This window comes from Taudactylus pleione, unplaced genomic scaffold (assembly GCF_031769625.1).
Source record: "Taudactylus pleione unplaced genomic scaffold, aTauple2 ptg000018l, whole genome shotgun sequence".
Taxonomy (NCBI): Eukaryota; Metazoa; Chordata; class Amphibia; order Anura; family Myobatrachidae; genus Taudactylus; species Taudactylus pleione.
In genome coordinates, this window is record NW_028284420.1 from 17,247,309 (window position 1) to 17,391,487 (window position 144,179).

Here is a 144,179-nt window from a genome sequence, read left to right on the forward strand (position 1 = left end):
CCCCTAAGGGAGGGTTAGAGGGGGGTAGGGTTAATTATACTTACCTAAATCCCCTAATGGATCTTCACTGCTGCCGGCATCGGGATTTGAACCGCCGGCCTAGACATAGGCAAACTAAGCAAATGCCTAAGGGCACCTGTACGGCGGGGCTCTGCTAGTGGTTAGGTGGCCTCGATCGGAGCTCTCAACTGGGCTACCGTTGCTGGAGCAGGCAAGTCCAGGGAGGCTGGAGCAGAGTAGCAAACTCTGAACAATGGGGGCAGTGGGCACTGGGCATCAACAAAAATACAATGAAGGTGAAGACCGGGCTGCTGCTCCTAGATGTGTTTCCCGATAAATTCCCAGTTTTAACCCAATACAACAACAATCTCAGAATAATAAAGTGAAAATAAATTTCTCAGGGCGCTACAATATTGACACCTTATAGGTAGTAGTTGAAAGTCTCATAAAAAACATTTTTCAGGTGTTATGTAAGTCCTCTTCTACCAGATGGAGTGCTCATATGGAATGTCCATAGATAAAGCCACTGTTCAATTAGGAGTCTTTCCAAGGTTGCATGAAGTGTACTCTCTTCTTAAATCACATGCACTATATGTGGCTTCTTTGCAGTGGGGAACCTCTGAAGGAATTGTTCCTCCCTGGGCAGATGGTGACTTCAGTCGATATTCACGTCAGAGATCACATGGACCGGAGGATGACTGTAGACTACACAGGGGTTTGCAAGTGCATAGCCCCCTGCAAATAGAAGCACACACAAGATTTGGCCAGTTGTTTCAGTTTGTAACTTTAGTGAAATTGTATCCTTCAGTTAGTGAATGCAGATATAGGAATTGGTTTTGTAGCATTTCGACAGCCTGTCAATGTGATTAAAGAATGAGCCCTGGTTGATCCCGTGGATGCCACTGGTCTCTGGGAGAATGCTCCTGTGCATGCCCAGCCGCATCAGCTCCTCCTCCCATTGCCCTTTGCGGAGTCCAGCAGGCTAAGCCTGCACTGTCTCCCTACAGCTGCCAGCGACATCCCACAAAGTACAGTGAGGAGTATTTAGAAGGAGCTACAAAAAAGCAGGGCCGGACACACAGGCAGCCAGCCAGCTAGTTTTAAAAGGTAAGTGACTGTGTTATAATAATGATTTGATTAAAGTCAGCTCAGCATGTAGTGAGGGGTGCTGAGCTGACTGCTGTGAGTTGGCTGGGTGAGGTGTGATTGATGGGTGCGAGTGTGATCTGTGATGCCAGGTGAGGGTTGTTGTGCTGGGAGAGGGCAGAGGGGTTCTGTATGAGGTGTGCTGTGCCCGGTGAGGGGTGCTGGATGAGGATTCCTGTGTGGGAGAGGGGTGATGGGTGTTGTTGGCTGCCTCTGTGATCTGTGCTGCTGGGCTATGGGTGCTGTGCTGTGAGACAGGGATGCTGGGTCAGAGGCGGAACTAGCGGTGATGCAGCCAGTACATTGCACAGACCGGGGCCTGCTGCAATGAAGGGGGCCCCCAGCAGGCAGCAGTATAATGAGTCTGCCCGTGGTGCAGCCTGTGACAGGCGGCTAGGTAGGTTGGGGAGTGAAGGGGGAAGGGGGTTAGGGGGGACACAATTACCGCAGCTGTAATTAGTGCTTTTGTGAACGTAACGGCGAATGTGCAGCACTGATTACAGCTGTGGTAAGTTAGAGTAGAGAGGGAAAAGTATCTATTTTCTGAAAAGCTATCATAGCAAAAATGACAGCTTTTCGGAATAGATACTGATGGAGCAGAGGAATGATGAATTCCTCCGGTAATTAGGTAGAACTCCATGCAAGTTCTAAACCTAATTACTTCCATCTATATTATAGTAATGATGAATAGGCCCCTCTCTCTTGCAGATACCCACCTTATGGTCTCCTGTTGTCCTGCACAAGCCTAGTCTCCCTGCCGAGTTGCACAACAGCTGCACTTGTCTCCATACTGGGCAGGGCCGTAGCTAGGGTGGTGCGGTCGGTGCCTCCGCACAGAGCGCAACATTGCTGAGGGCGGAACACCGACCGCCCACCATCTCATATATAATAGTGTTCTCCCCCTCTGTGTTCTTTAATCCAGCTCCGGGCGGCCGCTGCTGTGTGTCCGCGAGGCCAGCACAGAGGAGGGAGACAGCCGTAGCCTCCCCGCCTCCTTCTGACGTCCCTTCTCCCGGCAACCTATTGTGATAGGTGAGACGGAGGGCGGATTGGGCCACCGGGACAGTGGGCCATTTCCCGCTGGGCCGGTCCCTTCTCCCCCCCTGCTTGGCCGCTTGACACCCTGACCACCGGCTCTAATGGCCGCTACCGCGACCATCTGTAATACTGGACATGTAAAATGGCCGTGGGGCGCTGTTGCGCATGCGCAGACACAGCAGCTTCTCCCATCGGCCATTGCGGAGCTCATGAGTGACAGACTGCTCACGGCTCCGCCTCCAGCAGTCATGAGCGCAGGAGCCAGGGACTCAAGTCGGGAGGGAGCGAGCACCTGCAGTCTCTGCAGAGTCCAGGAGCGCCACGGCTGGCTGCCTTTAGGTGTGTGACGTCGCATGTTTGATAAGTACAAAGAGATATGCCTTAAGTCTATTATATAATATATTGCAGGAGTCGGGGGAGGGGCTAGGGGGTAGGTTGGGATGGTCCCATAGTGTGAGCAGATATGTCCAGTGTGTGTACATCACTTATATTAAAAAGATCCACGTGACATGGGACTCCTTTATTTATATATATTTATATATATATATATAAATGAATGTATATGTGTGTAGTATATATATATATATGTGTGTATTTTGCAAATGATTTTTGTTATATAGGCAGTCGGAGGGGGCACCAATGAACTTTCTCGCACAGGGCACCAAAATGTCTAGCTACGGCTCTGATACTGGGTATTCCTGATTCCAGAAGATCACGAATGTCCAGTAAATACTTTAATTTACAACTGTAGTGTGAGACGGAAATCACACAGTCGTACAGTACCACTATTTTTGTTGAAGATCCAAGACATGTAAGCACATCATAATGCCGCTCTGAGATGGTGTTATGTTTTTTTTTTTTCTCAAAGCAATAAGGTGAGCTTATCACAGTTTGATAAATTGACAATAGATTGCAGTCCTCATTCCAGGCTATGAAGCAGCGATGCTGTGTAAACTTACAGGGACCGCAAGAGAAATCAATGATTTCCATGTAGCAAACCTGTTGTTAAACTGCCCAAAGCATGAAAAAGAGTTTATCCTAAGTGCTTACAAAACAAAGTTAGAAAATGTAACAGTAAAATAAAGGGTCCTGTCATTATTCTCTTTGTGAAATCACGACAGAACATAGGGTCTGATTCTGAGTGGCACTCAATCCCGATGTTCAAGTTGTGGAGCGCTTATTTGCAACTGCGCATGTGCGAAAACGTCAGAGAACCCCTACGTTACCAGACGTTTCACTGCTCACATAGGAGGCCATACTCAACGGAGAAACTGTCTTTTAATGGTGCAACCGATGGTGGTGTGTGAGGAAGCACCAACCAGTATTACAGCATGCGCGGGTGCTAAATATGTGCGTATCAGTCCTCATACATTCGTCCATACACAAGGGAAGGCATTTGTAGGCTATTTGCATAAAATTGCAAATGGGCGACTGACAATAGACGCTGCTGCGTGCCCTTTTGCCTGCGACACAGAATCAGGCTCAGAAGGTGTTACATGTTAATGTCTTCAGGGTTTGCAATAATTTTCATATTCTGCTTGAAAACATATAAAGATTCATCTAAAGAGTACTTTGGATTAATCTAAATTACTCTGCATTCAGAATCTGCTGGTCTGTCCAGCTCCTCGCAACAAATTTTCTTTCCAACATATTTAATTACCACAGGGTACATCTTAGAAGGATCCATGAATGCCATATTAAAACTCTCGCTGGAAGCTAAATGAGTGTTACGGGTGTGTTTTTGCGTAGAGGCAATTAGACATACAAGGGAGATTGCACATTTCACCGACTTTATACCTATAGATGTTAACCTTAAGATTAGTTTTACATTCTTAATCTCTACCTTTGAAACTCAGCTCTTCCTGAATGAATCTCTTTTCCCAGGGCCTTTTGGGAGAGTAGTGATCATTCTGACATCTGTAGTGCCTCCAGTAAAAGCAACTGAAGTACTGGAGTGAACAGATCTAAATATCAAATACCATATAAATTCTCCCTTTTACCGAACTAATTTCCTGAAGGGATGCTCCTGGCCACCAGAAGAAACAGAGTGCTTCTCTGGGACCAGACGATCACATTTGGGTCATTCCATTTCATTTGGCAGAAAACAGATGAGACTCGGGAGATAAGTGAGAATGGCTGCCCAGGAATCATTGCCAGAAAATATCACTCCCATTGCCTTATTACACTATGCTGCACAGAAACCATTGAACAGATACAATCCACTAATGTAAAAGCAAAGAGCTAGCTTTTCTTTAACACGGTAATCGCAGTCACTAGATATTCCCACTGTTGGTTAGGTCAGTGAGCCTATACCATTGAAATGTGCAAGCATTTGCAGTTGTGAGAAGCTTGCAAACCAACTATAGATATAACAGGATCATGTGTAAACACAAGTGTGATCGTGCTGACACAAAAATTATGTGGGTCCCAGGAACCCATCATTTGAAAAAAATAGGGTCCTACTTCATTGTTTCTGGGTCCCGGGTCCCATCATAATTTATTGTTATTAAATATATTTAATAGCCATCAGACCTCTCCATATGCCCCTTAAATACACCCTGTCCTCTCCACGTGTTCTTTAAGGTCCCTTAAATCAACCAACATGGCATAAAATCACCTTACTAACCAAACAGATCTACCACATGCCCCCAGATGTCCCCATCTGTCCCTCGGATCACTGACACACATTACCCCATATTATTAATAAGGCCATCAGCCATATATGTGTATGTCTCTCAGATATCTGTGGCATTCAGCAATAATTTCAGGTGAGTAACACCTTAAATCTTGTCAACATTTCAGTTTATTTCAACTTTCGGAACTTCACCTAAAGTTATTGCTGCATGTACAAGTCCTGTGAGTGCCGCAGCTAACTTAGGGTAACTTTACTAAGAATCGAGATTGGTTGAGATGCCAATCTAGGGTGAGTTTAGGAATGATTTTCATTTCGCAAATTTACTAAAGACAAAGGCCCTGATTCAGACCCGGACGCAAGTGGCCGTTCGTACTTTCGGCGTACGTGCCGAAATATGTAAATTTAAGCGCTCGCACATAATTTCGAACGCAGCTAAACTTCCTCCCCAAAGTCTACCGACCCCTCCTCTAGCTAACGAGCGAGCCAAATAGCGAGCGTACATCCCCAATGTGGCTTGCAGGGAACGCACGCACAAGTACAAACCGGAAGTGGGCCTGTCAGATTCCGATTACCTGCTCGTTCATTCTGCCTACCTCCTTCAATCGTATCATGCCAATCAATATATCAGTTAGCTTAATTGCTCTTCACATGTGTTCGTTTTTTTTTTTTTTCAATAAACTTTACTCTTGTCCGTGTTTTTGTTTACCCGCAGAATACGTACGGTTAAAACAATGGTTTTCTTTTGCCAAAATACATGTTTGAGCCAATTATCCATTTGTTTTCCGTGTTTTTACCCACGCATATTTTACTGGGTTCATTTCTTTATTTAAATTAGCTTACGCATGTCACTGCATCAAACCTATCATAACTCACAATAGATTTTTTGGCCTGTAGAACACATGACTCATACACTAACCAATAGAATGTTTCCTGTTAATTTCCCAACTACATTAGCCAATCAAAATTATTTTCTGGCCTTTATTAAAACTGTTTTATTAAAAATACACCATTGCCATCATGAGAGCCTCTGCATTCACCAAGCGAGAGCTTCTGGTTCTTACAGAGGTGATGGACAGGCATATCACCAGCCAGCCTCCCCCCATCAGCAATCGGGAGAAGCGTGCCGCCTATGCGGAGGTTCGCGGCCTCCTGCGTTCCTTCGGCTCACGCCGACAGATCGGCCAGCTGGAGCGCAGGTGGTCCGACCTTCAACGGCGGACGCCCCGCTTGCTGGCATGTTTTCGCCTGCGTATAGCGGAAAGTAAGTTATGTTTTGGTTGTTTTTCCTGTTTATCTTTGTGGCCCTATCTGCGTGTGCATGTTTTCTTGTTTGGCCTGTTTCTTTTTTTCACTCATATCTGCGTGTGCATGTTTTCCTTTTTGTTTGTTAAACAATTAGCGTTTAGCAAGGTGATGTTCTAAACTAACCTCAATTTGTTTCCCATCATTTAGGGGCCGAGCGAAGACTACGGTGTCATCGCCGCCAAAGACGTCGCTCTCGTCCCCTCTCCCCAACCCCCAGCCAAACCTCCTCTCCCCAAAATTCCCCCTCCACCCCAGCCTGCCCAGACCCTGTCGCCCATCCCTCTTTGCGATTTCCCCTCCATCCCAATTCCCCCTCCCCTCAACCCACCCCTCTCTTGACCACCCCATCTCCCGAGTCAGTGATAACCCCCCCACCTCCTTGGGAAATGTGACCACCTCCGAGGAGGACGATGGAGTGGTTTCGGGGCCAGCCGTCATTCACAACGGTATGTTTCCCTTTTATCCTTGTTTTTAAAGGAAAATGTGTTGATGTAATCCTTTGTCTGTGCCTTTTGCATTTTTTTTTTTTTATAAAGGTTGGTTATATATCTGTTTGTATTTACATTTCACAGCTGATTTCCCCATACACATATCCCACATGTCAAAACAGTCAAACTTGTATCTCTGGTTTACGGTTGCCTGATTTTTAAGTTTTTTTTTTTTGTCTTGTTTAAGGTTTTTTTTTTTTATGTGGTTTTGGAAACACTATTGTCACTTTTTGCTAAGTTTATTTTGCTTGAGTAGTTTTTTAGATTCATAAATTATGGATTCATTTTAGTAAGCACCACAATTTTATAACCCACAGAGGACCAGAGGCGTTTGGCGGACCTAGCCGGGTGTGTCCAACTGATGCGGGGACATGTGATCGGCCTGCTTGTGGTCCTGGATAGGATGGCGGGGATCCTGCGCCCCTAATTTTTTTTGTTTTCCCCATAATTATTTTTCTAAAATAAAAATTTTAATTTTGAATACAGTCTCATTCCTTGTCTGAAAATCTTAGATTGTTTAAACTTACATAAGTAGACTATTGCAGCAAGTATTTGAAACTAATGTAACTAAGATTGTGTTATGCTGTTTTTTTAAAGCAGGCACATGAAACACTTAACACTAACAATAGGTTTGGAGAGTTACCAGATGTTTTTTTTGGGTTTTTTTTTATTTTAATATTTAAATTTTTTAGGTAAACCTGCTTAGGCCGAGATTCAAAAACATACTGATTCTACATAATACCTTTTGGTGTTGGTTTTTACCCACAAAGCATAGTTTAAAAATGAGCAAATTGACACATTACAGGATTAGCCATTAAGCAACTTTTCCTTGGGTGAACCTGCTTACACTTGCTTGTAATGTCGAAAAGAATTGTTTTGTTTCAAATAACCAAAAATGTATTCACCACAAAATAAAAGCCAAAGTGTTGGGTCACAAACAATACACACAGTGATAACAAACTGAAAAAACCAGCAAACACCATACTAAAACATAAGCTAAAAATCAAGAACTGGTTGACGAATGAGCATGCCAACATGATTCCACAAATGGTTGCGTTTCAAAATGGGGTCCAGAATATATATCCAATGTGGGCCCATGAAGTCATTTTTTGGGAGCAGGAAGTAGTCATCATTTCATTCCAAAATATTATGAAATAAAACACAAGATGGGAAATAAAAAAATGATTAATTTGATTGCAAAATAATTTCCTTTCCACATTGTGTCAAATAACTTATTTTGTGCCAATAATTACCTAAAGAATCTGGCCACCACATCATCGCGTATGGCCCCCCCACATACTGACCTCCGACCAACCTCGGGGGGGCCATCCTCAGGCAAGGCATCCTCTGGCTGCATTGGGACACCACTCCTTATGGCGATGTTGTGAAATATCCCACACAGGACCACAATTTTCGAAACCATATCCGGCAAATACATGAGCTCGCCACCAGAGCGGTGGAGGCATCTGAATCGGCCTTTTAAAAGGTCGATACAGCGCTCCACCACTTGCCTGGTGGCTGTAAGTGCGGAATTAAAATCACTTTGTGGGCCTGGTGTGGGAGCCAAATAAGGAGTGAGCAGCCAGGGCGTGCAAGGGTAGCCACTGTCTCCTGTGAAAAAGAAGTGACAACATCAGGAACACTGTGTATCAAGCTTTGCATTGGTATGTACTAAAGGTCTCCACTTACCCAGAAGCCACGCATCACCAGCTTGTAGGTTGTTTAATTTTTGCCATATCCCTGATTGCCGGATGACGAATGAGTCATGTGCACTCCCGGGTAATTTTGCATTCAGGGACAGGATCTGGAGGGAGGCATCACATACCACCATTACATTCAGTGAGCGATAGTGTTTTCGGTTCCTAAAAATGGCCTCCAGCCGTGCTGGAGGCTGAAGTGGTATGTGAGTACCATCCACAACCCCTATGATGTGTGGGAAGCCAGCTATTTGGTAAAAATTGGCCTTGGCCACACTAAGGGAACCCATATCCAAAGGCATTTTAATAAAATGATGGAGGTGCTTGAAAAGGGCCTCCATCACTGCCCTCAGGATCCTTGAAAAGGAGGATTGGGAGATTCCCGCAACTATTCCCACCGTGGTTTGAAAGGATCCTGAGGCACAGAAATGTAACACCGCCATAAATTGCGTAAGTGGTGGTATTGCTGTAGGACTATCAATTTGCCGCTCCAGATCACTTTCTATTAATGAGAGAGTGTCTATGATGATTTGGGGCGGAAGACGGTAGCGCCTTAACACCTCATCATCGGGCATTCCAAAACGGGTGACATGTGTTCTATATATCTGGGGCCTTGCACGCCTACGATGCCTACGCCTGGGACGAGATTGAGGTTGGTCGGCTTCCGGGAGCATGGCCACAACAATCCGACCAAGATCAACCTGAAATGGCAAAAATTGAAGTTAAGGTTTGTTTCCCCCCAAAAAAACAGAAAAATACTTATCTTTACGATACAATCCAAAGATGCTTACATGCCGGGGTATTGTCATGATTTACCAAACCTAAAATTCAACAGACCAGAACAAGGACAAAACATAAAAGGGGATAAACACACATTTCTACAAAGAGCAAACCGACATTGCGCCGACTTCCACAATTTGGGCCCCAAACAACAACCCAGATTGTGAACGGTAAATATCTCCCAATTTAACTAGAGAAATCGCAGCAGAGAAAAATGCGCTAATTAGTTCGCAAATTAACTAGAGAAATCAAGCAGAGAAAAATGCGCTAATTAGTTCGCAATTTAACTAGAGAAATCAAGCAGAGAAAAATGCGCTAATTAGTTCGCAATTTAACTAGAGAAATCAAGCAGGAAAAAATGCGCTAATTAGTTCGCAATTTAACTAGAGAAATCAAGCAAAGAAAAATGCGATAATTAGTTCGCAAATCAACTAGAGAAATCAAGCAGAGAAAAATGCGCTAATTAGTTAGCAATTTAACTAGAGAAATCAAGCAGAGAAAAATGCACTAATTAGTTCGCAATTTAACTAGAGAAATCAAGCAGAGAAAAATGCGCTAATTAGTTCTCACATTTATGATCCACAAAAACACAGAAAAAACAGTAATGTCCACAAAAGATGCGTAAAAAAAGTCAGGAACATTTAACAAACAAGTGAAAATCCAAACTTACCAATACAGGATATAGAAGTCACAGAACAAAAAGGTCGTTGGGGCAGAGCCAAAAGAAACCTACAAAAGGAGAAAAAAAAATAATTGTTGGTACCAAAAAAACAAAAAAGGATAGCCAAATTTTACAAAAGGAAGACGGTAAAAAACTTACCAAAAAAAAAAACACCACAACTAAAAGAACCACACCAAAAAAAGCGAACGGAAAGTTAAACCCAAAAAAAAACGCACAGAACAAATCCACAAACACCGCCAAATACAACTCCCGCCAACAATCCACTCCGACCAACGTAACCTCCAACAAACAACACCCGCCACCTAGACTCGAGTCGGCCAAAGCCATAAATAGTGTTTCTTTTCCCGCTCAAATTAAGGACGGATCATAGGAAAGCACAATCAATGATGCGGCCGAATAATAAGGACGCATGTATAAATACGTCACGACCAAAAAAAAAGGTCTGGTGTATTTCTTGTTTGGACTATAAAAATGGCGACAGACCAGCCAAACAATGGCCAAGAGGCGGGCGGTAAGTATTTCTGGCATTTCTAATCAAGGTTTTTTTGGAGCCAGAATATAGTGAAAGTTGGGCAGCGAAAATTTAACAATTTTATTGTAAATAGGTGTTGAGGATGACATGGAAGAGGCTGCTGGGCCCAGTATTCCGGCCAAAGCTGGGAAAAAGAAAAGGCAGCCACAATTCACAAGAAAGGAGATGGAGGTTTTGGTTCAGAAGTGTGTGGACATCCTGCCACAGGCAGACAGGAATATGGATGCAGAATTTCTGCTGGCTCTGCAGGGGACGAACCAGTACATCCGGCTGAGGACCCTGCAGAAGCCAGTCCTGGGCAATCCCCCTCGCAGGCAGTGGCACTCCTCACAGAACTCAATTTTAAATCGGATTCCCATATGGAGATTCTGCAGAGGATGGACGCCAGTCTGCTACGGGTGGCTGAGGCCCTGGAGCAAAATGCTGCAGCCAACGTGACCATTGGTCAGGCCCTAGCTGAAAATACCAGGGCCAACATCCGAATCGCCAATGCCCTGGAGCAGCTCGTTCACCAGCACATGGTGGAGCCGACCTCCCTTCCTGCCGGAACATCAGGATCCTCCACCTCTGGCACAACAACAGCCATTCCTCCAAATGTGCCTAGCCCTGTGCCTAGTCCAGAGGCCACATCATCTGCCTCTGGACAGGCCAGCCAGAGGACATCCCGGACCCGGTCTGGCGCCCACCCTACCCCAGCCAAACGGGGAAAGAAACGATGACAGCACTGGCTACTTTGCCCACACTCCTTCTGTGCTTGCCCCATATTCCTTTCTGGCCAAAACTTCCCTCTCCTTTCTTGTGAATTGTTTTTTTTTTTTTGTATTTTTTGTGCCAAAAATATCATTTAAAAAAGACAAATGTACCAAAGATTAGTGGGTAACAATGACCCCAAAATTGTACGTGAAAATGCACATGATTTGTTTTAAAATGTGTTTTGAAAATAAAACCTACAAATGGTTCTCAACTGTATTATGACATTAATTTCAAATTGGTTTCTAGTTAATCCTGTCCCACAAGGAAAAAACGAAATCTTAGCTTTGGAGTTCCAAAAAATCAAGGGTTAAAAAAAAATGTTACTTTAAGTAACACTTTAGTAAAAAAAAACAAAAAACTCAAGCCCGATGCAAAAGGTTACAATACACACAAACATGATGACAATATTGTTACAATATCCAAAAACACTAACAAAATTATAAAATACATTCCTACAAAAAAACGCAAATTGATTGTGTAATCCTGAAATTAGCAGCCGAGATTTTCAGCTGCGTACGGTTTTGTGCTATTCCAAAGAAAAGAAAAAAAAACACATTACAAGCTGGTTTTCAATACAAAGTTGATTGTTTTTCTGACAAGCCATGATAAATCGATGAAACATCGAGGAGCCCGGGCCAAAGGACAAGGCCATCGCCATTGTGGTCGAGTAATCCAGACCCCAAGCTGTGCGAGCAGTTTGAACGGAAAGAGGATCAGCCAGTGACGTATGACTTGGTACGAACACATCTGACGTTCGCATGAGCTAATTTATGTACGCCCCAAAAACGCCTCGCCACGCCTGCGTTTTACCATCTCCACCCCCGTCAACGCCCAAAAACGTCCTGTTCTGTCAATCACATTTGACATGTCACTTCCTGTTCGCAATTTGCCGAACGAGTGACAAAAAGCTCGCAATCTGCCGTACCCACATGCGCAGTGTTACACCGACGCATGCGCGGTTTCTCAACATCGGAACGCAACGAGCGTACTGCTGTTAACGAGCGGCTCTGAATAAGGGCCTTTGTCGGTTGAGTTAGAGAGAGATTTCTCTCTTCTCACTTGTAAAACTCGGGTGAGATAGCAAACTCGAATCAACTCACCATCAGGACAACTAGGAAGTACTTTTCACCTAAAAGATACATCTCTCAAATTTACCAAGAATCGGGATGACAAGATTGGGTGAGATGACAGCAAACTCTCTACCAAACTCACTTTTCAAACTCTCTACCTCCTGAGATGCGAGTTTGGCAGAAACATACACAAATCATTATGATTTGTGTACGTTTCTGCCTGTAAATAGTTAAAATAGGGTTAATTATTAAAAAATAATGACATAGGGTCCCCCCCCCCAAAAGCATAACCAGCCCCAAACTTGTCAGCCAGTCCTGGTTCCGTAAAGTACGGGGAACAAATCGAGTAGGGTTCCACTGCACTTTAGGAACCAGCACCAGGCTGCAGGGACAGTCCTGGTTTTAAATATAGGGGGAAAAAATTTAATAGGGGTCCCCCTATATTTAAAACCAGCATCGGACCCAAACCGAACAGGGTGAAATGCCACAGCCAGGAGACCCTATTACCGGGTCTTCATGGCCAAAGCATTCTCACCCCAAGCTGGTCAGGCCAAGCTGGGGATCTCAGGGGACGTGGGGACAATAGTTTACTTCTATTTTACACTTTATTACCCCCGTACCCACAGCGCAGGAGTTCGGGGAAGAGCACCGGGCTTCAGACCAATCCTGGGGTTTCAGGAGAGGGGGGACACCTTTTTTCAGTGTCCCCGCCTCCCCTGAGATACCTGGCTTGGCCTGACCAGCTTGGGGTGAGAATGCTTTGGCCCTGGAGACCTGGTAATGGGGTCTCCTTGCTGTGGCATTACACCCCGGTTGGATTGAGTCCGGTGCTGGTTTCAAATATAAGGGGACCCCTAAGCAATTTTTCCCCCCTATATTTAAAACCAGGACTGGCCCTGCAGCCTGGTGCTGGTTCCTAAATTACGGTGGAACCCTACTCGTTTTGTTCCCCATAATTTTAGGAACCAGGATTAGCTGACAAGTCCGGGGCTGGCTATGCTTTTTGGAGGGGGGACTCTACGTCTTTTTTTTTTTACAAAATTGAACCCATTTTTTACAGGTTTTACACACAAGCAGCCTTCACATATCTCACTGATATGTGCAGGCTGCTAGCTCGGGAGAGATTTGCAGAGAGAAAACACTGCAATCTCGGGTAAGTAATCTCATCTTCACTTGCAACTCGGGTGAGATATCTCGATCTGCATCACCATCGGCCATCTCACTTTCAGCTAAACTCACTTCTTAGTAAATTTGAGATGAAAAACGGGAAAATCACCCGAGATTCATGCAAAATGAGATTAAAAAAACTAAACTCGACCAAACTCGATTCTTAGTAAATTTACCCCTAGATGATATTTTACACGATTTGCCCAATTCCGACGCATCGGAACGACAGGTCGTGTAAAATATGTCCAAATGGTGAGTGTCCACTCATGATCACGATGCGCTTCCCCGCGGGTCGTACATCGCATCTTCAGATCTTGCCTACATCAGGCAAGATCTGCCAGTCTTGTACACGATCCTGCGGCATATCGTACAGTTTATGCCTGTACGATATGTCGTTCGGATCCGCATACGATGCTTGCAGGCATAGATCAGGGAAATATGTGCTGCAAGCATGAAGACACAGATGCATGGATGGATCTCCATATGTGCATGTGTCTAATAAAAATTAAAACCTGTGAAAAAAAATACAGCGTGGCCCCTCCCCCAAAAGAGCAACCAGCCCCGAGCTTTAGTGACCCAGTGCTAGTTGTGCAAGATATGGGGGACATACAACGTAGGGGTCCCCCATACTTAAGCACAACCAGCTCCGGGCTAGTCAGAACCAGCCCTGGTTGCCAAAATACGGGGGACAAATGACGTAGGGGTCCCCCGTATTTTGCGCAACCAGCACTGGGCTCTGATCCAGTCCTGGAAATACAGGGGGAAAAATGCGTAGGGTCCCCCTGTATTATCCAGAACCAGCACTGGACTTTTTCTAGCGGGGGGCTAATGCCACAGTCTGGGGAGCCGCCCTTTCACGGACCCCCCAGCCGAAGTATTAACCCTGATCTCTAGTCAGCCCAACCAGGGATCCTTTGTACAGTGTATCCTGTGTTTATTTTAATATTGCTTTTGCAGTGGAACTACAGGTACCAGTGGACCCGTAATGCCTCGCATGCTGGTACTTGTGGTGCTCCAAGTACCATCATGCGGGGAAGGCTTGCTGGGATTTGTAGTTCCACAGCAAAAGACAAAATTTTTTATCATTTTATCATATGCACTACACTCCACTTTCAACCCGGCACCCACCGCCCCAGGGGTGCTGGAGATAGCCGTGGGCTATCAGCCTAGGCCTGGGGTGCCCTGGAGAGGGGGACCCCTTCATTGGGGGGTCCCCAGCTCCCGCCGGCCTGACTAGAGGTCAGGGTTAATGCTTCGGCTGCGGGGCCTGGTGAAAGGGCTCCCCTGGCTTTGGCATTAGCCCCCCGCTAGAAAAAGTCCAGTGCTGGTTCTGTATAATATAGGGGGACCCTATGCATTTTTCCCCTGTATTTCCAGAACCAGTACCGGATCAGAGCCCAGTGCTGGTTGCTCAAAGTACGGGGTACCCCTACCTTGTTTGTCCCCTATATTTTGGCAACCAGGGCTGGTTCTGACTAGCCCGGTGCTGGTTGTGCTTAAGTACGGGGGACCCCTACGTCATTTGTCCCTCGTATTTTGCACAACCAGCACTGGGTCACTAAAGCCCGTGGCTGGTTGCTCTTTTGGGGGAGGGGTCACACCTTTTTTTACACAGGTTTTAATTCTTCAAACACAGCAGCACGGACGGGCCTCACTGATCCCATCTGTGCATCTGTGTTTATTTTTTTACAGACAGATGCATGCATCACGGATATCCCTGATCTGTGCAAGCATCTGTCTGCTATCCTGCACAATCTAAAGAGCGGCAAATCTGTAGATCGTGCATGATAGATCTTGTGATACATGTCCTGGAGTGCCGGGGAGAGTTCAAGGGAAATTGCTCATGATATCGCATCATGAGCACATCTCGTAGTGTGTAGGCACCTTTAGAGACAGCACCCTATGCTGTGCTGTGGGCATCCACATTATATATGGGAAAGAGTGCAAGTTGCTATTCCAGTGTATGTTTCATAATGTACGGTACGTGTCCTGAGTGCCATCCAAATTTGCTGTGTGTGTATATATATATATATATATATATATATATACACACACATGTACATACATACATATACTACCGCAGCTCTACCTCCACTGACACATTCTTCCTTGAAATCCCAGTGACGTTGCACACACACAAACACTACCCCAGCTCTACACCTCATCTGCTGCCGTGACCTGTATTACCCACACTGATGTTGTACATATAATACCCCAGCTCTAGCCCACTCTGCATTATCCGCAAGCTCTGTATTAGCCCCATTAACACAACATATATAATGCACCAGCTCTACCCCCTGCTAGCTCTACCCCCTGCTGCTTCCCACTGACCTGTTTTATCCCCAGTGACATTATATATACATACTACCCCAGCTCTGGCTCTGCTCCACTGATATTACACTGCCCCGTGCATGTCATTCTCTGCTTGTACCATTGTGTGTACAGACATTACACTGTGCCTGCTCATTCCCGACCCATATACTGTCTATGTCCTTCGTATCCTCCCCTTCTGTGTGTATTCTTCTCCATGGCAGCCTCATCCTGTACATACCCCAGCCCATTATGTTCTGCCACGTACCGCTGTCACCATCCGCAGGCATGAATCACGCATACACTTCCTCCGCAGTCACAAGTCACTGGCCTCATCCCCTGCCCGGCGGTGACAACTCCCAGCCACACCCAGCAGGCTGGATGATCCAGCTCCTGTAGACCACTGATGGGGTACCTCGGCTTTCCCCAGTATTATTACTGGCCTCATCCCCTACTTGGTGGTGACAGCCCCCGGCCACACACAACAGGCTGGATGATCCAGCTCCTGTAGACCACTGAAAGGGCACCACGGCTTTCCCCAGTCTCTGGAACCTGGGTGGAGCAGATGGTGAGGGGAGGGTGGGAGATCACACTATCCATGGTCTCTCCCCTTCCTCTGCCTTTGAAGCATGAAACAGATTATTATTACAGGACAGCGCTCCTGATTGGTCAGAGCACTTCCTGAAGGACCCAGCATTTTGTTTATTTTGAGTCCCCACTCTCAATTCTCAAGTAAAATACAAACCATTTGAGGAGGATTTATTCAGCTAAACTTTAATAAAAATTGTGTCTTTTTTTACTTTACTAATTTGGTACAATGTGCAGGAACGTGAAGACCTTGATCTATTATATTGGGTTATTTGGGATAGAAATACATTTATTTATTGAATGTGTATACTATTCATTTAAGGTTGGGATCAGGAATGGTTTAAGAAAGTAGGGGAGCTAGCACAGACTCCTTGCGGGTCCCCTCCTCTCTGCGGTGCAGCAGACCAGTGTCGGACTGATGCATGAAGGGCCCACTGGGGGAATGCAGTGATAGGGGCCCATACATAGGGGTGTGGCCAACCACCAGAGGGGGTGTGGCCAGCCTTCACAGAGGCTTGGCTATCCATTAAAGAATGCATTGGCTGGGCACCTTTAAATATATATATATATATAGTAAATACTGCTGGTTATGTATAATTCAAGTGCACAGTCTGGAACCTTATCCCTACAGGAGGGATGGGCCCTCAGGCCGTGGTGCACACTGGGGGTTTCTCCAGTACCCCTGTGGGCCAGTCCAACCCTGCGCATGCCCAAAACTCAAGACAAATGGTCAACCGTGCCGGTTTCTGGGAACGATGGCCAGGAATGCCCTCGATCCGCACCCCAAACGCCTGACTGGGAGACAATGCAAGCAGATTTGCAGATGGAGGGCTGCACATGCGCTGTACACATCCTGCGCTATGCAGTACTCCAACAATCGGAGACATGCGCTAACCATCAGGTTGACATACATCTCTAAATCAGGCCCTCAGTTCTTGAAGTTGATGTGTTGGAAAAAGGATCTGAGCGACTTTGATAAGGGCCAAATTGTGATGGCTGTACGACTGGGTCATCTCCAAAAGCGGCAGGTCTTGTTGGGTGTTCTCAATATGCAGTTCTTAGGGCCTGATTCAGGTTGGATCGCAAGACTGTGGATGCACGCAACCAGTCGATGTTTGCGTTCTGCACATGCGTATGCATTGCACATGCGCAAGCCGTCTACAGCAATTGGGTATGCGAACGCAGTGTAACAGAAATGATTGACAGCAAGTGCCGTTTGTGGGTGGAAAGGGGGTGTGGTCAAAGAAACGCAGGCGTGCCTGTGCGTTTGAACGCCATTACAGGGGTGTGTATAATTAAGCCCCAGCGACGGCATACGCAGCATGAGCTCTACATGACGACAGGACGTTTCGCAGTTAGTGAGGCATGTCCATCTCTACCACAACTCTGCGTATGGGTCCGATGTTACTCGATGTTTTTGCTGACTTGCCTATGTATGTAATGGGAAGTGGGCGGCTTTATAGGATGAGGGCATCTTTGGTATAGTGCTGCGATCGCATTAATTTGCATATTTTCGCTAGGTGCAGGCAATTGCGGACTTGCGATCCGTGCTGAATCAGACCCTTAGTACCTACCAAAAGTGGCCCAAGGCAGGGCAACCTTTGAACCGGCAACAGGGTCATTGGCGCGCAAGGGGACATGAAGGCTAGCCTGTCTGGTCCGATCCCACAGATAAGCTATGGTAGCACAAATTGCTGAAAATGTTGATACTGGCTATGAAAGAAAGGTGTCAAAACACTAATTGCATTGCACCTTTCTGCATATGAGGCTGCGTAGCCGCAGACCGGTCAGAGCTCCCATGGTGACCCATGTCCACCTGCGAAAGTGCCTACAATGGGCACGTGAGCATCAGAACTTGACCATGAAGTAATGGAAAAGGTGGTCTGGTCTGATGAATCATGCTTTCTTTTACATCATGTGGACGGCCGGGTGAGTGTGCGTCAGGGAAGAGTTGACACCAGGATGCACTATGGGAAGAAGGCAAGTCGGCCGAAGGCAGTGGTATGCTCTGGGACATGTTCTACTGGGAAACCTTGGGACCTGCCATTCATGTGGATGTTTCTTTGACACGCACCACCTACCTAAGCATTGTTGCAGATCAAGTACATCCCTTCATTGCAATGTTATTCCCTGATGGCAGTGGCCTCTTTCAGCAGAATAATGCGTCCTGCCACACTGAAAAAATTGCTCAGGAATGGTTTGAGGAACATGACTTGGCCTCCAAATTCCCCAATCTCAATCCAATCGAACATCTGTGGGATGTGCTTGAAAACAAGTCTGATCCATGGAGGCCCCACCTTGCAATTTACAGGACTTAATGGATCTTATGCTAACATCTTGGTGCCAGACAACACAGGACACCTTCAGAGGTTTTGTGAAGTCCATGCTTCGACGTGTGTATGCAAGGGACAAAATTGGCAAAGTTATGGAATTGGTAAAGATATTGTTGAGTATATGGAAGTGGTGAAACAATGAAACTTTGAGAAAGTTGATATCATAAGACTATGTGACTGATTCAGTGTTGTTCGCAAACTGAGCTCCTGTGCTCCCTATGCAGCAAACAGCATGCACCAGCAATTCACCTATTGTGTGTAGCATTCAGCAAGTGCCAGCATCTCACCTGCTTTGCGCACGCTTCAGTGAACACTACTTATGTGCAGCACTCAGCAAGCACCAGAATTTCACCTATCGTACGCTCTTTCTAAAGAACACCAGTGCTTCCATGCAGCATCCAGCAAACGCCAGCAATCCACCTGCTGTGCGCTCTCATCAATATCACAATCTCTACTGTGAGAATACCAGCTCTCCATCTACTTTGTGCACTCTTATGCTGTTCCAGCAGTTGTCATCACTCCTTCTACAGAGTATCATTCTTGCTACTCCCATCTGTTACTGAGGGCCTGATTCAGCAAGAGACGCAAGCACCCAGCCGCTGCGTGAATATGCTAATCAATGCATACGCAAGGAGACCGCATCACAAGATGCAGACGCCCAGCCCCGTATTAAACCGCCAACCTTCCTTTACTCAAAGCCTGATCAGTACACCAGATAGCGTAAACATCGCTAACATCGAGAACCATCGAACACATTTGCATAGTAGTGGTTGACCAGACCTCGCGCAGGATCTTAGCAACTTCCTGTGTGCATGGAGTGTCATCACTGCGTCCGTCACCGCACTGTCTTAATTATGGACGCCCCTAAAATGGGGTCCCAATGCACAGGCATGCCTGCGTTCACCCGACCACCCCCCTGTCACCACCCACAAACAGCACTTTGTTAATCAATATCGGAAGGGGTCTGCGTACACGCTGCGTGTAGTCTGCATACGCTTACCCGATCGCACTCGGTAGTTTGTGTAAACGTAGTCCGATACATACGCAAGCGCAGTACGGAAACATCGGCCAAGTGCGTGCATTCTCTCCTGTGCGTTCCTTGCTGAATCAGGCCCTGAGCCAACCCGCAGCACCTTTCATCAGCTAATACAGTACTTCAGTACACCCTTTTGGCGAATTCCCAATAGGAACTACTGAATGAGGAGGAGCATAATCAGACCACCTAATTTCATACACTCCGATACCAGCCAGACTCAGTGATTCCTGTCCAGAGTCCACAAGAAGCCATATCCCTGACAATGTGCATTTTAGCCCGATTAGAGTTACAGCCATATAGGTTTGGTTTCATAGCACTCATCATTATCAGTGTGCACTTACACCAGCCCTATCCTTGGTGCAAAACGTGTCTTTGAAAACAGGTGTATTAACACGGATGTACAACTCTGCTTAGCGCACAATTCACCATCATACCCTCACTGAAATTAGTCTACATAAGCATGTCCATTTGCATCCCAGTTCTCAGTCGCATGTGACTAAGGGGTCTATTTACTAAGCCTTGGATGGAGATAAAGTGAAAAGTGATAAAGTACCAAACAACCAGCTCCTAACTGTCATTTTTCAAACACAGCCTGGGACATGGCAGTTAGGAGCTGATTGGCTGGTACTTTATTTCCGTTCACTTTATCTCCAACCAAGGCTTAGTAAATAGACCCCTAAAATGAGAAGAACTCTGCATCACCCATTCCTGCATACACTTGGCAGTGAAAAACCGCAAAATATGCTCAGCAAATGGACTTGTGTTCAACCTCTGGGGGTGATTCAATTGTTGTGTGGGCGACAATAATTAATGGGCGCTTAAGGTGCCTACACACATAGCAATTTTTTACCCGATTTGGCCGATTTCGACGAATCGGGACGGCAAATCGTGTAAAATATGGCCAAATCGTGAGTTTCCACTCACGATCACGATGCCAATGTGCTTCCCCGCTCATCGTACATCACATCTTCAGATCTGCCATGCAGTAGGGCAGATTTGCCAATCTGGGACACAATTTGGTGCCGATCGTGAGTACTTTTTACTCACGATGTATCTCACGATTCATCGTACGTCGCAGAATTTGACGGACAGGATCCTGTACACACCCATTCGCCATCTTGTGCAGCATCGTGGATAGAAGGCGAAGGATGCATGATTGGGAGCCTGCACACCTGAAGTCTGGATTTCAGTACTTTGGTGAGTATTGGTATTGTATTAATGCAACCCCACACCCATATGTGCCACCCACCTACCCCCCAATGTGTGCCACCCAACTATAAATGCACAACCAAGCCACCGCCCGCTGGAATGAGGTGGGCGGTGGCTGGGTCATGCATCAACCTCCCATGCCCACCAATGTGCGCCACCCACCTACCCACTCACTGCCCACCAATGTCACGGGCCACCTAATAAATAACTAGAAAACACTTCAAAAATATTAAAATTTCAAAAACAAATATATTACAAGATAAACAAATATATTACAACAACATAAACAATTCTATTACAACAACATAAAATATATTTCAACAGCATAATCAAATATATTACCTTTGTTTATGTTGCTGTAATATATTTGTTTATGATGTTGTAATATAACATCATAAACAAATGTATTGAAACCACATAAACAAATCTATTACATCAGCAGAAATATATTAAAAACCTGTAAAAACAAATTAAAATACAAATAAAAACACATTACATTCCTGTAAAAAAAAAAGAAGAAAATATTACAATACAAGTTGAGTCTTCCATATCCAAATATTCCGAAATACGGAATATTCCGAAATACAGAATTTTGTTGGCATGACTGAGAAAATGAATCCTTTGATTTTTGATGGTTCAATGTACACAAACTTTGTCTAAGGCACAAATTACTACAAATATTGTCTAAAATTACCTTCAGGCTGTGTGTATAGGGTGTAAATGAAACACAACCTTTGCTTGAGCCACAACATGATTGAAAATATTGTATAAAATTACCTGCAGGCTGTGTGTATAAGGTGTATATAACACCTAAATGCATCCTGTGTGTATATTTGGGTCCCATTCCCAATATATTTCATTATGATATGCAAATATTCCAAAATACGGAATATTCCGTTATCCAAAATACCCCTGGTCCCAAGCATTTTGGATATCGGAGACTCAACCTGTACAAATAAAAACACATTAAATTCCTGTAAAAAAAGAAAACATTACAATACAAATAAAAACACATTCAATTCCTGTAAAAAAAGAAAACATTGCAATACAAATAAATACACATTACATTCCTGTAAAAGAAAAACATATTACAATACCATAACAAACATATTAAAATCCTGTAAAATTAAAACATAGTAAAACATTTAACATTAACAACATTAAAAATCACAAAACAATGTACAATTATAGCTAAAGATTTATATGTCCATATTTTTCTTCTTCCTAGGAATGTCGATGGATAGTGAGCGAGAGTTTGTAACTGGATTCCTTGAGATCCTACAGTCCAAAGAGTGCCTATGGCGGATAAGCTGCAGACAATACCATAATAAGTCTCACAAATTGGCAGCTTTGGAGGTGTTGTTGGAGTACACCAAAAAGTTTACTGTGGATGCAACCCTCAAAACAGTCTGCCTGAAATCCAGAACTTGCGTACGGTGTACATCAAGGAGAAAAAAAAAGTGGACGAATCAAAAAGGTCCGGAGCGGGCACCGACGACGTACATCATCCAACGCTGTCGTACTATAACTTGATTAGCTTCATCAGCTATCAGGAGCCACAACGCCAGTCTGTCGTCAAGATGGCCAAGCGAGAAGAAGAAGAGGAGGCGTCAGAAATGAGTGAACCGTCTGTGGAGATTTTGGTAAGTTGCAACACAGTTTATAAACCAAAACCATTTTTTTTAGAATAATCCTAAATGTCCACTGTAGTCAGTTAGTTCACAGACAGTCCTCCTGCCATGGCAGCGCATCTGGTCCGTTGAAATAGGCCATATACTCTTCCCTCACTTCTTTGGCACGTGCGGTTGATGTTGTTGAAATTAGAGGTGCAGACACTGATGTAAACTGAGCAATCTCCTCCAGATGTCCTGCATCTTCTGGTCTAGCTGGGACTGGTCCTCATTGGGTAGTTTTTCTTCGCAGAAAGTTATGCAGCACACAGCACGCCATCACGACTGAGTATTCCAAATGCATTTTCCACAATGCACCGTGCACGGGAAAGACGATAGTTGTAGATCCTCTTCTGTCTGGTCAGGCCCTCTGTGCAAATGGCTTCATCACATGTTCATGTAAAGCAAAAGCCTCGTCTGCAAAGAAAACATAAATTAGGCCGTCCTGTGTCTCGTCCAGTGATGGCAAGTTGAGGATTTTGTTGGTGAGTCTCTGGTAGAATGCCGTCTGTTTGAAGGACCCACCATCCAAAGCACGGCCATTTTTGCCAACATCCACAAACAAAAATTCGTAGTTGGCATTCACCACTGCCATGAGAACGATGCTGAAGAAGCCTTTATAGTTGTAGTAATATGATCCGGTGTTGGCAGGTGGGTTAATGCGGATGTGTTTTCCATCGATGGCTCCTCCGCAGTTAGGGAAATTCCAATGTTGTTCAAACTCTTCAGCAATGCTCTTCCACTCATCCACGGTGTTTGGAAACTACAGAAATAGTAAAGAGTGGGTTAAAACATGACTATAATATTTTTTCTCAATTGTTTTCCTATATAGACTACCACCAAAAGCCTGATATGTCCTCCACGCCGGAACTATGTTTGATCAGGGACAGCGAGGCGGAAACTTCCTCCCCAGTCCCAACAACCATTCAACCGCCCCCCCCATCATGTTCCGCACCTCTCCAACAACAAAAAAAAAACAGGGGAAAAAGCTGCAGCAGTACACAGAACAGGAGGACATATTTCTGCAACAAGCAGAACGCCTCCTTCAGAAACAGCCGGATGACATTGATGATTTTACAGCGCATATTAACAGTAGAATGCGAAAAATGGATGAGCCAACTAAGAAAAATTTCCACAGGCTCGTGTATGAGCTATTAATAAGGTCACTAAATAGCAATTTACATGACTCAACTTACATTGCAGACCCACTTCTATATTTGCCTGCCCCAACCGCCTATGAGTAACCTCCCCCCCAGCCCAGTTGGAGGTTACTCCCCCCACCCAGTATCCCACCCACAAGCCAGACCATTTATAATGCTCTGCTGGAGGCAGAGGATGATTTGCCCTGTTATTCGTAACTGTTAGGTATTTTTTTTATTATTGTTGCCTGTACTAGGACCAAATTTTATCACTCTCAATAGGTGCTGCTGCATGGTATACGGTGGTGATGACGCTGATTGGACAAGGTCACTACACACATGGCGCAAGTACAGATTGATGGAAGCCGGGGCCACAATCTATACTTGTGCCATGTGTGTATTGGCCTATTCAAACTGGTGTCTGACCCATCGTATAACATACAGCAGCCTACCTATAGGAATTGATAAAATTGGGTGATAATGCTGTTTTCTACATTTTATATACATAATGCAAAATTGATATATAAAAAAATACAAAAAAATTTATTTAATACTGTGCAGTGTTGTTGGCACAGTCTTGTTAATGCAGCCTTATTGGCTGACAACACAGTTATATAAAGAGTTAAAAAAAAAACACAACAAAATAAAAACTTTTTTTCTTTGACAAGAAACAAATGTGTAGTGTTTTTTTTTTTCTTACCTTGCATACTGATACTGCAACACTTTAACGATAGCTTTGCAGGTCTCCGGGATGATGACGCCCAAGGACTGAGGGGAGATGAGGTTTCCAAACTTCAGGTCTTCCAGTGGCCTTCCTGTAACCAGGTACCTCAGAGTAGTCACCAGTCTCTCTTCAGCAGGGATTGCCCTCTGCCACTTTGTGTCCTGTCTCCGGATGTGGGGGGTCACCATACTCAGCAACTCCTTGAAAGTTGCATCATCCATCCGTAGGTAGTTGCGGTAGTCGGCAGGGACATGTGAGAACGAGTATCCCTTTGCAGCAATCAGTCCTTGGTCCAGAATGCTCTCCTCTTCCTTCGCTGGGCCCTCTGCTGGATCACCTTGACCCCAGCTTGGGCGACCAACACTTTATACTGATAAGGATACATCGGCACAAAATTCAGGAACAGGATAGAATGTAGGTAGCACACACTTGCAGGTAGAAGACACTTTGTAAAAGGCAAGCCAAATACAAGCAGAGCACAGTAGCAATGTACAGAGTTCAGCAGGTATACACCTAGCCTCACTAGTAGCAAAGCAGAATGTACACAGGGTTAAAATGACGCCTGCTTTTTATACCCCCTAGCTAGCCCCGCCCATTATTTAAATTTCCCACCAATCGTGAAAATCCTCGTGTGTTGTTTGGTAAACTCACGATTTATCATGCACGATCTCACGATTTGGACTTCCGACACGATTCCCGATAGATCGTGGGATCGTGAATCAAATTGGCAGCTTTTTTGACCTAATCGTACTCACAACTGCCGGGGAGCTCCCGTAGAGAGTTCAGGGGAAATCGTACACGATGTCGGATCGTGAGCATATCGCTATGTGTGTAGGCACCTTCAGTGTTACAATTCAATTGTTTTGGGCGCTCATTAATTATTGCAGTCTTCACACCCAATTAGACCTGGTTTATCCATGTAAAACGGCTAAACCTGTTTAAAGTCTTGGTTGGAGTGCCCAAAACCTACTGATGATGCGAGCAGAAATGGTGGCGCCAATAGATATCGTTCCAAAATGGAGCAACAATTGAACTGCTTCGTTGGGCACACAAAAAAAAAAGCCGCCCCAAAAAAACAATTGAATCGTCCCAACTGAGTGTATAATAATAGCAATAAATCTTGTTTTGAAACACTGTAATTATCTCGAAAGACTGACGTCATGTGCTTGAACTAAGATTTGGGGGTCTATTTACCAAACCATAACTCCAGTGAAAATTACAGTTTTCACAGTAGACAGGGTTTTTAAGATTTTAGCTATATATTTAACCCCTAACATTGGAGAACTCATTGATCTATCCAATGTTTACATAGTTGATAGTGGATACCGCCATCCCCATGGATTGCTATGGGGATGGCAACATTACCCAATTTATCAAGGTCTGAAAGGCTTAGCTTTTCAGGGATTCTCCCAGTAGCTAATGCCATCTTCACATGGCATTAGCTACCATTTCACATTGGTACAGCTCTGACAGCAGTGAGCTTTAACATTTGACGTCTTTCACTGCTGCTTCAAGCTAGCAGCACAATACTTTTAAATGGGAAAGTGTTGCTCCGGACAGCCTCTTTTCAAGGGAAGCATTGCTAAACAACTGTAATAAATACAGAAGAAACACTGAATAGCTCCGAATGACAATTCACACAGCTGAAAACTGCACTGTGAGGATGGGATGTAGTTGACACCCCGGCGGTTGGGATGCCAGCGTTCAGAATGCTGGGGGCTGGCATCCCGACACCAGTCAGAATCCCGGCATCGGCATCCAGGGGCACCGAGGAAGGGGGGGAGCGGGTGCTGATTACCCGGGCATAGCATGGGGCCAGGGTCGCTTGTAGTACACCAGTAGCCCTTTTGCCAGGTTTTTTTTTTCTCAACCCTTTTTTTAAATTCTCGTTTACTAAACTGCGGATGGCTGGTTACAGTCGGGGGGGGGGATTAGGGGGCGGAGGGGCCTTGTATCGGTCACTGCACTGATGTGGCCGCAGTGGCACTTGCAGGCTGCAGCCGCCACACCGCGGAGCTGATGGTTTCACAAGATGATGTCATCGTCTCGCGAGGGTCCCTCTCTTCACCAGGCTCCAGGCGGGGACTGGGAGGGAGGGACTGCAGAAAGGCAGGCTGGGTGCCTTGTGCCTGGGAAGTCTTGTTTGTGTGGCACAGCTGAAGACAAGGGAGTGTGGGACTGTATGACTGAGTGAATAGCCGAGCACACCAATGACTGCTGTTCTGTAGCCTGTAGCTGTGGGCCTGATTCAGCAAGTAATGCAGTTGCTTATACGCATGCAATCGGTTGATTAATTTGTCATAGTACGCGTGTGCTGAGCGCTGCATTAGGAATTGCGTGCGCAGTGATTACGCAGACCCATGGCAGAGTGGTTGACAGGACGTGCCATTTGTGGGTGGTACAGGAGGAGTGGTTGGGTGAACGCAGACGTCCCGGTGCGTTTCAACGCCATTGCAGGGGAGTGCATAAATTATCCACTGCGATACCAGGTGCTGTCTGAGGTGTCATAGCGTGCGCATAAGTAAGCAATTCCAAAGTAAGGTCTGGGCTTCTCTAAATGTCCGATGTTACTCGATGTTACCGATTGTTTCACTGTGTTTAAAAATCTTACAGAACAAAGGAAAATACCCAGCACTAAATACTTAAGGGTAAACAAATATTAACGCAGCAGTAAAAAAAGTGGTATTTGTCAACTTCACATAAATATCATAAAAATCAACAATATACTGCGCTGAAATATCTGTCAGGATGTCAAAAACATACAAAAATGTAATAAAACACAAATTATTAATTAAAACACAAACTATAAATTATTTTTGTACGTTTTTGATATTATGACAGATATTTCAGGCAGTATTTTGTTGCTTTTTCTGTTTCACTATGTTGGTCAAGTATACGGATGTGAGTAAGGGGAAGTGCGTGTCCTTATGTCAGGCATGCGTATGCAATGCGAATGCAAACACTAAAATATGACCGCTGATATTAGCAACGCAGCTCATGCGTACAAGCAGATTAGCGATCCATGCTGAATCAGGCCCTGTGTGTCTGTGTGAGTGACTTGGTGCTGCAACTGCTGCTGAAAGTTGGGGTACATTTATAAATTCTATGTAATTAATTTCTAAATATAATACATTCATCACCATTAGTGTATATGATATATATATATATATATATATATATATATATACTGTATATACTGTGACAAGAAATCACATACACTACCGAATAAAAGTCAAATACTCTTTATTACCAGGACATGCAGGTTATTACGCAGTTCTCGAAACAGCAGTACAGATTCACATCAGCTCATAGTTGCACAGGAGGCAACGCCTGAACTGGACCTTTCAGTCCTACTGCTTTTGCTCTGCCAAACCTGAGATATCTGGACATTCCACATTCACTTCATGTGGAATTATGCTGACCCTGCCAAACTCCTCCCCCCTTAGCTTCAACCACCCTGGTGAAGCTAAGAAACTTTCAGGCGAGCTACCTGCCTCACCCACATCTATTTGTGCCATCTATCCGGGCACACAACTCTCTACCTTTTCCCAAAGTTCGCCATCTTCACCCTCTTCCTCCTCCTCCCGTAGCTTCACCATAGGGTTGCTTGGAGGATCGGGCCCAACAAACTTCCTGGTAAGCATTGAGGTGCTGTTTCCCCGGACAATGCTGTTAAATCGCTGGAAAGACAAATACCAGCAGGTTACACGAGCATTCACTTCTTTATTGGTGTGCATCCACTGTAAAGGGGCAAGATCTGTAACCAACAAAAATTCTCGCCCCAACAAATAATATTTTAGTCTACTGCCCACTTGAATGCCAAGCACTCTTGCTCCACAGTTGAGTACTTGCAGTCCCTGGGCAGCAATTTCCGGCTTCCCCTTCTACCACTTGAGAAAGGGCTGCCCCCAATCCCGTACCTGAGGCATCTGTCTGCAATATAAATTGCTTCTTGAAATTAGGAGCCTGCAAAACAGGTTCTGCATACAAGGCACGCCTCAAATCCTGCCATGCAGCCTCGGCTGGTCTATTTTGTCCCGGAACTGTTTTTTAAGACACTCAGTTAATGGTGTTACCCTAGTGGCAACATAACGAATGAATCGGTGGTAGTAACCCACTAGGCCAAGGAATGATCTGAGCAGGGATTTACTTTTGGATTTAGGCCATGTGAGGACCACCTCCACCTTACTGGGCTGAGGTTTTATCTGCCCTCTGCCTACAACATATACTAAATATTTCGCCTCCACCATTTCAATGGCACACTTCTCGGGATTAGCTGTAAACCCATGTGCACCTCCACCAGCTCCTCCATCGGGGCATAGGGTAGGAATCAAACTGCAAAACTTTATTTAATTTGCGAAAATCATTGCAGAATCTTAAAGCATCTGAAGGCTTGGGCACTAAAACAATGGGATTATTCAATTCGCTATTTAATTTCTCTATGACCACTAAGCGCAGCATCTCCTCTACTTCCTGTTTGACTGCTGCCCGCTTTGCCTCGGGTATACGGTATGGCCTCTGTTCTATTACCACCCCAGGAGGAGTAATTATATCATGCTGGATAATTTGGGTTTTCCCCGGAATGGCAGAGAACATATCTTGGTGTCGTGCTATTAAATTCACCACCTCCTTTTTCTGGGTATTCTCAATGGGTACCTGACATTCTGGGGTTTTCTAGGCGACCAAAGAGGGCTGACCGGCACTCTCTTTCCAGGGTTTTAACAGGTTTACATGGTAGATTTGCACCTGCTTCCTTCTACCCTCTTGTCAAACCCTATAATTAACAGGTCCCACTGCCTCTATGACTTCATAAGTGCCTCGCCACTGCGCATACAATTTGCTTTCACTGGTAGGCACCAGAACCAGTACCGTCTCCCGGTTTAAAAGACCGGCTAACCGCAGTCACGTCATAGTGACGTTTTTGCCGCTGTTGTGCTCTACCCATTTGCTCATTTGTGGTGCAATTTGCCTTAAAACGGCAATACAATTGGGCCACAAACTGAACGATGTCAGGTTCTTGGCATGACTGTTGTTCCCACTCCTCTTTCAACAGATCTAAAAATCCCTCTAGGTTGCCTCCCATAGAGGAGTTCAAATGGACTAACTCCCGTAGAGGATTGGGTTACCTCTCGCACTGCAAACATTAAATAGGGTAGGAGTAAGTCCCAATCTTGCTTTTCCTCAGACACCGCCCTTTGTATCATTTGCTTAAGAGTCTGGTTAAAGCGTTCGACTAGGCCATCTTTTTGCGGGTGGAAAACTGAGGTAGTAATCCTATCCACTTTTAACAGCCAGCACAAGTCTTTCATTAGTTTAGAGACAAAAGGGGTACCTTGGTCTGTTAAAACCTCCTTTGGTATTCCCAAGCGGGTGTACAGTGTTAACAATTCCCATGCAATGGTACTAGATTTCGTAGTGGTATGGCCTCAGGGTATCGGGTGGCATAATCCACTACTACCATTATGTATTGATGCCCTCAAGCACATTTTTCCACCGGCCCTATCAGATCCATGCCAATTCTCTCAAAAGGCACTGAAATGACGGGAAGGGAAACCAGAGGTGCTCTAAACCCTAGTCCGTGTGCTGTCTTCTGACATATTGGCAGGGGTGTATCTAGGAACACAAGCGTCCCTGGCAATGTAATGGACTGGCGCCCCCTCCCTTCCTATGCAGTGCCCCCAGTAGTAATCCCCCCTATGCTGCATTGCCTCCAGTAGTAGTCCCCCCTATATAGTGCCCCCAGTAGAAATCCCCCCTATGCTGCATTGCCTCCAGTAGTAGTCCCCCCTATACAGTGCCCCCAGTAGTAGCCCCCCTATGTTGCATTGCCCCCAGTAGTAGTCCCCCTTATACAGTGCCCCCAGTAGTAGTCCCCTCTATGCTGCATTGCCCCCAGTAGTAGTCCCTCTATACAGTGCCCCCAGTAGTAGTCCACCCTATACAGTGCCCCCAGTAGTATTCCCCCCTATACAGTGCCCCCAGGTGCGGCCACCCCCCCTAAAGTGCCCCCAGTAGTGCCCCCCTATACAGTGCCCCCAGTAGCAGGCACCCCCCCATAAAGTGCCCCAAGTAGCGGCCACCCCCTATACAGTGCCCCCCCCCCCCGATTGTGCCAGGCTTACACACACACACACACACACACACAGAAGAACAAAAAAATACAACTCCAGCCGGCTCCCTCCATGGACGACGCAGCAGCCAATGAGAGTCTGTCTGACTCTCATTGGCTGGCTGTTATAACAAACACACAGCCGCCGCTAACGGCTGTGTGTTTGTAAACTGTGCAGGGCAGACCGCTACTCATTGCAGTCTGCCCTACACTTGTGGGGCCCGGGGGACTAGCGGGGGTAGTCCACCCTTGGCTGCTGGTGGCACTGCCAGACGGGGCACGCCCCTTTGGTCGGCTGACCTGGCAAGTGCCATCCTGGCCAATGGGTAGATACACCCCTGCATACTGGGCATGCCTGACAAAATTTCTTTACTGCGGCATGAATACCAGGCCAAAAGAATCTTAGTTGTATGCGCTGGAGAGTTTTCTCCTGCCCTATATGACCAACCCACAGATGCGTGTGTGCTGCCCTTAATACCAACTGCTCGTGTTTCCGGGGAACTAATAACTGATCTACCCTTTTACCCTGCAGAGAGAGGTTACACGGTACAGCAAATAATTTTTCTAAATAAAATATGATACACCTCAGGGGCTGGCTGGCAACTTTCAGACTGGGGGGCAAACCCAAGTGAGTGGCCCCATGTTTTCTAGAAAACACTCTTCTGTGATTGGATGGGGACTGACATATCTATATCTTATTGGCTGCAGCGCATCATTTAAATATATGCACACAAACACATATGAATATCTATATAAATATACTTACATATACAGGGGCGTCTTAAGAGAGGAGGGGGCCCGTGTGCATTCTCCGTGCAGGGCCCCCCCTCTCTCCCTGGTGGCCGGCAACTGACTGACACAGCTGGCCGACCACCTCAGAAGCAGTATACTCTGGGAACTAGAGTGTGCCTGGTGCAGGGGCGGAACTAGCGGCGGTGCAGACGCTGCCTTGCACCGGGGCCCTCTGTGGTACAGGGGCCCATGGCCACCTGCATCCGACAACACTGCTGGCCGCTGACCTGATCCCCATTAGGTAAATGGTTGAAGCCACCCGACGACGCCCGGCCCCGACGCGCGCCGTGTCATAACTAGGGGCCGGGCTGCTGGAGGGAGAGGATCCGCAGGTCGAGAGGAGCAGTGAGGAAGATGCAGCCAAGGAAACAAGGTAAGTGGCTGCAGTGGGGTGGGAGGGCAAGGCTAGGACACACACTGGGGCTGGGGGGGAAAGAGGCTGACACGCTGGGGATGGGGCTGGGGGGAGCAAGGCTGAGACATACTGGGGTTGGGGGGAGCAAGGCTGAGACACACTCTAGGGCTGGGGGGGAAAGAGGATGACACGTTGGGGGGGAAGAGGCTGACATGCTGGGGCTGGGACACGCTGGGGCAGGGACACATGCTGGGGCTGGGGGGGGAGAGGCTGACATGCTGGGGCAGGGACACATGCTGGGGCTGGGGGGGAAAGAGGCTGACATGCAAGGCTGAGACACACACTGGGGTTGGGGGGAGCAAAGCTGAGACATACTCTGGGGCTGGGGGGGGAAGAGGACGACATGCTGGGGCTGGGGGGGGAAGAAGACGACACGCTGGGGCAAGGACACTTGCTGGGGCTGGGGGGGTTGAATGAGGCTGACATGCTGGGGGGAGAATGAGGCTGACATGCTAGGACTGGGGGGAGAATGAGGCTGACATACTGGGGGGAGAAAGAGGCTGACATGCTGGGGCTGGGGGGGAGAATGAGGCTGACATGCTGGGGCTGGGGGGGAGAATGAGGCTGACATGCTGGGACTGGGGGGGAGAATGAGGCTGACATGCTGGGGCTGGGGGGGGAATGAGGCTGACATGCTGGGGCTGGGGGAGAGAAAGAGGCTGACATGCTGGGGCTGGGGGGGAGATACTGATACAGAGACCAGCATGCATGGCCTGTAACCTGCCTGCCTTCCATGCTATCCTGATATATATTTCATTTCAGACGCCTGCTCACGTAGTAATTTTGTCCCGCTATGGAGATACCAGACAAATGAAATGACATTTAACATGAAAAGATATCAGAGCAGAGGGCACAGCCTTCATCTATAGTGTGGAAAGATGCAGCCTGCTGCAGTGACATCTACGGACCCCAGAGGTAAGAATTTCCCTTACTTTCTTTGTTTGCTGCTCACCCTGTTGTGTCTGCTTACCCATGCTGTGTTAACTTCACCTCTGCTGACACACTGGGGTTGGGTGGGGGGAATGAGGCTGACACGGTTTGGGTGGGGGGAATGAGGCTGACATGGGTTGGGTGGGGGGAATGAGGCTGACACACGGGTTGGGTGGGGGGAATGAGGCTGACACACTGGGGTTGGGTGGGGGGAATGAGGCTGACATGGGTTGGGTGGGGGGAATGAGGCTGACACGGGTTGGGTGGGGGGAATGAGGCTGACACACGGGTTGGGTGGGGGGAATGAGGCTGACACACTGGGGTTGGGTGGGGGGAATGAGGCTGACATGCTGGGGCTGGGGGGGAGAATGAAGCCGACGCGCTGGGACTGGGGGGGAGAATGAGGTTGACACGCTGGGACAACCGCTGGGGCTGGGGGAGAGGATGAGGCTGACACACTGGGGCTGGACAGACTGGATTTAATGACTGGGCGGGCAGTGAGGGGTGGTGAAAAACAAGGCTGGGCAGCAGGACAGACACTGGATTTAATTACTGGGGGAGAAGGAGGGGTGGTAAAAAAATGTTGGGGTGCGGGGTGCAAGGAATGGGCGGGGGGGGCCCAATGCATATTCTTGCACCTGGGCCCACCACTCTCTAGTTACGCCACTGGCCTGGAGTCTACTGAGGATGTGCTGAACGCCGGAAAAAAGGCTGTGGCGGCCATTTTCCAGGGTTCTGTGCAGTGCTGACACCCGACGCGGGACCACGGACAGGTGAGTTTTACATTATATGGGTGCAGGGTGTGCATTGCGGGGCTCCCCCTGGACCCGGGGGCCCATGTGCCCCACACACTCTGCACCAATTATAGATATGCCCCTGTACATATATATATTTATTTATACATACATACACATCATGTCTCCTCAGTGTGCAACTCCCAATGCGAGGGAGACAGGACAGTCTAAGGAGAGGAAGACTGGCTGCCGGGGTTAGTAAGGGAGCGGTGGGGGGTGTTGGGACGGAACATTGATGGGGTGGGGGTCGGGCCATGGCTGTGATGAGGAAGGAGGTGGGGGTGGAGGAGGACAGCAGAGAGGGAGTGGGACCACCCAGACAAAAGGTGGAGCAGAGCATGGGAGGGGATTGGGGTGTCAGATACTGAAGTGACCAGATAGTTAAACCATATAGACAGATAAAGATATATATCATTATATCTATACAGATATATATATATATATATAGATAGATAGCTATATAGATATATATATACATACACACAGACACACATATACACACACACCACAGTCCACAAATATATGTAACAGCTTCAAAAATATAATTGCATACCAAGTTGTAGCAGCAGCTACCAGGAAACGACACCCCAATCAGCAGCACTGCAGGACTGACATTGGAGTCAGAACACAGTCACCCAGGTGGTCGAGCATCCTCCACGGAGCCGATGCTGAGCTCCTGCTTGTGCTTGGCTGGAGTGTTGATGAGCGTGTTGTTGGGGGCGTCACCTAGGTGACATCACACGGAGGCGCCAAGACGCTATGCGGCACAGTGAGGTCCGTACTAGCGAAACCTTCCTTTCACCCCACGCCGCTATGTCATGTCTGAACTGTGGGTGGATGGGCGGTTGAGAGGGGGAGTGTTGCCGGGGTTTCAGTGGCGGGGCCTTGGAAGGCCGCTAGTGAGGCAGGCTGCAACAGCCTGTCTCCAGCCACCAGGCATTCATGCAGCGGCCCCCCAGGACTGAAATAGTACCGGCCCGGGGGCAGATGGCACCCTTCCCCCCGGCCCAGCCCGCCACTGATACACCTTCTGGTGGCACAACAGCAACCACTTTTGCCATTAATTTCTACCACATTTTCAAAGGCATTAACCAGATTTCTATCATTCTGTTGGTCTCTGCCAAAGTTCTTTAAAGACACTTGCTCACCAACAGGGGACCACTGGGCCTCAGTCTGTTTCCTCCTGTAGCTCACCGATTAAGGAAGCTTTCATTGTCACTGGTCACCCATGTTCCTTGGCTCCTGGCTCACCTCAGCTGCTGATCGTTTACCGTCAGCATGCCACGTAAGCACCTCCTGCAGCAACGGGAAATCACGGCCCAGGAATAGCGGATAAGGTGGTCTGGTTGTCATAGCGGCTACCACTTTCAATGACCGGCCTTTTATTAATAGTTGTAGGTGCACACATGGGCACTCCTCAACATCCCCATGAATACACAACACATTGACAGGAGGTAAAACCTGGTCAGCCCTGGAGGTATCAGGTTAGCGGCGACAATGGTGAGGGCACTGCCAGTATCAATTAGTGCCCAGATCTCCCGGCCATCCACTTATACTGTCATAAGAAACAGGGTGGTTTCTGCTGGAGAGATGGTCTCAGCAGCCATGCTGACCATAGATCGGGTTGCTTTCCCCGCGCTGCAATCCATCGTTTCTCCATGTTTCAGACAGTCCCGCCGCACATGAGCGGACTCGCCGCAGTTGAAACACACCACAGGAAGCAGTTTTGTCCTTAGCAACGGGTACCTGGGTTTTGGGCTTCGGCACTGGTTGCCACCCTTGCTTACTTTTGGTACATTTTCCGAAGGTAGAGTGCAACTCAACTACCACCACTAACTCCTCAAATGTCTGGGGGTCAGGTTGCAGGGCCCAGTGTTATACACCACGGTCTAATACCCATATAGCATGGTCTAAGGCAACAATTTCTACTATGCGTAGCGCTGCATGTTTCTCTTGCTGTAACCACGCTTTACTCAGTTTGGCTAGCTTAGCCAGTTGAACTCTGACAGGTTCAGAGCGGTTCAGCCGGCAATCATGGTACTCCTGGGCTTTACTAGAGCCGGTCACCCCAACCCTGCTAAGAATGGCCTGCTTTAGATGAGGGTATGAGCTAGCCTCCGCTACCGTCAGGTCAGTATAGGCTCGCTGTGATTCCCCTGTGAGACAGGGAGCTAACCGGGCAGCCAAATTCCTCCTCTGGCCACTTTAATCGGGCAGCAGTACGTTCAAAAGTGCACAAGAATGCCTCAATATCATCTGAAGCTGTGAGCTTTTGCAAAACTTCTTGTCCACCTTTTCTTATTTCCCTCAGCTCTTCATGCAGTAGCTGGATTTGTGTTTGCTACCTGGTAGCCAGTTTTTGTTGGCCTGCAGCCAATTCAGCAAACACCTTAAAAACTTCATCCATATCTCCCTGCTGCTTGTACACAAATGTAGCAGGTCTGACTATCTAGCTAGGGCAAGCCAGATTGCCAGCACACTATCCCAGCTGATTACCCGTAACACTGCAAATCATTCCCTGGGCTCAAAAAATGATGATACATCCAAGCACTATGATCGCATATTGCAATGTGATCATGGGTGGTAATGTCATGCCCAGATCGCATTGCAATTGTGATGTTTAATAAATCGGGGCCCTAGTGTCTTCTTTTCCAAGTTCCAAGTCGTCTTAAGTGCTGCCTGCTTGTTCTATATGCTTTGTCCCCCTATACTGGTAGGTAAAAGGAGGGCATTGGCCGCAGCTGTATATTACTAAACAGCGGAGTGCCAGCTTGCCAAACTCTCTCACTATATATATATATATATACACACATATGGGGGCCCCGTGAAGCTGCTGTACAGGGACCCAGGATTTCTCTTGGCAGCGCTGTCGGCATCCTAACCACTGACATCCTGTTGGTAAGTATTGGTGTTAGAGGGGGGGTTAGGCACTAGGGGGAGGGTTAGGCTGCGAGGAGGGAGGGCTAAGGTTAGGCTGCGGGAGGGGGGGGTTAGGTTTAGGCTGTGGGGAGAGAGGGTTATGTTTAGGGTTAGACTACTTACCAGTAGACGTCAGTATTCTAACCCAGTCGAGATGCCAGCGTCGGGATTCTCACTGCCGGGATTCACAGCACCGGCCTGCCGTAACCATCCCGTAAGGATAACCTCCATAGCTGACTATGAAGAGCAGTTTGCTTTTGAATGAGTTTTGAACATTACACTGAAATGTGTGTTATAGTATGCAGACCAGGCATTCATTTGTCTGCTATTTAGTTACTCGGTAAATGCCTCTTAGCATACTTATCACATGATATCTGATGTGTTATTTTTAGGATGAGCTGAACTAAACATCTCCTTTACACTCTTTTATTCTTGTTTGTAAACTACTGCACAATAGTCTGTTTAGTCTACATGCACATATTAAAGAAAGAGATGAAATGATATTTATAACTTAAATATTGCTACAAACTCATGAGAAACTCAACAGCCAATCATAGCTTGTGTAACTTGGGTGGGAAACTACAGGATTGCCAGGAGTTACAATGGGGTCCATCCTTACAGGGAATGTTACACCCTTTACATTGGGGACCAACTTGTACGCAGTCAGAAGCTTTACCCTTCTCACTAATACAGTATACATACTGAGCAATTACCGAACGTTTGTACCATTGTGAAAGTTTGCTCCTGGAGAAGTCACCTGCATACGACAAACAGAATAACAGATGCACCTTTTTTTTTTTAAACAAATGTTTTCACGCACTACTGTTTACATCCGATTACTATTTAGACATGGGGCTTCGGCCCTGTGCTTTCATAATGCTTGGCTTGCTATACATAGCAGAGGATCGAGATCAAAATAAGGGAGGAGAAAATTCAAGAGGAGACATCTCTTAATTTGGCCTGGTTAAAAATAGCACGAAAAAAGGCAATGAGAGAGCCAGGCTTGCAGGTCTAGTAGTCAATGGCTTCAGGGGAGAGATAGTGTAACCGCTCTAACAGCCTTGGTGCTCTACAGCTCACAGGTTATTTTTACAGTGACTGACTAAATATGGTCAGAGAGGCACTGGCACAGGAGGTCATTCGCAGCATGACTGAAGTGCTTAGCTGGGAATATACGCACTTGAAAGGTGGTTTCCCTTTCTAACCACTGTTTTTGTAACCCTATCCCTAACACATACACTTACTGCCTAGCACACATTCATGACCTGAATAAAACTGAATCGCTTTCCCCCTGGTTCATTGTGTACTATTCTTCCACAGTGACATATGGAGACCCATTTAAAAAACACATATATATATACATATATATATATTACTAATTTTGGAAATTACTAATTTTGTAAACTATGGCCTGTAACTTGCACGTGAGTGCTGACATTCTCAGCGGGCGATTATTTAAACGATAGTGATCATTTATTTATTCAGTTAGGAAGTCAGGCCATAGCACAAGTTTTACACTGCACATATAACACAGCACTCCAAGCCAAGAATAACACAACACTGCAATGAGTAAATATGCGCACCCTCCATCAATGCATGTGCTGTGGACACCCATTCCTTAGCAATGTTTCCTTGCATGGAGCCTTGAGCCTGTGAATGCTGCCTCTATTTCAAGCACCCCTCTATGTGCCACTTCCCATATTACTGGAGATCTTTATCCTTAAGACTCTCTATATCATCCATCGCAACATTACATCTCCAGGGAGGATGCAAAAAGAATTGGGCAGTGTTGAGGTGCCTGCGATGATTATGAGGGAGGTGAGGAGGCGGAGAAGCCGGTGAGGGGGTGGGGGGAAGCTGGTATTTTCTCTCTTTTAAAGTGTGTACTAATACCATTACAGGGCCTGTTCTCTTTCTCTTTTCCTGCATTAGAGATTGGCTCTGGGAGAGGGGAAGGCGGTTGCAGCATAATATTACCTTGTGATTCTATGACCCTCCTCTATGCATCCCTAACTCTCAAAAGCTGATTCAGCTTTCAGCCTGAGCTCTGGTGACTCCACTGCTGCAACAGACTCTTCTAACAGGGTATGTCTCTCTCTCTCTATGCTGTTCTTTCTTCCACCAGCTGCACCAGAGCAGCTTGCTCTTAATGCTAGCACAGAATATTACCTGGTCCATTCAAACTTGCCTAGTGACTTCAGATGAGCATCACTGCTTGGGATCGGATGCCTCCCCTCTGTGTGCTTTGCATCTGGGGTGCATGAATGTGCTGCTTTGGTTGGCTGTGTGTTGGATGAAATTACTCATTGCAGAATTCTGCAGAGCAAGCAACTGAAATAGATGTATCAGGCTGAAATCTTACAACTTTGACATGTAATCGTTGGGCAGGGTTAACCTGTTCACTGCTGGTGGAGGCCCTGCATTGCCAGTGGCTTTACAGACCCAGTTCTCTGCTGCAACAGAGAACTGATTAACCCAAGCTGAGTACAGCTTTTATCATGACAGGGGGTATTGTACAGAACCTGGAAAGAGCTTAGTGTTTGTTTAATTAATAAGCAACATTCTCTGTATGAAATCATATTCCACATTAATTAGTGGTCACAGCAGGCTTATTGTAACAAATGTTATTTAATAAGAGCGTGTCTCATGTACTGATATAGGACTATTTAATTTATTATAATAGATATATATACCAACACCTACTAGTGTACACATAGTAACGTGGCAAACACATTAGAATATGTCAGTAAGTCATCACGAAGGATTATCAGGAATGTAAGAAACGTGTATGTTTGTATGTGAGACAGAAATTATGTAGATATGTACACCTGACATGCTATAAATTCTGTGTTTAGTGATTATTGGCATAATGCTTTTTGCTATTTTGTAGTGTATATAATCTTTTAAAGCCGAGTCTATATTGGTTCTAACAGGATGTTTTGTTAAATTTGAAATTAGACACACTCCAGATCTTGCAATGTATATAGACTGGGTTTGATCTCAGAGTTATTACAGTGTTGAAGACACATGCTCCCTATCCATTATCCAAGACATATGTTAAATACAAGGTACATTTATGTTACAGTTATAATCCAAGCAAAATATTTCTTCCAACAAACATTATTTGCTTGAAAGCGGATTGTGCAGCTTTGTACAGCTATACTGTAAAGTGACAGGTAGACGAAAACGCAGGGAGGGCCCAGTCTGTAAAGAAGGGAAAAGATGTGGCTTACAAAATAGCATGTCACCCATGCGTGCCATGCTGAATTATGTTGCTGCATGTTCTATGTTATTTTAGCAAGCCGGCTCTCATAAATATTCTCATTATTAATATACTGCAGAGGTGCACATACTACAAGCACGTGAAAGAAGTTCCTGCAGGAAGCAGTGATCTTGAGAAACAGTTGTTTCTGGGAGTTTGACAGCTTTTTACCACGGGTGCTTTAGGATCTAGAAATTCTTTGCTACAGATATGTCAGTGCAAATAACACTTGGATGGCACAAATAGTTTGTTAAACTGGAATTAGATAACTTATTGGGTTGAGACCAGAACTTTGGTGCTAATATTCCGTGGTAATCTTTAACTATTCAGTTTATATAAGATGCACAATATCAGAAATCCTGTCCAGGGTTTATAAATAAATATGCCTGAGCAGTTTGCTTGGTCGAAAACATTCAGGCTTTTCGCCTTAAACAGAAGCAGTTTATTTTCACTATCTTCTGTTAAGCCAAGATATATATACTCAGGGTTTTTATAAAGAACGTTAGTGTCTAAATAATAATCCTGAAATGTAACAAAATGTCTAAAATAATGGCAAGGTTTGTGTCATACATTGGGAATGAGATTACTGTATGCAGAAGATTATATTAGGTAATAAATATATAGCGACATTTATGCCCTATTTGTGGGGGGTGAAAAACAGCATAGCAAAAAGAAAAAACAGAAAATCTCCTGCCTCAAGTATTGGCTTTACAGAGAACACAAAATAATTTTCTATTTACAGCTGTAAACACACTACTTTCATTTATTTAGTAAGGACCCATGCAGTCCCTACAACTAACATGAGCAGGTTCAGCAGAAGCTGGTAAGCATCTCTAAAACATTTGACTGCAATGAATCTAGATCAGAAAGGATTAATAGTAAAGCATGAGCAGACTAATTCAATGCACATAGATGCCCTGATGTAATTGTTATTCACACTCTGTATTCCCAATCTCATATAGTATCGTAACGGATGATAAAATTACATAATTTAAACTTTTTATTTACAAACATACTATACCTTTTTTTTTTTAGCAAATTAGATATGCCAACAAAGCCGACTATCTAGGTAATCCCTACTAAACCTATTCCCTGATTAATATTTATCTATATAAATCTTGTAAATGGAAAAAAAAAAAAAAAGATTACAGACTTCTGAGCAGTGTAATCAATTACACAATATTCAATTACAGAGCAGATAAGGCCGTACTATGTCTGTTTAGTTTATGATTTTACGGATGCTAGACCTCACCCAAGTGACTAGATGGCTGACTGAATTATTATTGGTTTGCAATCGTATTTACAGATATTGATATAAGCCTATACATTTTGCTAGATGTACAGTGTATAGCTCCTTAACTGCACAACTAGTCTGAAGACTCCTTGTACTCCTGTGGGATTAGAGATATTAATCAGTCCTTGGGAAGACAGTCCATTGAAAGAATTCAATCCTACATTCCCTTGTCAGTAGAAAAAGCATCAGATTATTGACTCAATTAGCTCCATATACAGGAAGAGATTTCTGGTGCCTCTACCATATAAAACGGATTAAACTATGTAAAATAACAGTGAAAGAAAGGAATTCAGAGTGCTCCGCGTGCTACGGTAATTTTATTCCATCCTCTTTAAAAGGGTTCATAAAAAAAAAAGCTGAAACAGAAGCATCAAAATTCATTAACACTGAAACAGCCATTCTACGTTAGCCTGTAAATTGCTATTGATCTGCATAGTTCTCCTGACTTGTGTGTGTAATGTTACAGGGAGGAGGGTAGCTGGGTTACAGTGAAATGAGGCAGGTAAGTTGACCAGCTGAGCATACCATTACAGCAGTGCTGAGTGAGCAGGAAACACCACGGTGACCTCTCGTTTAGTCAGATGCCTAAATCCAGCTCATAATAGTCCTCTATTCAGTGTGATCATCATTTTCACTAGTGGCACTCACTGTACATTGTTAGGGGAGCTTTAAAGCTCAGAGTAGATGCAAAGGAATGAGTGAGCAGAGAGAGAGAGAGAGAGAGAGAGAGAGAGAGAGAGACTAGGGAGAGACAAAGAGAAGGGACAGATTGGTGTTAAGTACTAAGAGAGACATACTGATACAGAGACCAGCATGCATGGCCTGTAACCTGCCTGCCTTCCATGCTATCCTGATATATATTTCATTTCAGACGCCTGCTCACGTAGTAATTCTGTCCCGCTATGGAGATACCGGACAAATGAAATGACATTTAACATGAAAAGATATCAGAGCAGAGGGCACAGCCTTCATCTATAGTGTGGAAAGATGCAGCCTGCTGCAGTGACATCTACGGACCCCAGAGGTAAGAATTTCCCTTACTTTCTTTGTTTGCTGCTCACCCTGTTGTGTCTGCCTACCCATGCTGTGTTAACCTCACCTCTGCTGTTACTGCCAGCTGTCACAGTGACACCTAATTGTAGTAGGGGCACCACATTTGGTATCAAGGGCCATGACCCTTTGCAGTTGGGTCTATACTTGCCCTGCACTGAGACACATAGTTGTGCTGTAACTTTTATCTTGTTTACGGTTTAATCTCTTATTTTTTCACTGTGCTGTTTTATCTGGACTGGTTTAAATGAATTGTTAGAAATGTTATTTATAAACAGGCTATATGGGCAGAGGGCCTGCACGTTTTATAGCAACTGTAGACAGACAGCTTATGTGTGCGCAGTTATTACCATGTGCGGTCTCTAAAAGAAGAACATCAGTCAATGTGCCGTATGAATGGAGCAGTATAGGAATTATTAAATGCCCCGTTACGTCTATGCATTTTAAATAGATGATACATTTGTTTGCTGATAAAACTGTTTCGCAATATATTTGTAAAGACTTAAAAAGTATATTACTAAAACACAAAAATAATCCAAAATTGTTACACATATTTCAGGAGTGTGAAAATACAGTGAATTTATTTCTATTAAAAATATAGGTTTTATTTCAGGGGAAATCCCATCTTGGTGTATGGTCTTACGAGTTGGCCAGTGTTATTTTTATTTTTAGATATTGCGATGCTGGATTAGTGCCATTGAAAGGGTTAACTAATAAAATGAAGTGTAATATGTCACATTGTGGTACCAATGCTATATTCAGCACTGTGTACAAAGGGGCTGATTGCTGTAAGTCCAGGATAGGTGTGTGTGCATTGCAGTATCTATCTTGTTTTACAAATGTACACTGTAGTCCACATATACATTTTTATTTCATAACGAAGTAATCAAGAAAAAACTTTCCAAATTAACTAAATGATAAAAAGTTACACAAAAGTCAGTTTCAGTTTAGTCATTCACTTCTGCTGCGACTGAGTGATAAAATGTAATTATATATGCCGTACATTGTAGTAATACCAAATAGAACTATGCCCTAAAATACTCATAAATGTAATGCATCCACAGTATAACATAGATTTGAGATAATAAGAGGTAATTTATCAAGCATGACCAGAAGTGAAAGGTTTAAGCTATTTCCAAGCTACCCAACACCCCAATCTTTGGACCCGCAGGACGCACACCCTGTTTGGGGGACATACTTCTTTATATGTCCATATGGAAATACCACTGCTGTGGAATGTAAAGAAGTATGTATCTCAGGTGGGGATTCACTGCAGCGGAATCCGCCGGACAGTACGGTGGTGAACCGACAGACGTTTGGGCTGCACACTTGTAGGAGATTATAGGGTAAGATAAGGACATTGGACATGTTTTTTGTAGCAAGCATGTCAAATATAGACTAAGCATGTGTTGAACTTTACATCATCACTGTGTTTCATTTTCATCTGGAGACCATATCGGCCTATATATAATGCAACTTAAAGATTCAGATCTGGAGGAGAGCAATACATGGCACTTACCTACCTCGGGATTTAAAACTACACCCATCATTTTTCTCTCCAGTTTCTGCAAGAGAGGGAAAATAGAATGTTCACCATAAATAGGTTGTAAATGATCACCATCTCTTTAATCTCAATGACATTCAGACTCACGCAATCACATCCGATGTGCTAAGAAACAATGCAACACCGCAATGCAATCAGACTATTGCCTGAACTACAGTGTATTGTAATATTAACATAGTCAGTAAGAACAACGTTTTCTACTTTTTTATTGTGTATCCAGAGCAAGGCAAACAAATACACTTTCCTCATCCCTCATATCTTCAGATAACTGTAGTCTAACCCGTATCCGGAACCAAATATAATGCATGCAGCCAGGCCATGGATGCCCTTACAGGCACATGCTTCTCTATTGGTCCATAGCTCTAGTCACATGGGTGACCTCTCAGTAGTAATTATGAGAGGCAAAAGAATTATTACTTCTGTTTAAGGGGTGTCAGAGCTTATCAGAATGTGCACATGTCAATTTGTTATAGCTATGGTGGAGGTGGCATAAAGTTGCAAAGCTGTCTGCTCAATTAGGCTCACACATTGCTCTTCAATGCGAGTCGCAAAGTACGTAAAGGAGTAAAAACGCAATTGCCGGATGCATAAATATAGCAGGATTTCTCTGCCCCTTACTTCACTGACTTTAGTAATGAAATATAGGGTACAATGAGCAGTAAAACATCTGCACTAAATTCAAACTCTTGCAAAATATTTTTTTATTACACCTGTAAGCATTTTTACTGACAATCATCTATTTTAACTGCACTGTATTTATGCAATCTAAAAATATGTAAGTAACAGGGATAGGTGGCTCAGACTAGGGAATCAAGGGGAGGCACGCTAACGTTATGGCTTGGAATTCAAGTGTTAATAAACCCACTGAGGCCCACGCTCGCCAGATGTGTATGTCAGTTGTAGTTTAATAATATCCGCAAAATTTAATGATAATCGGATTGATGGTGAATTAATGAGGGGTGTGGGATAAAACTACAAAGGTAAGCAATTCCTGGACATGATGTTACAACTTTGCATCTGGAAAGCATGGCATGCAACCAAGCAATGCCTGAGAACAATGTAAATCTATGCATGCTGTAAATGTGCGTACAAAAGTGTGCAAAGCGCAAAAGCAGGTGCACTAGGCAGAAAGACACATTGCTACATTACGTCTATCTTGCAGAAATTACCCTTCATCACAAGATGGGGAAAAAAATGCCCTTTTTACAGTAATTAGAGAGAGACTAGATTTACCCTTCAAAGACTGCAATACAGCAGAGAGATGCAGTGTCCTCAAAATCTTCAGAAATAATCTGCAGTGGAATTATTTTAGTAGCTATCAATACACCTGCAAGCTGCTTAACCTGTTCATAGAAATTAACCTCCCTGTGTTTCACTCCATTAGTGAAGGGATCAATAATAAAAAAAAAAGATAAAAAAAAGAAAAGAAAAAAATCCTGACCTAGCAGACTGTGCGAAGAGTCAATTGATGATCTTGTACTCATGTGTGTACTGTTGTACTACTTTGACTGTGTCAGCAGGTGGAACCGCTCATCAGGACATTAAATATTCAAAGAGCTGACTGCGGCAGGGCCAGAGAGAGGCTCCACCAGGATAAAACTCGCTGTCCAGGCTTATATTTGTAAAAATCACAGGCCTACGCTCATTACTAGCTGCCTTCTCCCTTTTGTGCTTTTGTTATCAGATAATGAGCAAAGACGGGTGGGCCAAACACGTTTTCTGGTCTGTACATTTAAAGGGATTTTGATAGATGAATGGAATATTTTTTAAACTTTATATTCCAAACAGTAAGTAGTGTGATATGTGCAAGTTCTCGTTACAGTGAAAAATTTATATGTATAATCCAACATATATTCATTTTGCATGATTATACAGTCTATAATGTTTGTTAGAGTAACCGTTTTGTAATTTGCAGTGTCAAACTGCAGTGTAAAGAATTCAGGAGTTTCCACATAGTGACTTTGTATGCAGTTGAAAAAATAGATTATGTTTTCATCTACTTACATTAAACACCTTGGAGGTCCCTTTGACTAAATGTATGGTTTTACCTTCCGGTTTACTTCTGTGCTTTTCAGTCATGTTTTTATACAACCAGGAAGATTTACATTTGCTGCCACGCAATATGTTTCATCTCTACTGTGTTTACTGTATTGGACAAAATTGAATCTAGAGTGCAGACTTTTGTCATATTCCAGAGCAATGGCAATGTAAAAGGCTATGCCTGATAATATAAAGACATGGCTGGAAAGAAATAGATGCTCATTTAGTAAGTCACATTAGGTCATGTACAAAGAGGCAATATCCTTAACAGAAACATAGTTACATTCGTAATCTGTGCAGTAGTGGTTAAAAAAAATATGGTTTGTTGTTTGTGTTTTTAATGAAAATCCTTGCCTGGAAACCTGATGTCCTCTGGCACTTATTTGCATTAAAAACGCAAGTACAAACACCATCAAAAACGCAAGTTTGTTTGACATTCATTTGTTTATAGCATTTTGGGTTGCATTCTGGAGGTCACTGGGGTCAACTAGGCTTCTCCAATATGTCCACTTCAGTAAGCTCAAGTGAATGGAACAACATTAATAGAACAAAACTGAGTAGTAACAGACAGACATAAAGGTAAGAGGGCCCTGCTCACAAGCTTACAATCTATAGCATTGTACTAGTGTTAAAAAAAGCTAATGTAACACATGAAATTGATGCTATTAGGCATGAGGCTTGAGTCTAACATGTCCTATCTCTTTGCACCTCCTTTTCAAAGACATTCAACCCCCATGTCATGTTTTCTTACTGAACCAGGGAAAACTGGTGTAAAATCATGCAAAGGTCTAAAACACCCTGGCCAAATACAATACAGTAGCCTATGATACTGTGGGCACCGCCGCGATTCAAGTGACATACACTAGCTCCAAGATTTAAAGCAACAGTACATTTTTAGGCAACGCCAACCTGGTATTGTGCCGGCATCCTCAAATCACGTGCTACTACATTTGGGCCTGAAACTTTAAGTAAAATAAGGGGCAAAAATGCAGAAAGCTATTTGCAATTGACCACAGAGGTTTACTGTATTAAACTGTTTACTGTAGCATGTAAAATGTCTACACATATAGTGGACATAGCATGAAAAATAGACAGCTGAAAAGATGTAATCTTGAAGGGGAAAATAAAATGTATTTTTTTTCTAATCTCAACAAAAAATATCCAGATCTGTATCCTGTATTTAGAATGTATTTATTAAAATATTAACTACTGTACTGAACACTTGCAGTAAAATGCAAAAAAGCAACAAAAATAACCAAATACAGTACAGTACTGTAATAGTTTAAAATCCTGTATCTAAGAAAAGTTTGCAGTATAAAATGCAGGAAGAAGTAATATTAGTAAATTTGGCCCATTAAAATGTATTGGATAAACTGTATTAATGTAGGTAATTTTGGTGGAAGAAAGACAATAGAATATACTGTAGAAAGTATAACATAATTGCTGCAATAACTTTAGGTCTTGCTTCACACTTATTTTCCTGATTTATTTCACAGTTCTCTATGTTTATTGGCATTTTACATTTTGAAAACTGCAATAAACAAATATACAAAATTTATAAGGAACTTTGATCCACTAGAAGATATCAAAAAAAGACTTATTGAATAAAATGACAAACCAAAACAGGTTTGAGCAATAAAAATAAATCTTATTACTAAACAATTTGAATAAAGACAAATCAACTGAGAGATAAGTAATATACCCAACACAAGCAGAAGCATGCCGTCCCTAAAAAGACTTTTGTTTACTCCTTAAATTATATAAAACGAAAACTAGTCCAAAGTTATTTAAGATTCACCCAGATGCTGTATGGCATATTTATTAATAATTGCAATGTAGCCCCGAGAATATAAATTATAATTTCGTATTGATGCATAACATAGCTATAACATGCTAATTATTGGGGCAATGTATCAAAGAACACCTGCAGGGACATGGTCTCTGATAGGAACCCGTCCCTGCAAAGTGCACAAAGTAACGTGATCACTTCTGTGATCATTTTCATTCTGGGTTCAAAATCGTCATTCTTATTGCGCATTTGTGGTAATTGGATCACGCATGTGCAAGTAGCAGCTAACAGAAAGGGATCCTTCTCCTTAACAATAATTCGAAATGTATCTTATAGGTTACAATGGTGTTAGTTATCGGAGCCAAGCTTTGGAGATTGGTACATTTCATAAATAGCCCCCTGGAGACCTATGTGGGCTGCATTTGCAAGCGAAAACGTTTCGACCCTATTATCAAAATGGTCTAATTTCTGTTTTCTTAAGATAAGATTTGAGAAGCGTAGAGTTGTACAGATGACTACATATCACTTTTGATTGGCAGGATAAATGTCCCATCACATCAGCCTCCCAAGATTTAATGAGTGAAGGGGGTGGGTTAGAGTATGGAAACCTGATCGATCAGTGATTTGTTTTCAAGTGGCCTAAATCAATACTGACATTCTAGATTGATAGTTTTGCTGAAAAGCCCAATCTTGACTGCACTAACAGTATTGCACTTTTGTGACCAGCACTTTTAGGTATTTAGTACTTTATGGGGCTGATGCAAAGCTGGCCATACATGAGTGTACTGATAATTGATAAAGATGAATGCAAAAATAACATGTTTCCGGCCAAATGCAGAGCTTGTGATACGTTCTAGTTATTAGTAGCATAAGTGCTTATGTTGTAAACCACTTATTTTATGTGCAATAAAAGTCTGAAGTACAAAAAAAATCTCTAAAACAGCAAAAACTACTCAGTCTAGTGTGCGCACACACACACACACACACACACAAAATGCGACGATGAAAACACCAGTATTCGCTGTTCGCTAATAGCAAACTGAAAGAGATTTACTAGCGACAGCGAATATCATCATCCGCTATTTGCACCTGTCCCTAACCACCTGCAAATAATATGTTTTTCCCAGACCAACATTTTTTTTTCGGTCTACGTCTGTACACAGGGCCTGATTCAGAGCCGGACGCTCTGACAAGAGCGCTCGCTCTGAATCAGGGCCGGCCTACCTATTATTGGAGCGGCCTCCTGGTCGCTCGCATAGCTGTGGGTGACCACCCACAGCTTATGCGAGCGGCCAAAAAGATGGTCGCGGTGGTCAAGACCATCACGACCATCGGGCTTGCAACGAGACCCTGCGGTAGGGTCTCGCTGCCGCAAGCCCACGAGTGCTTTTGGCTCTATCAGAGCCAAAAGCACTCCCACTGACATCACTGGGAACGTCTCCGTCTGGGCAGCAACGCCCCCGGCACGCCCACCAAAGGGGGCGTGCTGTCACTCACCATCGTCAGCACGCCCCCTTTGGTGCGAGACCCATAACGACGGCTTGGCCGTCGCTATTCGGGTCTCATGCATGCGCACGACGGAGCTCCCTCCGTCGTGCACATGCGCACTAGGGCAACATCGACCCGCTTGCGAGCGCTCGCGAGCGGGTCTGAATCAGGCCCACAGTTCAGTGAACACGCCCTTCTTGTACTTGGTTTATTTTAAAATGCCCTATCCTCCTTCGTGACGTAGAAAGGTGTAAGTAGCAGAACCAAGCATATCTCCATTGGCGCACATGCCTGCGTCCATTGTTCTAAGTATACACAGTGCATATTCACACAAAATACCTATATGTTTATGTAGCAATAAATACGGGAGACTGGCAGTCGGGATGCCTGCGGTCAGAAGACCGACAGCGGCACCCCGAGGCTCAGAAACCCGACAGGGGCTTGCTAAGTATCCTAACCTTCCCCCCTTCATCTGTCCTTCCTGCATCCTAACCCTCCTCCACCCCTGTAGCCTAACCTTCCACTTTAGGGCCTAAACCTAATCCTCCCCCCTTGATGCCTAAACCTAACTCCACCTGCCTGCAGCCTAACCCTAACTCTCCCCCACAGCCTAACCCTAACAACCCCCTCTCCCCCCCACAGCCTAAACCTAACCCGCCCAACTATACTTACGTTCGGGATGCCGGCTGTCGGAATTCCAGCGTCGGCATCTCAAGTGATGCCGGGATTCCTGTGCCGGTATTCTGGCTTTGGGTCGCGATTCTGGCGCCGGGATTTTCGACCGCTGGCATCCCGACCACCGGTTTCTTAACTGCATCCCGTTTAAGTAGTTCCCTAACTATGTAACCAAGTGTAAGCTGTTTGTGATTATGAGCTTTTTCATTCAGTAATATAGCATTTAAACCTTCATAATCGTGATGTAGATATCACATACACCTTAAATTGCTGTGCAAACTGTGTGAAATTAATTTTCTTATAATGTCACTTTGTGTGACATTTAAATGAGAACTTAAAAATACAGTTGTAGTGTTACAACCCACCATCCCAACTATCAGGCCTCAGGGTGACTAAGGTCTCCGCCACTATCATCCACGGACACCCTACAACTAGTCAGTTCTTCTGCCACAGGAAGCCAAAGAATGAAACACCAGAACTCAAGTGAAGAGTGTTTGATTGCATTACTGCCCAGCCATCCACATGAAAGACGTCAAAGTGCTATAATACATCATTGTCTATTCCACTCCAGCAGAACTGACTACTGAACAGGTAGTGGAAGGGAGTGACTAAATTGGGCCTGGCAAATAAGATGCTCAGAAGAAATGGTGCACCACCTTGTTACTTGTTAGGCAAGCAAATCAATTAAACATTTAGGGCGTGATATACTAAGCAGTAAAATGCGGCCAAACCTCCGAAAACTGCAGTTTTCGGAGGTTTGTCGCAATCCCCATATGTATCAGGCTCCAGGGGTGTTTCAAGAGAGGAGGGGGATAGTGTGCAGTCTCTGTCATGGGCCCCGTTCTATCAGTCCGGCAGCCAGCAGCGCACTGAGCGCAGAGCGGACAGTGCGGCACTGATAGACTCTGGGCACTAGAGTGCATGCGCAAAACGACGGGAAAATGGCCACTGCGACCATTTTCCAGGAGTTTTTACAGCGCTGACACCGGCGCCGACGTTGGACTCCGGAGAGGTAAGTATAATATGGGTGCGGGCCCCCCCCCCTGCACCCATTGTAAATACGAGCCTGTCAAGCTCCAGAAAGCAAAACTTTACAGAATTTGTGCCTGAGAGGCAATGCCATCAATTGATGATGTTGCCTATAGAAGTATATGGGCTTCTCTTCGTGGAAATCCCCGAAAGATCCCTCTCCATGCCCCCAATCCCTCCGCCGTAGCTTATGCATGCGCAGGTCAGTGGTGCTCACCCACTGGGACACTACACACATAAGTACCCATCTTCATTTGTGTACTGTTAATCAATATAAGCCTTCTTTCAACCATATTTTAAAGCATGTCTATTAGCATTCAATTTATGGGTTCAAATATTATACAATCATGTCAATTAGCCAGCATCATTTACAATATCACAGCATGTGACCAACTGAGATTTTGGATAGGGCTTTGTACTGTGTATAGCCACATCTTAGACAATCAAAATTTCACTGAGTCAATTTTGATTTGAGCTAGCATGTTGAAAAACCAGTCTGACAGATGACCCCAGCAGCAGATATGCAAGGACATTGGCGAGCCTTATACAGTATGATACTGCAATGCTGGGAAAACACTATGTGAAATTTTGTTTGTTCAGCCAATGAACAACATATCGCATAGTGCATCTGTGGGTGTGTACTAATGATATGTCTGTGAACCAAGCCGTTCACCGACATATCTGGTCGGATGTGCAGCACAGCTTATGCCGATGTAACTTGCCAAATCGTTGAATTAGTTGGCCCATCGGGTGGACGGACGATTCATTGCTCAGGTGTATGAACCCAGCATTAGTGTGCAACTAATTTTCACAGCATTTCAATCACGTTGGATTTGTGTAATATCATAAATCTGGCAATTTGAAAGAGCAAGTAAGGCCACTTCTGCCAGTAATATACTGCATAAGATAGCCTTTGTATTAGAGAGCAAAATAAATGCAGGTAACAATTGGGCACCTAGAACACTTATCAACATGTCTGCACACAGCTGGCCATATAGGTTGAGATCTAGCCTTTGGGAGTTTAGAAATAGCAGAACATTTTTTTTTAAATTGTAATGGTTTTCCATTTATTTGTATTTGTGTTACTATTTATTTATTAGTGGAACAGAAAGCCCACATCTGGACTTCAGGCTTCTGTTCCATTGTGTGTTCCACATGCGCATATCATTAGAGGCTGGCCAAGCATCAAGTAAATCCATATCACTGCAGGCCATTATCGATGGGACAGTGTCGCGATGTCAGTGGTAAATTAAAGAGAAGTGGGATTTTTTTCATCATGATAAAAAAAAGACAAAAAATAATATCCTTATTACCGCATTCTATTAAATAATCTACTTTACAATTTCAGGTATTTATGCTAAATAAGTTCCATTTAGGGCAGTGTCTTAAACATGCAGTGTGTGCCATTGGCTATATGCAATAGAATTGAGAAATTGATCAGTCCCACTTCACTTTTTGAACAGGGCTGGATAACATCTATTTTAGCTTCATGTTTTATAACGGCACATTTTAATCTTTGGCTTCAGTTGTCTTTTAAATGACACAACTCGCTGGCTTTTGGTTTATTTATTAAGAAGTGTCTGCATTCTAGTTATTTTTGAGAAGGTAAAACGCTTTCATTAAGGACATTTTAGTGAAGCGATTGTTCAGATAAATGTATAAGTAGCATGGGGTCTAAGAACTAATTTCTCTAGGGCTCCTAGTTATCAATAAATGCTGTCCTGGCACGAAATGTGTTATTTTTTTCCCCAGGGCTATTGCTATCTTCTCTGACAGTGTACATAAGGTCACACATGCGGTGCATTATATTTCAAAACTGGCAACTGCAGATGAAGGAAGCCACCGTCAAGTGTTTGGAAGATCCCTCTTCTGCGAGAATACCTCCATAGACACAAAGGGGTTAATGTATCAAGCAGTGAAAGGCTGGAGCACTGGACTAGTTGGAAAGTTGCCCATAGCAACCAATCAGCTTTGAGGAAGCATTTATCAAATACATTATATAAAATAATAGGCAGATGCTGATTGGTTGCTATGGGAAACTTCTTCACTGGTCCACTTCTCCACTCTTTTCACTGCTTTATACATTGACCCTAAAGAGGCTAACACCATTTGAAGATAGCATTAATCAACGGCTTGTGACAATCTCCTCATCATATCCTCTTCCCCGGCCACCTCTCAAGTTCACTGCTGATTGCAGATTCCTGATTTTTGGGAATCTGCGCATGCGCAGGGCCCATCCTGCGAGTGTGCAGAATGGGTCATGCGTAGATGCACGCAAACCCTTGAATGCCTCTACCTGATTGACAGGCAGAGGCATTTAAGGGGCCTTGCAGGGGCAGGGTAGACCGCCGTTCCCAGAAATGGGGACGTGTACGCCCTGTTCTCCAGGAGAGTCTAGCCCAGGATTTGCATTGATCAACACAGTGTCCTGCGCTCGCAAGCCAGCCAGCCTGAGTAAGCTGAGGTTTACTCAGCTGGCCGTAGCCTATGACCTCTGTTGCAGTGCTGGGATCGCAATGCAGCAGGGGGTGTCATACACCTCCTGCTGCATTTGCAATATTGCAAGGATAGCTATTGCAAAGCTGCCTGCGTACACTACACACTACAGTATATGCCTGCGTACAGCTTTGCAATTGCGATCCTTGCTGAATCAGGCCCTTTGTCAGGATCCACAGGGCTCTTAGAAATCTAGGAGCCTGCTGGGCATGAATTAAAAAGAGGTGCTTCCCTTCCAACAGATGGGCGGTTGACATATTGGTATAGTAATATTTGTATGCTTTTATATTACAGTATGTCTAAATGTCAGGAAGAAAGGTAAAAACGGCCACGTACTGCTTTCTCTACAGAATTGAGTGACCAATCATTATTATTGTAAATGAGTACACCACTGTAAATCTATCACCTCGACTCCTCCTTGCTGAAATATTGTGACAGAATGAGAGTTCAATAAAACATTTACAATCTTAAAGTTGCCCTCATATATTGAGTCATTTTGAAATCAGTCTTCCCCAATCAAGAGCTGTTCTATACAGATACTGTCAGCATTACCTTTAACTGAGATCAGACATTAAACTGTTGAACACTCTAATGAGACCTCTACCCCGATTGGCCCAAAAGATAATCTAATTTCAAATGCGAAAATGTAAATTAAAATTAATTTCCCTAACATATCCAGTAAATCGCAATCTCCCTGCCTTAACTTATATACTTAATGATGTGTATGGATATATTTTACGAAAGCACAACATTATGCAGTTATAAATGATTGATGTTTTTTCAATAAAACAAGAAACTCAGTGTTACTCCAAATAAATTACTATACTGAGCCATGCATTTGTTTGCAAATTATACCTTAAAAGATTATCAAATTTGATCTATGCACCTGCCCATATGCACACCATAATTTTCCAGTGCTGTAGCTAGTGCTCCCGGCGCAGACTACGCCCCTCCGCATGATGTCACGTGAAGGGGGCTTAGCCTGCACCCGGCGACGGGAAGCGGATGCCTTAAGCAATGCCTGGGGCATCCTCTGGATGCTCCGGGGTGCTGTAAGAGCAGCGTTGTGATCATTGGAGCATTCCAGGCGGCACTGCTGCAGAGATTATGGCAGCAGGGTACCGTTACAGAAACCGTGCTAGCCAGATGTAGGAGCTGTTGGTGAACGGCGATGCCGCCCACAGAGCGCTGCACTCTGTGCAGCTGCACCGCTCGCACACCCCTAATTATGGCCCTGTAATTTACAATATGTTACATTAGTGATTCAGATCTCTTGAGCATACCTCTTTCTACCGTGTTTTGGCAGGAAATGGAAGTATTAAAATCTGGTCATGTCAGGTAAATAGATTTTGGTGCACTCAGTTTCACAGCGAATTTCCAGCACAGGTTTTCTGATGGAGGTCTCATAGAGCAAGGTGTGAATACATTGAAAATCCCAATTGTGAAGACCTGTGCAAGATCTCTAATAACACATATTATCAGGTCTCAAAGGATGTAAGCGTTCAATCGATTCAGCGCGAGTTGAATAGCGCCGGGAAGTTGGTCCCGGAGCTATTCAATTCAGAGCATTGTTTAGTCTGACTATTACATATTGTAGCAATAAGGAATCTTTCTTCAGGGGAATGTATCAACTTTAGTCTCTGGGACATGGGCTCTGTCCCAGCGCTCAGTAAGAAATAAAGTGATCGTAAACCTGAACACTTCACTTCCGGGTTGGGACAGTTGCACATGTGCAGTCTGGCAATTAGCATGGTGACAGCTAAAGCCCACCTGAGAGGGATCACAATATTCCTCTCCAGCAGAGCTGCCCCATTGAAGTTAACAAGCTCACTCCATCTGGAAAAGGCGTTAGCCCATACATGCAAGATCCGAATAGCTACACTTTATATACCGTCCCCACAGCAAACTACAGGGACAACTGCTGCGAGGGCTGGCAACTGCAAAGCAGAAAATATTTCCAATATCTCCTGCTTTGTATCTTGGTGCAGTCTAGTGACACTTAATTCTGCCCTTAAGCATGTGATAACAGCAGTTACCATATATTTTAAGGACAGAATTACTTAATAAATAGGCCACAGAATGTTTACTCATTCACATCAGCACCTGCCCAGAGGAGTGTATAGTCTAATTTATCTACCACACAAGTACCAGGGTCATAGGAAGTGAATTAACTTACTAGTATGTTTTTGAACTGTGGGAGAAACCCTCGCTGCCCAATCAGAATACACAGCTAGAAACACAACAAGCAGCAAGTTTGTTATAGACCTGCCTTTTAGGTAACAAGCGTCAATCAGAAACAATTTACAAAGGAATCGGTATGACATACCATCGGACTAAAGCCCGTCGGATGTAATACCGACGCCGGAAGGCAGAAGAATGAAGATCCTGACAGGGTAAATATTTAAGCTATCCCTAACCCTTTCCCCCCCTAATCCTCCCTTAGGGGTGCCTAACCCTAACCTCCCCCCCTAGTGCCTAAGCCGAACCCCCCTCCCCGCACCCTGAACCTAACCCTCCCGGGGGGGTGCCTAACCCTAACCACCCATTCCCCTAGCCTAATCCTCCCGGGGGGTGCCCAGTACCCATTGCCCTAATATAATAGTTTTCTGTAAAATTTAGGTTAATGTACCTAGTGTATTGGGCAATTATATTGTCTACACTTATCAGAGCCTTAGCATATGAAGTTCTGTTATTCTGTGCACTTTACAAGGGCAGGTTTAGTGCATCGAGTAAAGTTATTTTATGCACTTTACAGGATTGGTATAGGGTTTCTCCTTAGTAAATTGAGTTTTGTTCTTCTGTGAGCTTTAAAAATGCGAATATACTGTAGTGCTTGTCTATGGTAGTGTATATCCAGTCATGTTCAGTTTTGCAATTTACAGGAGTGGATGTTGTGATTATCTCTAATGTACTGTCATAATCGTCTCTGCATTTTAAATACCTGGGTTTATTGAATTTCTCTGTAGTGAAAGAGTCATATTACAGATGTATAAACAGACACCTATCCTCAAATTGTGACAAATACTGTAGTCCTGGACTTTGCAACTTAGTCGCACCAAAGCTCTAATCCTAAATACTCTGAGCAAACTAAAGCTGGGAACACACTGAACGATGTGTGTAACCAGCGATGCAAAGGACGACTGCATCGGCGATGTGCCGACATATCGGGCGGCCCGTACACATTACCTGATCAGGTGCTCGACCACCCAATATGTCGGCCCCAGCTGCATCCCGCTGCATAGGGTTGTCAATCGCATTGTCAGATTGAGCTGCATGTAGGGACGATCCGACGATGTGACTGACAACCAAACGGGAGCGCGCATGGCCCGACATAGTGGGTACACATTAGGTGACCATGACAATATGTTGGCCCGATCCATCGGATCGGGAGAAATATTGTCTAATGTGTACTCAGCTAAACTGAGAAAAAGAAACACAATGCATGCAAAAGTAGCTAAATTGAGGAAAAAGTGCAGAATCTAGGTTAAAAAGCCAAAAAAAGTCCAATACGAGTGACCCGTGCCATGCATTTTTCTGCTTAATTTGGGACATTATACCATTTTTTTTGCTACAAAAACACTAATCTTAAATGCCTAGTAAACTGTAAGCAAAGTAAGATGCAAAAGTAGCAAGATTGAGGAAAGAGTATGCAGTCTGTGTAAAAAGGCAAAAGACAGGTCCGATATGAGTGACCTGCGCCATACATCGTTATGCTTTATCTGCAACTTTACACTCATTTCTTTGCAACAGAAAAGCTGATCATAAGTACCTACTACACTATATGCAAAAGTAGAAGCATCAAAATTGAGGATAAAGTGCACAGCATGGGAATTACGCTAGGGTCTCGTGCCATATGGCGCTAAATGGATAGGTTTATGAGGACACATCCGTATTCTGTGCATTTTATAGGACCGGATTAAGGAGCCTACGAGGTATATGAAATAGGGGGTGATTTCCGTGAAATGGTGCAATCTCAATGATTATGGCTGTAGATTTAAAACAACAATAATTTATAATGCAAAACAAGGCTGGTTTTTGCCTTTTCCATTATTGTCGCCTTAAATATACAGCCATAATTGCAGAGATCTCACAGGTTAACGGAAATTGCACCCTATCAAATCCAAGTTTAGTTCCTGTCTAATGTACTGAGTGATGATTCTCATTACCATTTACATGACTGGATACAGTGGGCCTAATTCAGACCCGCGAGCGCTCAGCGCTCGCAAGCGGGTCAATATTGGCCAAGTGCGCATGCGCACGACGGAGGCGGCTCCGTCATGCGCGAGACCCGATTAACGACGGCCAAGCCGTCGTTATCGGTCTTGCACCAAAGGGGGCGTGCTGTCGATGGTGATTGACAGCACGCCCCCTTTGGTGGGCATGCCGGGGGCGTGGCTGCCCAGACGGAGGCGTTCCCAAGTGATGTCAGTGGGAGTGCTTTTGGCTCTGATAGAGCCAAAAGCACTCCAGAGCTTGCGGCAACGAGACCCTACCGCAAGGGTCTCGTCGCAACCACGATGGTCGCGGTGGTCACAAACAGCTATGCGAGCGGCCAGGAGGCCGCTCTTAAATTCAGAGGGACGGCCCTGATTCAGAGCGAGCGCTCTGTCAGAGCGTCCGGCTCTGAATCAGGGCCAGTATTCATTACATATGTAACAACTGATGGTCATATTTTTACAGTTTACAATTTACAGGATGGGGCTTACATGTCTGTATAGTACAGTGGAATATGCTCTTTACCTTTATTAATGTAGCTCTCTTGGCATGTCACTCACTTTTAATAGTGCATAAAGGGGGCGATTCAAAGGTTCTGCCGGCGCCAATTCAATTATTGCTCTGTCAGGGCGCGACAGCCGCCGGCGCCAGCATTTCTACACGCACTCAGGAGTGCACGCGCAGAAATGTGTCTGAAACACCCTGGATAGGGCTCGCTAACTGCAGATAGCGCGCCCTAACCAGAAATTAAGACAGGTTTAGCCGTTTTAGACGGCTAAACCGCATCTTTTAGACGGCGAAGAGGGCGATAATTAATGAGCACCCAGAACAATTGAATATCAAACTGGGCGCTCATTAATTAGCACGACCAAAAAAACATTTGAATCGCCCCCAAAGTGTGTAAAATGCTGGGACGTTACATGTTTATGTTAGCTATGAGTGAAATGATAATAATAATAATAATAAACACCTTTTTTCAAATATACTGATAGTTTTCCTTGTTACATTACCCAGAACAATGGTAGAGTGTTGGCATTTGTTTGATTAAAACTAGGAACTGTTCTGGACATTGGCTAAAGTGGTTGGCAATAATTAAAGTTCTTATTCCATTGGCTGAGGTGACAGAAGACATGCAGAATGGGGAAGCTTTAATGAATTGCTCTCTTTTAGAATAAATTGAAAACGTTATTTGCAGATCATCCCATAAAAAAAAAAAAAAAAAGACTATTGTGCTGAGTCAGCCTCAGAAATGTGCACGTCTGATTGCAGGAGGGAAAGCCTCAGCACTGCAGTGCAGCCTGCCTGTGGATAACTAGCAGCTGGGGTGCAGTGGCCACCATTGTGTGACTGATTCCACAGCCAGGATGCGATGGGTGGCTCGCTGATAACATTTGCTGATGTATTGTAAAGGCTGAGAGGGACATTTGGAAAAGCGCTAGCTAGTATGTATATAAAGATGAATTTATTTTTAAATATTACCAGGAGTAATTAGTAAGATAGAATGTGTCCAGGCCTATGTATATTTTATTTTGTTCTAAAATATGTCTTGCTACTGTGATTCATCAGGCAGGGCATTGATGTTTATTTGTGGAGATAATTAAGCTGTCAAGTGTCGCCTTACAACAATCTACAGTTGCAACGCGTGCTGATCTGCCATAGCTCGCTGCTCTATACCTAGACAGAGCATTCATAAAATGAACAGAGGTGTAGAGAGTGTCCCAAAGTTTTTAGGCCATTTGCCATTATAAAAATTATTATTTTCCCACTCTGCGTACTCATGTACAGTATTAAACTGAACATGCTGCATTTTTACATCAAGTGCTTGTGTTAGTAGCAGATATATCTTACATTTTACATCCAAATGAAATGGTTAAAGCAGCAGCGCCATTGCAGGTTCCACATGGGTGCAATTTTCTTGCTGCTGTGATACAAAGCTATAAGAAGTAGCATTGCCTAGAAGACATGATATAAGGACACTGTTTAATTTTTCATAATCATCTTCACTAATCCCAAGGCTGGTCTCTGAGAAAGCCTGCAGCACAGCATGGAGTGTGATACATCTCGGAATTACTAGCACAGTGCTTCAGCGTGTGGTCTCTGGGACAACCCTGCGTGCATCAAGCAGTCTGTCTGTAGCAGTGCACAATTCAAATGACACTGCAGAGCGGAGCGGCCCGGGTGCATGTTCTGTCACATCCTACAGACAATGTGCAGCTTGTCCTGACTGTGACCTTGATGTGGCCTGTGTCAGCACATTGTAAGGTTTCTCTGCACACCAAAAGGCATCATTGAAACTCTTTAGTTAATTACACGGCGATACGTCCACCCTAAGCTTTGTGTACAGAAAATACACTGTGGGGGATCCAAAAGCAGCTTTCTTTCCAGCAAGAAACTTATATAGAGCCACAATTATGTATGCAGCAGCTTCTAACCTTGAAAACCTTATGTTGTTTCTGTGAATAAAAGTGTTATTTGGCAGAAATTCTACAACAGTAATTAGTCATTTGAACTTTGCAATGTAACCGGACATAAAACTGGTGCCGGATAATCAGCTCTGCAGCATGGGCCCCATCTAGCAGTCAGTTGGGATGGTACCGAAATGCTAACGGTAACTGAACCACCTTACTTCATTCGTTTTATAGGTCCCTTTATTTATGCTCCCATTATTCCGAACTATTTACCCAAACAGTTATTTCTGTTTTCTTTTGACCTTCTTGATATAATATCCATGTACTGTCTGTACTGCTGTAATATAACTAAAGCACTATAAGAGAATAGTGGATAATAGAACCTTTCAGTAGTCATGTAGAATAAAACGACTGATAAGGTAATATAGGCGTTATCTTACCAGCCGTTTTATTCTATATGACTACAGAAAGGTTTTATTATCCACTATTCTCTGATAGTGCTTTTTGTTATATTATTCTGCTTTGTAGGGCAGCAATAATTATATTTTAGAGGCTATTTTCTGGATCACAGACTGGTTTTGTGAATTCGGTAGAAGCAGGTTTTTGACAACATTCTAAAGTACAATAAACAAGTAACAAATAATGAATTTGGATGTGACATTATTCTTTTACCAGTTTGACAGGTGCCTCACTCTCACTACTATGTTCCGTTAGGAGACCCTGCTTTCTCTCAAACTGCGACTTCCAGCTTACATGCATGCCCCTTCTCTGATCATGACACTGCCCCTGTCACATGCCGCCTTGTTCTCCCTAAAATAATCACACAAGGGTACATGTCACTCCCACAAGATCAACACACTCATCTCCTGAAATACTCTGCACTGAAAACCAGACTGACTTTATTCTAATAATTAAATTGGTTATGGGTGACACAGATATGCAGAGCTGAAGATTTATAGCAAGGAACCTGCTCTGACCCTAGTCAAATGTGTCTTAAAAATGTTATAAAACTACACCAGAGGTTATAATTAAAAAATTTAGCAAAACTCAATTATATTTAATTCCACATAATTTTATGAAAGCATTATATGTTAATAACAGTCGCCAACAAAACTGCTCATAATTAGTGCTGCAGGTCCCATCAGCAAAACCTCTGGATCTTCAGCCTAAGGCTATCTGTATTATTTTGAACTGCTGACTTTTAGAATAGAACAGTAGGAGTTTGTTATAAACATAAAACTCACAATGATTTGGATTGCAATAGTAATAAGAAAGGCAATTTACAAAAACAGTTTAATTTTGGGCCAAGTAATGAGAAAGGTTGTTTTAACATATGTGCATGAACAGCCTCATCATTCATGTTTATAGGAGGGCCCAATGTTACGTTTGTGCCAGTAACACACACCCTCAGATCTACGCAAATACATCTTACTTCATCAGTTTATCTACATCACCATTTGCTCCAATTATAACTAATTGGACACATATTGCATTTTCATGGTGTCTCATTTTCTATTGATTGTAACAGGGATGCTGGGATTGTGCCACATAAAGCAGTATTTAGAAGCCGAAGCTGTGTAAAAATGCTGATCGTACTACATGGCATGGGATTATGTAGTCAGCAGATGTTTTAAAACCTACTTAATTGTTGCTCTGTTTAAAAAAACCAAAACACAATTTGTTGGTAGATGAGCCTCTGGAAAAAGAGGTAGATGCCCTGCATGTAGGAGGCAAAGTGCAGGGTTTCACCACAGATGGCTCCAACATTAGATTTCACCTGAATACACATACATACTAATATAAATATATATATATTTTTTAATCTATATATCAGGAGCGTACTTATAATGGGTGCAGGGTGGGGCCTGCACCACACACCTTGCACCCATATTATACTTATCTCTCCAGAGTCCCACGTCAGTGCCGGGGCCAGCGCTGGAAAATGGCCGCCGCGGCCATTTTCTCGGTGACCTGCAAATACGCTATAGACTCTGGGCACACTCTTGTGCCCAGAGTCCATCAGTGCAGCGCTGCGCTCAGTGGGCTGCCGGCCGTCGGACCGAGAGGAGGGGGCCCATGACAGAGACTGCACACGGGCCCCCTCCTCTCTTTAAACGTCCCTGATATATATATATATATATATTTACAGTACTGTGCAAAAGTTTTAGGCAGGTGTGGAAAAAATCCTGCAAAGTAAGAATGCTTTAAAAAATTTGAGTGTTTGCATTTTGTTCATTGTTGAAAAAACTATAAAGAAAAATCTAAATCAAATCAATAGATGGTGTGACCACCCTTTGCATTCAAAACAGCATCAGTTCTTCTAGGTACAGTTGCACAAAGTTTTTTGAAGGTATTCAGCAGGGGGGTTGTTCCAAACATCTTGGAGAAGTAACCAGAAATCTTCTGTGGATGTAGGCTTACTCAAATCCTTCTGTCTTTTCATGTAATCCCAGATAGACTCGATGATGCTGAGATCAGGGCTCTGTGGGGGATATATCATCACTTCCAGGACTCCTTGTTCTTCTTTACGCTGAAGATAGTTCTTAATGACATTGGCTGTATATGTGGGGTCGTTGTCCTGCTGCAGAATAAATTTGGAGCCAATCAGACGCCTCCCTGATGGTATTGCATGATGGATAAGTACCTGCCTGTATTTCTCAGCACTGAGGACACCATTAATCCTGACCAAATCCCCAACTACATTTGCTGAAATGCAGCCCCAAACTTGCAAGGAACCTCCACCATGCTTCACTCATTATTGTTCCGCTGTCTATGGGAAGGAGTCCCGAGTCGTCCGCCCGTACGGATCCTTCCGCCGGACATCAGGGCTCTTGTGCACTTGCATGACCTGTAGTGAAAAGATTCACTGCTCCGAAAGGAGCAGTGAAGCCGCTTGCGGGGACAACTGATTTCGCATCAGCTGTCACGACGCCGGAGAAATGATGAATTGCTCCGGATTCCGCGGAGTTATTTTCAGGGTCCGTTCAGACCTCGATAATTAACATCATGAATAGGCCACCAAATATTGATTTGATTTAGATTTTTCTTCTGTTCACTCACTTATATTTTGTTAATTGATAAAAATAAACTATTAACACTTCTATTTGTTAAAGCATTCTTACTTTGCAGCATTTTTTTCACACCTGCCTAAAACTCTAAGATTTTTGCACAGTACTATATATTATATATATACAAAATGCCTTTATCCTGCACTAATGGATAATATGAATAAAAATATTGTTGACAAAGCAGCCCAGTAGATACCCTGTTAGCGGGATCTGAACAAAAATGTATACAACAAATAAGTGAGCGCTACCAATAATATATATACCACTGGTGAAATCCTGTATGTATATGAAACACTAATTTACAAATATAAAATCAAATAAAAATTAGAATCAGAGTATCAACTTTTAGCTACTCAATAGGACAACAACCAAAAATCCTGTTAGGAGTAAATGGAAAAGGATAACCTTGATAAAAGGGAGGGTGTGCAAGCCCTAAAACTTCGGCATTACAGACAGGAATATATAGCACATTTATTCAAAACCCTGGGTGCAGCTGCCTTCTTTTCAATATATATATATATATATATATATATATATATATATATATATAATATGCACTACTGCGTCCAAAGGCTCAAATTGAAGAAGAAAAGTTATATAACAAATGAGAGCATTGAACATTTAACCAATTGGAGATCAAAAGGAAAGCACAGAATATAACATTTGTTTAACAATATGTAATTACAATTTTTAGACACCTTTAACCACAAACACATTTCTACAATGGAAATCAAATGTTGTTCTGGAAGTTCTGCCCAAAGCTGTTGCAGAAGTTCCCACAAATGTGTTGCACTTGCTGTAGATTGCATTACCAAACAAGTTTGAGGGGATTTAAGTCTAGAGATTGTGATGTCCATTACATGATTTAAAGGCTTCCATCTTATTCTTTTTGTGTCATTATCTAGCTGTAGGATGAACCCTTGAATAACTACGTGTAGACCAGAGGGATTTTCATGGCACTGCAAAATGGTTTAGGGTGCCAGTCACTCTGTGCAAGTTGTCGACTTGGGATCCCCAGGCCATCACGTTTCCTCCACGTTTGTCAGTTGATGTCACAGGGGTTTATTTACTAAGTAGTGGCTTGTAGAACAGCTGTCAATACTTAACCCATTACTTGTTCCTGAAAAATAACTTTTTTAAAACTCTTCTTGGCAGGCACAAGGTGCTCAAGTTAACTACAAGTCCCCTTACTAAAACTCACTGGATATCAATCCAAATTCATGGCTATTACTTTTGCCTTCTTAACAATATAGAAGCATGTATTTATAATCTCTTGGATTTACTTTGAATATTGTTTGATCTTCATGATGAAACTCTTGTTTGGAAATGCGTCATCGGATCACTGGGTGCACACATCGTTTAGTGTGTACCCAGCTTTACTGTTGTCACTAGTAAGTCTGCATAGCCGAGGACACCCAGCTTACACCTGTCATATTAAGCCAATGCATTTATCAAGAATGTGGTGTGGTGCTATCTACAGCACTGTGATACCTTGAACTATGACATCCTTTGCCATTACGTATCATGCCACCATTGCTGCATATCTCATTATGCCACATTCTGCTCTGCTACATTTATTAACAATCCAAATGAGTGATTCATTTACTATACCTATCCTAAGGTGACTAGGGACTTAAGGCAGCATCATTCAGGGAGCAGTATAAAAATGGGTTCATGCTAACTTTCCAAACTTTATTCCTCACTGTATTACATTCTTATCAATCTGTGTGTGCTAACAACCCATGAAGGAGAATAGGACACTGGCAGTAAGACTATAAGGGGTAGGTGCAGGTTTTAAGAAGTGGAGATGTTACTCATAGCAACCAATCAGATTCTACTTAACATTTATCTAGCACCTTTTAGAAGATAATAGCTAGAATCTGATTGGTTACTATGGGAAACATCTCCACTTCAAAAAATCTGCACTTTAGTAAATTTACCCCTAGCTTTGCTGCAGATCCATCTGTGTGTGTTTTTATGTATTCATATGCTGTAGCACCCTGGCAAAGTTATCTAGTCTATATGTGCATTAAATCTACTTTTATGTGCACTACTTTGCATGCTCTTATGTTGTTCTTCTCTGTTTATGTTGGGACTCATGGCGGGCGATGATCTGCAGTGACCATGAATATCGGAGGATTGTTGCTCCACCTGGACCTAACCAAGATTTCCAGAGTTATTCCCCATTTGCTCATACATTTATTTCACAGCTTATTCATGTGAGTAGTGTTTTTTCTTCACGGTTTTTCAACTGCAGCCAACACCAAGATCTGTTATTCAATATAATTTTAATTACAATTTAATTAAGACACATTAAATCAGAATAATGTGGCAGCCCTATCTCTAAAAAAACGAGAACATTTATTTCTAAGAAAAGGAAAAAAGAAGGGTTTTTAGTTATCAAGTATGTATCTTTTTGCCATAAAATCCACGCTTTTCAATTTGAAGTAAATATTTCTAAGCCATATTCAAAAACGGCATTACACCTTACTTGCAATTGATATAGGGCCCGATTCAGTAAGGATCGCTATTGCGATCACAATAGCGATTACACACGCCGTCTCACTGCAAAGATATGGTAATGATTGCAATCGCAATGCCGACGCAGCCTAACATAAGTATGCCCCCTTTACCTTACACACATTCGTAATCCTTACCAAGACTGCATAACCATCGGTAACATTGAGTACCATTGCAGCCTCACGCACACTTGCACAAGCTCTGACCTTACCTCGTTGCATGCAGTGAAAGCCCAAGCTGCGTATGGCATCGCAGTGACTAATTTATGCACGTCCCTGTAATGGTGTTCAAACGCACTGGCACATCTGCGTTTCGCGACCACTCCCCGTCACCACCCCCAAATGGTACTTCCTGCCAATCACTCTGCGATGGGTCTGCGTAGTCACTGCGATCCCAGTCCTGATCGCAGTTGAGTCTTCGCGCAACAATCGCCCAATTGCGTGCATAATCGTAGTTGCGATCCGTAGTGAATCAGGCCCATAGTCCCTTCGGATAAAAACACAGACACGATGGCTCAGGTACGATCTCACAAATGAATATCATTAGTTCTCAAAGACGATGAGAGTACAGTAAACGACAAAAAAGTTAAATGTATTAAGCAAAATTTGTCTAAGTGGTGCAGAGCAGTACTTGATAAATATTCAAAAGTCATCCATCTCATCATTACGGTATTGTTTGGTAATTCACTTCACATTTCCTATGAATAGTTTGATATTATTATTATTAGCATCTATTTAAAGGGCACCACAAAGTCTACCATCTGAACACACTATATAGTATCCATTTTTTAAGTCTCTATCTGATTAAATTATAAAATGTTGTGATAAAGAAGAATGCTTATGGTGCCAATATACAACAGTGTGTAAATAGTTTTGTGCTACGTAACAGAACTGGAACATTTCCCCATCACCGGAGATCCACTCTTCTTGGCTGAATGCTTTGCTAAAGCTGGTAAAATGGAACCAAATCAACTGTTGAATGGATTTGGTCCCCTTCAACCAGCTGCAGCTGTGCATTGATCACTCTGACACAGCTGCCGGTTGGAGGAAGTACTACGTAACCCATCAACAACTGCCAAAGATGCCGGGCCACCATCACTAGTAAAAGGATGACGACTGATGTCCCACAATTCATTACCCACCTCCGCCCAGATTTGGGGAGCAGCCAGTGCTTGATCCTTTAGGTGCATGCTAGCCAATGCTGGGTAAGTGAGGCTTTAGAAGATTAATCATTTTGAATAATTCTCTATATGCAGCTCATTGTGCAGAAGGAGTTGGGTAGGGTGGATTGCATTAGAGGAAACTGGTGTGCTTAGTACTGGTAGCAGCAAAGCAGTGCACAGTACATATCTCTTCTGAATGCCAGGGTTCAATGTGTCATGCTCTGATAAGACCATCTTGCTTCTGTAATGTTTTTTAAACAGTTTACAGTGAAAAAGGAATTTGATTTATTGGAATTTATGCTACAGCTCATATTGATGCCACCATTAAATTTTGATTTCCTGTGACAAATTAGCATCATTGTCAATTATTAATTTATGAACAATATACTGTATTGTTTTGTAAACTGTTTATAATGCAATGTAAACATTCTGAATTAAAAGAACCATACAACTTTGTGAAAAAGTATGTTTTACATAGTGTCTTGTGTATTTAGTGTTAAAAATAGAAAATGTAAAAAGCTGTACCATGCTCTCTCCATCCAGCTGAAAGCATAATATCAGCGCAGACTGGGCCTAATTCAGAGGTGCACGAGATTGCAGCCGCGAATGTGTCTTTGTTGTTGCAGCGCGACTGTGTCTCTATGCTAATGCCTCAGCTGATGGGATTCATACAGAGACGCCCACCTGCTGCAGCACTAGTTTGCTGCTGTGCGCATTTAGACGCACCATGGGCTGCACCATCGGACGGCAACAGCCCTATGGAGGTGCAGAATCCCCTTCTAAACATCAAAAGACGCGGTTGCTGCCTGCGAAACATCTGCAACATGCTCGTGTCTGGCTAACCACCCCCCTGTTACCACTGAACTAGCCTCTCTGCGTCTAAATTCGTTCTGTGTCTCTCAGCGATAACCATAGGGACGAAAGCATCGTGCAACTCGGACAAATGTGCAAACTGAAAACACCATCGGCTAGCGCGCAGCATTGACACCGTGTGCATCTCTGAATCAGGCTCACTATGTGCAAACACCATATGCCAGTTTCAAGGTCCAAGTCATTGCTGCTCCCTGGTGACTCTGACTTACATCACAACTCCACTACCTGCGAGCACACAGAAAATGCAGAACCCATAGATAGTGTATTCTACAGTCGCACATAATGCACACTGATATTTCTTGTTTTCTTTCAGGCATTGGAGAACTTCAGTTTTCACTTGTTACATACACAGCGCACATTTTCAGAAACCTGAATGGTCCCCTCACATAGACAGGAAATGGTATCAAGAGCTCAGGTCAGAAAAGTACATCTTTCACACAGGAGTGGCGAGAATCAATATAACGTATCCCTTACAAAATCACTAAAATTACAACACAGAATGTTGTTTCCTGCATAGATTATACCTACTTTACCATAAATGTACTTAACCTAAGAAATACAAAATAGCCCATGCATTAAAGATTTGAAAGGCTTCAAAATCCACAGGGTTTACATCAAACAGAATGCTTGTAAATCAACTGAAAAATTGCAGCAGTCTCATTCATTTAAAACTGGTTTGGTCAGTTGTTCCTGTATACAAAGTTTCTGCTTTGTGTTGAATATATCAGGGTGCTAAGCGAAGAAATCACGAATGTACCAGGGCATTATCAGGCTGCATAGCAATATCTTGAGAGTCCTGTCCACATGACAGATTTACAGTAATCTACACACCAAATAACCAAGATCTGTGTTCAGGCCAAAACAATAACTAGGTCTGCAACACAATACAGGTACTATCTTTGACCAGCCTCATACCAGCATCCCATGTATACAAAGGGGTAAATTTACGAAGATGGGAGATCTGTTTAAGAAGTGATGTTGCCCATATCAACCAATCAGATTCTACTTCTCATTTATCTAGCACCTTCTAGAAAATAATACCTGGAATATGATTGGTTGCTATGGCAACATCACTTCTTAATAGAACTCCCATCTTAGTAAATTTACCCAAATCCTTCTATACTCCACATCTGTCCAGTACTATAGCTGGTATTCTTTTTCAGCCAGACAGATCTGAGAGAAGAAAGAAATCCTCTAGGGTCCTGGAGCCCCCATGCTACAAGACACACATTACATAGGCTAGGCGTAGGCAGTGGGTGGCAGTCCAGCAGCTGAGGAACTACACAACATCCCAGCATGCCTTGCCAGAATTTTGATAATATGGGCATTGTAAAACTGAGGCAGGGCAAACTGAATTGGTAGTTTAACAGTAGCTGGAGTCTTGGATGTTAATGTTTTGTCAGAAAGTGGTGGGGATGATTGCTGTAGATTCTGCTTTTTCTTTCTTATGACCTACCCCTGCCGAAGAAGTCCCAATGGTATCTGATGAGCATTGATATTATGCTAATGTCTTAAAGGCATTATATGGTTCTTGTCTAACAAAGGTTGCTGATAAAGTAAATTTGCTGTCACCTTTCCCCTTTATTGTAAATCCATAGAGTTTGCATTTGAATTGTCCCACAGAATGCAAACACATGGCTTCACCCTCCTGGCATGCACACTATAGTACTGGTTACTGTAACTGCTGAACCAAAGCACATTTATTCGGGTTCCAGTCAATAGATAGACAGTAAAAACAATCAACATGTCTAGATAGACAACAGATGTTAGACAGGCAAAAGGTTGACAGGGACAAAAGTTCGACATGGACAAAAGGTCGACACCAAAAAGGTTGACATGGATGAAGGTCCACCGGTACAAAAGGTCAATATTAGCCACTTACCCCGATGGTTAGAGTTATGCACCAGGAGGGAGGGTTAGGCACCAAGGGGAGGGTTAGAAAACAACAAAACGTGCTGACTATTTTTTTTTGTCGATCTTTTGTACTAGTCGACCTTTTGTGCCTGTAGACCTATTGCCTAACATCTGTTGCCTATCTAGACATTGTCTATCTAATTCCTGTCTATATTTTATCCCAAACCCCATTTATTCACCATTATATTTTGGTGGATGAACTTTACATTACAATTAAGAAAATTCAGCTTTATATAGCTATTTAGTACTAACAGTTATGGCAGTCCAGCATTTCCATCTGTAGTGAGTTGGGTACACGATCCCGGCACTAGGATAATGCAGGCGGTCAGAATCCCAGCAGCATAATCCTGGCGGTTGAAATCCCGATGCATGAAGGTAAGTATTTTAACCCTTCCCCTAACCCTACCTCAACCGACCTTTCCCACAGCCTAACTCTAACCTTCCCCTCCCACAGCCTAACCCTAACCGTCCCCTCATGCAGTCTACCCTAACCCTAATACACACCATCGGGATTCTGTCCTCCGACATTGCCTGTGCCGGAATGGTGACTACATCCCGTGGTAACATTACTAACCAGTCAAATAGCTTAAAAAATAACATATGCTTGAGTAAGGATATCTGCAAAACCTGAACAGCTGTGGGTAACTGCAGTGAAAGAAAATCTTTAAAATGTATATTGAATAGTTTATGAAAAGTTTTGTACGGTATGTTAAGCAAAAAATGCTTAGTGGAACTGATAGTCACTAAACCCGGTGTAAATTGTGCAATCTGGATATGTGTCAGTTGCCGAGAAGCAACATATGATGCAAACTCGGAGGGTGGCATTCCCGTCAGATTAATGTTGTATATTTTTGTAAAACACTTAGCAAGAGAGAGGGGAACAGTGCAGCAGAGTGAGTACAGTATAAACAAGATACAGTACAACTAAGTAGACCAATAGGTGCAAATGTAACAATTAGTTGATTAGACTAGCTAATAGGCAGGTTAAAAGGCAGGTAAGGAATACAACTGTGCACACAGACATACATTGAGAAATGATGGTGCACTTAGAATAGCATAAATGCACCTCTTATACTGTACAAGAAATACAACAGAGAAATAAATTAGGCCGCTGGTCTACCTGATGACCAATAACCAATCAGATTGCTGCCTCTTGAAGGGTATTGCTCCCTTTCAAAACTGTAGTTTCCAAGGACAGTGGGCATAATATAACGCTTTTCTCCGACCTTTTAGGTAATCAGCAGCTTCCATATCTGAGGAAGCTGCTGATTACCTAAAAAGGTGGAGAAACGCGTTATATTATCCCCACTGTCCTTGGAAACTGTACAGTTGGACTGCCTGATAGTGTACCAGATCCAGGAGAAAACAAAACGCCTGTTAACCATCTCCAGACAAGCTGTGTGATCTATCATACCAAACAACAGCAGGAGAGGTATAAATAATCAAAACCCAATTTACTGGGACTATGGATTGTGCTACTATGCAGCTATTGTAAATTACTTTTCAGAGAATACATAATATCCATAAGGCTGGAAAGAGCTGGTAATATATTGGATTGAGTCAGGGTACAGCTATCACTAGTATTTATTGGAGATCACATGATACCTGTATGAACACATACAGAGCCTGCAAAACAATATAATCTACAACGAATGGGTTTGGGAAAAGAAGGTTATCAACCCATATCCGTTAAAAGACTGTAGAAAAAATATAAATGTGTTTTTATTAATATTGGAGCGTTATTTAATGAGATTACTGTTTGCATTTTTGGAATATTTATTATATATTCTATATATCCAAGAAGTATCTACAAAGGAAATAGTAACTGGATAGTTACCTATATTAATTGTTGGAAGCAACTGCCCATTTCTTTTTTATTGTATAGAAAAGTATATGAATTATTGTTTTTTAATTATGAAATTTTCTAATTGTTTTATTGTAATAAATTGAAAATCTATTCCTACCCATCAGATAGCGCTTTCTTTTTGTGAAGTTTCATAAAAGTTGGTTCTTATATTGTACATCAGCTGCTCCGTTTTTATGAGATCACTTCAAATGAAGATTCATAGTGGCTATTTAGCAATAGGCCCCTTTGTACGGCGATAAAAGATCCCTTATTGCCACAATTTACCAAACAAATATAGCCGATGCAGCAGAGAAATGCTCAGCTGCCCATGATACTGTTCCTAGGCAATAATGGGTAATATACTGGTTTGCTCAGTCTCTTTAATTATGCACATGTGAGCTACCAGTTGTTTTGGTTAAATTGTAGAAAGCCAACAACACCAAAAACAACCATTTTAGCCAACAATAGTTTTTTATATTGACCCCATAGAGTAAAACAAGGCTACAATCTACAGTTATGGTCAACATTATTTAAGTACAGCCTGTACCATACTTAGCCACTCCCCCTGGAAGGTACGGAGAACTCCAGATTTTTCGGGTAGTTTCCAGGACCCCCAGATGAGTTGGTGGATCTCCCACATCCCACTCTCTTCCTAGTAAAGCAGGCAGGATGGGAAAATAATACAGAGAATCGTGGATCCATAGGAATGGGGCAGGGCCAATATGGCACACTTTTATAAGAAGGCCTAATGACGTGAAGAGTCCTGCTCGATCCCCGGAGTGGGACCTGTACAATATCTTCGTACAATCAGAAAATTTTAATAGTATGCACAAAGTTAAGAACAAAACAAAATAATTTTTTTGCTTACATGAAGTAATGTCAAAGATGAACTTAAAAAGATAACCTAGACATTATTAAAATTTGGTTGCACACCCTTTGACAACACTGACTGATTCCAAACACTTCTTGTAGCCATCTAAAAGCTTCTTGCACCTGTCTGCTGGTAGTTTCTCCCACTCTTCCATTGCAATTTGTTGAAGCTCTTGAACTTTTTTAGGATTCCTTTTCCCAATTTCAGCTCTCTACAAATAATTTCAATTGGACTGAGATCAGGACTCATTACCGGCAAATGTTTTTGGAAGTAAGTTTTTGGACTTTATCGTGCTGGAGGACTCATGATCTTCGACCCAAACCTAGTTTTCCTACACTGGGTAGCACATTTTGCTCCAAAATGCCTTGGTTATCCTCTGATTTCATGATTCCTTCAATACAGTGAAGGCCTCCAAGTACTAGAAGCAAAGCCCCACAACATTATGGATCCTCCACCCTTTTTAACCGTAAGTAGGGTGTTCTCCTTAAAAGTTTAATTTTGTCGATTTAATTAATGTATGAGTTAGAGAAAATATATAATGGCTTTAAAAAGTATTCAACCCCCTAAAAACTCAACAGATTTTTCTGTTTTACAAATTACACGCCAGTTGCTCCAAACAGTATTTGGTTCACAATAAACATTTTAGTAAATTTTAAAATTAATAATTCATTACTTGTCTGTAGATTTATTTAAAAAAAAAAAAAATGTTACTGCACAAGTTTTCAACCCTTGCACTCTTGTACTTGGTAGAACGACCTTTTTAACTGCAATATCAGCTTTAAGTCTGTTGGGTAAGTTTTTACCAGCTTTGCACACTGTTTGAGAGTGAATTTTTCTATTCTTCTTTGCAGAGTTGCCCTAGGTGGTTGTTCAGGTGGTTGGATTGAGAGCTGGACTTTGACTTGGCCATGCAGAACATTCACTTTTTTTGTTGTCCAATCACAAAAAACTTTGTCTCTCTGCATTGGATCAGTGTCCTGCTGAAAGGTGCTCTTACTCCCAAGATTTAATTTTCTAGCAGACTGAAGCAGATTGCCTTGCAGTATCTCCTTGTATTTTGCACCCTCCATCCATTCTTTCATTTTAACAAGATGTCCAGTCCCCACTGAGGAAAAGCATCCCCACAACATGATGCTGTGACCAACATACTTCACTGTTGGGATATTGTTTGCTGAGGAACGGGCCGTATAAGGTTTGTGCCACACATAGCATTTTTAATTGGGTTAAAAATAAGTGCAATTTTTGGTCTCATCTGACCACAAAACCTTATCCCCCATTTTAGCTGAGTCACTCTGATGTTTTCTGGCAAACTCCAGATATGCTTTGGTGTGGGTTTTCTGCAGTAATACTTTCTTTCTAGCCACCCTCCATACATGTTAGTTGTATGCAGAGCTTTTGATATTTTTGTCAGGTGCATCTTGATTCCATTCTCTGCCACTGAACTCTGTAGCTCCACCAAAGTGATAGTTGGCCTCTCTGTAGCTTCCCTCACAAGTTCTTCCTCTGACACTGAGTTTAATGGGACGGCCTTGTCTAGACAGTATACGGGTGGTATGATGCAGCTTCCACTTCCTCACATTCATCTAACACTGCTCATTGGAATATCTAAGCACTTGGATATTAATTTGTGGCCTTTTCCGATCTTCTGCAAGTCTATAACTTTATCTTTAATTTTCTTAGAATGTTCTTTGGTCGTAATTTTCACAGTCTTCTTTCAGATTCACAGTTGACAATTGTTATTTAAATTAGGGGGTCTTTTATCCATAAAAACTGACCTTTTCTAATGATTCACAAGTAGAGGCTAATTAAAAGTCAATTGATAGAGCAATATATATTATCTGTGTAAACTTGGAGCTGCCACAGCAATTTATTTTAAGAGCCTACTGGTTCGCAATATCGCAATAAAAAATATAAAATAAAATAAAAAATACTTTCTGGAACAATCTGCGTTTCCTTTGTAATACAGATAAATCCCTTGACTGTTTAGTGGGTTGAATACTTTTGCCAGCCCCTGTAAGTGTCCACCACTGTCCTATCAGTTATTGTGCTTTACTTGATGTCAGAAAAATAGAGATTAGGATGTGCCCTTTTCTCTGCACATGGCATGAGTGTCACAAGCCGCGGCCATGTCTTGTTGGACAACGGTGCTCCTAGCAATTTTCTTAGGCCTGTTGCTGGGAGACAGAGACGCCACGCTGTCAATTCATGAAGTCCTCCCATTCGGCTGTACGTCATCTCTGCCGGGACTGGAGTGGTTCTTCCTTTTTCTTTCCTGCTGATGCGTTGCTCTGATGCCGGTGATAGCATCTTACACGTGTTTTCCGGTTCCATAGAGTTGGTATCTCTTATTGTAATTGTCAGCGTCTCCAGTCCTGAGTCTGTCGTGTCTCCTGTTGTATAACATCTCAGCGGCATTAACCACACTGCAACGCGTGAGGTCCCAGCATAGCATCGCTGCTATCTCTGCTGCAGAGTGCTTCCAGCCTTCCAAGTGCCGTGTCATATTCCGGCAGCACAGTGCGCACTGCTGCGTCCAAGGGTCTCCAGCCTTACACCGCAACTACCTCCGCAGTGTGTGTACACCTCATCATCTCCCAATTTCTGCACCATCCCACCGGCATTAACCGCAGTGCAGCATCTTCAGTCATCACATTTGCCGCACCACCCCGGCGGCATTAACCGCAGTGCAGCATCTGAGTGGACTATATTGTATAGCAAAGGTTATCTCCTCTGCTCTGCCTCTCGGGACATCTCCAGCCACTCAAGGCTGCTCTGTGACCATCAGGTCACCATCTTGCCAAGTATCTCCAGCCCTCAAGGCTGCTACATGACCGCCAGATCTCCACCTTTGTCTAGCATCTACGGCCCTGGGTTACAACTGCACTATCCTTCTGAAGAGAATCTCCCTGGGATTTATTACAATGAGACATAAAATCATCATACTGTACATTGGTGTCTATTCATGAACTAGTGAAAAGCCCTGTTTAACTGAAAACAGGCTTTTCCCTGCTTCGTTCTATTCATGAAGTGGGTTAGTGTGGAGAAGTTTGTGACTTCTCCAGCGTCACCCCCGCTCCATGGTTGGATCGCTTCCCCACATAATAGTATGGGGAAAGCGATTCCTAGAAGAACAAAAAAGCTCCGCTTTCTGTTCCGCTGCTGTGTACAGATTTGCCATCTCAGCATGGCGTAATCTGTACAGTGAAACGAAAAGAGCAGGGAAGTTGAATACTTCCCTGTTTTCTGCCTGGCACCTGACATTGGCTCCACCCCCTTTAGCCCAGCAACCTTTGCAGCATGTCTGACGTGACCTGCTGTTCTCAGAGTCTGGTGAATGCACAGTGGGCTCCCAATTTGTCTATCTTCTCACTGCTTCCAGTAATCGCGGTGGGGCCAGTTACCAGAGGAAGACGCCGGGCAGGTAAGTGAACACGAATGGCTACAAAACATCACTATATATCGCATCGATGTGATGCGATATACGGTACAGTGATGTTTTTCACCCTCATATTATCCCTTCCATCTACATTCATTTTTCATTTTCCATTCTATTTTAAAATACTGATAGTTTCACACTTGTTTTCATATGTTAAAACTCGCAAAATTTAGGAAGCACTGAGCCTGTCCTTACTCATAAGACTAGTGGGTGTATTGCATTGGTGCATTGGTGTATTTGCACTTTCTTTTTACAGATCCATACAACAAACTCCAAATGGCAATTATTGTTAATTTTTCCAATTAAAGTTCAACTTTTATGATGATACATTTTTAGTCCCGTTTAGAGGACTATAAAGCACAAAGTTGTCCATAAAGTCAAACACAACTTCAAATATTCATGCTCAATTATATATCTGTTTCAGCAAAACCAAATGTCTTACTGCACAAGATGACATTTATGGGATAGTAACATTTATATTGTAAGAAATAGTATGTTATAATCAAACCCAGTAAACATAGCATGATGGGAAATGTAGTGTTCCACGTTCCACTTATAGATAATATACATAGCAGTGCTAGCAAAGCAGCAGAGTGTCCCTAGGAGATATTTTAAAATGTTGGCAAGTAGTATTTACTCTTTGGTCATATGCACTAATTAAATCCCCTCATTAGTTTAGTTGTTTTACTGCTTATTTGACTCTTAGGGCTTTTTGCCGCTGCTTCCTGGCGGGTTGCAGGTGAAACTATAAAACGGCATCTGCATTCAGTATAAAGCCCGGGAAGCTACAACTTACAAAAGCCGCTGCTTCGTAAAAAAACCCTTATTTTTTATTATGAACCAACTAATTTAAGGTGGTACACCAAGGTTAAGGGGTAAATTTACTAAGCTTCGAGTTTGATCGAGTTTGCATCGCCGAAACTCGGGTGAGTTTCCCCTTTTTTAAACTCTCAAATTTACTAAGAAGTGAGTTTAGCTGAAAGTGAGATGGCCGATGGTGAAGCAGATCGAGATATCTCCCCTGAGTAGCAAGTTTTGAAGGCGATTACTCACCCAAGATTGCAGTGTCTTCTCTCTGCCTAACTCTCCCGAACAAGCTGCCTGCACATATCAGTGACATATGTGAAGGCTGCTTGTGTTGTACTTGTAAAAAAAAGGGTTAAATCTTTTTAAAAAATGATGTAGGGTCCCTCCCAAAAGCATAACCAGCCAGTCCTTGTTCCTAAACTTACGGGGAGAAAAACGTGTAGGGTTCCCCCGTAGTTTAGGAACCAGCACCTAACTGCAGGGCCAGTTTTAAATATAGACGGAAAAAAAATGCGTAGGGGTCCCCCTATAGTTAAAACCAGCACCCGACCCAAATCGCCCAGGGGTGTAATGCCACATCCAGAAGACCCTATCACCGGGTCTCCCCAGCCAAAGATTTCACACCCCAATCTGGTCAGCCCAAGCCAGGGATTTCAGGGGAGGTGGGGACCCCTTCTTGGGGGGGTAAGAAGGGGTCCCCCCTCTACCGATACCCCAGGCTTAGGCTGAAGCCCGGGGCTCTTCCCCGCACCCTTGGAGCGGTGGGTACGGGGGTAATAGTATTGTAGAAAAAGAGAAACTATTGTATTTTATTCCATACACCTACCTCACTCACACGTACTTACCTGTTGCCAGCTGTTGTGGCCCCTTCTCCAGTAGAATTCCAATGAGTACCTGTGAATGAAGATCATATACTCACCTCCGCTGGTCTCCGCAGCAACCCCGGTAAGTCCCAAGCACAGCAGACTTTAGCCGCCTATGTGTTTTCACATAGATGGCTACCCGGCTTCTGACGGGACAACCCAAGTGTGAACTGAAAGAAGCCGGGCCTGCCAGCCAATCAGCGGCCACTTTACATGTAGCGGCCGCTCATTGGCTGGGACCCACGGGTAACCAGCCAATGAGTGGCCGCTAAATGTAAAGCGGCCGCTGATTGGCTAGCGGTCCGTGGGTAGCGATCATCTGTCCTTTCGTGAGGTGCAAGTATATGTGATAACCTATACTTACACCTGTCCACCTTGGATCGGGTCACTCATTTTGCTATTTTGCCAAGTCCGGGGATGCTATGGAGAGCACCCCAAGGACAGAGGTGAGTATGGGATATTTTATACTGGTACACCCGTGGATTCTACGGGAGAAGTGTACGTGAACATCTGGCAGCAGGTAAGTATGTGTGAGTGAGGTAGGTGAATGTAATAAAGTTGTACTTTAGACGGTGTGTGTGTACTGTGATTTTTTTTACTATTTATTTTACAGTGGGGGTACAGGTGCCAGCCGCCTGCTGGCACTTGTAGTTCCACAAGTTCCAAAGGGCAGTCATATTGGCACCTGTAGTTCCACTGTAAAATACAATGGTTTTGAACTATTTCCCCCATTATTACCCCGGTACCCACTACTCCAGGGTTGCGCGGAAGAGCCCCGGGCTTCAGCCTAAGCTTGGGGTTTCCACCTCCCCTGAGATCCCCTGCTTGGGCTGACCGGCTTGGGGAGTTAATGCTTTGGCCGTGGAGACCTGGTGATAGGGTCTCCTGGCTGTGGAATTACACCCCAGTCGGTTTGGGTCCGGTGATGGTTTTAAATATAGGGGGACACAAACGCATTTATTAACCCCCTATATTTAAAACCAGGACTGGCCTGCAGCCAGGTGCCTAAATTACGGGGGAACCCTACTTGTTTTTCCCCCCGTAATTTTAGAAACCAGGACTGGCTGAGCAGTCCGGGGCTGGTTATGTATTTTGGGAGGGGAACCTACGTAATTTTTTTATTAAAATAAACATTTAGATTAGGTATACAGGCAGAAACATACACAAATCACACTGATCTATGTATGTTTCTGCCAAACTCGCAGCTTAGGAGATGGAGTGTTTGAAGCATCAATTTATCAGCGAGTTTTGTAATCTCGATTCTTGGTAAATTCCCGAGTTGTATCTTTTTCATGAAAAGTACTTCCGAGTTTGGCTGATGGTGAGTTGATTTGAGTTTGCGATCTCATCTGAGTTTTACGAGTGAAAAGGGAGAAATATCTCCCAAACTCACCTGAGTTTGTCTTTAGTAAATTTGCGAGATGAAAAACATGCCAAACTCACCCGAGATTGCCATCTCGACCAAACTTGAATCTTAGTAAATTTACCCCTAAGGGCTGTATTCAATTAGGTGCGAAAAGTCGTTTTCGGCGACAAAGTTTCGCCTGTGACGTCATTTCACCAGGCAAAAACGTATCCCCATATTCAATTCCAAAGACTTTTCGCCGGTGCGGAAAGTCAATGCATTGGAATAGGCGAAAAAGATTCGCCTATGAAAGCTGGCAGAAAAAAGTGCAGAATTGGGGTTTTGGGGAGCAAACTTGCGGCAACCCCCTTGCTCCCTTGGGACTGACCCCGAAAGCTAAACTGTCAAAAAAAGTAAAAAAAATCTGAACAACACCCCAAAAAATGACACAGCTGGCGAAAAATACACAGTTGGGGGACAAACTTAAAAACTAGCTAAATAGACTCCAGGGGGACCCCCTAGTATGCCCCAGGTGTTTTTAAGAATGCAGGTGCTTGTGGCAGGTGGATTTTTTAATGTTTTTTAAAACTTCACATTAGCAACTTTAAAATATGCTTGCACCCATTTTCATGTACCCCAAATTTGCTGGGACTACTTATTTTCTCCCAAAAAATCTGCAAAATGCTATTCTTCACCACTTGTGCGAAGACGCTAATTAGCAGCTATTGAGAGCTTTAAGTATCCCAAATATCATCAGTAGGACTATACTGGGGTATCTATAGTGATCCCCAATGTTAGTGCATCTTTTGGGGTCAGGCTGATTTCCCCAAAACTGACAGCACTTTTCGCCTGTTTGAGTTTCGCCGGGTCCCGTTTTTGCGTCCTTTGGAATTGAATATGGTGACGCGTGCCAAACTTTTCCGCTGGTAAAACCAGCGATGATGGCGAAAAGTCCAGCATGCGAAAATCTGCCGACTTTTCGCACCTAATTGAATACGGCCCTAAGTGTCAGTTTTTCATTGACATTCTGACTTAATGATACCACCAAAAGAAGACTTTTAAAACAAGCTTACTTTTATCATAAAAATAAAAAAAAATCATATTTTGCTTGCACAGATGCAGTCTAGGAGGGATATTGTCGTGACGAGAAGTCCATAAAAAAATAATTCCTTTGGAGCAGACAGGTCTGTCAAACAAGTATCCCTCTCCCCCACATAAAGTTCTTTTAGTGTTCTTCCAGGAACCCAAGAATGGAATGCTAATTAATCTAAAATAACTTACTTCAATTTTAGGAAATAAAATACCTGAATGTCATTATCAACAAATCATCAAACCTTATTGTCCTCTATCCGTAATGGGGCCCATACATCAGCAATCAAGTGGGGCTATTTTGCAGATGCTTGTGCAAAAATATCTGCAATGTATGGGGTTCACCGATTACCAATTCCGACCAAAAAGTGATCAGAATCGGTAAATCAGGTTGTCCAACATTTTGGATTTCATAGACCGATTGGGGCTGTAGATTGCTAGTGTATGATAACGATTAGCCGATTTTCCGACCATTACTACTAAAATAATGAGCCTTTCACATTTGGCAGATGTTATTTGCTGAAAACGATCTGAAAATCACTGAAAACTATCTGTAATGTATGGGTGCATATTGGTGAATTGGGGAATCGTGAAATCAGGGTAAAAAAATCAGAATAATTTTCTTCTGATCGCTGATGTATGGGCCCCATAACTCCTACTGGACTTAACTGTCAAAGGGGAACACGTAGTCAAGTAATTAACTTAACACATTAGGTCACTTGGCCATACAACCACAGGCCTGTAAATTTCAAAACAATTTTGCCCCCTAGTCTGTCTTGATAGTATTAAGAAAGAGAGGTTTCCCTTCAAGGTACATTTCTTCATATTTCATGATTTTGAAACTCGGAAGCCAACTGCAGTTCAAACAAAAGAAACGCATAAAGTGTGTGAACTATCTGAACTAACTCAAATTTAGATTTTACAGCAATCACATATTTTCTAGGATGAAGCTTATTAATGCCATAAAAGTGTAAGTTTTTTATCTGAAAATGGGCAGGTGGTTATGCCATATGTATTAATGGGGAGGTTATGTCTCTGCAAGGTATCAGAGGAAAGCTAAGTAATGGAAAAGTTTTTGGATTATTTTTTGAGTCGCTAGAGTTCACACCTAGTATACATTTATGCCCCCACATTAGCCCAGGAAAAATTGCTTATATACAGAACCTTGGAAAAAATGGTCATTTGTGAGATATGCGAACTGATCAAATCAAAAGAATGGATATCATTCTGCCTCGTTCCTAGTATACAGATTATATTGCAAATGTTATATCTTGGTAAGTTTCCATCCTTTTTTATGACTGTATCTGCACTTTTGCATGACTTTTTTATTTTGCCCTACACCTTATTATATTAAACCTAAAACTTAAGTTTTATCCTCGTTACTCCAATGAACCTAGAGGTCTTTTATAAAGAGAATTATTGCTTGCCCTTAATAATGTTATTTGTAGCTTGACTGCATTCATTCTTTGTAGGTTAGGATAGGATATGCTATCCCTATGAAAGCTGGTGTGTTAACTAACAAAAAGCATATTATGAATCAGTTGGTACGTTTGTATAACTAAGTGTGTTAGGGTCCTGCTGTTCTTAGTAGGTGGTGACAAAATAGTTGTGTATAACTATTTCATGATTCAGCCAATCTGTAACCATTGTGAAAAATAAGGACAAAGTTGAGTGCAGAATCTGTGTAACACCTGCCATAAGCATCCATGTCAATAATGCGCTGAGAATGTCCTTTTATGACAAATAGTATTCAGAGGTGAAAAATAGAGTTGTCATTGTCATTCGTTGACACATAACATGATGCAAATGTGCATAATCAGGTAAAATTACAAAACACTACAACTTCTGCTTTTGCTTTGTGCATGCTAAATGATCCCAGTTATTTCATATTCAATATACATGGTGATATAAATGACAGATGTAGGGCCACATGTAATAGGGTGAGAGTTTAGAAGATGTGAGTGTTTTCTCATACTGTTTAAACTTGACCAATGTGATAGAGTCCGAGAACAAAGCAACAAAGCAACCTTGCATGTTTTTCAGACCAAAAAAAAAAATCACAATTTAAAATCTCATTCAGATGATTTCCCATTATGAAGATAAAACTCGACCAATGTTTACTGCTAAACTCTCACATTTTCTAAACTGTCACCCTATTACATTTGGCCCATAGTATTTTAGTTGGCTACAGTATAATGCCTGGCAGTCCTCCCTGTACACGCAAAGGGGGCGTGGTTTAGTTTCAAGGTGGCGGTTAAATGTGACCCGACCCACCCAAAGGGAGTCAGCCCCGGTATATTAATGGCTGAAGCCGACATGATTTGTTCATGGTGGTTGACCCCTCCCCAAGGACCAGCCACCTAAGGCTGTGCTTCACAGATCAGCCCACCTCTTCCTGATCCACCCTCCCTTGGCTCCCCTCTGGTGGCGTCAGGTGCTGGAAAGTAGGGATGTTAGGTGAGCGGTACAGGTGGCGTCTCAAAGCCGGGGTCACACACACACACACTGACTGCCTGTGGATGCTGGGATTGGCAGCTGCTGCTGCCCCTCCCGGTCGCTACAGCAGAGGTCATCCATCGTTACCCCTCCCCCGCCTTCAGATCCCCGGAGACCATCTTCTCTTTCATCACCGAGCATGAGTTAGCCAGCAGTGGATACCAAGCATTTCCTGCCGGTGGGTGAGTGCCTCTGTGGAATTTCCGGGGTGTGCATGCAACTTAGGGGCTGCAGCATCTTTCATTGGATTGTATTACAAGCCCCTTGAAGTACGCCAGGGTATATAAGCAGGCAGACCGGCGATGTAAAGATGTGTCGCCACACCCCTTTCCTTTTTTACCTCACATGGCAAGATATGTTTAGCATGGCTAAGATGCTACAGGATAAATTCCCAATTTTTTTTTTTTTACCTAAAAATAATTTGTATAAAATCACAAGGTGTGGCTAAGTCGCAGAGGCCATGGCATGCCGAATTGGGCCATGCTAGATTTTAGGAAAGGTGTATATGGACACATCTGTATGAGTTCTCCTCTCTGCCCTTACAGGACCTTGATACACTTTGAGGCACCTCTGGAGCTGGGTGCCCTCTACTCCTGGTAATTCAACTCCTGTAGTGTCTGCAAACATGTGTGCACAAGTTGCGACTCTTGTTGTTAGTGCAGCGGAGGGGCAGCCCCATGGGCACTCACTGTGGAAGGGTTACCAACACTAGAGCCAGCACACTGGACACTAACTGCTGAGGGAATACCTACAGAGTAACAGAGTGGGTCTCAGCCATCAAGACCCCTCCATAACATTCAATTGCCTCCTCCCATCTCAAAAATGGGGTGAGGAAAATATTACATAATCATCCAAATATACAGTGCACATACGAATATCCCTTTATCAAACTAACAGAAACACACACTATTTAGATTGACAGCAATCAAAATACAATTGTGATGAAACCAACTGAGGGATAGTTAATTTGGCATTCTCATACTCTAGTCTGCAGAATACTAACTTTAACTATTGACAAGTTATGAGAAAACATCTCTATATAATAATTTAAACCAAAATAATGGCTAATTTTACTAAACTGTAGGAAAACAGCAGGGCAGATTGGTCATAGGCTTCACTGGTAGATGTAATTTGTTTTGTCCTACATGTAACAGGAATTGGGCAACAAAGGTCCAAGTCCACAGACACTCAAGCATGGTGATCTCCCATGCTGGTCTCCACTCTCCACACAGTCTGTTCGACACGGGCTATGGCCAGAGTGCTGTTCCATGAGCCCCAAGAGTGATCAAGCTACAAGTCTGGGGTGCTATGTCTATTATTATGTACTGTATGACATCACCTTGATTCTCAATGTACTGTATGATATAAATGGAATGCTGTCTGTACATTATGGCAATCACTGGGATTGTGGTCAGTGCTGTATGCTGATCATGGGATACAGTCTTTGCTGTATGGTGGTAACTAAGATGCTGTTTGTGCTGTATTATCACTAAGATGCTCAATTTAATGTGTGGCAGTCCCTGGAATTATGTCTGGACTTTATGGTGGTAACCAAGCTGTTCTCTATACTTATGGTGGTGACTAAGATGCTCTCTCTACTGTATGATGATCACTAGAATCAGGGGCGTAGCAAGACCTATGGGGACCCCATAGCAAAATTTCCCAAATTCGCCCCCCCGTGCAAATTATTTAGCAGTTTATCCATTTTAATGTAAATTATCTAATATTTGCACTGTCTACTTAGCTGACATGCAGGATTAAATGAATGGTAATTAGCATACAGTAAGCATTATAAACGAGAAAATATATCTTCTTAAAATTATTTAGTCTCCCTAATCCTAAATGTTTATTATATAACATGGAATTTAACAAAACTATGATTCAATATTAAATCAGATAGTGAGGACAGATGGTGGCAGAGACAGCTGGGCCAGTGACAGCAGATGCCCTACAGCAGCACTCAGAGACGGCCTGGGCACCATAGCAGCCCCATTCTTTAAAACTACTGTGTGAGATCTGCTGCAAAATTGGACAGGTGCGTAGGCATATACTGGGTGCTGAATCTGCATCCAGGTCTCCAGTAGGATTGTGTCAACAGTCTGGTCTGGAGAAGGATCCTCAGAGGATTGGACAAGTGTGTATACATCTTAAGTCATGTAGTGTCATATCAGATGAATAATTTGCTTTATCCATCGTTTATAAATTAAAAACTGCATATAAAACGGCTGGAGGTGCCTGAAGGGGTAAGGGTGACAGGACAAAATATGTTATACTGTCCTTACCTGAACATGTTATTCAGATTCCTTTTCTGAAGATGTTGCTGTTCAGGACCTTTTTGGAAGATATAATCCAAAATTCATATAAGTAGTTGTTATTAAAAGTTGCCTAAATAAAGCAGGAACTACTCAGAGAGTATTAATTTAGGACACAATGTCACCACATAATGGCTGCCAGTAGCTGGGCATCCTTTATATAGGCCTGTGACCTGCCTTGTGACATCACAATGCATGCAGTCAGCAGCTAGAGATGGTTGTAGCTTGGATCAGCTCTGGGCCCAGATGCCCTGCAGCAGCACTCTGGTGAGAATAGAAAAGCCGGAGGAGATGGCAGTGTAACTCAGTGCAGGGAGAGGGTCGTGACCCAGAGGTGGCCTGGGCCCCGTAGCAGCTGCACCTACTATAGCTATTCCCCTGGACTGGGATGCTGTTTGTGCTGTATGCCAGACACAAAGATGCTCTCTGTATTGTATGACTGACAAGTTGGCTGTTTGCTAGCACCACTTATGTTTGTGTTGAGGCATCTACAGTTTAAAGTTGAATGAGGCCACTCTTAGAATTTTTTCCAGGGCCACTTTAATTTCGCAGTCCGGCTCTTGATATGTATCACCATTTAAAAGTTATTCTTGTAAACTTAAAAATAAAAAAAAAACCACCCAGACCCTGTCCAAGATAAGAGTGACGGCGGTGTGTGGCAACTAAGGGCCCTGCGCCTACAGTAAATAGAGGTACAGGGTGACATTGAATTTGGAGTGCCTCAACCTCTATGGGGTGCAAGGGAAAACTTGCAATGCTGGCGGGCATGCTGCTGGTCTGGAACTGCACATCACGTCCATCACGATTCACGTACAATAGAATCCCCCATCCCACCACCATAGAATGACAGAAAATGATAGGTCACCGAATAACAGCTTTATAGCAAAGAATTACATTTAGACAGTAACAATGAATCATTTAGAAAAACATTCTGGACCAACCATCACCCTTGACAACAGTCCATAGTATGCATATGTCAAGGTAGTACTACACACCACCCAACATTTTAAAAAGCAAACCAGTCCCTCCCAAATATGGACTTTGGAATTGGACCCCTTAGATGCAGACATGCAATACAACTGCATACCTTCACCATGGACACTGGACAGTAGAGTGACCATTAGTTTGCGATATCCCAATGAAGCCTCCACCTCATTTCCAGATGGCAGGACCTGGAGAAGGCTCCAGGTGAACCAGTACGCTGCAATGCAATTTTGGCAGAGTGTACAGTTTCAGACGATTCCGTTTCTGGATTTATAACAGGGACGTGCAGTCAGCAATCGCACGTCACTGATTTATAGCATAATTAAAATGAACTTATTACATAAAGAATATTTCCCTGTGGGTCCCTGAGCTACTGTATATACTGGCCACCTAACCCGGCTAACCCCTAGGATTGAAGCATACTAATATCCTAGTCCCTTCCTGCTTTCTAAACTATACACACTGCATAGACTGCGGGCAAATGCTGTCCCCTGACTGTAGCAACGCTGTAATACTATGTAAACAAGTATAGGACCCATTGCAAAAACCCAAGAAACACAACCTTGTCCTCCAAGGCCCCACCTATCTCTGTCTTCCCCCATTTATAGTCTCTGGCTGGGAGAGAGCTCCCAGCATTCTAAGCAAAGGTTCAGGTCACCGTCTGCAGTACTGCAGCGCAGACATACATTGTCATGGGGTAGCAGCAGAAACAGTTCACTGAGTGCAACCTACCAGACAATGAGCTGTCAGGGATACATAAGGTAAGCTACTAAATATGATACTATTGTAAAAACACTATGACCTTTATTCAAATACAGAAATAACTTTTAATGTGCTTAAAAAGTCACACATACCAAAAATGTCAGGGATGGGCATTTCATAATCTCACTATCACTCTCTCACATGTAAGCCATCAATAGGGACTCCAAACAAATTATAGTAGTACAAATCAGCAAAATCCAAAGGTATATATCAGCTGTGAAAATCTAATACTACAAATACAGTATAAAACTACTACCTAAATGAGTATGTTTATGTATGCATATGTGGATACTTCTGCGCTTGCGCACAGCAAAACCATTAATTGTTTTATCATCGTATGGTTATGATGCAATGGCTTGTAGCCATCGCATTGCATGTTTTCATGTCGGAAGCCTGGCAACCATTCGATGACGGGCTTCTGATGTCTATCCCTAAGCTGAAAGTGTGCATACCTGCTCCATTGGAATGCATGCGCAATGATCTTTCATTTCATACATTCACTATATTTTAAGTACCACGTATCCCACAGTAGTGTAAACCTGGGTTTTTGTCTACATTTGCATGACAGGCCAGCGTTCCCGAATAACTACTACACTTAGCAAATTATCGCATTGATACAATGAGGTGCTTAATGTTAACTAATGTTCAACACAATTTATTCTTTATGAATAGAGCCCAGTCTGCCTGCTGGAAATAATGCTCCACATAATACATACATAAACATTAAGGACTATGAAAACATATCTATTTTATTTCTCTTGCTCTGAATACAGTCTTTTGCTAAAAGACTGTATTCAGAGCAAGAGAAATATCCTCATCATATGCAAATACTACAAAATATGAGACGTCTATTGAACTGGTTTCCATTTGTCATGAACTATAACAATACAGCAAAATCATGCACTTTTCACACTTTATTGTACTTTATTACGTACTATCAGCCCTCCACTCCAGGGTAAAAAGCCCTATAAGCCGATGACTTCAGCTTTCAGTACAACTGTGCACAGCACCGTAACAGGGCGGCAGTGTGCCCTGTGCCAGCCCCACCCCCTAAACCCGTGATGTCATGATGTCACACCTAGGGGGTGGGCCCAACATCTCTGGGCAGTAGAGCACTACCTGGAGCATCCTAAGGACGGGTATCTTTACAGGCTGCAAGGTGCGGGGCAGTTCTGCAGTAGCGCTACTGGCTGCATTATACCGTTCCAGACACCCTACAAGCCACATGTAGTTGCCGTGGGGCAGTGATGCTGCCGCTCACAGGACCCTGTGCGATGGTCCAGGTCGCACACCCCTAATTATGGCCCTGACTGTGAATACACACAAGGCTCATGCTGTGTACCTATGCAAAATTGGGCCGTTGAAACTGCTGCAGCGAGTTGTACCAAAGTTACTGAGAACCACTCATCTGCCTCTGACTTATATTTTGTTCAATTCCGTTTTACTATTAGGAATATCAGGGATGATAGTGATTAATATTCTTTGTAAAATTGATTCAAGTAGTGACATAGTTAATTCTAAAGACAAAAATCATTATGTTGGCACTATGCATTAATCTCCCTCTACAAGTCATTACATGGTGACAATGTAAGTTTATGAATGTTATGCTCTTTATTACCTGAAGGAACATTAAACTACACAGTATTCACTTGGTTATGGCACAGTTAAAATGTAATGGGTGTAATGGGTGTCACATAATTAAATTAAAATTGTGAGAACCAGTAAATGTTCTTTACTGAGATGAAACAAAACTGTTCTGACACAGAGAACAAATATTAGGGAGTTCTATAACCATTCCACCCACAAAGCTTTTGGTTTGTTCTAGATATTATTAAACTAATATGGCCTTTTCTTTTTAAACTTATTTTATTCATCATTTATTCATCATTGTTCTCAAAATACGTGAAAATAGGGATATAGCCCAAATTTCATAAAGAAGATTGTCTATGGTGGTTCTCAGGCACTCTGGGGGGTGGGTGGCCTTATACAGTATTTGGGATAACTCACATCTGGCTTATAGTTCGTCACCTGAACAGTATCAATGAAAACAGCAATTTTGTATGCTATAGATAGTTGACGGTAGCCATCTAGAAGACCACCAATTAATAAGTCAATGCAGCATGAAAACATGTTACGGTCTGATGCTCTGGGGTCAATCCAATTAGGTGCGAGTTGGGTCCTGCGAGCCGTTTCCACAGAGTACTCACCCTGTGAATTACATTTGCTATCCAATATTAAACTTGCATAGATTTTTCAGAAAATTCATGTTTTTTTGTGGGCAACTCCCTAAGCAGGCGATAAGGTATAGAAATCTTTATTGTGGGCTAAACATGTCGGGACACAGTGCAGAACCTCTGGTACATCCCTCCTAATGAATAATAATGCACTTAGAGTAGTTTAAATAGCATAATTTGGCCAATAAAGATATTTTAGTTTTCAGTTTAATTTCTTTAAAAAGCTCAATAATGGGACAGGTATGTGGGGGTATAAATTATGTGGGACAGGTATGTGGAGGTGTAAATGATGTGGGACAGGTATGTGGAGGTGTATAAATGATGTAGGACAGGTATGTGGGGGTGTAACTTATGTGGGACAGGTATGTGGAGGTGTAAATTATGTAGGACAGGTATGTGGTGGTGTAAATGATGTGGGACAGGTATGTGGCGGTGTGTAAGTGATGTGGGACAGGTATGTGGAGGTGTATAAATGATGTAGGACAGGTATGTGGTGGTGTAAATGATGTGGGACAGGTATGTGGAGGTTTATAAATTATGTGGGACGTGTATGTTAGGGGTGTGCACCGGCCACTTTTCGTGTTTTGTGTTTTGGTTTTGGATCTGGATCTTTCTTCGTGTTTTGGATCTGGATTGGTTTTGCCAAAACCACCCTTCCGTGTTTTGGGTTCTGGGTTTTGTGTTTTGAAAAAACACATAAAAACAGCTAAAATCACAGAATTTGTCGGTTTTTCTGCTCCTATGCTATTATTAACCTCAATAACCTTAATTTCCACTCATTTCCAGTCTATTCTGAACACCTCACAATATTGTTTTTATGGCCAAAAGGTTGCACCGAGGTAGCTGGATGACTATGCTAAGCGACACGAGTGGGCGGCACAAACACGTGGCCCATCTAGGAGTGGCACTGCAGTGGCAGACAGGTTGCCAGTTTGAAAAACTAGGCCCCAAACTGTACATAATGCAAAGAAAAAAAAGAGGTGCAAGATGGAATTGTCCTTGGGCGCTCCCACCCACCCTTATGTTGTATAAACAGGACATGCACACTTTAACAAACCAATCATTTCAGCGCCAGGGTCTGCCACACAACTGTGGCTGAAATTATTGGTTCGTTTGGGCCCCCACAAAACAAGCTGGCAATTAATCTGTCCCTGCACAAACTGGCTCTACGGAGGCAAGATGTCATCCTCATCCTCCTTATCCACCGATTCCTCACCCTCTTCAGTGTGTACATCCTCATCCTCACAGAGTATTAATTCGTCCCTGCTGGAACCACAGGTCCCTCTGTACGTTCTGGAGGCTGGTCTCCCTGGAAGAGTTGATAATTCATTTTATGAACATCATCTTCTCCACATTTTGTGGAAGCAACCTCCTACGCCTTTCGCTGACAAGGTTCCCGGCTGCACTAAACACTCTTTCGGAGTACACACTGGAGGGGGGGGCAACTCAGGTAAAATAGAGCCAGTTTGAACAGGGACCTCCAAATTGCTTCTTTTTCCTGCCAGTACAGGTACGGACTGTCTGACATGCCTACTTGGATGCTGTCACCGATGTAATCCTTTAACAGACAGACGCACGCTTGTCGCTGCTGCTTTGAGGATTCAAGTGCGGCTACAGCCCACACAATTCACAAAGACAGAAAAAAAAAAAGAATATTTTTATTGTTTGTGGAGCACACTTTGAGGGTTACACCACCCTTTAACAGACAGACGCACGCTTGTCGCTGCTGCTTTGAGGATGCAAGTGCGGCTACAGCCCACACAATTCACAAAGACAGAAAAAAGAAGAAGAATATTTTTATTGTTTGTGTAGCACACTTTGAGGGTGTCACCACCCTTTAACAGACAGACGCACGCTTGTCGCTGCTGCTTTAAGGATGCAGATGCGGCTACAGCCCACACATTTCACAAAGACTGAAAAAAAAAGAACAATATTTTAATTGTTTGTGTAGCACACTTTGAGGGTGTCACCACCCTTTAACAGACAGACGCACGCTTGTCGCTGCTGCTTTAAGGATGCAGGTGCGGCTACAGCCCACACAATTCACAAAGACAGAAAAAAGAAGAATATTTTTATTGTTTGTGTAGCACACTTTGAGGGTGTCACCACCCTTTAACAGACAGACGCACGCTTGTCGCTGCTGCTTTCAGGATGCAAGTGCGGCTACATCGCACACAAGTCACAAACACATTAAAAAAATAGTTTTTTATTTTTTGGAGCACTTTGAGAGTTACACCACCCTTTAACAGACAGACGCACGCTTGTCGCTGCTGCTTTAAGGATGCAGGTGCGGCTACAGCCCACACATTTCACAAAGACCGAAAAAAAAAGAACAATATTTTAATTGTTTGTGTAGAACACTTTGAGGGTGTCACCACCCTTTAACAGACAGACGCACGCTTGTCGCTGCTGCTTTAAGGATGCAGGTGCGGCTACAGCCCACACAATTCACATAGACAGAAAAAAGAAGAAGAATATTTTTATTGTTTGTGTAGCACACTTTGAGGGTGTCACCACCCTTTAACAGACAGACGCACGCTTGTCGCTGCTGCTTTGAGGATGCAAGTGCGGCTACATCGCACACAAGTCACAAACACATTAAAAAAAAAATTTTGATTTTTTGGAGCACTTTGAGAGTTACAACACCCTTTAACAGACAGACGCACGCTTGTCGCTGCTGCTTTGAGGATGCAAGTGCGGCTACAGCCCACACAATTCACAAAGACAGAAAAAAAAAGAACAATATTTTAATTGTTTGTGTAGCACACTTTGAGGGTGTCACCACCCTTTAACAGACAGACGCACGCTTGTCGCTGCTGCTTTAAGGATGCAGGTGCGGCTACAGCCCACACATTTCACAAAGACAGAAAAAAAAAGAACAATATTTTAATTGTTTGTGTAGCACACTTTGAGGGTGTCACCACCCTTTAACAGACAGACGCACGCTTGTCGCTGCTGCATTGAGGATGCAGGTGGAATCTAGACGGGATTTGGAACCGAGGACACACTACCTCCATCAATTGTCTAAATCGCACTGCACTAATGTCGGATACCGGACGCACGTCTAACACCAACATAGCAGTCAAGGCCTCAGTTATACGTTTTGCTTCAGGATGACTGCTGTCGTACTTCATCCTCATCGCTAGGGACTGTTGGAGGGTCAATTGTTTAGTAAAAGTAGTGATGTTCCTACTTCCTCTCTGGGATGATGAACAACTCCCAGCAGCAGCAACAGCACTAGGAGGAAGTGGTTCTTGATCTTTCCCTATTTTATTTTTATCGGAGAAAGTTTGGTCCTCCATTTATGTTATATTGATATATATACGTGCGGCTAAAGCGCACACAAACACAGAAAATATTTTTTTATTTTTGCTGGAGAGTAGTGCACTTTGTGGGTTACACCACCCTTTAAGAAATGAGCCAGCCGGCTCTTTACTTATGGGACACAGGCGCACGCTTGGCGCTGCTCCTTTGTTGATGCACGTGCAGCCACAGTGCACACAAGTCACAAACACAGAAAATAATTTTTTTTTTGGTTTGGACTGGAGTGTACTTTGGGGGTTACAGCACCCTTTAACGGTCAAGCCAGCCGGCCCTTTACTTATGACACAGGCGCACGCTTGGCACTACTTTGTTGATGCACGTGCGGCTACTGCGCACACAATTCACAAACACAGAAAATAATTTTTTTTTTGGTTTGGACTGGAGTGTACTTTCGGGGGTTACAGCACCCTTTAACGGTCAAGCCAGCCGGCCCTTTACTTATGACACAGGCGCACGCTTGGCACTACTTTGTTGATGCACGTGCGGCTACTGCGCACACAATTCACAAACACAGAAAATAATTTTTTTTTTGGTTTGGACTGGAGTGTACTTTCGGGGGTTACAGCACCCTTTAACGGTCAAGCCAGCCGGCCCTTTACTTATGACACAGGCGCACGCTTGGCACTACTTTGTTGATGCACGTGCGGCTACTGCGCACACAATTCACAAACACAGAAAATAATTTTTTTTTTGGTTTGGACTGGAGTGTACTTTGGGGGTTACAGCACCCTTTAACGGTCAAGCCAGCCGGCCCTTTACTTATGACACAGGCGCACGCTTGGCACTACTTTGTTGATGCACATGCGGCTACTGCGCACACAATTCACAAACACAGAAAATAATTTTTTTTTTGGTTTGGACTGGAGTGTACTTTGGGGGTTACAGCACCCTTTAACGGTCAAGCCAGCCGGCCCTTTACTTATGACACAGGCGCACGCTTGGCACTACTTTGTTGATGCACGTGCGGCTACTGCGCACACAATTCACAAACACAGAAAATAATTTTTTTTTTGGTTTGGACTGGAGTGTACTTTCGGGGGTTACAGCACCCTTAACGGTCAAGCCAGCCGGCCCTTTACTTATGACACAGGCGCACGCTTGGCACTACTTTGTTGATGCACGTGCGGCTACTGCGCACACAATTCACAAACACAGAAAATAATTTTTTTTTTGGTTTGGACTGGAGTGTACTTTCGGGGGTTACAGCACCCTTAACGGTCAAGCCAGCCGGCCCTTTACTTATGACACAGGCGCACGCTTGGCACTACTTTGTTGATGCACGTGCGGCTACTGCGCACACAATTCACAAACACAGAAAATAATTTTTTTTTTGGTTTGGACTGGAGTGTACTTTCGGGGGTTACAGCACCCTTAACGGTCAAGCCAGCCGGCCCTTTACTTATGACACAGGCGCACGCTTGGCACTACTTTGTTGATGCACGTGCGGCTACTGCGCACACAATTCACAAACACAGAAAATAATTTTTTTTTTGGTTTGGACTGGAGTGTACTTTCGGGGGTTACAGCACCCTTTAACGGTCAAGCCAGCCGGCCCTTTACTTATGACACAGGCGCACGCTTGGCACTACTTTGTTGATGCACGTGCGGCTACTGCGCACACAATTCACAAACACAGAAAATATATTATTTTTTTAGCACTTGGGGGGAGCACCCCTGATGGACAGAGCACCCCCTGGACAACACTACAGCACCCCTTTAGGACTGGGACACTGCACAGGACTTTGGAGTGGACACAGCCCCTATGGAGAACTGACTACACAACACAGTCCAGCCAGCCCCTATGGACTTTGAAGTAGTGGACACAGCCCCTATTAACAACAGCAGCACAGCACAACACAGCCAGCCCCTATGGACTTTGAAGTAGTGGACAACAGCAGCACTACACTACACTACACAGCCCTAACTCCCACCCTCCCTCTTCACTGTCCACAGCCGAGTGAGAAAATGGCGCCGACGCGGGTACCTTATATAGGATCCAAAACCCGCGAGACTCGGAAGGCGGGATGATGACGTTTTGCCTCGATTTCAGATCCGAGTCAGGCGGGAAAAGTCGAGCCTGATTCGGATCGGACTCGGATCGGGTGGGCTCGGGGGGGTTCGGATTTCAGAAATCCGAACCCGCTCACCCCTAGTGTATGTGGAAGTTTAAATGATGTGGAACAGGTATATGGAGGTGTAAATGATGTGGAACAGGTATGTGGAGGTGTAAATGATGTGGGACAGGTATATGGAGGTGTAAATGATGTGGAACAGGTATGTGGAGGTGTAAATGATGTGGAACAGGTATGTGGAGGTGTACATGATGTGGGACATGTATATGGAGGTGTAAATATTGTGGAACAGGTATGTGGAGGTGTAAATTATGCTGGACAGGTATATGGAGGTGTGAATGATGTGGGGCAGGCATATGGTGGTGTGAATGGGGTGGGACAGGTATATGGAGGTGTAAATGATGTGGTACAGGTATGTAGAGGTGTACATGATGTGGGACAGGTATGTGGAGGAGTAAATACTGTAGCACAGGTATGTGGAGGTGTAAATGATGTGGGACAGGTATGTAGAGGTGTTCATGATGTGAGACAGATATGTGGAGGTGTAAATAATGTAGCACAGGTATGTGGAAGTGTAAATGATGTGGGACAGGTGGGTGGAGGTGTAAATGATGTGGGACAGGTATATGGAAGTGTAAATGATGTGGGACAGGTATGTGGAGGTTTAAATGATGTGGGACAGGTACGTGGAGGTGTAAATGATGTGGGACAGTAAGGTGTTGCATTGATGGGAGAGGGGTTTTTGGAACTTGCTTATGAGAGGTAAAGTGTTTATTTCAACTATTTACAAACTGTAAAAAAACACTGAAAAACTAATATACAGGCATTTTTCTGTACCCCACAATGCTGGAAAGACTTTCATTTAATGAAAAACACTTGTTTGCTATAATTTTGCCTCCATTAATAAAACATGCAAAAAAACTTCTAAAAACCTCCAGTACTTTCCTTATGGCCAGTAACATCTGTCTATATGGTCCTGCTATCTAAGTTGTCACTTTTTTGGGGTCCAGGATTTTTTTTGTTTAAATCAATTTTATTTGCATTAACGTTTTAAGGGAAAAAAATGGAATCCTGCACATCATATTAATACTGTGAAACATTGCTATCTAAGAAACATTTATTAACCACGTTATAATGCTTTCTAACCAGGTTTGGCAAAAAAACATTTATTTATTTTTGTTTTTTTAAAAAAACATTTTTTTTCCAACCCTGCTAGGATGGTTTCCCTACTGTTTCATGACCTTCTTCTAGGTAGCATTTTGTAGAAAAGTTGCACACCCTCGCCACAAGTCCCGCAAATTGGCATTTCTAATTGGATTTCTCATTTCTCATCTGTCTGTTATTGAGCCTTGTTATGAACTTTAGTTTAGGTGAGAGCTAGAATAACTAGGTTTACTGATAACACTATAGTTTTCACATTTGCAGCTAGTACTGAATGTGTGACTCTTGAATGGGATGTAGTCAGAATCCCGACAGATTGCGGAGGTATTAGGGTCAGGGGGAGACTTAGGGTTAGGAGGAGGGTTAGGCACTAGGGAGAGGGTTATGCTGGGTACATACTAGGTCGACGATTGGTAAATGTATATACACTTATCAATCGTCTTCCGGGCTTGACAGCTCAACTGGACGGGCATTTAAATTGCGGCACGTCCCTGCATCATATGTACGGGCGATCGACGGGCCACCTGTACACACCAGCAGATGACCGATAAATCTTTCAGAGAACCCTCCCCATTAGGGCCCTCCTGTTCTGCACCTTAACCCATTGGTGCCTAAACCTAACCCTCCCCCCTTAGTGCCAAAACCCCTCTCCCCCCCTCCCTGGTGGTGCCTAACCCCCCCTGTCCGTAGACTAACCCTAACCTCCCCCCCTCCCGCAGCCTAACTTTAAACCCCCTGTGGTGCCTTAAATTAACCGAAACGCCCCCCACCCCCGCAGCTAACAGCTAAGGGCATCCGCTGTACTTACCATCGGGATGCTTGCTGTAGGAATATCGGCGTCGGCATCTCCCCTCATGTCGGGATTCTGGCACCGGTGTCCTGTCCGTGGTTCGGAATTCCGACGCCGGGATTTCGTCAGCCGGCATCATGATGGTTGGCAATTTAACTGCATCCCCTTTCAGATATATCGGCCATCTGCTTTGCGGTACACACCCGCGGATGCACTATAGATATATCGGCCGTTCAATGGAACAGGCGATATGTCTATTAGTGTGTACCCAACTTTAGGGTTAGGCTGCGAGAGGGAACGGTTAGGGTTAGGCTGTGGGAGGGGTGGGTTAGCATAAGGGTTATAATACTTACAACAATCTGTCGGGATGCGCTGTCTGTATTTTGACCTTCGGAATCCCGTACCCAACCACTCCTGAATAGAAGCCACAAAGTAAAGCAGTAAAGCAATTAATATAGCTTAAATCTGAAATATCAAATTAATTGGAAGACAGATAGTTAGACCTGCTTAAAACCGATATATTAGATGCAATATGGGAGCCAATTAACTTTTACTCTAAAGCTTTTTTTTTTATAAAAGACTTATAATAAATGCAAGAAGAATTGTGGAGACGCAATGCACTTATTGCTAAGAACACTACATTGGTGTCACATACAATTATAATCAAGTAAAAATAATTTGAAATACAATAGTGATTATGAGTACTAAAAAATTAATGAGCGCAAGAGAACATAGGGATTGTCTTTATTTCACGTACCAAAGTTATTGTTTTTAGGGTTTTCAATACTTCAGTGAAATCTGCCTGTACATATGCTATCCAAAATAGGCTGCCCTTCAGTGGTACAAAGAAAAGGGTTGGGTTTGGAAGACAGGCAGACAGGATGCCCAGGCGCGCACGGAGAGAGGGTTTCTGAGTACCCAGAACCACCCCCTGCCCGCCGATAACTAAGAGTAGACTGGACCGCAGTGAGTGCGGTCCGCTCTACACACTAATAAACACACCGCTGCCGGCTCCGGCGGGTAGTACGCTCGTACTACCCAGTGGCTGTGTGTTTATTTTAGCAGCCAATGAGAGTCAGACAGACTCTCATTGGCTGCTGTGTCCACGGAGGGAGCCGGCTGGAGCTCCCTCATGAGCTCTGCCTTCTGGCACCCCCCACCGGGTAATGACAGGAAAGATTATATGATGTCTCTCCGGTTGCGGCAGGATCGGGGATTCAGGTAAGTTGTGTTTTTTTGTTGTGTATGTAAGGGGCACGGACACTGCATGGGGGGGAAGGGTGGGTGGGCGCTACTGTAGGCATTATGCCTCTGAGGAAACGGCCCTGTTGATTGGCTGAGAAACGCGTCAGGTGTTCCCTACCAGGAAATGATACATTGAGCCAGGAGATAGGAGATGCTGGGCATCCATTGCATGTGAACATACACTGACTCACAGTGTCAGCTCAGTGGATAGTAGACTAGCGGACCTCCGGATTAGCTGGACTAAAGACGTTGTTTGCGTCATCACGCTTTTGACCGGCTGACTGTGAGGGATCGTGGGCGAGGACGGCCGAACACCCGCACTTGTTCAAGCGGCCACGGCATCCACCACAGCTCTGCTGGTGAACGGATCGTCTGTGAGCGGCTGTTTCTGTCCTTGGCGCCGCCGGAATTTCCTCCATTACCCACCCAGGGTTAGCAGTCAGGTACCTCAATTGAGCATTACATTGATGTATATTAGCTGACCGGGACGCCGGTATCAGCTGATTAAGACATACCTTCCCTCAATAGCAAAACTAGCATAAGCACTTTGGAGTCTGTGGATTGATCCTATGTATCTATAGAGGTGTGTCAATACTACATCTTGAAGCTATCTTGAGGTCATCATTTTCTGCTGCCCGCTATTCTGCTATGTGTTACTAATATCATCACATCCATACTAACCCATTGCCGGGGTCCGCTATTATATTCACCACTAACTGATTATTAACACTTGTGCCAATTATGGCAGTTTGCCCATGACTTTCACCTGTCTCATTTGTGACTCTAACACAACTTTTCACTGAAAGCACGCTTTTTATTTTTACATATTTTTACTGTATTTATGCTTGATTCTATTTAATATTTATCTGTGTGCACACTATAATTTTTATTTTATTGAGCTCAATGTCCATCCTGTAGGAGTTTTTTTTGTTGGTATTACCTTCAGATTATTATATTCATCAATTGAATTTTTGTATTTGTTTTAATTATTTTCATTAAATATAATTGTATTATTGCCGCAGCGCTTTCCCTTTTTCTTATTGCATAGAGGGGGTGGCCGCTACTGGGGGCACTGCATAGGGGAGGGGGTCGGGGTTGCTACTGGGGCACTGAATAGGAGGGTGGCCCATTCTGGAGGCACTGAATAGGGGGACTACTACTTGGGACACTATACAAGGGCCACTACTGGGGGGGGACTACTACTGGGGGCACTATATAAGAAGTACTACTAGGAGGACTACTACCTGGGCCACTACTGGGGGGACTACTACTGGGGGCACTATATAAGGGGCACTACATAGGGGGGACTACTACTGGGTGCACTATATAAGGGGCACTGCAAAGGGGGGACTTCTATGGGGGGCACTATATAAGGGGCTCTACTGGGGGCATACAATCGGGAAACTGGCTGCCTTAATACCGGCAGCCGGCTTCCCGACTGTCATATCCCGACGAGGGTGAAATGCTGGGCGTCTAGATGTAGACGCCTGACATTTCCCCGACGCCCGGGAGATAGGCTCCCGGCATCCCGATCGAAGGGATGCCGGGCGCCGCGAGCGGACAGCCGCGGGGGGTTTAGGTTTAGGGCACCCGGGGGGGACTTAGGGTTAGGCACCCCCCCGGGATAGTTAGGGTTAGGCCAGGGGGAGGGAGGGTTAGGCACCCCCGGGGGGGACTTAGGGTTAGGCACCCCCCTGGGGTTTAGGCAGCGGGGAAGGGGGGGTTAGGGTTAGGCACTTAGAGGGGGGATTAGGGTTAGGCACTTGGGGGGGAGGTTAGGGTTAGGCACCCCTAAGGAGGGTTAGGTGGGTAGGTTAGTATATACTTACCTTAACGACGATCAGGATTTCCAGCGCTGTCAGGCTTCCGCTGCCGGGCTCTGCTAATCTGTTGGCCATGCGGCCGGCGGTATTTCATACCGATTCCCTACTGGGGACTATGCAAAGGGGGAACTACTACTGGGGGCACTATATAAGGGGCACTACTGGGGGTACTGCATAGGGGGGACCACTACTGGGGACACTATATAAGAGGTAATACTGGGGCCACTGCATAAGGTGGACTACTACTGGGGGGAGGGGGGTCTTTAATAAATCATGCTGGCTGTATTTATTTGCCTGTTACATTCATGATTTTTAGTGATAGAGGTGTGTGTGTGTCTGTCTGTATGTGTCTATGTCAGTCAGTGTGTGTATACCCAGTCATAGTCTGAGTGGTATACTTTACTGTAGTGATCCTAAATCATGTGTAAGCTGTTTTTATCTGTCTGTCAATCTATTTATTTGTGGTTAGATGCTTTTTCATTAGTTCGGTAACCAAGGATTTGAAAACCCCCCTTTCAAAATCCTGTGTTTGCCACTGATGCTGGCTGGCAACAGACCGACAGCGGCATCCCGATGCTCAGAATCCTGACAGGGATAAGTATTCTAACTCTCCCCCCTTCACCCCCCTAACCCTCCTTTCCTGTAAGGGAAAAGCTATCCTAAAAGCTATCCGTGGCCCGCTATACTTACGTTCGGGATGCCGGATGTCGGATTCCAGCGTCGGCATCTCAACTGATGTCGGTATTCCGGCGCCGGTGGTCTGGCCACGGTTCGGGATTCTGGCGCCAAAGAAAAATACAACACTTATTATGGGATTATAAGGATGTGAATAAATCCGATCACAGAGCCTTGCAGCCACCTATTAAATCTTAAAAGTCACTCACCCAGGATGTGCATCCTCAGCCATCTAAATCTTAATTAAATATCTCATTCTACACCACGTAATCTTTTTTATGCATACGGGATTGGAGCTAAACTTTGCATCCTGCAGTCAATGTGTCAGTATGTGCAAAACCCCATATAAACAGGCAACACTGCACCAAACACACACAAAATGTCACGAAACTTCATAACTGACCCATATTTCTGCATTCTCTAAGGTCTATGTAATTGGGAGTAGGAGAAAAAAAATTCCCATTATTCAAATCCACACTTCGTATCGCCATCCATTTTTCTTCCAAATGATGTGTCTGTAATATGCCAAGAGAGGCGCAGTATTCTCAGAAGCACTGTATCACCAGTTCTTACTACAATCATTCTGAAAGTGTTATCTCTTTCTGTTACACCTTACCTAAAAATGTCTATTACTACAAAAACAAGATAGTTACTAAGCAAATCTATTAAACCATACATATGTTTTTAATTAATTCTTCCTGAACAGTGATTATATTATAATGAGGCAGACAGCACAAGCAGAAAGATTTTTGGGGCATCAAAAAGTAGGTAAAATAATAGCATGTAGATTACTGTTAGGTCTAATAATAATTAAATAGTTTTTCCACTTAAACTTAAAACATAAACTGTGCTATCTGTGGGCAGTATGAAGTGAAACTAGTTCTTTAGACACATCTTTTGCTGAGTAGCTAGTTAAGTTTTTTTTTCTTCTATATTCTTCCACCTTCCCGTCTCTGAGTCCCCCTTTGACTCTCTCATCTTTGTCCCTCCTGTCTGTCTGTCTCATTCTTATCTGTCCTCCTCCACCATCTGTCTCTATCTCATCTCTGTCCCTCATCCTCCATCTTTCTCTCTCTGTCCCACTTCCCTCCATTTTTCTTTCTCTCATCTGTTCCTCCTTCCCCATCTCTCGCTCCTATCTCTGTCCGATCTCTCATCTCTGTTCTCCCTACACGTCATCTACCATTTATCTCTTATCTGTGTCCCCCGCCATCCCAGAATAAGAAAGGCATCCTTGTCATTCACCAATTTGTGAGTGTTGGCTCTAGGTATTGACATTAGATTTCCATACTGCTTTCACTGCTCCTGGTGCTCTGTCCACAGTGCATGTGGGTAGGGATGGCAAATGACCATCGATAGTTAACCATCGATGACTGCCAACTATCGATGGCCAATGGGTTTGACATCGATGGCAGGTAGCCAATGGTTCTCCACCATCGATGAATGAGTGGGAGCCGATGTGGTCATCGAGCATTGCAAACCATCGATGGTTCACCATAGATGGTTTTTGTGCCATTGATAGTAATCTCCAATGGACCCATCAATGGTAACCATCAGTGGACACCCCACTGATGGCCATCCCGACATGTTGTTTCCCAAGCAGTCACTGAGAACTTTGAGGTTATTGTCATTTGAGCAGATTATATTATAGATAATTGTACCTGCCACCCCACTGTGTAATGGAGATGTTTTCTCATACTCCCGGTTGCTGCAGGGAGGCTGTGGCTTAAGCTTCTGTGAAGTTTAAACTTGTATTTGATGTTCCAGTCTTTCCAAACATGGCATAAATAAAAAAGTTCACATTGGGATATATTCTGAGCTGTGGGACGTTTAGCATAACTTTGGACTCCAAGAGTAACCTACAGTAATCCACTATTAAGGCCCACATATGTTTGCAATGTATTTTGGGGAATTCCCCTATCCCCCGACGCCGGTGATGGGGCATCTGTGAAATCCAACATATTGGATTTTCCAGATTTGCAGATCCCAACCAAAATATGATCGGGATCAGAAAATCGGGGATTTTTAACCTGAAGAATTTCACTGATTGCCTGACGGATTGGCGATCATCTGGACGGATTGGGAAATCGGCAAAATGGCTGGCAGATGTATGGGGGCCTTTAGACAGCCACCAGAATCTGGAGAATTGTGTGCATTTTAGCGTGATTCAGAGGGGCAAGTGCCATCAGTGCTTTTGCCTTTTAAATGATTGTGACTATAAAAATACAGGCAGAATCGCCTAAACTACGTGCCTGCATCTCTCAGACTATAGAAAAAATATATATGTAAACGAGGCACCAGAAAACACTACGATAGTACTGATGTGAAAGCTGCTGCACACCACCTGAGAGTGTTTGCCACAACTCTACAAAGACAAAGTAAACAAATAGAAAAATGGTGGTAAGCGCTGCAAACATCTTAGCCACTCAATGAGGTATAAAAAGCATTTAATATGCAGCCCAAAAATAAAAGTGGGCTATTAATGGTACGATGGTATTAACAACATGTACATAATATAAAATATAATACAATCACATTTAATAACCAACTATTATATATATATATATATATATATATATATATATATATATATAGAAAATAGAAAAAGAAGCGCCTACTAATGTAAAAAAAAAAATATATATATTTTTTAAATCAACACACAGGTGAAACAAAACTAGTGATTAGTGCACTACTTATCTGGCAAGATGTTCTTCGGTCATATGACCATTGGGGAGAATATATAGAAGAAAAAACAAAAAGAAAACCAAAATAGTGTGTACCGTACTGCACTGTATGTTACTATCTATAACCAATAAGAAAACTCTATTGGACCCTTTTTAGGGAATATTCCTTTCCCAAAAAGTAACACAGTCAGGGGTCACAGTAGGTATTTCAGTAAAAAAACAAGTTTAATAACACAGTGACGCACAATGGTAAAAAGACACACGTACAAGAAATATAAATAGTGAATGCTTAACTGTCCATTTAGGGGGGATCAAGGTATAGCAAATCCTTGCCTACTGTGACCCCCTGACTGTTACTTTTTGGGATTAATGCACTAATCAGCAGTTTTGTTTCACTTGTGTGTTGATTTAAAAAAAATATTTAACATTTTTTTTGACACTAGTAGGCACTTATTTTTCTATTTTCTTTATAAATTTGTTTTGGGTACCAAAACCCTATCACTATATTGGAGCTGCCACTTAATTATTTGAGGTGTGTCACATATTAAGAGAAAAAAAATATCTTTTTCTAGCACATTTATATATATTTTTGGAGTGTTATATCACAATCAGTGCGCCTTTACATCCCCTACACTATTTATATATATATATATATATATATATATATATATACATATAAAAATTAGATCAGTGAGCCAATACAATTTACCATATATCCTTATTAAGCAGTAGTGTTTCTAGAACATCTATGTCTCTCAGACTATAACATAAGCCCGCCCGGTGTTGGGTGCATGGGCAATGTCTGAGCTGAAGCAGATTGTGGGCAATGCAGCATTCTCTCTCACTACATGTACTTTACATAGAGCACAGTGCATGGGCAAAGGCTACAAGTCACTATAATGCAACCATTTGCTTCTTACGCTTTCACTGGAACAAGAGACATAGGGAAGCTGATTCTTAGAGATATTATGGAAATGAAAATGAGTCCACTCTACTAAATAGAAGTGCCTTATCCACTCACACTGTAAAATCAATGTAAGAAACAGAAAAAACTGCAAACACTGGCATTAGCTATTAAAATACACCTTTATTATTATATGTTTTTTTCAAGATCAAATGTTTTTGGAGATAACTGCCCCTTTTGAAACATGCAACACACTGCTTGAAAGCGGAACATTATCCTCCAGAAACATTATATTTATAGAGCACTTCTTTATAATATTTATGAATTAATGCCTTTCTTTTATCGTTGTATTGATTATAAGTCATTGGATTGTGGCAGTCATTGTAATGAGATGAGCTGCGTCTCCGGTCTCTTACATTTTGGGAAGGAAATTAATGAATTTGGAGGTTCAGATTTAAAGTAAAGTAGAATTGTAATTGTCAGAATTATACTTGTAAGAGAGATATGGGGTTAATAAAAGGGTTCTCTGTTATGTTAAAACATGCTGCTTATTTCCCAGCTTGGTGTATCATTTGTTTCTGCTCTCCAGTTCCTTGTAGTGTTGACCATTTGCTGAATTAAATCATTGTATTTAATTGCTAGTTGTCTCTGTCTTAATGAACTCTAGCTCTTGAATTGGCTAATGTAATTAGGCGCACTAAAGCACTGAACTATTTCAAGCAATCCGACATTGAGCGGCTGAAACTCCATGGGGAGAAAATGAAGAAAGACTGCAATAATTGATATGTACGGGTATAAGACCAAGTACAGGTTATTTTAACTGGGTTTTTAAAGCAAATATAGGAAGTGGGCAGTAAGATAACAACAGGAAGAGACCTGGTGCAGTAAAATATACTTTAAGGCTGGACACCAACTGGCATCTCATTAACGTTTTTAATGCCAGCAAAAATGACCGTCAAATGCGTTATACTACAGTTGAGTGATCTTTTGGCATTCCTTGTGGGCTTTCACAATGCGATTACCCATGGGGAACACAATTTCAAAAAATAAAAGCAAAACCTAATCCTACTCTAGTAATGGATTTTACTGTTATATATGTGTTTTTGTTAACTTTACCAGCATTAAGACAATACATGTAATTAACACCAGTAGGTGTATAGCTTTAAGGTTAGATAAAAATGGTATGGGATAAAAGGGGTTGGGTATGAGATTCCTTTGGTAGGGATGCCGCTGGTCAGAATACCGATAGCAGAATCCCGACAGTCAGAATCCCAACACCCATAAGGAAAGAAGGTAAGACTAACCCTTACCCCTACCCCTCTCTCCCCGGTGCCTAACCATAACCTCCCCACCTAGTGCCTAAACCTAACTTCCCCTCCCCGCACCCTAAACCACCACCCCCCTAGTGCCTAACCCACCTAACGCTTACTTACCTTCGGGATGCCAGCGGTCGGGATTCTGGTGCCAGGACTCAAAAGTAGGAATGCCTTTACAAATGCGTAATTAGTACTAAGCAAAGCTCCTAATATCCCATTCTGCAAAACGATGTGTCTTTTGTATATTTTTGTGCATAATCATTGCATTATGGTGGAAATGTCTTTTTAATATGAAATGCCCATATTCAAGTCCACCCATAACTTTTTTTAATTAATAATTAGAACCAACAGTACGCTAGACCACAGGTTCTCAAACTCTTGTGCACATGGATCGATATTAATCGCCTCCTATTTGTTGATGGCATACACTTATGCACCCATTTTACTACTATATTTAAGTCGGACTGCCTTTTTATCTGGATTATCGTCTGTGGCCACAGTGTCTATTCAAATGTAAGAGACTATGGGCCAAATGTAATAGGGAGAGAGTTTAGAAAATGTGAGAGTTTAGCAGTAAACTCTCACATTGGTTGAGTTTTATCTTCAAAATGGGAAAACATCTGAATGAGATTTTAAATCGTGAGAGCTTTTTAAATCTAAAAAAACATGCAAGTTCACTCTGTTACTTTGTTTTTGGACTCTATTACATTAGCAAAGTTTAAAACGTGTCAGAAACTCTCACTTTTGTAAACTCTCACCCTATTACATTTGGCCCATTGTTTCTGCTATACCACAGGTTCTCAAACTCGGTCCTCAGGACCCCAAACAGTGCATGTTTTCCATGTCTCCTCACAGAATCACAAGTTAAATAGTTAGCTCCACTTGTGGATCTTTTAAAATGTGTCAGTGAGTAATGAATACACCTGTGCACCTGCTGGGTGATCTGGAAAATGTGAACTGTGTGGGGTCCTGAGGACCGAGTTTGAGAACCTCTGCGCTAGACCCTTCTTAATATAAACTGAATCTGCCCCCTCCCATGTAGCAAATGGGTAAGCATGTTTTAAGGGTAACACCAATATTACCTGAAGCCAGATAAAACTGAAGATTTCTCATTTGTCCCGAAGTTCAAATCCACAATCCGTAAAACTGCTCTGCTCAATGAAGCTCTATCACCAGTATCTGCTTCACAAGTATACAGTAACTTCAGGCAACATGGCTCTAGAACACATAATTACAGTTCAAATAAGTATGAATTTTAGCAGTAAAAAAAGGACAATTTGAAATCAACGAAGGGGTTGGTGAGTAGTATTAGTTTGAAGTGTACATTTTTGTTGATAATGCACATTTCACTTATGCAAGTTCTGCAAAGCACCTGCTCTGAGAGATAGTGAAAATTGTGAATTGATATTGCATATAATTAAGCATTGACATTGTATGCTATAATAGATAGAAATATGCATTACAATTGTGCAGCACTATTGCATTGTGTGTTATAGATGAGCTCCATGGCTCTAGAAAAAAAGATAAAGCAAGCGCCCTCAGATGAGTCACAAATACTACTAAAATTCACTTTGCTATTTCTAATGGGACACGTGTGATTGGAGATTACATAATGTAATACCTGTAGATTTCCTGCTTGTAGTTTGTTTTCTTAAATAATAAAAATATGGAGTTTTCTTACATTAAATGCACATTATGAATCTAAATTTTTAAAAGCACTATCTGTAAATTATGGAGGAGAGCCAAATACAGTCATAAAATAAATCTATTTTTAAGAATCAGCCGTACTTGTTGAGAAAGACAATAAAGCTTAAGATGTAATTAATCATAAGGGATACAGAAGGTGCAGGGACCTGCTAACCCATCCAGTAACAAAGAGGTTAAATGCCTCTCATGGCTGCTGAATTCCAATAAATCTCATTTATAGCCATAACTGTAATTAAGCCATAGAAGTAAGAAGCAGACGGAAAAGGGCTTTGTAAGTGCAGAAATTGATGAGAAACTTAAAAAATACAGTCTTTTACTGTATTTAATAAGAAAAAGGGATTTGTGTCTATAGTATATGAACACTAGCAAAAGTGACCAGATCATTACCTGACATTAAATGTTGGCATGGTATGTGTATAACAACGTGGCAGTGAGACAACATAACTGAAGGTCCATGAAGATATGTAGCATGACAGGTGAATATATTTCAATACTGTGGAAGGCATGCCAGCTGATATTAAAGAAAGCAATTTTACAACTCCACTATCACCTACTGCAGTGGCTCCCAAACTGGGTGCTGAGAGTTGGAGGTCTGGCATCTTAGTTGGCTGAGCTGTGTGCTGCCTGTAGACTAAGGGGTCTATTTACTAAGCTGTGTTAGGAGATAAAGTGAATGGTGATAAGGTACCAGCCAATCAGCTCCTAAATGCCACATTTCAAACACAGCCTGTGACATGGCAGTTAGGAGCTGATTGGCTGGTACCTTATCACCGTTCACTTTATCTCCTAACACAGCTTAGTAAATAGACCCCTAAGAAGCTGATGTATCAAGCAGTGAAAAGAGTGGAAAAATGGACCAATAGAGAAGTTGCCCATAGCAACCAAAGCAGCTGCTCGCTCTGCGGGGATTTCTGCGTAAAGAATCGTTAGGCTTTTATAGGTAATGCTATCTATAGATGGCATTACCTATCGGGCACAAGCTCTGAAATGTTTCGCTGTCTGGAGCTTGAAGCATATGGGCACATTGCAGCCCCAAAGAATTGTATGGGGCTTGAAGGGCCTGCGGACTGTGGTCCTCAGAGGAAATCTCCAACATTTGCTGCAGACAACTTAAATACATAAGGGAAACCATAGGTATTGCGAAAAGCCTCAGAAAACATCAGTTTTCGGAGGTTAGACCACATTTTGCAACTTCATAGAAGCAATATGCAGCCATTTAGACAGGTTGGCTGCACTGCTTAGTATCCTCTCCCCCTCCATTCTCCTCCTCTGTTTTGCTTCCTCTAAGTACAGACTTCAAAGTAAGTAGGGTCCTCTCTCCTCACCTGGGGAGAGATGTTTCAAACCTTCCAGAGAAATAAAGCGGAGAGGCTGCCCACAGCAACTGATCAGCTTCTAACTATCATTTTATAGGCTGTGCTGATTGGTTGCTATAGGCAACTTCTCCACTTTTTCTCTCACCAAGGTTTGATACATCTCTCCCTGGTGACCTCTGAACCCTTTCTTTAGCCACTCATGTTTTTCCCTTCCTTTGTCTATGGCTCTGATTCCTCTCTGTGTGTACTATGCTTTAACTCAGATTGTGTTTAGCAGCCGCACCGGGGGAGGAGTTATTAATTCTGCTACTGACAGAATCAGCAAAGGGGAGCAATCCTACAGTCTCCTAAGCTGTCTCTGCTACCAGGCCATTGAAGGAGCATAGACAAGCCACATTAATATAGTGCAGGTTATAGCCAGTTATGTAAATGTCTGCTTAAACTGCAGCTGTCTGACTGCCAATCAGTGAATTGCATCTTATGCATGACGATCACCGCAAAGGACAGCTCTCAGTAAGAATGGCCCTTTGCGATTGAGGGACTTCCAGGTGTATGGCATGTGTAGAAGGACAGGTGCTGGGAGGGATCTGATTAGATCCCTCTCTCAACACTCTCCCGATAGAAGCCCATAGGCTTCTATGGGTAACGCCATCAGGAAGATGGCATTACCCACTGTAACCAAGCCCCCGAAGTGCATCGCATCCCGGGGCTTGGTGCATATGAGAAATGCAGTCAAACTCGCATTTTAGGGGTTTGACCGCATTTCTCGCTTTGCTGCTTCCTGCCCTTTATCTCTTCACACCTTTCTTTCCTCCTCTTTTGCTCGATGTGATAGGCAAAACCAATGCTGCTGATCAGAAGCAACGTCAGCAAACAGAAGTGCAACTGTGTCCATCACCACGTACTTGAACCATAGGAGAGCAGGTAAGCACAATTTTAAGAATTTTTGTTGAGTATCACTATAGGAAACGTTTGGCCTAGGGGAAATGCCACATATCCTGTATCATTTTACTAATCAGTTCACTCTTTGTTTTTCCTTGGCGGCCTGGATTATGGTGTGAATAGATTGGTCCATGTATCACATCCCTCCTAATATGTGTGCACAGCACTTTGCCAGCTCTGCATGTGCTGTATAGGAGGGTACACATCATCACGCCAGCGTTTTACCAACCACCCCCAAACCATCACAGCCTCTCATTCATTGGATGGATTCCTCTGTGGGTGCGTAATCGCAGCACACGCGCAGTGCAGCTTGTATGCATGTGCAAAGGCTAAAAATTGCTCGATCTGCGTATGTCGCTGCATTTGCGATCGCTGCTGAATTAGGTGGAAGAAAAACTACTTGTGAACACTAAAATGCTGTATATTAATGAAATTGCGTCACTGTGCTAGTAATACATCCTGAATTCTATAACTGTAGTGCTTCAGCATGCTTTTTATTATACCCCTGGATTGAGGTGATATTTGTGGGAAAATTGGATTCAATCTTGCATCATGCTGTAATGGGAAGAGAGTGGGATATGTAGTGTGCAGTGGCCTTCATGTATAGTTCACGGTACTGACTGACCTGCCATTTCCTTCATATCAAAAGCTGTGTACAGATTCAAACTCATGCGTAATCACAGTGGTCTAAAAAGCAAGTGCTGATATGGAGCAGAGAGATTTCTTTTTGATAAATACAGTACTTTTGCAGTTTTTGATTCGAGAAACCGAAAGATTGCATAAGAAAAGAGGTGTTTTAAACCTCTAGGATGGGGGCAGGCATGTATGCAAATTACTTGTGGGAGTTAGCCTATGGCAAGCAGGGGCGGGTTTGTAACAGGAACATTATATAGTGGGATAAAAGTGTGGGCCAAAGCCTCTTTGTTCCAGATTCCTCCAGGACAGGGAAGTGCATTTTGTCAGTTGTCATTTTCCTTAATAAAACTCTCTTAGTGCTTCTCCTTCTTCTCTCCACCTTTTCCTTATTGTATTTAGTCATTCTTTTTATTTACTTCATATCATTGCTTTTACTTTTCCTTTCTGTCCAATCACTGTCTTTTCTGATTTCTTGTTCTGCTGGGGGTGGGTGTAGCTATGTCCTGCCTAGTAATGAGCCTCCCCAGACCCTGGTCCCTGGCTCCACAGTGCCCCCATGTTATTAGGAGCTGCAGGTGTGGTTCCCCTATTGATAGTTCTATCCCCCCTCAGGCTGCTGCAGCAGCTTTGTGGAAGGTGTGCCAGTGCGGGGGAGGGGTGCTTCCCTTCAGTCCTTAATGCCCCTGGTCAATATCATCTTTGTGGCTGCAGTGGCCAGCACCATAGGCAAATGCAGGAGGGGTTTATGAGTGCCTTGCCTGAACCCCCCCTCAGCACACACCATGATGACTACAATAGAAATAGCATATAATATTAAAGTTGCATGTTTTTTAGGATCCCCTCAGTGTCACAAATGAAATAACTAGCACTACAGTCCCTGTTGATCTTTTAAATGTGTCAGCCAGTAGAAAAAGTTAAAAGCCAGTAATGAATATTGTTGTGCACCAACTAGATCTGGAAAACATGCACTGTACGGGGTGCACTGATATGGATCACCTATTGGATCAATTATTAATACTGGATAATACACCATCCAGTACATAAGGGGACCAATCTGTGCATCTATGTCCAGGACAGTGCATGGTTTCTTTTTCTGCCCTCTCCCAGATTCCCCAACTTGCTCATATGATCTGTAAAGGAGCCTGCACATGAAATAAAAAGATTCAGCTCAGACAGGATGGCTCTACTTCTACATATAATTGCTTACTGTGTTTGCTGGTCCTGTATATGCCAGAATTATATCATTCAGTACATTCGTATGATGTATTTTATAGCTGGTCTGTGCTGATTATGCCCTCTTAATGGTAGAAAACAGTTGCAGCAAACAGTGTCAGTATTATGCTGGGCATTGAGGTATCATTGGGGGAATAGAATGCTTTAGTGATGCGTTATCTGACAGTAAGGGGTAATGGCTTTGACACTGCTTTATTTATGTATGGCACCTTAGATCTAGCTTTTATCTCCTTTGAATCATATTATCAGTCAATAGAGGAGATTGTATTATATACTGTATTCTGAGCATTTAACTTACAAAATAGACAGAATACATGTGCTACAGTGAATTTCTATAGGGTGCACAGCTTATTATTGCAATCACTGCCCCAAGCAGCTATCACCGGGAAGCTCCATTCTCAGCTATGTTCCTACTTCGACAAATATACATTGCTGGAGGTCACGCAGCCTTCGCGTCCTGCCTATGAGGGGTACAACGCGAGCAAAGCAGCTAGTTCAGTTCGTCAGGGCTAACAGCAGGCGTCTGGGGAAAATGCTTCGCCTTTAATAATTTCACCTGTACGCAGGGACGAAAATGTCATTTTCGTCACCTCTGCTTGCGATGTGGTGGCAATCACCCAGTTGCCAAGTGTTTCAAGGGGGGTGCCCAGCAGCAGCCTGCACAGCCAGCAAAAGGCACAAGTGCTAAGTAAAGTTCCATCCCCTGTCCGTGTCACAGCGATAGCAAAATGGTTGAGTTGGTACCCGGTTCTGCAGGACGCAGAATTTTCGTTAAAAGGCTTCAGTTTTGGTTTTCGTTTACCTATTTGCAGGGATGTCGACACATATTCGCCTAGAAATTTGAAGTCTGCCTTTGAATTGCCTCACATTCTTAGGGAAAAAGTGGCTGGCGAGGTTAGCGTCAGGCGCATTGCAGGGCCTTTTGCAGAACCCCCATTAGGGATCTTGTGAATTCCCCGGTGGGAGTGGTTCCCAAGAAAATTCCAGGAAAATACAGGCTCATGCAACATCTGTCTTATCCGCCAGGCTCGTCAGTAAATTTTGCCATACCAGTTGAGGTTTCCTCGGTGGTGTACCAGTCTTTTGACGATGCTTTGGATGTCATTAGGTGTTATGGTCCGGGCGCACTGATGGCTAAGATAGATGTTGAGTCAGCTTTTCGTCTACTTCCTTTGCACCCAGAGTCATTCCAGTTTATGGGTTTTTAGCTTGGACAACGGATATTGCATAGACAAATGCTTGCCTATGGGGTGTTCTGTGTCCTGTGCGTTTTTCGAGCATTTTAGCACCTTCCTACACTGGTGCGCGGAATTTATTTATTTAATTTTTGCGGTAGTCATGGAATAGCCCACTATCTCGATGACTTTCTGTGTGTCGGCCCTTCCGGTTCAGGCAGATGCAGTTATCTTTTGTTTTCTTTACGAGCGCTGTTTTTTCATTTGGAGTTCCCGTTGCTGCGGACAAAACGGAGGGCCCTTCCCCTTCCCCTGGGTATCGAGATCTGTACCTCAGCGGGTTCTTGTCGCATTCCTCTCGATAAGCCTGTCAAGTTGCGTAATGCCATAGCGGAATGCACGGCTTCCAGTAGAATTACCCTGCGGCAGGCGCAATCCCTCCTGGGCCTGTAAAGTAATTCCAATGGGCAGAGCTTTTTCACGTAAATTGGAAAGGGCCACGGCTGGTGTCACTAACCGAGACATTTGCTACGTTTATCCTCAGAGATTAAGCAGGACCTCTCTGTCTGGGTCTCGTTTCTTCGGGATTTTAATGGCGTTCGGTTGTGGATGTCTCCAGCCGCTGACAATTTGCAGCTGCAGCTGTTCACCGACGCAGCAGGCACCACAGGGTTCGGATGTTACCTTGATGGCTCCTGGTCCGTTGGCCGTTGGCTGGAAGAATGGGTGGGAAAGGGTTTGACTAAGGACTTACTCCTTCTCAAACTCTTTCCCATAATGGTTTCCTTGGAAATCTGGGGGGAATGGTTACGCAATCGCAGCATCATTATCAGGTGTGACAACCTGGGCGTGGTCCATGCGATACAATCAGCAACATGCGGCTTCCCTGCTGGTTTTGCGCTTGCTAGCGCAGCTGTGCTCACATGTTTGCGCTGTAACATCATGTTTAAGGCAAGACACGTTCCTGGGGTGGAGAATGAGATAGACAATGCGTTATCACGTTTCCAGTGGGCTAGGTCCCGATCTGTGGCCCCTGGTGCTGACGTTGTGCTTTGCCCCTCTTATGTTTGGCAGGTGATCGAGCCGGCATGGAGGGCTTAGCAGAACAGTCTTTAGCCCCCTCCACGTTGCGAGCATATCGGCAGGCATGGAATGAATGGGAAGATTATTCCCGTAGCAGCAAACAGGCAGGTAAGAGTCAGCATCGTTCGATGCTTTCTTTTATTTGGAGTCTCCATTTGGCTGGCAGATCCAGGGCTTCTGTTGCGCGCTCTTTGGGGGGCATTGCATTTTATTGTAAATTGAAGGGCCAACCTGACTTTACTAAAAGTTTTCTGATTGTGAAGGCTTTAAAGGGTTGGGCACGGGTCTCCCGGCCAGTAGCTGACCTTAGGAGACCTGTGGACGCTCATCTGCTTCCGGCAGTATTAGGGGCGGTTCTCGGAGTGGCTCTTACTGCGTATGAGGCGGTCCTGATTCAAGTGGTGTTTTCAGAGGCTTTTCACGGCACCTTGAGGGTATCGGAGCTGGTGGCATCATCCAAATGGGTTGATGCCGCCATGCTCCTCTCGGATATCCTGGTCAGTGAGAGGTCTGTTCTCTGTAGGATTCGGCGGTCAAAGACCGACCAGACTGGTAGGGGTGGGTGGATCTCGTTGGGTCCATCTAGGTACGAACAGATCTGCCCCGTGGCACTAGCTATGCGGTATGAGTTATTGCGGCCGGATGTTCCTGGTTCATGACTCATGCATATGGACAGGACTCCGCTTACCAAATACCAGTTTGGTTGGTTTTTGAAGAGGTGTGTATCAGTTTTAGGCCTCCCGCCTCAAGATTTTGGTACACACTCGTTTCTGATCGGAGCCGCAACTTCGGCGGCAGCTGCGGGTTTCTCGGCATCAGAAATTAAGGCCCTAGGACGTTGGAAATCGGATAGTTATAAAGGTTACATTCGACCTAGGCGTGAAGGCCCTTTGTTTTAAAGTCATTTCACAGTCTGTTCCGGTTACGTTTATATTTTATGCTTGCCTGGTTTTTGTCTTGTCTCATGTACTGTCCTGTCTTGTCTGTTACCCCTGTCCGTCCTACTCGGGATTAGCTACTCGCCATTGCTGGCAATGGGAGTCTTGAGGGATTTTACAATTTTTACCTGAACTGACGGATTCAATTCGGCTATTCTCAATCATTTAATTAGGCCATAGTCCATCCCTCAGCAGGTTTTTATTTTACCTCTTGCCGAGTTCACCTGTTTTTTCCCAATTCCCCCCCACCCATTCTTCCCCTTTGTGTCTTCTGTTTGTCTCAGCCACTTCAAATAGTAAAGTCGGCGACCAATAGAAAATTTTTCTTTTTGGCAGATACTCACTTATGTTCTATCAGATCCCACTAATACACCATAAAATTTTATTGTTTTATGACAATTACTAATTTTTTATTTACTGCTTTCCTCCACCTTTAGGATTGCTCTTTGACACGCAGGAAATTTGGGTTATAGGCCACTCATATATTTTCTGGGCTGCTAGGTTTGAGTTCAGATCAAGCTCCAATTTTTGAATATTCAGCTAGGGTCCGTTGCATAGGTTCCAGAGGTATGAGATGGCATTCCTTTTGTCCTAAACTGTTAGAGTATGCAAGGCTTTTTGGTAGGCCACGTATTTTGGTGGCTTATTTAGGAGGCAACGACTTAGGGCAGAGGTCCACTGTAGAATTACGAGTTGATATTGTCAACGATTTGGCGAGGGTGCTATCGGCCTGGCCCTTGTGTAAATTAATTTGGTCTTGCATTGTACCTCGACAGGTCTGGCGTGGGGTTAGGAGTTTTCCTGCTAATGACGAAGCTAGGAAGAAACTTAATTTCGCAGTTGCCAAATTTGTGATGGCCAATTATGGCCGTTTCATTTACCATAAGAACATTCAATTTCGATTTAGTTATATGTATAGACCTGATGGAGTTCATTTAACAGAGGAGGGTTGGTCATTGTTTATTGGGGATCTTTTTGAGGAGTTGGCGTTATTGGGGTAGTACTTGGTATGGTGGCGGTGCAGCGGTTCTATAAGCAGAACCTTGCTGTGGCGGGAAAGAACGGCAGGTCGCCAGTCCGGGTGCAATTATGATTTAAGGGCGCTCCCTTCGTTGACTGGTAGTTGGCTGTACCAACCTAACGGGGGGCAGTATCACCACCTAAACGGGTGGGAAGTCAAGATGGGGGTGAGCGTTACCTTTTGTTGATGATATGAGTTACATGGTTATGTGTATGCACTCTGGGCGATCTACGCCTGCTATGCCTTTTGTTGTTTGTGTGTGGGCATAGCAGATCTGGCTGATTTCTGGCCGTCCTTTCTTTGCCACCATACATCCTTAAATAAATAATAATTATTATTGCTCCAATAAATCGCCATCAAGTTATCTGCCAAATCCACGTCTCAGTGTCTTTATTTTATGTTAGTATGATAAGTGGTTTGCACACATGACAACACCTCATCCGATAGAAGGTTTAGAGAAACCGAAAGATTGCATAAGAAAAGAGGTGTTTTAAACCTCTAGGATGGGGGCAGGCATGTATGCAAATTACTTGTGGGAGTTAGCCTATGGCAAGCAGGGGCGGGTTTGTAACAGGAACATTATATAGTGGGATAAAAGTGTGGGCCAAAGCCTCTTTGTTCCAGATTCCCCACCCTCCCTCCCCTATAAATTTTGGTATGTTGTGGGTTTGGTTTTGGGTGGCGGGAAAGAACGGCAGGTCGCCAGTCCGGGTGCAATTATGATTTAAGGGCGCTCCCTTCGTTGACTGGTAGTTGGCTGTACCAACCTAACGGGGGGCAGTATCACCACCTAAACGGGTGGGAAGTCAAGATGGGGGTGAGCGTTACCTTTTGTTGATGATATGAGTTACATGGTTATGTGTATGCACTCTGGGCGATCTACGCCTGCTATGCCTTTTGTTGTTTGTGTGTGGGCATAGCAGATCTGGCTGATTTCTGGCCGTCCTTTCTTTGCCACCATACATCCTTAAATAAATAATAATTATTATTGCTCCAATAAATCGCCATCAAGTTATCTGCCAAATCCACGTCTCAGTGTCTTTATTTTATGTTAGTATGATAAGTGGTTTGCACACATGACAACACCTCATCCGATAGAAGGTTTAAGGGGATGGACGGAAGGGTTCCACACTTTAATGTTAAACATAACTGCAATGCTGCACCTGGGTTTGAAAACTGCATTTAGACTCAGCAGTTTAGCTGAGAAGTTTTCACTTTCCAGATTTTGATATGGATTAAGTAGGGTAGTATACTCCTAAAGCAATGTCTAAAACAAAAACAATACTTAGCAAATTGTCTGTTAACATTGATGTATCCACCGTTGGTACGTTGACTTATGCATCCAGGTTTGTGCTAGCCTGGAGCATGGTGACTCAAGGCATTGTTCTGACAGGTCAGGGTGTGTTTCCACTGTAAGTGGTGCTCAGCCCTCACTCTAATTGGATTAACATCCTGCCAGTCGGCCTAGGGCAAGATGCTTCGGCTAACGGCACACAGCCAGTCAGGGCAGGGGACTGATAACTTCTCAGAGTCTCCTTAATAATCATTCTGACTCTCCTACTAATTTTCCCCGAACCCTACTTCTCACTTTGGTTTGCTCCCTTGTATCTCCCTTCCCTCGCCTCCGACTGTGTGAGCACACACCCTCCACTCTTTAGTTCAGGGGTGGGGAATCTTTTTTTCTTCCAAGGGCCATTTATAACATAATTTGCGGGCCTGGTGCAGGCCACGCCCCCTCCATGTGACGTTACGCAGAGCGGACAGGGCCACAATCACTGTGATTACAGCAATGCTCGGAGCATCCTCAGGATGCTTCGGGGAGCTGTAAGGGCAGCGGTGTGACCGTCTGAAGCATCCTAAGGACGCTCTAGGCGGTACTGCTGCATAGACTCTGGCTGCAGGGTACCATTCTAGGCTCCCTGCTGGCCAGATGAGGCTAGCAGAAAAAAGCTCCTAGATTTATTGAATTTCGAGTCCTGCCTGCAGCTGCCTTATCAGGGCCAGACCAAATGTTTTTGCATGCCTGCAGGCCGGACATTCCCCACCTCTGCTTTAGTTCATGTGCTTGTGAACAGCAATTGCAGATCAGGTAAGTGCGGGGATAATTAATCTAGGGGTAAGGGGCTGGGGAAGCACTTCTGCACTAGGTTTAGGTTTAAGAAAAATATATATACTTGTGTAATGACCCCAATTAGACAATTTGTGGTACATATGAAAACATTCTATGGGGTGCTGCCAAGGATAATAAATCGGAGTTTACACAAAAGGATAAGAAAGTGCGGGGGATAGTATTAGTGTAATGTCTGTTTGAGCTGGTATTAACTTATATGTTTGTGTGATATTTTTAGTATAATTTATGTGTAATGGTAATATGGAGTAATATGTGTGTGTATGTGTGATGGTACTGATATAATGTTCATGTGTTTGTGAAAGTATAAACATAATGTGCTTGGTGGTATTCATTTAACAAGGCACATTCAAGTAATCCATCGGAATCTCATGCCCCGCACAAAACGGGTAATTACAGGAGGGAAAACCTTGCTCATGTTTGGCAGCCAGCAAAAAGAAACAAAGTTATCCTGCCTGAATAATCTGTGGTATAGTGTGTTTGTGTGATAGTATTAACATAATGTGTGAGCATTTTGAGGGTATTAATATAATGTGTATGATAGTATTCAATAGAGTTGTGCGGTTCAGTTTCTGTGGAAACCGAACACACCCGAACTTAGGGGCTCCAAGTCGAACCGGGCCGGGGCTCAGGTCTTCCCATCTTGTTTGGATTCCAAAACGAAGCAAAACATCATTTTCCCGGCGTCGGATCTTGCTGGTTTTGAATTGCACATTAAACTCCCTCCCTCGTGATCGGCCACCATTTCACACTGGATACCAGAGGGAAAGAGTATTGGCACTTTGTACTAAATAATAAAACGATTAGGAGCACTGAAGACAGGGGCACTGTGTAATGTGGGCTGGCAGTAGCACTCTGTGTGGTGCAAAAAAAGCCCCCATAGGAGGGGACTGCAGCACTGTTTTTTTCTTTGTTACAAAAAAAAAAAAAGTCTACTGGGGCACTAAAAAAAAAGATTAGGAGCACTGTGGTTAATGGGCACTGCGTGCTGCTGCAACACTATGAGGCACAAAAACGCCATAGGAGTGGACTGCAGCTCTGTGTTACCTTAAAAGCCTACTGGGGCACTTTTTTTATAAAGCAAAAAAACTTTTATAACATCATCATTACTATTAGGGTGTCACTTGGCTTATACTAGGGGTGCTGTGAGGCACTGTTAAAATATTTTAATAATATAAAGCTTGTGTGTTAAATATATAACATTATCATTAGGGTGCCACCCGGCTTATACTAGGGGCACTATGAGGCAGTTTGTCCTGTGTACATGGGGCACTATAAAAAATTTTTTATATAAAACTTGGGAGTTAAAAATTATAACTTCATTATTAGGGTACCACCCAGCATATACTAGGAGTGCTGTGAGGCAGTGCATTGTGTGTTCAGGGTCTTTAGGCATTGCTAAAAAATTTTAATAATATAAAACTTGTGTGCTAAAAAATATACTGTTATTATTAGGATGCCAAAAGGCTTATAAGTAGGGGTGTGCACCGGCCACTTTTCGTGTTTTGTGTTTTGGTTTTGGATCTTTCTTCGTGTTTTGGATCTGGATTGGTTTTGCCAAAACCACCCTTCCGTGTTTTGGGTTCTGGGTTTTGTGTTTTGGATCTGTATTTTTTTGAAAAAAAACATAAAAACAGCTAAAATCACAGAATTTGTAGGTTTTTCTGTTCCTATGCTATTATTAACCTCAATAACCTTAATTTCCACTCATTTCCAGTCTATTCTGAACACCTCACAATAGTGTTTTTATGTCCAAAAGGTTGCACCGAGGTAGCTGGATGACTATGCTAAGCGACACGAGTGGGCGGCACAAACACGTGACCCATCTAGGCATGATACTGCAGTGGCAGACAGGATGGCAGTTTGAAAAACTAGGCCCCAAACTGTACATAATGCAAAGAAAAAAAAGAGGTGCAAGATGGAATTGTCCTTGGGCCCTCCCACCCACCCTTATGTTGTATAAACAGGACATGCACACTTTAACAAACCAATCATTTCAGCGCCAGGGTCTGCCACACAACTGTGGCTGAAATGATTGGTTCGTTTGGGCCCCCACAAAACAAGCTGGCAATTAATCTGTCCCTGCACAAACTGGCTCTACGGAGACAAGATGTCATCCTCATCCTCCTCATCCACCGATTCCTCACCCTCTTCCACGTGTGTACATCCTCATCCACACAAAGTATTAACTCGTCCCCACTTGAATCCACCACCACAGGTCCCTCTGTACGTTCTGGAGGCTGGTCTCCCTGGAAGAGCTGATAATTCATTTTGATGAACATCATCTTCTCCACATTCTGTGGAAGCAACCTCCTACGCCTTTCGCTGACAAGGTTCCCGGCTGCACTAAACACTCTTTCGGAGTACACACTGGAGGGGGGGCAACTCAGGTAAAATAGAGCCAGTTTGTACAGGGGCCTCCAAATTGCCTCTTTTTCCTGCCAGTACAGGTATGGACTGTCTGACATGCCTACTTGGATGCTGTCACCGATGTAATCCTCCACCATTCTGTCAATGGTGACAGTATCATATGCAGTGACAGTAGACATGTCAGAAATTGTTGCCAGGTCCTTCAGTCCGGACCAGATGTCCAAACTTGGTCCTGCCTGCCCTGCATCACCGCCAGCGGGTTGCTTAGGATACCTAATTTTTTTCCTGGCAGCCCCAGTTGCGGGAGAAAATGAAGAAGGAGCTGTTGACGTGTCACGTTCCGCTTCAGCTGACAGTGTGTTCACCAGCAGGTCTTTGCACCTCTGCAGGCTTGTGTCGGCCGGAAAGAGAGACACCACATAGGCTTTAAACCTAGGATCGAGCACGGTGGCCAAAATGTAGTGGTCTGATTTCAACAGATTGACCACCCTGGAATCCTGGCAAAGCGAATGAAGGGCTTCATCCACAAGTCCCACATGCCGAGCGGAATCGCTCCGTCTTAGCTCCTCCTTCACTTTCTCCAGCTGCTTCTGCAAAAGCCTGATGAGGGGAATGACCTGACTCAAGCTGGCAGTGTCTGAACTGACTTCACGTGTGGCAAGTTCGAAGGGCTGGAGAACCTTGCACAACACGGAAATCATTCTCCACTGCGCTTGAGTCAGGTGCATACCCCCTCCTTTGCCTATGTCATAGGTGGATGTATAGGCTTGAATGGCCTTTTGCTGCTCCTCCATCCTCTGAAGCATATAGAGGGTTGAGTTCCACCGCGTCACAACCTCTTGCTTCAGGTGATGGCGGGGCAGGTTCAAGAGTGTTTGCTGGCGCTCCAGTCTTCGGCACGCAGTCGCTGAATGGCGAAAGTGGCCAGAAATTTTTCGGGCCACCCAAAGCGTCTCCTGCACGCCCCTGTCGCTTTTCAGAAAATTCGGCACCACCAAGTTTATTGTGTGAGCAAAACATGGGACGTGCTGGAATTTGCCCAGATGTAATGCCCGCACAATATTGGTGGCGTTGTCAGATATCACAAATCCCCAGGAGAGTCTAAGTGGGGTAAGCCACTGGGTGATGATTTCCCTCAGTTTCTCTAAGAGGTTGTCGGCGGTGTGCCTCTTACTGAAACCGGTGATACACAGCGTAGCCTGCCTTGGAACGAGCTGGCGTTTCTGAGATGCTGCGACTGGTGACGCTGCTGCTGTTGCTGCGTAAGGTGATACATCTACCCAGTGGGTTGTCACAGTCATATAGTCCTTAGTCTGCCCTGTTCCACTTGTCCACATGTCCGTGGTTAAGTGGACATTGGGTACAACGGCATTTTTCAGGACACTGAGGTCACTTTTTCTGACATTTCTGTACAGTCTCGGTATCGCCTGCCTAGTGAAGTGGAATCTAGACGGGATTTGGAACCGGGGACACACTACCTCCATCAATTGTCTAAATCCCACTGCACTAATGGCGGATACCGGACGCACGTCTAACACCAACATAGCAGTCAAGGCCTCAGTTATACGTTTTGCTTCAGGATGACTGCTGTCGTACTTCATCCTCCTCGCTAAGGACTGTTGGAGGGTCAATTGTTTAGTAAAAGTAGTGATGTTCCTACTTCCTCTCTGGGATGATGAACGACTCCCAGCAGCAGCAACAGCAGCAGCAGGAGGCGTAGCAATGCAGGATCCTCCGGAGGAATCCCCGATAGGAGAGTCAGTCATGCCAGTGACATGGCCTGCAGGACTACTTCCGATCCTGACTAAGGAGGAAATTGACGAGGAGGGAGTTGACGGTGTGGTTTGCAGGCGCTTGGATACAACAGGACAACGGGATTTAGGTGTCCCTGGACTGCTTACGGTCTTAGCCAAAGTTTCTGAACTTGACAGTAACTTATTATGAACGCGCTGCAGGTGCCGTATAAGGGAGAATGTCCCTAGGTGGTTAACGTCCCTACCCCTACTTATTCCACCTTTACATAAGGTACATATGGCAAGACAGTTGTTGTCCGGATTTGGATAGAAATATTGCCAGACCAAAGAGGTGGAATGTTTGGTCTTCTGCCCAGGCATGACCGTGATGGGCTTTTTCATCCCACGGACAACTGTCTACCCCGGAGCCTGATTTAAACAAACCACATCACCATCAGAATCCTCCACGCCAACTTCCTCCTCAGCGCCAGCTACACCAGTATCCTCATCCTGTTGTACTTCAACAGTGACATCTTCAATTTGCATATCAGCAAGTGGACTGTGGGTGCTCCTTTCAGCACTTGCAGGGGGCGTGCAAATGGTGGAAAGAGCCACCTCTTCCCGTCCAGTGCTTGGAAGGTCAGGCATCGCAACCACCACCACACTTGGACTCTCCTTGGGGATTTGTGATATCTTCTTAGAAAGCACAGTTCTTCGCTGTGCTTTTGCCAGCTTAACTCTTTTGATTTTTTTAGTGGGAGGAGGGCTTCCATCGTCATGTGAAGCTGAACCACTAGTCATGAACATACTAGGGATCGACCTTAGCCGTTCCTTGCCACTCCGTGTCGTAAATGGCATATTGGCAAGTTTACGTTTCTCTTCAGCTGATTTAAATGTTTTTTTCAAGGTCATTTTCCTGAACTTTGTCATTTGGGATTGTACGTGCCCTCTATTATGACATTGGGCATCGGCCTTGGCAGACGACGTTGATGGCATGTTATCGTCTATGTCATGACTAGTGGCAGCAGCTTCAGCACTAGGAGGAAGTGGTTCTTGATCTTTCTCTATTTTATTTTTATCGGAGAAAGTTTGGTCCTCCATTTATGTTATATCGATTTGATATATACGTGCGGCTAAACACGTATTTTTTTATTTTTGATGGAGAGTAGTGCACTTTGTGGGTTACACCAGCCTTTAAGAAATGAGCCAGCCGGCTCTTTACTTATGGGACACAGGCGCACGCTTGGCGCTGCTCCTTTGTTGATGCACGTGCGGCTACTGCGCACACAATTCACAAACACAGAAAATATTTTTTTTTTGGTTTGGAGTGTACTTTGGGGGTTACAGCACCCTTTAACGGTCAAGCCAGCCGGCCCTTTACTTATGACACAGGCGCACGCTTGGCACTACTTTGTTGATGCACGTGCGGCTACTGCGCACACAATTCACAAACACAGAAAATATTTTTTTTTTGGTTTGGAGTGTACTTTGGGGGTTACAGCACCCTTTAACGGTCAAGCCAGCCGGCCCTTTACTTATGACAAAGGTGCACGCTTGGCACTACTTTGTTGATGCACGTGCGGCTACTGCGCACACAATTCACAAACACAGAAAATATTTATTTTTTTGGTTTGGAGTGTACTTTGGGGGTTACAGCACCCTTTAACGGTCAAGCCAGCCGGCCCTTTACTTATGACACAGGCGCACGCTTGGCACTAGTTTGTTGATGCACGTGCGGCTACTGCGCACACAATTCACAAACACAGAAAATATTTTATTTTTGGTTTGGAGTGTACTTTGGGGGTTACAGCACCCTTTAACGGTCAAGCCAGCCGGCCCTTTACTTATAACACAGGCGCACGCTTGGCACTACTTTGTTGATGCACGTGCGGCTACTGCGCACACAATTCACAAACACAGAAAATATTTTTTTTTTGGTTTGGAGTGTACTTTGGGGGTTACAGCACCCTTTAACGGTCAAGCCAGCCGGCCCTTTACTTATGACACAGGCGCACGCTTGGCACTACTTTGTTGATGCACGTGCGGCACAGCCCCTATGGACAACAGCAGCACAGCGCAGCACAGCACAACACTACTCTGCACTACACTACACTACACAGCCCAGCCAGCCCTAACTCCCACCCTCCCTCTTCACTGTCCACAGCCGAGTGAGAAAATGGCGCCGACGCGGGTACCTTATATAGGATCCAAAACCCGCGAGACCCGGAAGGCGGGATGATGACGTTTTGCCTCGATTTCAGATCCGAGTCAGGCGGGAAAAGTCGAGCCTGACTCGGATCGGCCTCGGATCGGGGGGGCTCGGGGGGGTTCGGATTTCAGAAATCCGAACCCGCTCACCCCTACTTATAAGTATTGGTGGCGCTTGATGCAGTTTGTTGTGTGCTCAGGCACTGTTAACAAATTGTAATAATATAAAACTTGTGTGTTAAAAAATATAACGCCATTATTAGGGTGCCACCGGGCTTATACTAGGGTCGCTGTGAGGCAGTTTGTTGTGTGTACAGGGGGCACTGTTAAAATGTTTTAACATAAAACTTGTGTGTTAAAACATACAGATGTGTCCACATACATCTAGCCTCCTTGCGCGTTAAACAGCCCTTCTAGTCATGCCATGCTGCATCTTAAGGCCCCCTACACACGGAATGATATTTTTATCGATCCGACGCATCTGAGCAACCAAACAGCAATATCGTTCCATGTGTATGCATTATATAGTGCATTGCGCACTCCCGTGGGGTCATCAGCCACTTTGTCTGCTTTTTCTGCATGTTCAAAAGATCAGGCAAAGTGAATGACTATCCCAGGCAGCGCTATGCGGGAAGGGTTAGCATATCAGTCACCAGATCGCCCCGCGTGTATGGACCGCCCGATATGTCGCCCAGTGGGATCATCGGTCGCATCGGTGCCTACACATCGTACCTTCTGTAGACACCTTAACACACAATGCTAGCTCATTCACCGGCCGGCTACTCTATGTATCACCGGCTTCACTAAGAGGCATACTGGTATCAACCTGTTAGAAAAACTCATAGATGTCTTAACAAAATGGCTTACCCTGCTAGGATTCTACTCAGGCTTTGTCATTTCCGATAATACATGTAGCATTGTTAGAGCATTACAACTGGGTGAATTTGAAAACGTCCCATGTTGTGCCCTCACAATAAGCTTGTTGTTTAAAAATTTTATAAATATGAGAGAGGTGTATAGGAGATGTTGTCTGTGGCCAGAAAAAATTCTTGACATTTTCGGCATTCAGCAACCACATGTAGAAAATTGCAGCGGCTGCAAGAACAGTTCAATTTACCATGCCACCAACTGAAGCAAAAGGTAGTGACCAAGTGGAATTCCACCCTTTATACTGTATGCTTCAGCGAATGGAGGAACAGCAACACGCCACCCAAACCTACACAACAAGTGATGACATAGAGAGATGAGGAGGAATATACTTTAGTCCAGCACACTGGAGAACAATCTCTATTTTATGCAAGCTACTGAAACCATTTAGAGTAGTTACTAATGAAGTGAGATCAGACACTGCCAGCTTGAGTCAGGTGATTCCCTTAATAAAACTACTGGAAAAACAACTAGAGAAACTGAAGGAGGAGATGAAATGAAGTGATTCCGCTAAGTATGTTGGACTTGTTGATCAACTTCTTTATTTGCTTCACCAGGACCAAAGGGTTGTCAAGATCTTGCAATTGAATCATTATATTTTGGCAACCATGCTTGATCCATGGTTTAAGTCGAATGTAATGTCTTTCTTTCTAACTGACTTAGATTGTAAGAGATGCAAAGAGCTCCTTGCCAGCAAGTTGTCAGCTCAAATGGCATCTCCTGCTTCAGTTTCTCCTGCAAATGCTGCTACCAGGAAAAAAACTGACCTTTTCCAAGAGACCCACTCATCCTCAGTTGCTGCAAAACAGATCTCGCAAGCCATGTCTCAAATTTTCTTAATTAATCACTCAATCAATCAACCAACTAATGCTTTACCTGCCTTCCACTACATACTTTACCTCCATTTCCCTATACTGTCCTCGGCCTCTGAGCTAGCTCTCCCTCGTACTCAGACGTACTGGTGCACCACATTAAATGTACTACAGGAGTTGTTATCTAATTAGGAAAAGGGGGGGGTATGGCCAGCCTCTATTGCAACCCTTGTCAGGAATTCTCGGCTATATTAACATCAACATTGTATTCCTTTATGGCCTTTTCGTCTTCTTAGTTGCCGAAAAATGGATCTCGCAAGGCCGCATCTCAAATTAAATTTTCTTAATTAATCAACCAACCAATGCTTTACCTGCCTTCCAATACATACTCCACCTCCATTTCCCTGTACTGTTCTCAGGCCTCTGATCTGGTTTTTGATTAATGAAAACATTCTTTCTATGGGGCTGTATAGTTTATTAAAATGGCCATCCTGTCTGCCACTTCTGTGTTGCTATGTTTCATAAATCTGGTATATTATTTTAAACTGTGTTTGTGTCGCTGCTCTGTTGCTTAGTTTAGCCAGCCAGCATTTGGCCAATATGGGTGAAAACAATATTGTGAGCTGTGAGATGGTCAACATTAACTTGATTGAATGATTGAATGTAATTGAGGTTAATACTGTAGGAACAAAAACAGGCCCAAACCCCAAAGTTCAAGTGTGTTCGGTTTCCAGGAAAGTGAACCTGCACATCTGTAATTCAGACACATGAGATGCACCATCTTATCGGCATGGTATCAGGGTGTTGCGGTCATGTCGATGAACTGGTTGTGACCTCAGATGCCTAATCACTGTTATTTACAGCTGTTCTCCGACAGATTCCACACCTAGCATGGAAGTTTAAATGGCACGTGCGATCAATGTGTCTAAAGAAACGCCAAGCAGGATTTCAGCATCTAAAGACACTCAAAGTGGGTGTCGCAGTCCTTGCACAGTCAGATGCACACTTGTACACCAGGGAAGGCTGATATTAGCATAGAATCGCAGACGCAACTATGGCAAAAGGCACACAGCGGTCACAACAGTGTGTGACTTTGAATCTGAATGTGTGCGTATGAAGTTATTAATGTGTGTGATGGTATTAAATAATGTGGGCTTTTATGTCTGATGTTATTAATATAATATATATGGAATTGGTATTAATATAATGTCGGGGGCGGGTTGGTGGAATTACTAAAGTGCATGTGTGACGGCATTAATATAAACTATGTGGGTGGGTGGTATTAATTGAATGTGTGGGTGTTATTAGTGTAATGGTGTGAGGCTATTAAGCTTATATAGGGAAGCTATTAATGTAATGTGGAGATGATGGGGAATTGTTTTTGTAGGGGCTAATAATGTAGTATGGTTTATCTGTTTTAAAGGTGGAACTAATAATGATGGGGCTAGGTGGTGGGAGGGGTTCTATTATTAAATAGTGTTACTATTGATTCAATATTGAAGCTGGTTCGGGAAGGGAGATATAAATTGTTTGGCTTTCATAAGGTGAATAGGCTCTTATCCCTTTTCCAAAGAGGGCACAACATTCTAGAGTGGCCCTGGCCAAACTATGGAATCGGTATGTTATACTGCCGGACCTAAGCCCGGCGGATGAAATACGGACGCCGGAAGGCCGGCAGATGGAGATCCCAACAGGGTATGTATTAACCCTATCCCTACCCCTCTCCCCCCCCTAACCTTCCCTTAGTGGTGCCTAACCCTAACCTCCCCCGCTAGTGCCTAAGCCTAACCTCCCCCCAGGGGTGCCTAAACCAAACCCACCTTCCCCGCTCCCTAAACCTAACCCTCCCGGGGGGTGCCTAGCCATAACCTCCCCCCAGGGGTGCCTGACGCTAACCCCCCTTTTCCCTAGCCTGACCCTAACTTTCCCGGGGGGTGCCTAACCCTAACCCCCCCCCCTTCTCGGCGGCTAACAGATCCCGACGCCCGGCTTACCAACATTCAGTATACCGGGCTAATGTTAGGCATCGGTATTTAGACGCCTATCATTAGTCCCATGCCGGGCTTTCACAATCGGGAAGCCGGCGGTCGGCATTTTGATTTCGTCCGCGGGCTTCCTGACTACATCCCCAAGCTATAGCTCTCCAGCTGTTGTGAAACTACATGGCCCAGCATACTCTCCCACCAATCAGTTGGTAAAGCATGCAGGGACTTGTAGTTTCACAATAGCTGGAGAGCCACAAGTTGGCAAGGCCTGTTTTAGAATCTTTAAAAACAGCAACAGAGACCAATAGACAGCACTGGGTAATCAAGACTGCAAGAACAGGCACAGTAAGAGAGCTCTGCAAACAGTCCCAATTCAGGTGCAACAGTCCCGATTTTTGAAACTGTCCCTTACAGTTAGCATATTGCCCTCACTGCAGGCTAAGTAAGAAGGTATGCTGGGTTCCAGTCTACCAACACCAGCAGCTTTTCCCCTGTCCAGTAGAGCAGGAGTAAGTGCTGCACTGGATTACACAGCAGCAGCTCACACTATTGCTCCATCATGTGGGTAGTCTGTAGAACGCCAGTGAAGGCATTAGTGGGGGTCCTGAATAGTTCCTTTTCCCATGCAGAAAGGGGAGAAGAGAGCTACAGTGTGTGTGGGTGGGAGCCTAGCTCAGTTAGAGCATGATAGGGATTTGTATGTTAGGGCATATTTATCAATATATTAAGCTGTGGTGCCAAAAACTGACATTTTCTAGCTCTGCATATTGCTGCAATTTGGAATGTTATTTGGGCGCAATTTATCATGGGGATGCCGGCAGATACGCAAAAAGTAAAGTAATACAATAAGCAAAACACAATATGGTTCCTGGAGGTGAGCGCTTCAGAAAACCCCGAGAACTCCTTTAATCTGATCAGACTGTTTAAAGAATTTCTCAGGGTCCCCTGCAGCACTCACCTCCAGGAACCATATTGCGTTTTGCTTATTGTATTTATTTAGGTTTTGGGTGACACCTTGGTTTATGTTAAAGTGAGCAGCCTGCTTTTGCGCAGTTGTGTTTTCACTTGTGTTTTTCAAAGTAATAATAATGTTATTGCTTAATTTCAGATTTAACCCTGAGTGCAAATCTGAATAATTGCATGGGGGTTTCCAACAGAGACAAACTACTTCTGCCCAACAGTTCATAAAACACCCCCTGTCCATTAAGTTATAGTGCCATGGGAAGAGTCAAAGGCTAGAAATAGAGAAAGAGACCCCCACCATTATTTTAGTAATTTCAAGTTTACATTAATGTTGTTAAAACATTCAGTAGCAACAGGACAGAGTTTATGTGGGGACAGTATATACATCATAAACTCTGCCCTGCTCTAAAATCTTCCTCAGTCAACGATATAAGGTCTAGACCAATACCAGTCTCTTATTTTACGTCTTTAGTCCCTTCCTCTTCCACCGTTTCTTTCTATATGAAATATATTTCCACTAACTAATGACTTAATCATCTAATGTATTTTAAATATTTTATTATGCTCTAATCTTATGTCATATCTAGACAGATTAAAACAGTTTAGCCTTCCCTGATATAGTAATAGTAACTGAAACAAAGCATGTCTGCATTTTTATGTATCATTCTGCAGATAACTGGAACAGTATTTAACACTATAACCAGTTACAGTACTTCAGTAATCTACAATAATTATAAAATTCTACTTTTACCTCTAAATTTCCCCCTCCAATTGTTAATATATTTATTAGGGTAAATAAATACTATAATTTAGGGTAGGTACTATCTAGCGTTCTTGTCTAAATGTTCTATTTTCCTCAGTCTCATGTGTTCACTTTAACAGACCCTACCTAGTCTGTGACGGGAAGCAGAAACATTAATGCGAGAGAGACTATTGATTACACTTTGGTGATATGAAAAGCAAAAAACAGGCTGGAAGATCATAGAAAGGTCAGGCAAGGTCGGGGTTAATAAAGAGGCCCAGGGGAGGTTAAGACTATCTACTTTAACCTTGCCCCCGTCTGGGCTACTCTGCATGCAGAAATGCTCACATCTCCAGTGTGTGCGGAACCCGCATTGCAGCGCATAATTAAACAGCCAGCAACATTTCTCTGCAGTTTACCCCAATTTTGCTGGGATGCCATTTTCTTCTTACTATATCCATTTCCAGTAACTCTTATCCCTCATTATTCAATTACTCTTTATTTTCTTGGCTTTCATCCCTTGCTATTAATATAGCTTCCCTGTCACTTAACAGACTTGCATCAACGCCAATTGATAACATATTACTACCTTCAACTTTCTCTGTTGAAAGGAGGACGGTGCGGCAGCGTTACTTCAGTTGTGTATTTTATATAAAGGGTTAATCCTATCACTGCTAATATAATAAATGAGGGTGACAAAACATTATGTGCAAGGTAAGATTGGTACATAAGCCTCCTATTATGTGTGTAGCACTGTAGCAGTATGTTGGAACTTAGCATAGATTCTGACATTAGAAGAAAGCCTTCACTTTTACTGACCCCTATTTAATAAAAATGCCTTCAATGTATGGCAAAACAAGTGGGATTCTCCTCCCCCTGTTACCTAAAGCTGCGAGTTGACCTGCACCACAGGCTGGATGCATCAGCACATCCATAGCACTTCCTAAGACCTAATTGAGTTACCTTTAAGTTTCAAAAAATTAAACACCTAGGGGTAAATTTACTAAAGTGAGAGTTTTTAGAAGTGAGTTTTAAAAGTGATGTTGCCCATAGCAACCAACCAGATTCTAGCTATTATCTTCTAGAAGCTGCTAGTTAAATGTTAAGTGTAATCTAATTGGTTGCTATGGGCAACATCACTTTTAAAACTCGCTTCTAAAAACTCTCACTTTAGTAAATTTACCCCCAAGACTGATGAAACGTCTAATTTCTCCAGGCCTAAGCTAAGACAAAGTTCCATAAAACATTACAAAATAATAATAAATAATAAAGCCCAGGACGCAGGATGACACAGAGCATAAAACTTCACTGCTTGGCTCCTAACTATTGAAATAGATTGATATAGTTAAGACTCAGTAGTGCACATCTTCAGTAAAAGATCCAGCTGGCTCCTAGATTTAACTGGGGTTTCTGGATTATAAATAATTTGACCACCTCTGATGTAAACTGAGAAACAATCCTACAAGCAATATTGCATCTGCCTGTACTAGGACAATCTGATGCCTACTGTATATATTTCACAGCACTGCAGATGTGACTTCACTGCACAATTCTCCTTTTGCTGCAAGTTGGATTTATGTTATATATTTAAATATGGCATGAAAACAAAGCTGTGTTTTTCTCTTTCTATTTTGTCTCCCTAAGTGTAAATGTCTTAATAGCCATGAAATGTTCTGTGTTTTCACACCACTGCTTCTGGAGAAAGACTTGATCATACAGTTTTATGTGCACGCTCGCTGTGAATGTGTCCTGAAGGATACCGCAACATCAGGGCTAGGCACACCATCTCATGTAATCAGGTACACAAGTGAGTAAGCAGACTGCACAGAATGCACCAAATGTGATATATGAGCATTACAAGGTGGACATTTACTGCATGCTACTGATGCATAAATACAATTTCTTCATGAAAGGTAATGGGAATGTTAAATTAATTCCTTGTTTTCTGCAAGGGAAGTTCTTTGCATTTTATCTCAATAAATTGCTTTATCATCTGTTCTTAAAAATGTCACTATCTGTCAGCTCACAAAGTGCTTGTAGGATGACCTGAGTAGATCCACCACTTAGTCATAATGGTCTAATTTGCAGGATAGTGATAATTAAATATAATACTTCAGATGCAATAGTGCATCTTTCTCAAGATGGAAAGGCTACTTTGCACTATAAAGACTTTCTAATTATGCTGGGTACACACTGGCTGATATATCAGCCATTCATTTGAACGGCCGATATATCGTGGATGCGTTGGCCAGTGTGTACAGACGATAAATCTGTGAACAACATCGTTCACAAACATATCGCGTCTGCACATTGTGCTGTGTGTACGGGCGGTCAGCTGACCACCCGTACAATTGCTGCAGAGGCTGCAGGGAGGGGGACAGGACGCGACCTCCGGCCAATGGGACCCCCAGCCAAATGGCAGATTATGGTTGTTCAGTGTGTATGAACAACCATTATCTGCAGATATATTTGCAGATCAGTTGATATGCAGATATATCTTTTAGGTGTGTACTAACGATACTGCCTTTGAACCTCTATATACCCCTGCCTATAGCTTCTAATATCCTGCCTATAAACCTCTAAGGATGACGCTAATTTGCGTACGCAGTCATACAGTAAATAAAGACTCCAGACCTAGAACCTGTGGTTCCAAAGCACAAAGTATTATTCAAGTAAAAGTACAGCAGTTACACGCTATGATCCTCATATAATCTTAGCGCAAAGAGATTATACAGACCCAAGTACAATTATACATACGCAGCGCTCTCTGGTCCAGATGTAGGCATCAGCAAGAAACCGCTCGTCAATTAGCATTCAGCACGAAGACTAGGAACCCAGGGTCAGAGCACACATATTTATACCCCCCAGAAATAAACAACACAATAGAGAAGTTTGTTGCTAATACCATTGGTCCTAAAGGAGAGGGCATATGTTACAAGGCATTTAACAGGTAGATTCAAATAGACACAACCCAGCCTCTAACAACTGGGGGTCTCTGGTTTCCTGCCTCATGCAACATCCTAACAGTTGTTCATATAATGTACATTTTGTTGCTTGAAGTCTCTGCGGTCCATAAGTTGAGTATGCATGCTGCGATCTCTCCATCGATATTACCGGAATACTGTTGAGAGAGTACGCATCAATACAATACCAAACATGGCTTACTTATCACGTATAAAACCTTAGTTACGAAATAACCTTAATTTCCTAGCAATGATAATAAATGTGCATACTCAAATCTTATACCTTATGGAACCTTGTATGTGAATATGTAATGTGTGAGTATGTGGGGTTTGATGTAAAGAAGCTAGTTAACTTGGGGCAGATGCGTGTGCATGGAGCTAATCATACAGGGTCTTATGCATTCGCTAATATGCGACTAGTTAACAGTGCAATTGTGCGTATTAATTTGTGTATTAGAAATGGTGAAAGATGCAATCGCATGATGCTAATAGTAATATCGCCACATGTACTAAAGTGTGAGTTTATCTAAAATGGCGCTCAGGCGGCCATTCGCAAAATGGCGTCTTGTGATCTCATTTCCAAGATGGCGTCTTGCGGCCAGTCGCAAGATGGCATCGCTGCGATCCAATTTTAAACTGATCTTGTCTTAGCCAATTATCCAGCTTCGACAGTCCACCCTTTGATAGCGAACAACATGCCATCACAATCTGATTTTAAAATATAATTTAGGCTTACATTTATATACTATTTAGTGTTATTATGGGATGGCACAAGGTGGTTCTTAATCCATCAATAATGTGTCTCTGAGTGGGGACATAAAACTACTATTATACGCACACCGCGGATCTTGGAAGATCATGTGAAAGGTGTGGGGATGCATCGGTCCTATAAAGGAAGTCTTGAAGGGGAAATTTGAGACTTTATATTATCTGAGGTGTTTTAAAATAACATTTCAATAATACATTCTATGCATGTCTAAATATAATACATTAAATGATGGTATTGCCTAGTTCAGGGTTGTAATACAGTTCTGTATTTACCTCGGTATTCATACTGACCACCATCATAATTTCGTTCTTTCATTTTACTCTATTTTTACATTTTCCACACTTCAACACAATAGGTACACACCGGACACATATGCCAATTATTAAGATGACAATCAGTATAAGGATTAAGAATTTGCCGATGCTGTCGATCACTTCCTGGACCCATTCCCCTAGACCTGAGAACCATTTCACTGGGTTCAGCCATGAAACCCATCCTTCTATCTTCTCCCCTACTTCAGCCACTGAAGCATTATGGTTCTTACGAAATTCCCATTTTAGCTGCAGAATTTCATCCATCTTCCGGTCTATCACTTCCTTAGGGTCGCTGGTATCATTGGTGACATAGGTGCAACATTTTACTCCAAATTGGGTGGCCAACGTTACGCAATACCCTCCAGTAACAGCAGTTAAATAATTTAACACTAGCCTGTGTTGCACCAGTTCTTTTTTTGTACGCTTGCAATTCTCTCCCTGTATACCTGAATGTGTCATCGTACATCTCGGTGATATTATCTATCAATTTAGCAAGTTCCTGATTATATCTAAAGTTCAATGTACCCCGAGCGATCCTGGTGGGATCCAATGCGACTAAAACTTGAAAGCCAGTTGTCTCACTGATTAACTGAGTGGCTTTGTGCACGTCACCAGGTATCATATTTTGTTTGCCTCTGTTTTCATATTGTGTGTGAAGATATGGTGACGGTGTGTGTTTATGTATACCAAGCATTTCAACATGTGTGAGGGTCATAACTTCTGGGACTACTCTTCCCAGGTAACACAAACCTTCGGAACTCGGGGAGAGCCACTTATATGCTTTTTCTTCCACATATAAAATATACATTATCAGGGAGAACATAAGGAATGGTATGCATCATTATCATTAAACACATTTCCCTTGCAAACAATCCTATTTCTGGGTCTTCCATCTGGTACATGCAAGTTTCTGGCTGTATTATTTTAGCACAATAACCATCTGGCACCTTACCTAAAATGTCCCCCACTAGATTTAATTGAGCATAACAGATCAAGGTTTATGGACTCATTATCAGCTCTTTGCGAGAAGGTCATCGTCTGATTATTCCGTGTCACTTCCCAACTCCCGGGTTTATTAGGGTTGGTTATGTTTAAACACAAAAGTGATCTATCTACTTGGAATTGATAGAGTTTGAAATGAGGTGGTTTGGATGAGAGGAATTTTCCATCCAATGTTTTCCCTTTCTGTAATTCTAAAATTTCCGTGATATTCAGCGAAAATGGCACCAACCCTACATTATGCTGCCCCTGTGGCACATGTGAACACACCCAGCAATCAGTTTGATTTAACACTTTGCCTACCATGCTATGATAATCCTCTAAAGGATACCCACCCCAGTACGGGTTATATTTAGGCTGGCACCGCTGGATACAATTCTCATCAACTAGGGACCCACAAAGTTCACAAATACAGGAATCTTCAGACGATAAACCTCCACACCGTCCCCGGAATAACAGCTCTCTTAACAATATCAGTACTAAGATTGGTCAGACACTCCTCTGATTGGCATTGCACTCTTTCTGACTCCACTCCATCAGCACTGCCATCAACTCCCCTCTCCACAATCGGTTCCCCTTCACAGAAACCGGACATTCCCGAACCGACCAGGATGATGAACACTCTAAAAGAGAACATGAAAATGAACACAGCAGGCCCGTCCATTGCCACAACAAGACCTGCAGATTTCTTTCAGTTCAGGTATCTCACTACAACCTTTTCTATCCTCCCGGAACAAGTTCGTGAGCGACAGGTCCACGCTATCAGCCTTGTCTCTGACTTGTTTCTCCACCGGTTGATTGACCTTTTTGCAGTGAGTGGAATGGACCCAGGTATCTCTCTCAGCCACCTTCAACGATGTAGTACTTGTCAGCAGCACCTGGTACGGACCTTCCCACCAATCAGTCAAACAACCTGAACGCAAGAAATTTCTGATCATAACATATTCTCCTGGTTCAACATCATGACAGTTAGATTCAGGCATATCATTGGACAACAATTTCAGTTTCTGCTGCTGTTGTTTTAACTGCTTACTTATTGATATAAGATACTTTACAGTTACCTCGTTGTTACCTTTCAAGTCTTCCTGTGGACTTATAATCAAATGAGGTTGTCTACCGAACAGTATTTCAAAGGGAGACAGGTTTAGAGGGGGTCTGGGAGTGGTCCTTATACTATGCAGGACCAACGGTAATGCTTCTGGCCAACCTAGTCCAGTCTCTGCCATGATTTTACTTAACTTATTTTTAATAGTCCCGTTCATCCTCTCTACCTTGGCACTAGCTTGCAGTCGGTAGGGGGTGTGAAGTCGGCTATTAATACCCATCAGCTTACACATATTTTGAAAAACATCACCTGTGAAATGAGTACCCCTGTCACTCTCGATGATTATAAGGATACCGTATCTGCATACAAATTCCTGAACTATTTTCTTGGCAGTAAACGCAGCAGTATTAGTGGCCCCTGAGTAGGCCTCAACCCAATTAGAAAATACATCAGTGCACACTAATACATACTTAAGATTCCTGCAGGGTGGTAATTGGATGAAATCAATTTGTATCACCTGGAAAGGTCCATCAGTCGGTGGAATGTGGGACGGTTCGATAGGGATCGCTTTCCCTATGTTCTTCCTCAAGCAGGTCAGACAGGACATTGCTATCTTTTCTGCTTGTGAAGAAAAACCTGGTGCGCACCAGTATGCTCTCACCAACTTGCACATACCTTGTTTTCCCAGATGAGTCAGACTGTGTGCTGCCTCAGCCAGGCTGGGGTAATATGCCTTGGGGGCTGCTGGCTTACCTTGCCCGTCCCTCCAGAGCCCGGAGGACTCTTGCCCACATCCCTTGGACTTTTCCTGGATTGAACACAAATTTAGCATCTCAATTAATTTCAGCTTATCAATTGTTTGGAAAGGCATAATTTTTTCAGTGGGAGAAAACATTTTTAACCCTGCTGCCCATTTTGGAGCTTAATCGGCTCTGTTGTTGCCCAGTGACACCGGGTCATCCTCACATGTATGGGCTGTACACTTGATTACTGCCACCACTTTGGCAGTTGGATTGCTTCAAAAAGATGTTTTATGTGTCGGGAATGTGCAACTGGTGTGCCTGCTGCTGTCATAAAATTTCTCAGACGCCATAGAGCCCCAAAATCGTGCACCACCCCGAACGCGTACCTCGAGTCAGTGTAAATGTTAGCAGATTTGCCTGCTGCCAGTTCACACGCTCTAGCTAGTGCTACTAACTCTGCCACCTAGGCTGAGTGAGGAGGACCAAGAGGTTTGGCTTCTATGATGTCTGTGTCATTTACAACAGCATAACCTGTACATAATTCGCCTGTGTCTGTTTGTCTATTACAACTCCCATCCATGTAAAAAGTCACATCTACATTCTCTAATGTAGGTGTGTCGTGTATGTCAGGTCTAGCAGTAAAGGTCTGATTCAGATATTCCATACAATCGTGTGTATCATTATGTCCGCTGAACTCACCCTCTTCCAGCAACTCGTCTCCTTCCACCCTTTGTACATCATGTTGTACATATGGTAAATACGTTGCTGGATTCAGCGTGCTGCAACGTTTAACAGTGATGTTTGCAGGTGCGAGTAGAGCTAGTTCCCATTTGGTAAACCTAGCCGAAGAGACGTGTCTGGTTTGAGCAGAGTTCAGCAGAGCAGATACAGCGTGGGGAGTATAGACAATCATATCATGACCCAATACTACGTCCTCACTTTTACTCACCAATAGTGCGGTAGCTGCTACACTTCTCAAACAGGTGGGGAGTGATCTCGCCACAGTGTCCAATTGGGCACTGTAGTATGCTACGGGCCTACTGGCATCACCATGTTTTTGTGTAAGGACACCTGCAGCACAACCATCGGCTTACGTACAATACAAATCAAAAGGTTTTTCATAATCAGGTATTCCCAATGCAGGTGCTTTGGTCAGACTATCCTTAAGATTAAGGAAAGTCTGCTCTGACTCCTCTGTGTGTATGACACGATCGGGCTTTGAGGAAGAGATTAAGGCCCTCATTCAGAGCCGTACGCTCTGAGCAGAGCGCACGCTCTGAATGAGGGCCGGCCTCCATGAAAATGGAGCGTCCTCCTGGACGCTCATATAGCTGTGGGTCACCACCCACAGGCTATACGAGCGTGCATTTTGATGGCCGCGATGGTCGTGACCATCGCAACCATCGAAACTGCGAGCCGGAGCCTGCGGTTGAGGTTTTCAACCGCAAGCTCCGAAGTGATTTTGGCTCTATCAGAGCCAAAATCACTCCCACTGACATCACTAGTGATGTCAGTGGGCTGGCTTCTGACGGGAGGCGTTCCCGTGGGAACGCCCCCGTCAGGGAGGCACGCCCCCGGCACGCCTACCAAAGGGGGCGTGCTGTCAATCAACATCGACAGCACGCCCTCTTTGATCAGACACAACGAGCGAAGGACTTTCCTTCGCTCGTCGCGTCAGGCGCATGCGCACGACGGAGCTCCCGCCGTCATGCGCATGCTCAGTCCAGAACATCGACCCACTTGCGAGCGGACAGCCGCTCGCGAGTGGATCTGAATCAGGCCCCAAGTCCTGTAAAGGCAAGGCCAAAATAGAAAAACCTGGGATCCACATTCTACAGTATCCACACATTCCCAAGAAGGTACGAATTTGCTGTTGATTCTGCGGCAGTGTCATGTTCTGTATGGCCTGGATTCTATCATTTGCGAGATGTCTTAACCCCTGGGTTAGGCAGTGTCCCAAATATTTTACTCTGGATTGGCACGGCTGTAGTTTGTCCTTAGCCACCTTGTGTCCTGTATGCGAGAGATGAAGCAACAAAAGTTTAGTATCATTCAAACATGACATAAACGAATCAGAACACAGCAATAAATCGTCCACATATTGAATTAGAACAGATATATTTGCAGGTTGAGAAGATTGTAAACAGTCGTGCAATGCCTGGGAAAAGATACTGGGGCTGTCTAAGAAACCTTGGGGCAACCGTGTCCATGTATATTGCACACCTCTGTATCTAAATGCGAATAGATACTGACAGTCAGGGTGGAGAGGCACAGAGAAGAAAGCAGAACAGAGGTCAATGACAGTGAAATGGGTTGCGTTTGGAGGGATCTGCATAAGAATGACAGCTGGATTTGGCACTACGGGGAATTGGCTTTCTACTACCTTATTAACACCTCTAAGGTCCTGTACCAGCCTATAACCCCTCCCACCACTCTTCTTCACTGGAAAGATGGGACTGTTGGCTACACTAGCTGTACGAACTAAAATTCCCTGTTGCAATAATCGTTCAATTATTGGAAAAACCCCTAATTCTACCTCCTGTTTTAGTGGGTACTGGGGAATTTTTGGAGCTTGCCTACCGCTTTTCAAATCTACCATTACGGGGCTTACGTTTGCCATTAATCCAGTGTCCTATCCATCCTTAGTCCAAAGGGAATCTGGAATTAGGGACAACATTTGATCTACCTGGGATGGATTTTCATTTACACTGGTAGAGTGATACATTATCCTTTGGAGAGTGTCCAACATATCCCGCACCTCGTGCGCAACTCTCTCAGGGATATCTAAAAATACACCATCAGGGGTGCAATATATAACACATCCCATCTTACATAACAAGTCTCTACCCAGCAGGTTAGTAGGAGCCGCAGCAGCCAGAAGGAAAGAATGCCTGGTATGCAACGGCCCAATAGTATGTTGCACTTTACCTGTTACACCCATTGTTGGTACTGTCTCGTTGGTCACCTGTAAATTAACGGGAGATTTTATCATTGACCTGGTCGCCCCTGTGTCTACAAGAAAAGGATATTCAGTACCAGCTACATCAACCAAAATGACCGGTTCTTCCCTAGTACTTCCCGTTAACCTGACTATCTGTAGACTACAGGTATGACCTGACCCCTAGCGTTGGCTACCATTCTCCAATAAAGCATTAACGGCCACAATTGGAGCTGGTGCTTGCTGGATATTTGCTGGTCTCTGTGCGGATCCCAAGTACTCTCTGGTTTGGGGGTCCTACCCTTTTTACTCTGTAGGTTCTACTTAAATGTCCTGGCTGGTTACAATTAAAACATATTCGTTGATCGGATGAAGACACGGGTTGTTGTGAGGTTTGAGCAGGGGGAAAAGGTGGTGGATATGGGTAGGGATATGGAGGATAAGGGTATTGTGGGGGATATGAAGTTTGTGAGTATTGTGGGACCTGTGGTTGTGTAGGGTTAGTAGAATAGAGCTGTGTTTGCTGTTGCGTGGGATTAGTGAGGGCATATAACTGTTCAGGTGTAGGTGTGTGTGTAGATGCAAGTGTGTCTGTTGGCTGTGATGTTACCGTCATTCCTTCCAGAGCTTGAATACTGACAGCCATTAGTTTTTCGCTCTGGGTCTCTCTCTTCTTTGAGATGTTCTTATCATGTTCTATGGCAGATTCTATGAGTGTATCTATTGGGACTCCATCCACATAAGGTGGGGGTGGTGCGCGTGAACTGCTGACAATACCTTCCGCAACGCTACCTTGCTGCACGTGCGCGCCATTTTGCGGCTCGCCCGCATTGCAATTCAGCGTCACGGATGTATTCTCTGGCAATGCGCTCGCAACGCTAGTTTGCGTTGCTTGCGCATTTTTAAGCCACGCATCCCCTTCATGCTGCCACAACTTTAAACATTCATAATATTTGACCTTTTTCTCTCGGGAGCGCATCAGACTGATGTGATCCCGGACATTATCTAATACATCTTTATCAAAACTACCAATTCTGGGAAAAGGTCTAACACTCTTCATCGTCATTTTAAACCATACATCACAATACCTTATTGCATAAGTACCGTACTTAGTATGCATAATACGATGGGCCGATCCAAACGGCGCTTCCATTAGCAGCACATCATTATCTAACATGTCTATTGTTTGCATGGCTGCCCATTCTGAGACAACTCCTACGTTTTTCAATAAAGATTTAAACTGGTGAAAGACAGTCAAGCTACTTTAACTTACCTGTGGACGATTTAAACGGCAGCGCCCACACACCTGTGAAGATTTGAAGAAGGCTACTCCACACACCCGGATAAGATTTAAGAAGGCAACTTCCACACCTATGGAAGTTTAAGTTGGCTACTTCCACGCACCTCTCTACAACAAAGACAACATGTACACCTGCTACTGTGTATAGAACGGTATGCTGCTTACCGAGCGGCTAGCACTTAGCCCTTAAAGGTCATACGGTACCTCTAACTTTAGGGAACAAGTTACCCCTACCAACAAATACTCACTGTTACACACTTTTTTCCTGCGCAGAAAAATACACGTTAACCCAAATATTGACAACAATTGAAAAGAATGTAAACCTCAACGGCTTTGTTTAAACACGTGGCAGCACGACCGGAAGTATACGCTACTGTGCGACCAGTCGCATACACAATAATGCGACTACCACACAACCGTATGACAACCTTTAGCTGCGTACACAAAAGTGCATCTTTACTGTGCGCAAAACTGCGACTCAGCCTCGTGTTCAATACTGCGGCACCCCTTTAAATGTTAGGTTCTATCAACAAAGGAAAACAAAAACTTTTTCCTCTCTTGTCCCTGGATTCTAGTCAGCGTCCCTGGCTCATACGAAAACGAGTAGCGATCTCTCAGCACCGAGTGGTTGCAGGTAAACCCTGCATGTGGCCACTCCACCCTTTGGTGAGAAATCGATAACCGTAAGTGCCGTGTGAGCGGGTAAGTGACTTCACTACGAGCCCCCAACTAACGATACTGCCTTTGAACCTCTAAATACGCCTGTCTATACCTTCTAATATCCTGCCTATAAACCTCTAAGGATGACGCTAATTTGCGTACACAGTCATACAGTAAAGACTCCAGACCTAGAACCTGTGGTTCCAAAGCACAAAGTATTATTCAAGTAAAAGTACAGCAGTTACACGCTATGATCCTCATATAATCTTAGCGCAAAGAGATTATACAGACCCAAGTACAATTATACATACGCAGCTCTCTCTGGTCCAGATGTAGGCATCAGCAAGAAACCCCTCGTCAATCAGCATTCAGCACGAAGACTAGGAACCCAGGGTCAGAGCACACATATTTATACCCCCCATAAATAAACAACACAATAGAGAAGTTTGTTGCTAATACCATTGGTCCTAAAGGAGAGGGCATATGTTACAAGGCATTTAACAGGTTGGTTCAAATAGACACAGCCCAGCCTCTAACAACTGGTGGTCTCTGGTTTCCCGCCTCATGCAAATCCTAACAGTTGTTCATATAATGTACATTTTGTTGCTTGAAGTCTCTGCGGTCCATAAGTTGAGAATGCATGCTGCGATCTCTCCATCGATATTACCGGAATACTGTTGAGAGAGTACGCATCAGTACAATACCAAACATGGCTTACTTATCATGTATAAAACCTTAGTTACGAAATAACCTTTATTTCCTAGCAATGATAATAAATGTGCATACTCAAATCTTATACCTTATAGCTTATGGAACCTTGTATGTGAATATGTAATGTGTGAGTATGTGGGGTTTGATGTAAAGACGCTAGTTAACTTGGGGCAGATGCGTGTGCATGGAGCTAATCATACAGGGTCTTATGCATTCGCTAATATGCGACTAGTTAACAGCGCAATTGTGCGTATTAATGTGTGTATTAGAAATGGTGAAAGATGCAATCGCATGATGCTAATAGTAATATCGCCACATGTACTAAAGTGTGAGTTTATCTAAAATGGCGCTTAGGCGGCCATTCGCAAAATGGCGTCTTGTGATCTAATTTCCAAGATGGCGTCTTGCGGCCAGTCGCAAGATGGCGTCGCTGCGATCCAATTTTAAACTGATCTTGTCTCAGTCAATTATCCAGCTTCGACAGTACCCAACTTAAACCACAAAGAAATTGCAAAACCTAGGTGTCATTCACTAACATTGTATTTAGGTGCAAAATGTTAGCTAGATAGCACCCAATCAATTAGCTTTTATTTTTGACATTGAAAGCAAGTGCCTGGTTGTTGTGGTCCAGTACAAATTCTGTACCTAAAAGCAATGTTACTAAGGGGCAGTCTTATCTGTGAAAATATTTTAGTTTTTTTGATGGCAATATGGAATTTTTTGTTTTATTTATCCTGTACATCAAAGGTTACCACCAGCTGTCTCCCCGCTAGAGGTTAAGATATACCTTTGCATGGGGGAGTGTAATACTTGTATTAATTCTTTTTTTTTTTTTAATCTAAGTTGAACTGAAGCCCAAATTCATCTCACACGTACACCAACTGCAAAGACTCGCCCAATAAAGTGGTAAATGAATCCTTACCACCGTGACCTAGTGTTGCCGGGACAGCTGAGTGTCACTCCATTGCACCACCAGTATTACTTGTGTTAAGAAGAAAAATCAGCTTTATCACTGCGAACGGGGTCATAATGATAAATATGTCCCTAAATGAGTTCTGTCCTAATGTAAAACAGTGTGCTAGTATATGTACTTGCAATGAAGGTCTTTTTGCAGTGGAAGCGTTAAACATTATAATGAGTATGCATTTCCTTTCATAAAGATTTCTTACCCTTATTGAACAGGGTCCAAGCCAGAAAAGAAGCTATGGATGATGAAGATGATGCTATTGGTCTAACTCATGACCCTGGACCTGTATTGGCTGGGACTGTGCCAAGAAAGCACTATCCTAAGTTGTTGGCATTAACTAAGCCATTTTTTAAGTGAATCATTGTTTCTCAGTGATTTTAATCAGTTAGCTGGCGGCACTTCAGGTTTCATGTCCCAGAAGGTGTCACAACTTGTTGCTGCAGTATTTCGCTTGTTCTCCATCATTTGGGCTGGACGGGAATTAAAATTTTCTGTCAGGCCTATTATACAATTTTTAGATTTGTAAAGTGAATAAGTAAAACTTTCTGTTGTATTAATATACTGTATGGTGTTCATGTGATAACAGGGTGCATTACAATGTGAATATCACTGATTTACTGTGGGTAAAGATTATAATGTACAGTATGGTGCTACTCTAAAATGATACAGGAAGATATAATGTACACAATCCAAATGCATGTTTACTATTGCATTGTAAATCCATTCCGTTTGAATAGTGAGAGTTAAATAAGAACGTGCTGTATAATGTAGTATCTCTCTAGTGGGTAAGTCACGTCTCCCTGTACTGTGCTGTAATAATCAGTAACAGAAGCACCACTCCTGGAGTGTCCGTTCGGTTTCTCTTGCTGCATGACTTGGATCTACGCATGGGACACATACAGTAAGAATAGAGCATAGCAGCTTTTGGTGTTACTATCAATCATTTACAGTCTGCAGCAGTGTTATGTGATTTTACACAACCTTCACAAAATATCCTAGCATGTGTGTTGGTAAATTACCAGGCTGAACAAAATGACTAATTGGATAATGAAATGCTATGTGGTATGTAGCTGCCCTCCCTACAGTGTTACCGGATGAGATAACAAAGCAAGTGATACATGTTATACATCGGCTAATAGCAAGTGTGTTACATAGAGGGGTTACAAGCAAGTGAGAAGAAGCACATGTCCCCCTACAAGATTATTACATAAAGATGAAGTGCCTATTTGTCAGATGACAAATAATATATATCACCCCCAAATAAGTGCATTAGATAAAAGACTCCAATGCCAGATAAGTGTTATATACACTACACTGCCCAACAAGTGTTGGCAGGTGCACACTGCCACGATTTTGTGCAGCTGTTGGGTTGCTTATGCAGCCCTTATACCACCAGAAAATCAGTGTAGTACAATCATATGATCACGCTAAAGTTAATAATTGAGAGAAGGTTCAGCTCAGTAGGAATCTTCTGATTGTCTTCCTGTTCTTTTAGTGTAAAGAGCCCATATTTATTATGCTAGTGATAGCTACAACTGTGTGTTGATAGACCCTATGTGTTCCTGTTCTGTCCTGGGCTCTTCTGGGCCGTTTGGATGCGGCCCAAGCCGTGACCTAAAGCAAAGTGGCGAGTAAAGTTATAGGTCACACAGCTGCTTGACTGGCTTCCACAAAATCTCCTCCAGACGCCAACCACATCTGTCTCCGCAGACGCTCTCACCATGCCAAACACCACACCTGTCCCAACAAACTGTCACTCAGCCAAACACCACAAGTATTAATTATGGATCTAGTTGGATGGGGCTCCAAAATGTAGCGTACGGGGTGCTAGTAGACCTGGGGCCTGCCCTGACTGTGTTAAAAGCCAGATGGCAAGTGATACACATTACCCCTATAAAGTGTATTGAATGGATGGGTAGAGAGCCACATGACTAATGCTTAAAGCTGCCCTTATATATAGTGCACCATATGTAGACCTGCTACATGTAGCCTTTTCCCCTAGCCTCTGCTGCTTCAGATCAAGATTATTTAGTTAACCAACATTAAATGTAGAGGTGAGGGTGGTTGGTAATTTGTGTGGGAGGACCAATCACAAGCTGTTTTCACCCAGGGCTTTGAGTGCAACAGAGGAGAAGCACCTCAGACTAGGGGAACGGGTCACCTTAAGCTGGGTACACACCTATATAATAGTCGGGCCTTTCTTTCAATATCTAAAGAACGCCCATTGGATTGTACAGATGTGTACGCTGTCCCGATACAGGAGCGTTAGCCGATAAACGGCTTTTAACGCTTCTGCAACGGTCGGGATGGGAAGGTCATATCTTATGTACTGTTTAATATTTATCGGTTTGACCTCCTGATCCCATAGAAGCCCGTACACACTGTGCTAAGTTTGCACAGTGTGTACGCGACTCACAGGCAGCTGACAGGGGGACACATTGGGACACACTGCACGGCTGGTCGGGCCAGTTTTACCCGATCAGCCTACAATCGAAAAAGTGTGCACCCTGTCTTTGTAAGCTATTTTAGTAGGTGTTAGTACAGCTTTTAGGTTCTTGTTCATATCACAAAACAGTAAATATTCTCAGAGTTTAACCATAGGGTTTAAGAAAATAAATAAATAAATGATTTACAGTAAACCTGGAATTTAGCTGAGAGCCCAAAGAAAGGTGATCCAAGAATATAAAGTCATGTACGTGAAAGA

The 144,179-nt window shown here is 43.6% G+C and overlaps 1 long non-coding RNA gene across 2 annotated transcripts; it reads left to right on the forward strand.

The window, feature by feature from the left end:
• Positions 1 to 38,201: 38,201 nt before the first annotated feature.
• LOC148540695 (uncharacterized) lies at positions 38,202 to 109,667 on the forward strand. Of its 2 annotated transcripts, XR_015869412.1 has the most exons (5): positions 38,202 to 38,346; positions 41,689 to 41,841; positions 64,759 to 64,858; positions 108,006 to 108,094; positions 108,236 to 109,667. It is a non-coding gene; the product is annotated as an uncharacterized LOC148540695 (long non-coding RNA). The 2 variants fall into 2 exon arrangements; XR_015869411.1 differs by lacking the exons at positions 108,006 to 108,094; positions 108,236 to 109,667 and adding an exon at positions 66,048 to 70,346.
• Positions 109,668 to 144,179: the final 34,512 nt, after the last annotated feature.